This window comes from Podarcis bocagei (assembly GCF_964188305.1).
Source record: "Podarcis bocagei genome assembly, chromosome: 1".
Classification (NCBI taxonomy): domain Eukaryota; kingdom Metazoa; phylum Chordata; class Lepidosauria; order Squamata; family Lacertidae; genus Podarcis; species Podarcis bocagei.
Window position 1 is genome coordinate 88,155,438 of NC_138125.1, and position 121,282 is coordinate 88,276,719.

General features: G+C 46.5%; 7 protein-coding genes across 16 annotated transcripts; 3 read left to right on the plus strand and 4 right to left on the minus strand.

Moving 5' to 3' along the window:
• Window positions 1–307: 307 nt before the first annotated feature.
• On the minus strand, window positions 308–26,378 carry LOC308576351 (uncharacterized protein). The gene is made up of 16 exons (XM_081175627.1): window positions 26,241–26,378; window positions 24,113–24,374; window positions 23,042–23,151; window positions 22,178–22,228; window positions 20,773–20,916; window positions 19,789–19,860; window positions 18,042–18,135; window positions 17,141–17,211; window positions 13,570–14,927; window positions 9,584–9,729; window positions 7,759–7,868; window positions 5,977–6,030; window positions 4,496–4,606; window positions 3,810–3,912; window positions 2,115–2,185; window positions 308–1,036 (listed from the first exon to the last, which is right to left on the minus strand). Exons 2-16 carry the CDS (start codon window positions 24,184–24,186, stop codon window positions 768–770), a joined length of 2,838 nt encoding a protein of 945 aa, XP_081031753.1. The 5' UTR covers window positions 24,187–24,374; window positions 26,241–26,378; the 3' UTR covers window positions 308–767.
• Window positions 26,379–30,914: 4,536 nt separating this feature from the next.
• On the minus strand, window positions 30,915–36,308 carry LOC308584603 (tubulin alpha-1D chain). Of its 2 annotated transcripts, XM_081189408.1 has the most exons (4): window positions 36,164–36,308; window positions 34,355–34,577; window positions 33,451–33,599; window positions 30,915–31,996 (listed from the first exon to the last, which is right to left on the minus strand). In XM_081189408.1, exons 1-4 carry the CDS (start codon window positions 36,164–36,166, stop codon window positions 31,013–31,015), a joined length of 1,359 nt encoding a protein of 452 aa, XP_081045534.1. In that variant the 5' UTR covers window positions 36,167–36,308; the 3' UTR covers window positions 30,915–31,012. The 2 variants fall into 2 exon arrangements, with proteins under 2 accessions (XP_081045534.1, XP_081045533.1); XM_081189407.1 differs by lacking the exon at window positions 36,164–36,308 and having other exon boundaries at window positions 34,355–34,616.
• Window positions 36,309–52,786: 16,478 nt separating this feature from the next.
• LOC308589102 (tubulin alpha-4A chain) lies at window positions 52,787–61,331 on the plus strand. Its single transcript, XM_081198002.1, has 4 exons — window positions 52,787–52,932; window positions 58,490–58,712; window positions 59,502–59,650; window positions 60,294–61,331. Exons 1-4 carry the CDS (start codon window positions 52,930–52,932, stop codon window positions 61,263–61,265), a joined length of 1,347 nt encoding a protein of 448 aa, XP_081054128.1. The 5' UTR covers window positions 52,787–52,929; the 3' UTR covers window positions 61,266–61,331.
• A 2,170-nt stretch (window positions 61,332–63,501) lies between these two features.
• On the minus strand, window positions 63,502–71,115 carry STK16 (serine/threonine kinase 16). 4 transcript variants are annotated; one of them, XM_081189242.1, is made up of 8 exons: window positions 70,981–71,115; window positions 68,904–69,016; window positions 67,640–67,859; window positions 66,274–66,407; window positions 65,879–65,999; window positions 64,467–64,562; window positions 64,178–64,299; window positions 63,502–64,101 (listed from the first exon to the last, which is right to left on the minus strand). In XM_081189242.1, exons 2-8 carry the CDS (start codon window positions 68,987–68,989, stop codon window positions 63,963–63,965), a joined length of 918 nt encoding a protein of 305 aa, XP_081045368.1. In that variant the 5' UTR covers window positions 68,990–69,016; window positions 70,981–71,115; the 3' UTR covers window positions 63,502–63,962. The 4 variants fall into 4 exon arrangements, with proteins under 4 accessions (XP_081045368.1, XP_081045369.1, XP_081045371.1 ...); XM_081189243.1 differs by having other exon boundaries at window positions 70,924–71,023; XM_081189245.1 differs by lacking the exon at window positions 70,981–71,115 and adding an exon at window positions 70,367–70,647.
• On the plus strand, window positions 71,069–85,917 carry GLB1L (galactosidase beta 1 like). Of its 4 annotated transcripts, none has more exons than XM_081189206.1 (17): window positions 71,069–71,093; window positions 75,623–75,772; window positions 77,048–77,220; window positions 78,188–78,338; window positions 78,748–78,808; window positions 79,289–79,383; window positions 79,879–80,059; window positions 80,152–80,210; window positions 80,798–80,919; window positions 81,312–81,352; window positions 81,463–81,581; window positions 82,505–82,579; window positions 83,069–83,158; window positions 83,272–83,385; window positions 83,582–83,713; window positions 84,289–84,495; window positions 85,389–85,917. In XM_081189206.1, the coding sequence occupies exons 2-17, from the start codon at window positions 75,719–75,721 to the stop codon at window positions 85,605–85,607; spliced, it is 1,893 nt and encodes a 630-aa protein (XP_081045332.1). In that variant the 5' UTR covers window positions 71,069–71,093; window positions 75,623–75,718; the 3' UTR covers window positions 85,608–85,917. The 4 variants fall into 4 exon arrangements, with proteins under 4 accessions (XP_081045332.1, XP_081045330.1, XP_081045329.1 ...); XM_081189204.1 differs by lacking the exon at window positions 71,069–71,093 and adding an exon at window positions 71,266–71,973; XM_081189203.1 differs by lacking the exon at window positions 71,069–71,093 and adding an exon at window positions 72,009–72,898.
• ANKZF1 (ankyrin repeat and zinc finger peptidyl tRNA hydrolase 1) lies at window positions 85,915–100,846 on the minus strand. Of its 3 annotated transcripts, none has more exons than XM_081189175.1 (16): window positions 100,737–100,846; window positions 98,685–98,802; window positions 97,911–98,008; window positions 95,898–96,000; window positions 95,116–95,300; window positions 94,281–94,396; window positions 93,192–93,339; window positions 92,359–92,581; window positions 91,944–92,042; window positions 91,383–91,535; window positions 90,056–90,157; window positions 89,580–89,832; window positions 88,821–88,932; window positions 87,966–88,133; window positions 86,905–86,975; window positions 85,915–86,817 (listed from the first exon to the last, which is right to left on the minus strand). In XM_081189175.1, the coding sequence occupies exons 2-16, from the start codon at window positions 98,797–98,799 to the stop codon at window positions 86,697–86,699; spliced, it is 2,067 nt and encodes a 688-aa protein (XP_081045301.1). In that variant the 5' UTR covers window positions 98,800–98,802; window positions 100,737–100,846; the 3' UTR covers window positions 85,915–86,696. The 3 variants fall into 3 exon arrangements, with proteins under 3 accessions (XP_081045301.1, XP_081045300.1, XP_081045299.1); XM_081189174.1 differs by having other exon boundaries at window positions 90,056–90,154; window positions 91,383–91,544; XM_081189173.1 differs by having other exon boundaries at window positions 91,383–91,544.
• A 135-nt stretch (window positions 100,847–100,981) lies between these two features.
• Window positions 100,982–120,100, plus strand: ATG9A (autophagy related 9A). Its single transcript, XM_081189161.1, has 16 exons — window positions 100,982–101,096; window positions 101,936–102,042; window positions 106,055–106,197; window positions 106,679–106,722; window positions 107,167–107,231; window positions 107,546–107,707; window positions 108,277–108,418; window positions 109,884–110,632; window positions 111,762–111,915; window positions 112,192–112,371; window positions 112,589–112,834; window positions 113,836–114,050; window positions 114,595–114,712; window positions 115,188–115,413; window positions 116,298–116,440; window positions 117,363–120,100. Exons 3-16 carry the CDS (start codon window positions 106,095–106,097, stop codon window positions 117,366–117,368), a joined length of 2,553 nt encoding a protein of 850 aa, XP_081045287.1. The 5' UTR covers window positions 100,982–101,096; window positions 101,936–102,042; window positions 106,055–106,094; the 3' UTR covers window positions 117,369–120,100.
• The last annotated feature ends 1,182 nt before the right edge of the window (window positions 120,101–121,282 follow it).

Sequence of the window (121,282 nt, forward strand, 5' to 3'; positions counted from 1 at the left end):
TATCTGTAGGATGCATGCTGCAATTGCCCAGACATCGTCAAAGCTGAAGGAAGTTGGACAGCTAAAAACTGTCAGAAAGAGGTTTGCTTGGAAGGTGACCTAGTGTGTCCTCTTCTTGAATGTCTTCAGCTTTGCCGTTTAAAGAACTACATCTGTGAATGAAGATGCATCACATCTCTGAGGCAGCCCCCACCACAAGGCTGTAGGCCCCAGAGCCAGAGAAATCTTGACCATACTGCATTCTTTCGTCTTGAGGAACACAAGTATCTGATCCATGGCTGATCAGAAAAGAACATGGAAACGAACGTCACTGTTCCCAACCTTTATTAAACAGCCCATTGCCCTTTGCTAACCTCCGTCCTAATGGATCCCATAATTTTCAGTTCTCACTATACTGGTAAGCAAGTAGACTTAGAGGACATGTTTCTGCCTGAGTCTTCTTCAACCATAGTGGAGTCGATTGGTGACTTGTGAGAGTGAAGCTATTCCCTTCGGCATGGGACTGTTTTTTTCTCTCTGCCTGAGGGGTGGCATTCACTACTGCATTGCCCCCCTCTTCCTTCTGCCCATCCCTCCTAGTTGTCATGACATGTTTCTTGGCAGCCAGCCTCTCCCCACTCAGCAGCTGCCTAGCTTCACCCAGGGTCCATTTTGCACCTACTTCTTCTTATCAGTGTCTTCAGTGTGTTTGTATCAGGCACACGTGGCAACAAGTTCCTCCCGACTTGCCACCAATATATGGGATTTAATTCATGTGCATCATGCTGCTAGAACTCAGGGATATGGGATTCATCGTCATCCTCAGTCTGGAACTCATCATGAGACTCGCTGTCTGTGTCTTCTGCAGGGGACATATTTCCTGCTCTGTAGCCTTTATTCCTTTGGTTGGGGAACGCATGCCTGATGGTGCGCACCTCATAGATGGGTTCAGAATCGGAGTCATCATGGTAACCGAACTGAGGTGCGGACCAGTATCTGTTGGGCTCACCATGATGCCCTCCAGCTTCTCTAATGGATGCTCTCTCAGTGGGCACACCTGCAAGAAAGGGCGAGACAGGTTAGACCAGAGGTTTTCAACCTTTTTGAGTCCACGGCTCTCTTAACCAACTACACTGAGTGTTCCCCAGCCTCCTCTCCTCTCCTGTCCTCTGGGCAGCTGCTGCTGCTGTCCCTGGTCTCTGAGCTGCCCCCCACCCCAAAGAGAGGGGCCTCCCAGAGGCACCATTTGCCTGCGGAGCCAATACCCAGGATCACTGGCAGACAAGGGGGAGCGGGGGGTGGTCTGAGAGCCAGTATGGTGTAGTGGTTAAGAGCGGTGGACTCGTAATCTGGTGAACCGGGTTCAAGTCTCTGCTCCTCCACATGCAGCTGCTGGGTGACCTTGGGCTAGTCACACTTCTCTGAAGTCTCTCAGCCCCACTCACCTCACAGAGTGTTTGTTGTGGGAGAGGAAGGGAAAGGAGATTGTTAGCCGCTTTGAGACTCCTTCAGGTAGTGATAAAGAGGGATATCAAATCCAAACTCCTCTTCTTCTTCTTCTGCCCTGGGGGCCATCTGGGGGGGTGACAGCACGGCCGCCCCAACCCCCAGGATGCGCACCACTCACTGCACACACCCCACACCACTTGCCATGCACCCCCCCCGAGGCATGCCACACACCCCACAGGTGGCGCGCCACACCCCCTGGGATGTACGCCACTCCTGGTGCCGGAGCAGGTAGCTTCACCACTGCCCAGGGCTGCTGCAGTAAACAGCTGTGGAAGCCTTTGGCAGGCAGAGATGCGAGAGAGCATTGGAGGAGGAAGGGAAGGAAAGACGGACAGAGGCCAGTGTTGTCTGCAGCACCCCTGACCATCATCCAAGACACCCCAGAGTGCCACGGCACACTGATTGAAAACCACTGGGCTAGATATATTGGTGCCAAACAAGGTCAGTAGGATCGGACATCACATCCATGAAACTGCAACACTATCTTATCTGTGTCTCTCTGCATAGCTTAAATCTGCTTTCCATAACATGGTGGCTGTGAGCACTGGGGCACCCACAGATACATCCGCCCCACACGGGACCTGAGGCTTTCTTAAAAAGTCCCATTCTCTACTTCTGAACCTTACCATTAACAAGAACAGATTTAAGCTCTCCATCCTCTTCAACTTCTACTCGTTCCTGTCCATCCTCAACAATCCTGGGAAGGAGAGAAATGCTGAATAAGTTACTCCGCCAGCAGAGGAGAAAGCCAAACTCCTTCTGGGTTAATCAAATCCAATTGGCCTCCCAAACCAGGGATGAGAAATGGGTACCCTCCTGATGATGCTGAACTGCAACTCCAACCACCAGCAACAACCATGGGCCACGTTGGCTGGGGCTGATGAGGATGGAGTCTAACAACATCTGGAGGCCACTGATTCTCCATCCCTGCCCTATAAGCTGACAACTGGTTGTAGGAAGAAGTGAACCTTAGTGGGAGAGTCAGCTGCTTTAACATCTAAGAAAGGTTTGTGTGACTAAAAACCTGGCTACATATGTGATGTTACTTTTCCCAGATGCGGCCTAGAAGTAAAATGTCAATACCGTACTGTTATCATTTATAAGTGTAATTTATAAGTTTATACTATATTTTATGTACCTTTTAAATTATTATTCTTTTACATTAAAATTAATTTCAATGTATGTAACACAGCTCTAAAATAAAAAGATTCGAATGTATGGCTAAATGGGTTGTACAAGAATTGTGTATTAAAATGAAACAGGTACATTTTTGTGTGTGTTTGTATCTCATACACACACACACACACACACACACACACACACACACACACACACACCATAAACATCCTGTCTTCAAGAATAGAAATCAAATCTGAACCTGGGTAGTTAATTAATATTCATATCATTACCTCTCAGAAGTTGTTACGGTAAATATATCTCTCACTCCAAAAACAAGCAGTTGCATAGTATTTTTTTTAAAAAAAAACCAAACAGACATAATTAATATGGTAATGATGGTCAAAAGGAAGAATTACAACAGTGAAATGTCAGATTTGAAATCTGCACTCTCCCAATTCACAGGCTGGGTTTATATAGCCCATAAATCTGTAACAAGTGCTGGCTCCAGGTTCTGGTGACCCCTTGGGCAAGGGGCCCTCAGTGAGCCCCCTCCTCACCAAGGCACTGTTGCCCACTTACTTCTCCTCTCCCTCTGGACCCACCCTGATCATTTGTCCACAGCAGAGTTTCCGAAACTTGGCTCTCCAGTTGTTTTTTAACTTCAACTCCCATCATCTCTAGCTAGCAGGAACACTGATGGGAATTGTAGTCTAAAAATAGCTGGAGACCCAAGTTTGGGAAACCATGGTCAAGAGGAAGCTGCTGTTCCATCTCCTTGCTCCTGTCACAGCATACTTGTAGAGGGGCTAGTGAACAGGCCGCAATAGCAAGGTAGAGGAGCAGGCCTCAGCGAATCCAGAGACTGGGCAATGGGCCCCCAGAAGGGATGTGGGCCTTGGCGGTAGCCCAATGATATCTATCCTGACACCTGCCCTTGCTATGGCTTGCCTCTTCTCCTCCTCCTGCCACAACCCACAATAGATCTTCTTGTTCCCTTCCCTGAATGCCAATGCTTGCCAGCTTTTTATTTGTCCTATTCAAGTACCTTCAAGAACAGACTGACACATGGATACCTGTCAAGTTGCTGTTCAAGGCACAGGAACAGTTCTAGCGAGGAAACTGGTCACCCTAAGGAAACCACGTGACTTAGTGAGTGAAAGCTACAATGGTTCAGTCATGGCTGTCCACTAGCCCACCCTCACCTTTTGGTTGTGATCTGTTTGCCGTTGACGAAATTCGTTGATGAAGAGTAGAAGCAGAACCCATTTCCTCCACCAGCACATGCACCAAATGGCATGGCATCTCCTGAAAATCAAGATGGCAACATCAGGCCTCAAGTACTTGAGATGAGAGCCAAGAGATACACAGGTAGGAACACAGTAGATACTTCAGTGGACCTTCAGCTCTCCTGGGCCTAGCTTTTGGAGTAGTTTTCCCATCGGGCAGTTTGAGACAGCTTAGGAAACATCCAGGAGAGGAAGAACCATAGAAAGGGTGAACCTTCCATCCTGGTAACTGCTGCATAGGGGCAAGACCCACTGGTGTTGCTGAGGCCACTAGGCCAAGTGTATGTTCATTTCCTTGAATAAAGAGTCAACTTCACTGAAAACAGACATCTGATTATTTTAGTGCTGACCTGCCTCTGTCTCCAGCCTTGACAGCTGGTTACTTGGAGTGAGATTTTTATTTTGCCTGGTTCTGCCATGTGTGTCTTGGCTCTCTTTCTTGAGTCACCTGAAACTATTTCTCCAGAAACACCTCTTATATAGCACTCCTTCTTTCCTTGTGGCAGGTTGTAGGCCAGAGAGATTATGTGAGTTGACAGGCAGGGAGTTAGACCAATTGACTTTTAGTACCTTCCAGGCCTCTGAGAGAAATCACTACTTACCAAAGAAAGGGTCCCGTCCTCCAAAGAAGTCCCTGAAGACATCATGGGCACTGCGGAAGTGGAACATATAATCAGGGCTCATGTTGGTCCTAGATGATGCCCCAGGTCTACCTGAAAAAGTTAAAAGGAAAGATATGTCAAAGCCAGGTATTCTGGATATTTTATGAGGTGATGAGGTGTGGGACACAGGACCTGGAAGTTGTCAAAACAGAAATTTCTTTCCCCATAGCTAGGTGCCCTGGAACTAGAATGCAAAAGCCCAGAAGGATGAAGATTGTTATAGGGTATTGCTGTATACAACCCCCTTAGGAACCTCAGCAGATGAACTCACCATGAGCAAGTACGGTCAGGACAGTTTAATGTTGGGGTGGCGAACTTGTGTCCCTTCAGATGTTGCTGAACTACAACTCCCATAATCCCTGACCATATTTGCTAGCGGCGATGGTAACTGGAGTTATAGAAACATAAAGTAAGGGTGCAATCCAACCAATGCTAGTTTCAATGGGAGAGAATGAATCACATGCTTTGTTCTCCTACTGAAACCAATCGGATTTCAAAATTGTGCCCCAGGTATGTAAGCACTGGGCTTCTGAATAGACCCAACGTTCTGGGTGGAACCAGAGATAAACATATTGAAAGCTGAATCTAGTACTACTCTGTAAAGATTTGCTCATGGTCATCTAAATTCCAATTCAGAAACTAAAGGAGCAGAACTTCCACTGACATTATTTGACATTTGTCCCCAGTACTAAAACGGCAAATGTTTAGGTAAAAATGCCTTATCTATTCTTTACACATTGCACATTCTGGATATCACTCTGTTAATCCTGGGGCCAAATATAAGTGGTAGCTTTTAATTGCCCTGTGACTGACCAATGTCCACCCCAAATGAGACTGGGTAGAGATCTTTCACCCTCACCCTGCAGCAAGTTCTCACCACACTGATAGCTTAATTTTCTCTTTACAAGAAAACCAGGTGTAATCTACATGTTGAGTGAAGTTGTGTGACCATTTCCTCCATTTTTTTCTTCCTTAACCCAAAGCAATCTGGGACGAACAGCACTTGGAGTGAGAGAGGCTACTTTGCCCTTTCCTCTTCTGTTATTTACCAGCTCAAAATCACGCACACACATAATACAGACTTCTTTTTGCCATGAGGAAAACGGCACAAGAACCTTACAGTAATCTCTCCTCAGACACAATCTATCCCAGGTTGCTTTAAAGTGAGTAAATAAATTTATACCATTTTTATCCCACTCTTCCTCCCAAAGGTGCCCTGGGCAGCAAACAACAAAACATTAAAAACAATAGTGTTTTTTAAAAAATATAAAACCAAAACATTCCCACAGCTAACTTTCACAGTTACCAACACACAATATCTTTTACAAAGGAAAGAACCGTGGAACTAGGTTAAATGTGTTGCTTGAGTCATCTTATCTTCTGTGACAGAGAAGATTTTTCCTGGACTGTCTCTCACTTACCTCTTCCCAATAGCCCATCCTTACCCCAGCGGTCATAGATGTCACGTTTGTTCTCTGAAAGGGAGAAAGAATAAGAAGTCAACCAACCCACTATCCGATCTCAGAGACAGTGGTTTCTAACAGCAGTCTGGCATGCCATGCTGGATCTTGAATAACAGGTGCATCACCTGGAAGTGGAAACCACTGTAGGCGCATCTAGGCTGTCAGCATTTCACAGGAGGGATTCAAGCACATACGAGAACTTTAGATTTGTGTGATTAAAAAAGATGAAAGGGCTCCATCGCTCTACCAGCATAACAAATCCACTTGAGAAAAACCCGGACTTTTTGCAGTTAGGAAAGTGATGTGGAATTGCATTGAAAAGCATGAGATGAACAAAGGATGAATGGACAGGTGTATCAAATGATGAATGGGCAGAATTGTCATATAACTGTCCCATAAACAAATTGGAACAAATGCTCAATAAAGACCAGACATAGTCTAACCACTGTGTAGGCTTTGTGCAAGCAAATCTGGATGGATGCTCAATAAATAGTCCATTTGGAGGAGCCCTGCTTCTGCCAGTGTTCTTCCCACGATAGCATATAGTTTGAAACTTGAAAATGCATCTTTGCCACAAAATAGCCAGGAGAGATTAACCATGGCAAAATAGATTATGCCACTAGGTAATGGTATATTGAACAGGGTCGCCAGGCTATAGAGCATGTGATAACCAACCACCACCTAAGCCCAGAGGATTTTAGCATCAACTGAGGATATTCAATGCAGCAATCAGGTCCTTGGTGAATTATTGTCACTTTAAGGTACAGGTGGAAAATACCAGCTTCCTTGAAATGAACAAGAGATACTATCAGAGTCAGATTAAATGGTGGAATTAGTTAAATTCAACCTTTTACTGCAGAGAAGACATTTTCAGCCAGCAGTGTGTCAAGTCTCTAAGAGAGACCAATAAAGAAGGGGAGGCACACTGCTCACATACAATTTCTGAAAGCTCTGAAGGCCACTTCACGCACACACCCTTCAAAGGTAAGGGGGAAACAATGGGCACCACAGCATGGGGGCAGCCCAATGCATGAAATCATACTAAGTCTTTTAGGGGGCGTGCCTGTGCATGTATAAGGTAGCATTAAGGACCTAGATGAATGTGCCAAGGATAATGAGTGAGGAAAGGCCTATAGTTAATGGGGTCTGCCTGTCTGTGTTAGCATTTTGCATGTAACAGGTGCCAGAATATACTGCAAACCTTTGATACAGTTTGCACATCTTTTGAGCCTTTTTGTGTCCTTTTCTTCCAGGTCTCTCCTTTAAATGATGCACTGAGGGCTTATCTACACTTACCTTTCTTCCACTCTTTCCAGGCACGGTCCATGCTTTAAAGCTTCGTGTCTGAGCACCCTCCTTTTTTTGTGCTCTGAATCCACTCTTTAAAGCTCAATCGGAGCAAACAGCAATCTTCTTAAAACCCAAATTGATGTTTGCTCCAACTGAGTGCTAAAGAGCAGGATTTTGTGAGGAAAGCTCTGGGGTGGGGAAGCCCCCACAAACTGCTACACTTAGTCCCCAGTAGGTGCAGAAGTGTCAAGTGGTTTTGCTTTCCCATTTTGGCATCCAAGTCATCAAATGAATTTGCTTGGATTTCTTGCTTTAAGCAAAATCCCAATCTTTGTTCTACCACATACTTGCATAGGAAACATGCAACTGGTAAAGCTCTGATCAGGAGGAGGAGAAGTGCTGCACAAGAGGCAGTGATGAGAGAGGGTTGGTGAGAGGTTGAATACTTACTGTCTGAAAGTACTTGATAGGCTTCTGAAATCTCCTTGAATCTCTGTTCTGCAAATTGCTTGTTTTCTGTGTTTTTATCTGGGTGCCACTTTAGAGCTTTCTTCCTGTATCTTTATGGTCCCCCAGAAAACACAATGGATGATAAAAGTCAGTATCCCTGTGACCATTTCTACAACTACAGATTTGTGTATGGTTAGCCATATTTTTCCGGGCACCAGGGCAAGGAATGGCGCAGACTTCTGTCCCTAGTCTCCATTTCTTCCAGAAGCAGAAAAGACTTCGACTTTCCCTCAGCAAGCTTCTCATTACTTCATGGCATGCTCTATGGCCATCCAAACCATACCGGTCTGTCTCAGCTTATGTGAGGGAGTCTTCTATGAAACTCCCATATAGATGGCACCAGACACCAGGGCAAATTGCCCACATGACATCACAATCTTCTCAGAATTGTTGTGGGGAAAGAGACACCTTTTCGCATCTATGCTAAGACTTCCTACAGGTATTCAAATTCTGATGTGTCAAGAAATGACCAAAAAAGTCAGCTATCCCATTCCAACGTCACCACAGATTCTGTGGGACGATCAGCTGAAAGAGTTCCACTCTCAGGAACTGTTGACACGGATCTTGGTGGCTGCAGAACTTAATTGCCCCCCAAATGAAAAACCTTAAGGGTCTTGTGTTAGCTGGGGGGGACCCTCATAAATTACATGTTGGCAAATGCTTGGAGGATCCTGAAAAAATTATATGCTGTTTGACGGAGTTTTATTATATATACAAAAATACAGACACACTAAAAAAAAAAAAAAAACCTGCCCTCAGCAAGCCTCTCATACAAGAGGAGTCAGGGAACCAGCCCGATTATCAGACAGTGAGGCAACCTAATAATATAACCGTCCAGCAGTAGATTCTGTAGTACAAGGGTAGCAAAATATGAATATTCAGTGGTATTATTCTTTCTTGTGGTAATATATTAAGAAGCATGGTTTCCAAATGCATGTTTGGGCTAAGGAATTCAGCAGAGTGAAGCAGCTGCTTCATGTAGAAAATGCTAGCTGGGATGGGATGAAGAGTGGTGGCAAGGTTTGGAGGACTGAGCTGTGCCAGGAACTGAACCCTGGCATAAGGTTTGAGCCCTGACATTGGAATAGGTTCTGAGACTAAGCCCTAGTGAGCCTTGTATCAAATTTTCGTGGTGAGAGGTAGAACCAGGGTACTAGTGCTATTGCCTAATTAAAGGAACTCTCAGCCTATTCAGGTGAGGTACGTGAACATTGCAGCAGGCATCCTTTTAGAAAAGGCCCATTATCCTTTGTGTAAGAGAATCCCAGAACAATGGAATCTGGTCATCCAGTCCAACATCCTGCTCAGTAAAGGATTTGCAATGCAGGAAGGCGAATCTTTCTTTCATGGAGGTTGAAATTCACAGTGTGTTGTTGTTATTTTAAGTTGTGTTTTTTTTAAAAAAAAATCTGTTTTTTGGGGGACGACGACTGCTGCTTGATTTAGCAGGGCATCCTTTTCTTTGATCATTTTTGTTGCTGCTGCTGTTGATTTGATCTAGCTGATTAATCACTTAAATGTTGCAACCTCCCCTAAGCTATGCCTAAACAGATGCTTGATCTCTAGAATAAAAAAATAACCGGCTCCTATCGTGCTAGAGCCCAAACATCTCTTCCTTCCTTGACACCAAACGTATAGCAAGAGATGAATGGTAATTTAATAACTACCCTCCAGACCCGATATTGGCTGAGAGCCTGAGAGGGCAACATCTCTCTTAAGAACATGGAAGATGGTAATGGGGTGGACATGGGGAAGAGGCACTTACGCTTTTTTAATGTCATCCAAGGAAGCATTCTGGGGGAGACCCAGAGCTTCATAGTACTCGACCATGGTGGATTGATGTTTCCAGCAGAACCAGTGAGCAGGATGTAAACACAGAAAAAGCAGCCAGGTGTTGATTATTGTCTCTGGGTGTCAACCAATGTCTTTGGGTTCTCAACTGAGGTTAGAGGTGGTCATGGCCATCCACCCGGCTGGGTAACCCCATGCAGAGTAGCAAAAGGCAGTGGTGTGGACAGTTGACCCTACGGCATATGGAAGAGAACTTATACCAGCGGGATGTACATTAGCATCTCCCAAATCACAAAGAAAAGGCAGTTGTGGAGGAAGGAGAGCTACGTACTTTTATACATTTTCCTTGACTCTATATAAAGCCATACTGCCTTTATGTAAGCTGAAGTAGCAAAACTACAAGCATTAGAGTTTTTAGCTGTTCCACTCTAGTTTGTCTCTCCCCCCCCCTTAGTTTGTGTTATCTTGGTAGCCTTACCTCCATAGACTTAAACGTGTAGTAAAATGCCAGTGGCTATGCAGGGAAGGGCCACAGCTCAGTGGTACAGCCTGTGCTTTTCATGTGGAAAGTTCAATCCCAGGCATCTCCAGGTAGGCCTGAGAATGTCCGCTTTCTGAAACCCTGCTGTGTTGCTGCCAGTCAGTGTACACAACAGGGAGCTAGATGGACTATTGGTCTGACTCAGTAAAAGGCAGTTTCCTATGTTCCCAGAGGCTTTGCTCCTGTGTGAAAGCTGGTTGATCTATTCCCGTTAGTGTAACTATCACCCGTTTCAGAAAATTTCATTGCCGTGAACTATAAGAGGCTGGCACTGTGAAAAGTTTAACCTGGAGCAGGGAAGGGGGAACCTGGAGCCCTTTAGTTGCTGGACTCCAGGGCTATCAGCTGTCATCAGCATGGTCAAACAGTTAGGGATGATGGGAGTTAAAGTCATACAATATCTGAAGTGCCACACAGGTTCTCCACCCCAGTTCCAGAATTTAGAGATGTATGTGTGGTTCTAACCGGTACAACTCGCTATGTAAGCTGAAACAGGAAAAGAAACCTGCCAGGCAGCATCAGAACCTCATAGCCCCATGTGATTTGTCTTTGCCAAGGAACAGTATCAAGGGCCCCAGAAGAATGGAAAGACCTCCACTCTTGGCAAGTGTAAAAGAACATTCTTTGTTTAAGGACAGCGTCACCGCTTCACTACCAGTTTCCTTTTTCTCACAGTGACCTACCCGCTGTAAATCCCCAACCCATTCACAACCTGACCAGGCCTACCTTATTGTGAAAGGACGAACTGTCCTGGCTGCATGGTGGGCACAGTTCTAAGGTCTTGCAGGTGTCCGTTCACACCTGCACAGGCCCAGTTGCTGCCAGATAGGAAGGGACAGGGAAAGGAACTCTGCAGCAGCCTAGCATCCAATTCCGTTGCTGATTAACAGCAGCAGCCAATGGGATGCTCCAGCCAATTATGATGTCATCTCTTTGTATTTTTCACTTGGGAGATTATAAAATTAGCCACACATGGGACAGACGGAGGAGGAAGAAAGAGAAGGATGCCCTTGGCCCATGTTGCTGATCTTGCATAATTTTGATATCCATAATTATGAACTATTATATCCATAATACTTATTCCCCCCCATTCATGCCTGAAAGGCACTGGCAGGCAACAGAAGTACTTCCAAGTGATGCTAATCATGAGGACTGAAGCAAAGCTTCCTAGAGTGGGTGCTTTTGTATAACAGCAGGAGATGGTGCTACTCCCTTGCCAATTTCTCTAGGAAACGTCTGCACAATCCACCTGCTACATGTCATCATGAATTTCAACACTGCCGCCCCATTGTCACCCTCCATTGGGGTTGTTGGGTTCCAGTTTCAAGTTTCAGAGCATTAGATGTCTTCTGGGGCACCCAGAAACAGAACCTTCCCTTTAATAAAAGCTGCAGGGGAGATGGTGGTTCAAATCAGAGTGATGACTACGATGAGAGAGTGGAGCGTAGTCTTCCCTGCCTGCAATCTTTTTCAATGAAAGTAGAGACACAGGCAGCTGCACATCCAGCTGCTATTTGCTCCAATCAGGGAAACATACAGGTGCCATACCAGGTGGCAGGGGTGTGGTGAGGGAAATTTTCTTTAGAAAAACTGCATGAGGAGAAAATGTATTGTTAGGAGTTAGTGAGGGAGCAGGGGTCCCCCATATCCCTGGGTGCCAGGTTCCCCCCTCTAGATTATTGGGTGCTGGGGTGTAATCAGAGCTGACAGGCTGAGCTTGCTTTTTTGACAGACAGAGGGGCAGAGGGAGATGGTGGTCCTGCCATTAAGCCATCTACAAGAGACACAGGTAACTGAGGGGGAGGTTGTCAGGGCAACATGAGCATGGTGTCACACAGGAAAATTCTCCCCTTTTAAAACTAGGCTTGGAAAAGCAGGGAGAAGGGGAGCAGTTGGTTGGCAAAGAGAAGGAGAAGCAGGAAATAGGTAGAACTCCATGCAGAGGCTGAAAGAGAACCATTCTGGCAGGCTGGGACAGAGGCATGGGAATGGTTTGCAGGATTCCTTAGGCTCCAATGCTGCTCTGCTGTAGGGAACAAACCCCTCTTGAGATGTGAATGCTCTAAACTCTGCACTCCCTCCATTGAACGCTTCCGGTGTAAATATGTGTAGAATAAACCATATTTGTTAAAGATAGAACAGACTCCTACACACCTTGATTCCCTGGAATCTTGCTACCTACTGCTCAGCAGAGATTGGGGGTTGATATTGTAACAATATGTGTGTTTTTCTCCTTTTTAACTGCCCAACCAGCTGCTGTGAATTTGTTTAAACAGGGAGAGGGAGAGAGATCCCACATCTTTCACATCACATATAGTTTGACTCTTTGGAATCTCCAAGGCAAAGAGTAAAATCTCAGGCTGAGCCTCCAGCACACAAACAGAGATGGGCTATTTTCTGCTTTTTGAGAGTTTTTCTGTTACCACCTACCCACGACCCATGTTTATCAGGTTCTGTGCATCTACACCCACAGCAGAATCAAGCAGCAGTCTCAGAGGTGGGAAAGTGGACTGAACCACCTCAGAATGCAGGTGGGGTGCCATTTTTAATGGTTTACCATGTTTGAAAATGAACACCACAGTGCCCTGCATGTAGAAACTAAACTGTTTTATCAGTGAGTCTGGTTCTAATTCTGTCTGCTTCCTGTTGTCTTCATTTTCTTATTTCAGGAAGCTTTCCCCCACCCGCCTTTAGTTGAAGTACTACAGCTGCTCAGACCCCAGTATCTCAAAGACCATTTCTCCCCATATGAACTGACCTGGACCCTGCAGTTGTCATCCTTCTGTGGGAAATCCAGAGAGTGGCAGCATGAGAATGGGCAAGTAGTTCAGAGAAAGCTCAGAAAATCCCAACCACTGTGTGATATACCCAACACATAATATAGGATCCATAGTTGTGTTCATGGTACAGAATGTGGTACAGAACCCCTGCTGTTCCAATGTCGGAAACAATGAGGTGTGCAGGGCATCCAGAGGTTACGCCAGTGGTTTTCATCCCACAATAGAACCACAAATCATTACATTAATCCACCTCCTCCATCCACCCCCACTTATCTATATTCCAAACCTTTGCTTTCAATCTTTGACAGTAAACAGAAAATGCTTTTAATTTTGAAACAGAAATGGCCTCTATTGCCAGCAAGCTATGCCAGCGAAGTGTCCAATGAGCTGCAGATGTGGTCCATTTACAAACTTTTTTTCCAAATTGCAACACTTGGGATTTGCTGGCGCACAATCTGGAACACAGCACCACCTGTCGGCAGTAGCTTCCAGGACCTTGCAGGCTAGTCTCAAGCAGCTTCTATGTCCTTGGCTTTGAAATGAAATTACAGCGGAACACAACCTGGAAAATTTTTCACTTCCACCCTTTATTATGCATCTCTCCAGCTTCCGGGGATTTATAAGGTTCTCCTTGGTCTAGGAGTTATAGGAGCAGCTGGAAGGGGAGGTCAGGGGAGAGGAGAAACTGCCCCTGCCAGGGATCCTATTTACTCTGCCCAGGAGCCTGCTGGAGATATCTGGGAGATGGGGTGTCATTCCCCCTCCTGTCCAGTAGGCTCCTCTTGGGATGTGTGCATGGATTGCTCTGCCGACGCATGGATTCCTGTCCCCTCTGGGCCAGTTGGAATGGTCTACAAATATATGGTTTCCACACAGGAAAGGGTTGCCTCCACTATGCAGCTGCCTCACCCCTCTCTGAGGCGGGTTGTTTATGTTTGGGAGCTGGCTTATACTGCTTGCCCACTTGTCTCCTTCTGAAACGGGCTCTTTGGAAGGCTGGTGCCCTCTGCACAAAAGTTTCCTCGTTCCATCCAGGAATTTCCTCATGCCTCCCAGAAGCCCTTCCGAGGCCTCCACTGGCTGCTTCCTGGCTCCATTTGGTCCCTGGCCCTGCTCCTCAGAAGGCACAGCTGGCGGAGTACTTCCAGTTGTCACCCTAAGGGAGGCGGGTGATGCTTCACTGAGACCCGAAGACGGCCTGCTTCCAGAAGCCAACCTGTAGCCAGCAGGTCCTTGAGCATCTTCAGCATCTCCAGAAGATGGATCCAGAGGGTCGTGGGACTCACTGGATCTGGGATGTGAGATGCATTCCCTCTGAGGATTATTCCAACCCTCAAATTCAGGAGTCGGGGCATCTTTAAGCTGCGATTCATTCTGCTGCGGGGGCCACTCATACACAGGTGAGCACTCGCATTCATACGGAGACTCGTACACCGGGGAGTCCTTGCAGGTATAGTGCGTTTCGTATATTGGAGAGGTATCGTAGCCGAATTGCCATTCATACACAGAAGAGTTGTCAAACCTGTACTGAGACTTTGGTCCAGAGGTCTCATATATGTACGGCGAATCACATGGAGAGATGTCATCATCGTACTGTGACTCATAAATGGGGGAGTATCCGCAGCTATACCGAGGGTCATATATGGTAGAAAACTCATACGCATTTTGCGACTCGTACACAGGAGAGGCTCCATTTTTCTTCACAGGAGATGAGCACCTGGAAGGCATCTCGTAATCTGTGTAAGAGCTGCATCCATACGGCGGTTCATACGTGGAAGACGAAGGATAGGCTGAAGGCACCTCATCTTTCACCACCTCATAGACTGAACATGGGTTCTTCCACCTTTCGTAGGACTCAAATCCCCCAAGAGCCTCATCATCTTCATCATACCCCGGCCCCAATCCATTTCCATCATTCTCCTTGTATTCTGGGACCGACTCATACTCCGTCTGTATTTCACTGCCCACTGCTTCTATGTTGTTGCTTACGTTTTCACCTACAATGACCACAGAAACAAAAAACTTTGGGTTATGGAAAACGAGCAAGGTCCCAAATAAAGAATGCCAATTTAAGCTGACGGAATATGCACAGCTTGCAGACTTAACATATAGAATAAGAGAACAAGAAAAACATATGGTTAGAGAAGATTGAAAAATGTTTATTGAATATATGGGGGAAACTGTGTACACTTGAAAATGCTGGCAGCATTAAGATAAATTCAACAGTGTAAATAAGTTTTGATGGCTGTAAAAATGGAATACTGAATGGTTTAGTTTATGTAAAATATGCAGGGATTTATGATATGCAGAATGAACCATGGAAAGAGAAGAAGGGAAGTCATTGATACTTTAAGGATGTTTAAATGAGTATTCTAAATTGTAAAACAGAAAATCTAATAAAAATTATATATATATATAAACCTGTTGGGTTATTTCTTTTTAATAAGCAACTCATTTCCCAAGACAAGGTTCAGCACTCCTAATACTTCCACCAATAGAGAGGGCACTGCAGGTGGGGAATAAATTTCCATCTAGACCAGGGATGGTTAGGCTGTAGACCTTCAGGTGTTGTTGGACTACAACTCCCATCATCCATGTTGGCTGGGACTGGTGAAGGTTGAAATCCAACAACCTCTGAAGAGCCACAGGGTAATAACCCCTGAACTAGACAAGTCCCCAGCACTAGGAAGTAAAAGAGCCTGCTTTTTTAATTCATTCATTCCCATATCAAGAAAGAGGCTTACTGATGCTGAGGTACTTAACCAAAGAGTTGGAAGAACTCAGTCATGGTGGGCGAACACCAGAATGGTTTCCAGTCACAGAATTCCAGCACTTGCCCCATACATAGTTTTGATATAACTTTTTCATAAGACCAGTATCTGCTCTAATGACCCATCATTATTTCTAAGATGAACCAAGAACGTATCAGACAGCGAGCCACAGCCTTTCCCAACCTGCTACCCTCCAGATGTTACTGGACTGCAATTCCCATCAGCTCCAGACAACATAGCCAACAGTCAGAGATTACAGGTATCATGGGCCCTGTACTGCCAGCCAGGATGGGACGGGAATGCCAGAGAACGATCCAGAAGTCGGGGTGGAGAAAGTTCAGGCAGTGACTTGGGAGAGGGTCTCGCCCCACTGTTTTCATGTCACGATAAGGGAGAGGAGAATGAAGCTACCAGAGTAGCTGAGGAGGCAGCTGGCCAATCAGTGGAGCCAAGTGAAGTGGAGGTGGAGGAAGAGTCAGTGTTGAACTCGGGTCGCATTTCCAAAGATGTGCCATTGTATGCACCTGCATGGACAGCTCCTTCTCCCTGTAGGAGCGCATGCTCCCAAGCTCAGTCTTCTTGCTTGGAATGAGAATAGCATGAATGACAGGCGTGCACACACTTTAAAAGTAGAACGAGAGTCAGTTGCTGGGACAATGCCTGTGCTTATGCCGATTCTTGTGTTAGAAAGATGTACTCTGTACCTTGAGCTAATGCTGAAACCATGTGCTGATTTCATAAATTAACTTTCCCCAAGCTGAGAGAGTCTGAGTATTGTTTCCAAAGGTGGGAGCCATGACAATGAACTTTACAGTGCTTAAAGGGTGGTTCACTCCTACCCCTTTACTTATGGAGAAGGGGGTGTCTAATCCATATGAGGATTTGTTGGTATATTACAGTGTTAAAGTGGGATGCGGGTGGTGCTGTGGGTTAAACCACAGAGCCTAGGACTTGCCGATCAGAAGGTCAGCGGTTCGAATCCCCACAACAGGGTGAGCTCCCGTTGCTTGGTCCCTGCTCCTGCCAACCTAGCAGTTCGAAAGCACATCAAAGTGCAAGTAGATAAATAGGTACCATTCTGGCGGGAAGGTAAACGGCGTTTCTGTGCACTGCTCTGGTTCGCCAGAAGCAGCTTAGTCATGCTGGCCACATGGCCCAGAAGCTGTACGCCAGCTCCCTCGGCCAATAAAGTGAGATGAGCGCCGCAACCCCAGTCGGTCATGACTGGACCTAATGGTCAGGGGTCCCTTTACCTTTACCTTTACAGTGTTAAAAGATGATAGTTTAATTAACATCAAATACAAAAGTGCAATCTGTAGCCAGGACAAAAAGACTCAGGCCTCATACTTTATTCTGTACCTGCCTATGAATAACAGGTTGCTCTGGAATAATTCCGAGCTCTATGAACTTTACTGTGGCCCCAAATCATTTCTTCCTACCTGAAGCCTCAGCAGATTTTATCTCTCTATCATCCTTAGCTTCTACTTGTTCAGAATCTTTATCTGCAGACCTGGAAAATCAACACACTGGAGTTACCCAGTGGAAAGCAAACAGGTGGACATCCTTTCCCCATCTACCACAACGATGGCTGCTTTAAAAATCTATCAGTGCCCTTTTTAGATTCTGGACACATCTAGAAGATATGGGGCTATAGCTCATGTCTTCCAGCTACTACCTAGCAGCAGAAGGCATGACACCACCATACTCACGGTTTTCACATCCCTTGCAAGCAGCAGCAGCAAATGAAGTGAGGGGGGAACAGGGGAACTCTGAGCATGATGACATATTGTCACATGTCAGCTTTTACCAGATCCTGAGGTGGGGGGGGGGGAGAGACACCTATCGGAAATGCAGATCTATATCTGTATCTGTACATGGCAGAGCCATGTATCCCCAGCACAACCCAGCAACCCAGATGCTTAGAAGGTTGAGGTAATTTTCATCTGCTTTAGTATTTTAACTTTTGTATCTTTCCAAGTATGATTGTGATATAATCAAGCAGTGTACAAACTTTATGAAATAATATTAAAAAAAAATTAGTTCTGTCCTTCAGATTTTTTCCATATAAGGATACATCCTTCTGGGTACTTTTTGGCTTCAGGCCTGCATAACCCTTGGCATCTCATTGCCAGATGCTGGGGAGAGAGGTTCCCTAGGTTTTCTGAGGGCTTCCCTGCTGGGAGTTCCCTGCTGATAGACTAATGCTGGAAATGACCTGAGCTTGCTGTGCACATGCACCTCTGCCTTGAACCACTGCTTAGCTCTGTTGACCAGCAGCTACTAGGCCATCCCACCTCTGCTTCCCCTTGCATTCAGGGACAGCAGAGGCACAACTCATACCTTTTCCTGCTTATTATGTTTCTTAAACTGAAGACTTTGGGATCAAGAGAGAAGAAACATAGTGATCTTTTGGGTCCAAATGTTATTGAAACACCTGCAAAAGAAGATGACAAATTCATTGCTGGGAACTCATGACCAATGCTAGCAGGCAGCTGAGGTTTTCACTACGCTACTGTCCAGTTGCCAGTCATCCCTGCATCCCGTCAGATAGTATCCTCCAAAGGATGGTTATCTCTTTTTCTTTCAGGACAACCCCTGCCCAAGGCAGTTTGCCTTGTGGACTACAAGTGACCCTAAGCCACTCTGTGTCAGGCCTCTGAGTCTAGCCTTGATGTTTGAAAGTACTTAAAAGGATGTGCTCTTAGTCACCCAAATCAGAGCTGGAAAAAACCCTTTTATGTTCTTAGTGTATGTTCCTAATCTTCCAGTTTGAACTCTGAAGCTAGTTTCCTCTGCCTATCCAAGAGCACGTGACAGTGGAACTCAGTGCAAGCTCACACCTGTAGGGGAAAGTTTACCTGAAAAAGGATCTCAGCACTGCATATTCACACACACACACACACACACACACACACACACACACTCCACACACATGGAGTGGGGACTCACCCAGTCCTCTGCTCCTACTAGGGAACTGGCTAGGAGACCGGAGCACAATGGTCTATCCTATCTACAAGATGATACCTTCCCAATTCTATGTTCAAAAGCTGGCTAGACAGGCAGTTTAATCCTGCTGCAATGCTGGTGATGGGACAGAGTCCTCCTCCACACCACACCCTCCAACATTTCTCTGATGAAAATTGAGATGTCGCATTCCATAATGATAATTTTACTATTTATACCCCACACATCTTACCCAGCCAGCCCCAGCCACTCTGGGCAGCTTCCAACATATATAAATATATAATAAAGCATTAAACTTTTTTTTTTAAAAAAAAGCTTTCCTATATAGGATTGCCTTCAGACGGCTCAGGAGCTGGATAACTCCATACCCTCCAACATTTCTCCAATAAAAAGGAAAAGCGGGACATTCCAGGATCAAACCAGAAACAGGGATAACTTATCTAAATCAGGGATGTCCCTGGAAAATAGGGACACTTGGCGGGTCTGCCACCCCTGAGGGAGAAGGCTAACAGAGAGGGTGCAGGCCAGGCCACACAGAACACAGCTGGGTCCACTCTATGCCCAGAGGCAGCTCTCACTCTACCTAATGATAGGGCCATCCCTGGAGAATGGAAACAAGGTTTCTTTAACAACATGTAGGCTTTCTGCACATTTAATCAATGCTACAAAGGGCCCTAATACACACTGATTGAAAAGCGGAGGAGTGGAAAACATTGGGGAGAGGGGGAACCTGCTACCCTACCCCTTGCAATCACCTGTGACTGAAAGACTGGCCCACGATATGGCAAAGCGTAAATTTGAAAGTAGATTTCCTCCTCCCTTGTTGAAATTCAGCGTTCTGTCCGCTGTGCCATACTGACTAGCAGAAGCAGCAAGTGAAAAGGTTCAGAGCTCAACTAGAGAAAACTGGAGAGCCAGACTAGCTACTAGAGAAATGGAGGTCAGCCCCCACAACAAGGAAAGGTTTGGCAGGGAGGGGGGGAGGAAGGACTCCTAACATCTCCCATAACAGAAGGAGAAAAGCTGAGAGGAGGTTACAGCCGACAGATCAGAAGGCAGAAGAATGGCAGAAGCATTCCAGGTTAGACAGAAGGATTCACATTTAAGGCTGGTAACATCTTACCTGAGTCTTCTGAAATGGAGATGGAAAATAAGGGGCCTCGTAAGTACCATGGAACGTCTTCCTCCTTTTTGGCTGAGAAAGCAGAAGAGGGGGGATAAAATTCAACTCATGGCAACAGCAAGTGGCTTTATGGGCAAACTTAAGTCATTGCAATCCTGGAGTTGCTTTCTTTTTTATTGCAACCTCCACCACCACTCACTGCTGTTCTATCTGTTTAGAAGCATCTCCCCTTTATTATCTACTTCTTTGTCAAATTCCTCTTTGGGGCCTTTTTAGGTGTTTAAAAACTGACCTTTGTAAACAGCTACATCAACCGTCCCAGATTTGAGTGTTACAGTGGAGGGATGTTCAGACTTTAAATACATGGAATTCTGTTACTGCTACTATGAAATAAAATAATAGTAACAGAAATGAAATACAACTCCTGCTACTACTGCCAGTCACAATGACTTCTGCTACTGCAAAATAGTAGCAACCACAGTGACAATAATGACAAAATTGTTTTGGTTTCCTAAACAAACGGCTGTTAGTAGTTGCAGAATCTACCAAAGAAATTTGGTTGTTTTTTGAAGTCTAATTTTCCACTAAGCTATGGTCCACGTTCAGCCTGGTAGAACTCCAGTGGGTGAGTAGATCTCCTGCCAATGGGAACCACAAGAAAACTGCAAACACTAAAGCAGGCCCTCCAGATGTTTGGGACTACAATTCCCATCATCCCTGACCACTGGTCCTATTAGCTAGGGATGATGGGAGTTGTAGTCCCAAAACAGCTGGAGGACTGAGTTTGGGGATGCCTGCACTAAAGGACAGAGTTCACAGTTTTTACAGACAGATACCCAAGAGGAAAGGGTGGAGTGAGGCAAAGGGATTCTGAAATTCTTTATTCCTGGGGACTGTGGCCCTTTATCTCAACATAACAACCCTTCAGTAACAAAGTCTAAATCTTAGCTATCAAAACACAATCCAGATAAGAATGACGCTTACCAGCATAAGAGTCTGAGCTGCCAAACATCTCTCGGAAAACCTCCCAGGGGCTGCGGAAGGTGAATTTCAAATCGTCTCCTTCAGGAACTGCTGGGGTAGTAACATGATTTGCAAACACATCACTGAAGTCCTGGGATGCTCCCACTGTATAATTTTTATGAAGAAAAAAATGGAGAACCCCCTTCCCTTTCTGTGTAGCCAGAATGGTGCTCCTTTGTGAAACACTCATGGAAACCCACCTCTCCACTCGGCACAAGGGATTCTGTGTGAGCTGGTCACAACTGATGGGAGTTTTAATACAAGGCATCCAGAGGGGAGGGGGTCTCCTTTGGGCTCCAGTTCTGGGTTCAAAATAAGATGCCATATGTCCTATATGTGAGGTTTGTGGGCCTTAGAAGAAAGATGTGTGAAATAGTAGAGAAAGTGTTGTGCATTCAGTGGTCTGTATTTGTCTGAGCTTGAGTCTGGACTAACGAGTCTGAGCCCCTGTGTTCTGATTCGATACATGATAGCCAATCACAGAACATTTCAGGATTTGGGCCTCTGTCATTGGCCCTTAAATTCTGACTTATGATTCGCAGCTTGGAAGTTTAGACAGCCAATCACATTGGGAGTAGGAGTGGCCCAGGCCTTCAGAAATGTATATAAGCAGTTGCTTTGCACCTGTTGTCCCATTCTGTTAGTTAAATAAAGGTTCTTGCTGTTATCACTGTGTCTTGCCTCGTGGGAACCCACCTACACTTCAGAAAGAATATTGTTACAAAAGCTGGATGCCTACCCCTCTCTCTGCCAAGTGGTGGCAAAAGCCCATAGGGTCCCAGGCACACACACAGGGTCTGTGTCCCTTTGGAGAATGGAAGACATGGGGGGGGGAGTGTCGTGCTTTAAGAAATATGGCTTATTCACCTATTTACACCTTCATTCTGCATGGAAGAAATCCAGATCTTACAGTATACGGACTTCCAGAGGCAGCAGCACAAGCAACCTTCAGGCTGCTTCCCTCAAAAATAGATGCCAGATCTTCTTCTTCCTTATCTCTCCTAGATACCTGTCGCTTGAAAAATCCCTTTTCCTGTCCCCTCAAACATACACCCCATGACCTTGGTAACATCTCACCCTCCAGGCTAAAGGATTCCTCTCAACGCTTTGTGTCACGTTCGGTTTGCTCTTCACTAAGCCAGCCAGACTGCTTTGCATAAGGCAGCCTAGGAATTCCTTTGCAGCTTGCATTCTCCTTTCATACCACAAATAACCAAAACCATAGCATGTGTTGATTTCTAGGGTTGACCCTAATCTATAACATGGGTTCAAAATAAGATGCCAGACAAATCTTAGCCTATATGTGAGGTTCATGGGCCTTAGACGAAAGGTGTGTGAAATAGTAGGGAAAGAATATGTTTCTTACCTGCCGCTGTGATTCCATCCCCATAGCAGTCATAACGTTCACGCTTGGCCTCTGAAGAAAGGAAGGAGGACTACGTTGGCAAATTCACAAGTAAAACGGTAATCTTTGCACCTTCTAGAAGCTATACTCTGGCTCTGCAATATAGATTATGAAACCTGGCTTCTGCAGGTAACAATGTTGGCTCCAGGTTTGGGGAGACCCTGAGTAGCCTCGTCTCTTTCTCATCATTGTTACTGCTGCCTCTTGACTTGTTAGGTGAATCCCGCCTTGCAGTTTGTTAAGGGTGCTGGGAATTTTAGCTCAGCTGGGGAGTAAACTACAGTTCCCATCTCTTTTGGGGGGCAGGGAACTATGTGCTTTGAATGTGCTTTGCCCAATTTGCACCACTGCCACAGATGGAGGGAACAAGGTCGCTGCTCTTTCTCTTTGCTCCTGTCCTCGCTCACTTGGTTTGGGCAAGTGAGCAGGCAATGACAGCGAAGAGAATTAGCAGGAGTTCGATTAAGGGGCTCCCGGGGTTAGGAGTGGGAGCCCCTGATAGGGTGTGGGCCTTGGCAGATGCCTGGCAGTGCCAATCCCTGATGACAAACCTGCCAGGCAATAATTTTCCATAGTTTACCAAAAAGGCCTCTCCCCATAATCCATGTCTATTGCTATCAACTCCCTGGTCTAGAAGTGTAATCGAAAATAAAGGGGGGAATTCTAGAGAGACAGCCGTCACAACCTCTGATTATTTAATGAAGTGACTTCGGCTAACAAGGGCTGCGAAAGTCAGTGTCCCAAAGCCCAGGGAGACATAAGCCTATGGGATCCCAAATGATCTGAGAGAGAGTTGGTGGCAGAAAGATGAACTTGGGCGCTTACTGTCTGACAACACTTCATAAGCTTCTGTAACTTCTTTGAATTTCTGCTCAGCATAATTCTTCCTATCTGGATTTTTATCCGGGTGCCACTGTAGGGCTTTCTTTCTGTACCTGCACAGACCCAGGAGAGAAAGGGAATGCAGTATTTGAGCGTCACAGCACCTTCTGCAACAATAAACCGCCTTCAATGCAAATCCCAGTTAAGAACGTAAAAAGAGCCCAAACACCTATGTAGTCCTGATTTCTGTTCTTACAGTGAACAACCAGATGCCCATGCAGGACTCGCACAAGAATTTGGGGGGGCCTTAGCATGGGGCCAATTATGCCCCACCCACCTATACACAAACACCACCACCTCAGCCAGGCCCAGCCCAGCTGCCACCCCTAGCATACTTTTTCTGCCCCAGCTGCTATTTTGGTGCTCTCCACTGGGCCACCAGGCACTGACCATTGTCTTAAGTCCCCCAAAATCAAATGCCCCAATCCATAAAGCTATGGAATCTATAGATGGTGGACAGTCACCAGAAAGGTAAGCTGAGTTTAGTAGGGCCTTTCTTGTTCTTGCTCTAAAGCACTGCTGCTTGTCTACCACTGAAACAAGTCTGGTGGCCCAGTGGGGTACAGTCCATGATGCAATTGCCAAAGCACCACTTTCTACATTAAAGAAAATACACTATCACATACCCTCTGACATCCCACTGAACAAAATCAGGGTGCTTGTTCTTTTGGTTCCGAGCTCTCAAGGGAGCCAGCTGATTCGCACAAGCAAGCGAGACCAAGAAACAAGCATATTTTGGTTTGGTGCTCTGACTCAAGCCAGCCGACTCACACAAGAGTGGCAGATGGAGAAACAGGACATTTCAGGATCCGGTCAGAAGCTGGGATGGCTTCTGTAATTCCAGGATGCCCCACCTAAAATGGGATAGTTGAGGGGCATGCTGTCATGTATTAAATGTTGTGTGATGTGTTAATTGAACTGGCATCAGGAATCTTTTCTTCCTGCCTCACACATGGCTTGAGTTGCGGAAAAGGCCCCAAGAGAGAACACTGAGAATTCAAGAGAAAGACTTACGCCTTTTTAATATCATTGTCAGAGGCATCCCGAGGAATCTCTAAAAGCTTATAATAGTCTGGCACGGCATCCATTCGCCTGTCCTGTGCAGAAACCAGTAGCAGAGAAACGGGGAAAGAGCGGCTGCAAGGGGAACAATGTCTCTGGAAGCACCGAAGGCGTCCACACAACTTGAGCTGCTTCGAGGGCTGACCATGGCCGCACTCTTGGCTGCACTGCTCCTTACAGCACAGCAGGAGGTGGGTGCTGTGGGCAAAGGGCCCTGCAGGGGGAGAGGAAACAGAATGAGGCGCCGCAGAATCTATCCATCCCACAAGAACTCCCCACTGCATGCACACAAAGGGAGAATGAACACGGTGGTGATGATCTGCTTCCCAGGAGGTAAAAGTGTGTGTGTGTGTGTGTGTGTGTGTGTGTGTGTGTGTGTGTGTGTGTCGACTCAGAATTTCACCAGGTTGTTTCTCCATTTGAAGAATCCACTTCTCCACTTTCAGCTCCTATTTATTAGAAAAGCAGTGCACACACATGCCTTTTTGAATTGCTGCGATGAAGGGGTACAAAAGGCCTTCTTGGCCAACCTTCCCTCTCAAAGACAGGGTTTGTCCAACCACCAGACCCCAACTGACCAAGCAACACAAACTAGATGCCAGTGCCACCCCAATAAATAAGTCAAGAACATGCCCAAGGGAAGGACATGGCCAGAATGATAGTACATCAGGGACTATGTGCCAGAATTGTTTATCTGTGAACAGGATCCTCATTTTCTCTTGGGTCCTGTTCACGTAGCTGTCCCGGCAGTAACCATACATGGGCCATTCATATGCACTTACAGGTTTGTGTCATCCTATGAAGTTTGTAGAGTTATCCTGTGAGTGTCAAATGTTATCTCACTCAGAAGAGAACCTGTAGTGTCTATTTAGTTCTGGGCATTTCTGTTGCTTTATTTTTTATTTGCTCACTAGCATGATTACAGAAATAGACTGACTACCACACAGAACAAACAGCAAACTAGATAAAATGGCAGGAACCTTTGGCCACCAAATTGTCCCTAGCACAGGAGAAAGAATGAACGCCGAGTCTGTGGTGCACTTAGGTCTCATGGAGGAACAACAGCATCCCAAATTTATAGCAGTACCGATCGGAGGATCTACCAGGAAATGCTGGGGTTTTATACTAGTTTTAACTTAAGTTTGGGTTCTTCTTAGGCTCTGGTAGGGCAAGATCAGTGGAGGAGCTACACAGTGAATGAAACTGTAGGATGGAAGGCTTTCCAGAATGGTACAAGTTATAGTGTAAGTCAATGAGGTCACCACCTGAAGCTAAGCAGGCCTGTCAGTGCGTGGATGGGTGACTGCCTGGGAACCTCATGTATAGTATATGACAGAATCATAGACTTGGAATAGACCCCAAGGGTCATTTAGTCCAACCCCTTGCAATGCAAGTATCTCAACTAAAGCATCCATGACAGATGACCATCCAACCTCTGCTTAAAAAGGAAGGAGAGTCTACAACCTCCCGTGGGTTTATATTGACCTTTTGAGACTTTAAAACCTCCATTTCAGAGACTAAGGTAGGACTTTTCTTGTGCACAACTAGTAGGCCTAGCCCATGTCAGGACATCTTCTTCTAGCTGTTAAGGCTTCCTGTATCCATAAAGACCCATTGTTTTAACAATCCTTCTGACTTCAAGTTCTCCTGTCTCCTTGTGCCAGCTTTTCACACACACCCTTTTCCCCCCTACATGGATATCCACAGGGGAATAAAATGGGGTGTGGGCAAAGTAAAATACTCCATACATATACATATACATATACATATACATATACATATACATATGCAAATGCAAATGCATATCTAAAAGATGGGAGCAGGGAAATTTCTCACAAATGAGAATACAGTAGTGCCTGTACATTTTACCTCTTATCTCAGGTTCTACAAATGATAGAAACATGTCCTTTTTAAAAAAGAAAAAGAATGCTGGTAATTGGTGGATTATGGTTCATTGGGGACTGGGGGCTGCCCCCTTGTCCCCTCCCATGGCAGCCATGTTTCCATAGGGTTCATTTCCTGCTCCCCATCATCATTCGATACTCTTCTAACTTCTTAAAATCACCTAGGCTCAATATACCTTAGTTTATCCAGAGGTTGCCCGTGTTCTTTGTTCCACCTGATGGTGAGCTGGGCACTTGATGTCTTGGGGGAGGCAAGAGCTTACCATCACCCCAAACCTGCTCCCTCCTCCCCTGCTGATCAACAACTTCAGTAGCCAATGGGAAGTTGGGGTTATTGTGACATCAGAGCTTTATGCTTTCCTTAAGGATGTGGGGTGGGGGAGGGAATCAACAAAAGGTCACACTTTTGGGAACATGTGAGTTCATACTTTATTTTCCCAGTTCTTGCTCCTTCACCATCCCAGTCTCACCTTTGACCCTTTCGCTGTGGCAATCTATCAGTGTTTGCTAGCACTTCTGGTTCATAAATGCTTCTCTGGAGTATGTAAAAAATGTGTTCAGATCATTACAACAAGAGAACTCTTTCTGCAAAGTTGCCTTGATGTGGGGCTTCAGGGTTTCCTGGATAGAGGAACTGATCCTTAAATTGTAGTCCTGTGAGGTAAGGTTACCAGACGTCCCTGTTTCCGGAGACAGTCCCCGGATTTACAAATCAGTCCCCTGACAAAATCCAACCCCTTCAACTGAAATTGAAAAGTGCCCCCGGATTCATTGAAAAAGAATCTGGTAACCTTACTATGAGGGGAATAGGGATCTGCTAATAACTCTCAGCAATCTTAACAAAGTACAGTTCCCAGGATTCTTTGGGGGAAGTCATAAGTGTTAAAGTTGGGTCATAGTGCCTTAAAACTATAGTGCAGATGTGACCAAACTCAGATACAGGAGATATGGGGCCAAAGGGGAGGAAAAGGGGAAGTGGACTGTCTATGGTTAGTGCATATAAACTTGCTGAAGAAGGCAGAGAAAAGTGGTAGTTTTCCGTAGCCTTAGTGAGAACTCGGGAATTACCCAAACGATGCCTGAGAGGCTCAGTGACAGTATCCTCTTCCAGTAGGCATTGCTTCCTATGCCAACCACAACCAAGCTTCCTGACTCACACAGCACCTTGGAGGCTGATGGCAATTAGGGAATCTGCGTAAGCTTTGCTGAATCAGATCTTTATTTGAAATGAGGGTGTGAGTAGCGCAGCACCACCTTGAAATGTCAAGGAATTTTGTCACATATCAACTATTGTCCCAAGTTATATCAGAAACAAAAAGACAATTCTGCCCCGGTGCCTCTCTTGATAGCTCAAACACAGCCATTTGGGTTTCCTAACAGCAGAGAAATGAATTCCACAGAAGCCCCTTTGATTTCTTTGTGATTCTGAAGGGATCTTGCAGAATCAGTGAATTTATTCCTTACCACAAAGTGTCTTCAGTCCTCTTTGGTTTGCATCTGTATAAACTGTAAGAACAAACTAAATATGACATAATAGGCATCACTGAAACCTGGTGGGATAAGTCCCACGATTGGAATGTAATAATGGGGGGATACAATCTATTTCAGAGAAACAGACCAGACAAGAAAGGAGGAGGAGTGGCGTTATATGTCAGGGATGCGTATACCTGTGAAGAGATCCAAGATTTAGAACATCAAAGCCAAAGTGAGAGCATTTGGGTCAAAATTAAGGGAGAGAAGAATAACAGGGACCTCATTGTGGGAGTTTACTATAGATCCCCAAGCCAAACGGAGGACATAGATGATGCCTTCCTGGAACAGATGGCCAAGCATGCAAAAGGAAGGGAGATAGTAGTAATGGGGGACTTCAATTACCCGGATATTTGTTGGATGTCAAACTCAGCCAAGAGCATAAGGTCAAACAGATTCCTCACTGGCCTTGCAGACAACTTCATTGTCCAGAAAGTGGGAGAGGCAACAAGAGGAACAGCCATTTTAGATCTGGTCCTAACCAATGTTGATGACCTGGTTAGTGGGGTAGAAGTGGAAGGATCATTAGGCGCGAGTGATCATGCTCTTCTGAAGTTTACAATACAGTGGAAAGGAGCAGCCAAGCATACTAGGACTCAATTTCTTGACTTTAAGAAAGCCGACTTCATAAAACTTAGGGAAGTGCTGGGTGAGATCCCATGGACAGTAATACTAAAAGGAAAGGGAGTTCATGATGGCTGGGAGTTTGTTAAGAGGGAGATAGTAAAAGCACAATGTCAGGCAATACCAATGAGAGGGAAACATGGAAGGTGCCTAAAGAAGCCAGGGTGGCTATCTAAAGAACTTTTAACTGAGTTAAGATTAAAAAAGGATGTGTACAAAAAATGGAGAAGGGGGGAAACCACCAAAGAGGAATTCAAACAAATAGCCAGCACGTGTAGACACAAAGTCAGAAAAGCTAAAGCACAGAATGAACTCAGGATTGCTAGAGAGGTTAAAAGCAACAAAAAAGGCTTTTATGGGTATGTTCGTAGCAAAAGGAAGAGCAAAGAAACAGTGGGGTCACTCAGAGGAGAAGATGGTGAAATGCAAACAGGGGACACAGAAAGGGCTGAACTCCTCAATGCCTTCTTTGCCTCAGTCTTCTCCGATAAGGAAAACAATGCCCGACCTGAAGAATTTGGAGCAAATGATTCAGCAAAGGAAACACAGCCCAGAATAACTAAGGAGATAGTACAAGAATACTTGGCCAGTTTAGATGTATTCAAGTCTCCAGGGCCAGATGAACTGCATCCAAGAGTATTAAAAGAACTGGCAGATGTGATCTCAGAACCACTGGCAGTCATCTTTGAGAATTCCTGGAGAACAGGCGAAGTCCCGGCAGACTGGAGGAGGGCAAATGTTGTCCCTATTTTCAAAAAGGGGAAAAGAGAGGACCCAAATAATTACCGCCCAGTCAGTCTGACATCAATACCAGGGAAGATTCTGGAGCAGATCATTAAGCAAACAGTCTGTGCGCACCTAGAAAGGAATGCTGTGATCACCAATAGTCAGCATGGATTTCTGAAAAATAAGTCATGTCAGACTAACCTGATCTCGTTTTTTGACAGAATTACAAGCCTGGTAGATGAAGGGAACGCAGTGGATGTAGCCTACCTTGATTTCAGCAAGGCATTTGACAAGGTGCCACATGATATTCTTGTAAAGAAACTGGTAAAATGTGGTCTTGACTATGCTACCACTCAGTGGATTTGTAACTGGATGACTGACCGAACCCAAAGAGTGCTCATCAATGGTTCCTCTTCATCCTGGAGAAGAGTGACTAGTGGGGTGCCACAGGGTTCTGTCTTGGGCCCGGTCTTATTCAACATCTTTATCAACGACTTGGATGATGGACTCAAGGGCATCCTGATCAAATTTGCAGATGACACCAAACTGGGAGGGGTGGCTAACACCCCAGAGGACAGGATCACACTTCAAAACGACCTTGACAGATTAGAGAACTGGGCAAAAACAAACAAGATGAATTTTAACAGGGAGAAATGTAAAGTATTGCACTTGGGCAAAAAAAATGAGAGGCACAAATACAAGATGGGGGACACCTGGCTTGAGAGCAGTACATGTGAAAAGGATCTAGGAGTCTTGGTTGACCACAAACTTGACATGAGCCAACAGTGTGACGCAGCAGCTAAAAAAGCCAATGCAATTCTGGGCTGCATCAATAGGAGTATAGCATCTAGATCAAGGGAAGTAATAGTGCCACTGTATTCTGCTCTGGTCAGACCTCACCTGGAGTACTGTGTCCAGTTCTGGGCACCACAGTTCAAGAAGGACACTGACAAACTGGAACGTGTCCAGAGGAGGGCAACCAAAATGGTCAAAGGCCTGGAAACGATGCCTTATGAGGAACGGCTAAGGGAGCTGGGCATGTTTAGCCTGGAGAAGAGGAGGTTAAGGGGTGATATGATAGCCATGTTCAAATATATAAAAGGATGTCACATAGAGGAGGGAGAAAGGTTGTTTTCTGCTGCTCCAGAGAAGCGGACACGGAGCAATGGATCCAAACTACAAGAAAGAAGATTCCACCTAAACATGAGGAAGAACTTCCTGACAGTAAGAGCTGTTCGACAGTGGAATTTGCTGCCAAGGAGTGTGGTGGAGTCTCCTACTTTGGAGGTCTTTAAGCAGAGGCTTGACAACCATATGTCAGGAGTGCTCTGATGGTGTTTCCTGCTTGGCAGGGGGTTGGACTCGATGGCCCTTGTGGTCTCTTCCAACTCTAGGATTCTATGATTCTATGAAAGTACTTCAGACGGCAATACTACACCCTGAGCAGAGATGGGGGAAATGGTGGTTCGCTAGCTGTTCTTAGATTACAGCTCCCATCATCCCTGGCCATTGGCTATGCTGGCTAGGGCTCATGGGATTTGGAGTCCCATAATCTCTTGAGTGCAAGGAGGGCACAGGTTCCCCAGTCCTTCACTGGAGAGCCAGTCTCATAGACTAACATAGAATTGTGTCATGGGGCTTTTATACAACATTTACATGGGTTTTAACGGTCAGGGCTTCTCCCTGTAAATTATGGCTTGGTGAAGCTGCTGACAATTATATTAGCCAATTATGTAGCAGTATTTCTACAGGGAGGGGCATTTGTCAAGGGCATCACGACAAACAATAGTACCACAGTACTGGCAGTACCACAGAAGGCCGCTAATGTGGATTGGACTTAGGTCTCCCATGTGGGACAGTGTCATTTGAACAGAGGTAGTAACTCTTCAGGAATGGCGTGTGACTTCTTGATGCTTATAGGCCAACAGAGCAAGGAAGCAGCTGTGAGTCAAGAAGAAAACTACACCACATTTCTGTGACACAATTAATATTTTATTTTGCGAAGAGAATCCCCAAGTGGCAAGGCAATGGACACTTTAATTCCCCACATAACACAGATTGAGCTGTGCTAATACTCATCACCTTCCTCTTCTTCTCCTTCACCGTCTATACTATCTGTTCCCACTTCTTCATAATCCTTCTCCAGGGCGGCCATGTCTTCTCGTGCCTCGGAGAACTCCCCTTCTTCCATGCCTTCCCCTACGTACCAGTGGACAAAAGCCCTCTTGGCGTACATCAGGTCAAACTTGTGGTCCAGGCGGGCCCAGGCCTCAGCAATGGCAGTGGTGTTGCTCAGCATGCACACTGCCCGCTGCACCTTGGCTAGGTCTCCACCAGGAACCACAGTCGGGGGCTGGTAGTTGATGCCAACCTTGAAGCCTGTGGGGCACCAGTCCACAAACTGGATTGTCCGCTTTGTTTTAATGGTGGCAATAGCAGCGTTGACATCCTTGGGCACCACATCACCTCGATACAAAAGGCAGCAGGCCATGTATTTGCCATGGCGGGGGTCACATTTCACCATCTGGTTAGCTGGCTCAAAGCAAGCATTGGTGATCTCCGCTACAGAAAGCTGCTCATGATAGGCCTTCTCTGCAGAGATGACCGGGGCGTAAGTGGCCAGAGGGAAGTGGATGCGAGGATAGGGCACCAGGTTGGTCTGGAACTCTGTCAGGTCCACATTGAGCGCCCCATCAAAGCGAAGCGAGGCTGTGATGGAGGACACAATCTGGCCAATGAGCCTGTTCAGGTTTGTGTAAGTTGGGCGCTCGATGTCCAGGTTCCTGCGGCAGATATCATAGATGGCTTCATTGTCCACCATGAAGGCACAGTCTGAGTGCTCAAGGGTGGTGTGTGTGGTGAGGATGGAGTTGTAGGGCTCAACCACAGCTGTTGATATCTGAGGAGCTGGGTAAATGGAGAACTCCAGCTTGGACTTCTTGCCATAGTCAACCGAGAGCCGTTCCATCAGCAGGGAGGTGAATCCTGAGCCGGTGCCTCCCCCAAAGCTGTGGAAGATGAGGAATCCCTGGAGTCCTGTGCATTGGTCAGCCTATGGAATGCAGGAAACAAACCAAGCGGTGGTCAGTTGGGGTTAGGGAGTGGTTTGGAATAATGGGATAGAGTCCTCCAAAACTCTCTCAACCACTGCTTTATTGTCTCCCAATTCCTCTGGGAGACCCACAATCAAGTCTCTGTATTTCAGCATTAGAGTTTAGCCCTATTGCTGGCCATTTGGGATGGATGAATTTGTTAACTTCCACTCCTCTCTGTCTCTAATTTCTCCAGTTTTAGATTCAGTGAGGTTGCTGAATATTTTTTAAGTCCTCATGAAAATTCACCAGCATTTTTGTTGGATTGCTCCTAATATACTGTATGTTGCTTTGACTAATAGACACAATTTTTGGCAAGCTGCTTTTCCTAATCTATTGCATTTTTGTTCATTACTTTCACTAATGCATGCATTTTACGCACATTTCCCCCTAATGTGTGCATTTTCGCTAACATCATTTGGTTGCAGAACTGCAACAGAAACTTCAGAGAAGCGCAAATTTCAAAGAAAAGCTTTGTTATGGTTCATGCATGGGCTTGATATGCACAAATTAAACTGAACCAGATTTCTCCACCAATCAATCATCTGGGTGGTAGGAAGGATCTAAAACACTTTCATTCCAGCAAAGGTGTACTTGCTACATTACCTGTGGAGAATTGGTCCTCATGACAGACGGCCATTGTGTCACCATTGCAGGAGACTGGCTGTTGCATGAGCAGAGAAAGAGCCTGCTCCACAGGTCACTGTGCGCTTAAGTGTTCACAGCACCCAGCCTTGCTTAAAGTCAGGTGTCCAAGATGGGCCTGCCCTCCACAACTTATTTGGGCAGGTGTTGGTGGCTGCCCACCTGTCAATCACATGATGTCAATAAGATGTCAGGTGATCCAAAGTTCAAGCTGCAAGACTGGCAATAAGCCTTTGCTTGCTTTTTGATAGTAAAAGGCTTGTCTCCAATCTTAGTGCTGTTGCCTTCGTTTTTGTGCTCATCCACACTTAGCTTTGCTCTGCATTTCTAAACACAGGTCCAGACTTTATAGGTCTGTGCCACACACACACACACACATACCTGGACACTTTTTCAGTGCAAACCCTCTGTTTACCAAATTGGAGCAAACAGCAATCCATGGCAAAATCCGAATTACTGTTTGTTCTGATTCAGCAGTAAAGATCAGGTTTTCCTGGGGGAAGCGGGGGGGGGGGAAGCACGCAGACACAGACTGGGAAAGTGTGGACCTGCACCTAGAAAGTGTGGGGCAAAACTTAAGTGTGGATAAACCTTCTGCACTATAATCTAGTTCCCTGAGTGAGGCAGTGGAAGCTGAACTTGTGCAGCATCAACACAAGCCGCTCATTATCTCCCCTCCACGTTCATTAACCAGAATCCCTTCCAGATTCCAGAAAGCAGATCCAGCCCCTTCCTTCCCCAGGTCTCCCATGCCACCAAGCCCTATTACCAGCTTCCGGATCCTGTCCAGCACCAAGTCAATGATCTCTTTGCCAATGGTGTAGTGCCCGCGGGCGTAGTTGTTGGCAGCATCTTCCTTGCCAGTGATCAGCTGCTCTGGGTGGAAGAGCTGGCGGTATGTGCCAGTCCGAACCTCATCTGGATTGCAGAGGAAACAATAGGTCAACTCATTTCCTCACCTCTCTTGTCTCCTAGCCCACTCTGCTGACAGACCAAGGCAGGATGGAGATTCGGTTTCAATAGCTGAGAGTATGATACGGGTTCAGCCCTGACCTGAGAATCTTTTCACCAGATTTGGAGAGTTCTCAGCTAGCCAATGGGCCACCGTAGACATGCAGAGAGGGGATACAGACATGGACCACAGCAAGCACATTTTCCATAGAAAGCCACACTCCAAAGTCTTTGCGTCTCCTGTTGAGATACTGTGACAATACAGACAAATCTGGTAGGATGTTGCCATTTTAAATGCCCTTGTGTGGTAACACAAACTTGAAATGGATTCCTAGCACCAAACTCGCTTGCTTTCTACATCCATTTGTTTTATTATTACATGTCTATTCCACTTTTCTTCCAAGGAACTCCAACCCATTTTAAGCTCACAACAACCCTGTTGTTCTTTATGACTGAAGAACAACCTTTATTCTTAACAGATGAATATCATGGATCCCTGTGGTTCTTTAACCGGTTCATTCAAGCTGCTTCAGGACAACATTAGGCAGGGTTAAGAATTCTACCCTGGGGTGCCATTAAAGGGCAGGAAGTTCCTAAGCATCTATTATTATATTTTGACCACCGTGGCAGCCACCAGAATGTCTTGGGCCACCTCAGATCAGTATCCAATCAGAATACACAGAGGATCCGGTCAGACTCCGCCCCTAATATGCAGCCCTCACCGATCACAGTGGGTTCCAGGTCCACGAAAACAGCCCGAGGCACATGCTTCCCAGCTCCGGTTTCACTGAAGAAGGTATTAAAGGAGTCATCTCCACCTCCGATGGTTTTGTCGCTGGGCATTTGCCCATCCGGCTGAATCCCATGCTCCAGGCAGTACAGCTCCCAGCATGCATTGCCAATCTGCACACCAGCCTGGCCCACGTGGATAGAAATGCACTCGCGCTGGGGAAAGAGGGGCAGATCCATCACTGGTGTGGAAGCTACATGTCAGGGGCTACCAGCAGCAGAACAGGAAACTCCCATCCACACCCTGACCCTCTATAATACTGCCCCCTGTGGCAAGCCACCCAAAATGCAGATTGGTGCATCTTTCTGGGCAGTGGAGTATCCCCAGGCTCTGGGGTGGCCACTCCTAGACAGGAGCTTGGTCTTTGCCAGAGCAACAGCCAGTGCTTTATTTCTTTAAAAAAAATGTTCAGGGGTACTCTCATTCTTTGACTCAAGAAAATCACTTATAGTTGAAACCAGGAAAAATAAATACAGTCAATGAACAAAAGTACAAAGATTCACAAAATGTTTAGGGGTATATGTACCCCTGCATCCCTTCCAGAAAAAAAAGCACAGGCAACAACCATCTTCCTGGTTCTAGTGTATTTTGGTGAGTCCTTTGGCTCTAACACCTTGGCACGACATCTCCCTGCCCCTCCAACAACTCCGCCTTTACACTGCAGTAGTCAGTGGCTAGGAGATGCTGACACCTCGTTCTCAGGTCATGAGCTTAATAAGAATAGAAGCAAAATCTTCTCACCAGTCATCTGAAGAGCACCAGGTTGAGGAAGGCTGCACTACACCATAAAAGCTCTTTTTAAAGGGTTGTTGTTGTTTTTTACTCAGGGTTTACATGGTGGGCTGCATACCAAAGTTAGTATAATGTCACAGTATTGGAATAAGTTTTTTGGGGGGTATGCTGCATGCCCCATACCCTTCTAATTCCTAGATCTGGCAAGTGTTAAAATCTTACCAAGGGTTCAAATTGTTGAAATAGTCCTCTAAGTATGGGTCATTAAGGTAACAAAGGAAGTGGCTCCATGCCAGATAACAAATGGATGTCTGTCCCTCCCCCACTCCCTCTTGGGAGTTGTTTGTGAGAGCTAGAGGCAAAATGCGGCAGGCTGAGGGCTGGGCAGCTGTGAGAGACATAGGCATGCCTGATTTCTGTATGAATCCAAGGCTGTGGCTCTGAGAGAAGGAAGGCCCTCTTGGGGTGTTAATGCTGTGAGCCTCTCCACCATAGGCTCAGGTTGTATATCTGTGTAAATAAACCATACATCCAAGACACCACTGTCTCTGCTGTCCTTTATTCTGAGGAAACTGAACTCTGGATAAGGGTCTGGAATTCCTGGAATCTTTCAGTGTTCAGAGATTGGGCTTCCCTTCCCCTCTCTCTCTCTCTCTCTAAAAAAATAGTGTTAGCGTTTCCCATTATCTAGAACTGAGGCTGAGTGAAAAAGGAAAAAGGGGAGGGCAAACTGGTAAAAACACCCCACCATCAAGAGTGCTAATTCCTCTTCCCTCCTGTTCCTACACTGTGAATTTATTTTATCCTCTTTCCTCTACACCTTGCATTCTTCGAACGACACCCTGGTTACAGATCTGAGTGCACCTCCATTCCCATTAGAAGGGCACGGGGATCGTACGGCACTATATTTAAAACAAGGGAGGCTCCACATGCCCCTGACGGCTATGCTGAGTGGGGCTGCCATTCCCTCGCTGCTCCAGCCCAGCTGACAAGTCCAGGCAAGACTCACCATCCTGCAAAACTGTCTTCTTCGACCCGGCGGCGATGAGCTCAGAGGACGAAGGCTGGTAACCGAGGGGTTTTCCTGCAGTGTCTGCCTTTTATAACATTCTGTAGCCCATCTCCAGGCACGAGGGATGCTTTGTTGTTAGAGATGGACACGGAGCTGAGCCTGAATGGTCTCTGAGTTACGGCCGGAGTCAACACACAATTCACAGAGAAAGCCAAGCTAAGCCTTGGTTACACCAAACATAGCTAGGGACTTGTGTATTGGGGAGGGACTGTCCCCAGAGGATTATTACGTGTGCCGCCAAGCTTCACCTTCAAAAAAGGGAAAACACTGGTTTTTTGTTATAAACTCCCCCAGTCCTGCCTGCTGTTGTGCTAGCATGGAGTGGGGCATCTTTTTCTGTCAAAGGGCCACATTCTGGGCAATCTTCCAAGGGCCACATGCCAGTGGTGGGTGGGGCCAGAGGCAAAAGTGCACAGAGCAGCAGGTGTGAATTATTATTATTATTATTATTATTATTATTATTATTATTATTATTATTATTATTATTAATTTATACCCCGCCCATCTGGCTGGGTTTCCCCAGCCACTCTGGGCTCCTTCCAACAGAACATTAAAATACAATAACCTATTAAACATTAAAAGCTTCCCTAAACACCTTTGTGCAGTAGGCTAGTTTCTACACACACTTGCATATACATCCTACCTTCCAGCCAGGGAAGCAAGAGGCATTATCAGAGTTCAAGGGCAATTCCAGCCAGAAAAATAAAAAAATTCAAGGAGGCTACAAAGCAGGGTTGGCAATGGCTTGGAGAGAGCGGGGTGGCTGAGGAGGGGCTGGCCTGAGACTCCCAGGGACCTGTCATGGACTGGCTGGATGCAGAGCTGTGGTGGGAGGCACCAGCTGGGGAAGAAGGCTCAGAGCCAGGAGACTGGTGATGGGACAATGATGAGTGGTCAGAGGGAGCAGACTGGGAGGAGGAGGTGTTGGAAGCTGAAGAAGCAACAGGGTTTAGTGAGCAGGAAGAGGCTGTGGCAGAGTGCAGTCCAGAATCAGAGGCAGAAGCGGAGGCTGGAGAGGAGCCATGAAGCATCAGGCTGCAACAGGCAGCTCCCCTCCCCTCTGGTCTCCCTGAACCTGAAGAAGTATAAATACAAAGCTCAATCAAATTCCCCCTCCTTTCCTATCTCACAGTGGCCCACCAGGTGCCTATGGGAAGCCCTCAAACAGAACATAGGCACAACTAGCCGTGATAGCTATGCCCTGCCTCCATGGTTGGAGGCAGAAACGCTTCTGGATACTAGTGGCTGAAAGCCACAGGAAGGGAGAGTGCTCTTGTGACTGAGTCCTGTTTATGGGCTTCCCACAAGCATCTGGCTGGCCACTGTGAGAACAGAGTGCTGGACTCCATGGGCCATTGGCCTGATCCAGCAGGCTCTTTTTATATTCTTAACAGCCCTTTCCTTCCTTGCCATTCTCAACAACTAATGTTACCTAATGTAAATGGCCAAGGCCAAGGCCACTCTCTCTCTCTCTGATCCACACCAGCCTTTGAATCGCTTCCTTGTTTGCCTAATGGCATGTTCTGCCAAGCAGTGACCATGGGGACAGTGATGAGACAAGGCAGAAGTTGGTTCTCCTTCATTTTTTCTGTCAACCCTGCGCTGAGCCGCAATACACACATACACAGAGAGAGTGCGCACCATGGAGTGGGGGAGCCACTCCATGGAGTGCATATAGGTAAGACTTGTCAAGACTTGATAGAGTTTAGCCTTCCACTGCCCAACAACCTAGCAGCCAGCAAGGGACAACGTTGCCCCCTTGTGGTGTATAGCCCACTAAGCATGCTTTGATGGCATTGCCAAGGCAACCGGCAAGTCTCAACAGAGAGCGGACAGAGTTAGGGAAGAACAACAGAGACCCATTGTTTGCAGCGGCCTTTCTGGAATGGTGGGTGCAGGGCAGAGATTCACAGGTGCCTTCCTAGAAGGGAAAAGCTCCTCTTCCCTTTTCGCTGGGTTTCTCCGTCTTGTTTTCCTTTGGGGGATCAGAATTCCTACCCACAGTGTAAAGCAGTGGGCCATCTCGCTCAGGAAAGGATCCTAGCAATGGATCTTAGCGGAAGTTTGCAAATCTTGAGTTCATGGGCTGCGATCATCACGGGATCCAAGCTGCAATCTCCATTCCGGGCTGCCAGAGTCAAGAAGCCATGCCCGGCAGTGAGGCTTCCCCAGAAAGAGTCCCTCCAGTGGAGCAGGTAAGGACTCTGCTCTTGTGCCATGCTCAGGAAAGGGTTAAAAGGCTTCCTTGGAGACCTTGGTGGTAAGGAACTTCATGGTACAATTGGGGGACAGAGTAAAAGCATTAGCCAAAAATCCTAGTCAGGGTCTGACTCAACATCTGTTAATTAATTGAATTTATATACTGCTCTATACCCAGAGGTCTCAGGGAGATTCACAGAACAAAATCAATATATAAAACCACAAAATATATAATCAAAATAAAAGCAACCCAATAACTCCCCCCAAACCCCCATTTTAAAAGGCCATAGGATGTCAATTTACAACTGTGGAGCACGTGTAGGCCAAATTCAAAGATTCTGGGTTTTTCAAGCCCAATTGTTGTATACATATGGATTTTCAGTAAGGGGGTTGCAGGGCATGGGGAGGGTGAACCATTCCTATATCAATTGCCCCCCTGCATGGCAATTGGAGACCATGGGGGAGATTTCCTCCTCCCCCCCAATCCTATTTGCTGAGCATGAGGAGGACAGGGGAGGCATAGCCTGGAGGTGGAGGTCCCAGAGGCCCTATCCAGCCCCCAGGTGCAGAGTTCTCCGTCCATGGTTTAGGGGCATCTTTATACGAATGGTCCCTCTCTCCTGCATCCTTCCTGTTCTCACCAGATGCCTATGGGGAGCCTGTAAGTAGGACCTGAGCATCACAGCAGCCTGCCCACCTCCCATTCCCAGCAACGGGCATTCTGTCTCCATTGCTAGAGGTAGAACATAGTCATTGTTTCTTTACTGTATGTTATTACACACACATCATATTAGTTGTGCTCATACGGCTAGATAGAATATGCTATCTCTGGCAGCATCTTTGGGGAGTGACAGGAGATGAATGCCTCCCTTTAGTTCCAAGCTGGTGGATCTTTTGCAAATGACCACACCCCAACATGCAGCTGGAAGGTGGATAGAATCTGTCCATGCATGTCAGCCCATCCGGAAGCTGCTGGCTTCTTACCCAGGTCTCATGCTTCTTCCAACTGCATCTTGGAGCAAGGCTGACACAGATCAAGTTTTCAAACTGCAGTTACCCAATCCTGCATCTCTGCATATGCTTTAAGAACTTTTTGTTCTCAAAGCATATGCAGATAAATAAATATATTCAAGGAAACAATAAAAAGTGGAGAAGGTAGTGCTATAAGAATTCTAAGGTCTCAAATATAAAATAAGTGTTCATAAATGTACAAGGCAAACACATACGTACCTGTATAAACCATGTGTCTGAAATAGTACAGGAGAGCAATCCTGAAGCCATTTTGACTCTCCCAGTGACCTCAAATATTCCTCTGCGTAAGGGAGGAAATGGGGAAAGCCTCCCCATTGTCTTTTGCTTACAAATCCTGTCTTAAGAGCATATTTGTGTATGAATAGGGTGAGCCTGTGACCTGGATTCAGGAACTAAACTATTAACCATCACAAAAGAATGGTCAGGCTGCCCAGGTAAAGCAATCAGTGACCATTGTCAGGTATCCTGACAGACAGGATTTCTGTTGTAGACTGCCCCCTGTGATGTATTTCTGTTGGAGACTTCCTCCTTCTGTGATGTTTCGGGGGGGGGGCGGTCTTGACCTACAGGATGGGCAATTTCAAATGTCTATATAAGGGCTTGCATGCCATTGTTCTGGGTTCCTCTCCTCCCTCCCTGCGTGGGGTGAGCGGGGGGGGGGAGACGGGGACACTGTTGCAACAGTTTAATAAAGATCAGGCTTATTAGATTCTTTGCTTCTCAGTATTCTCTGGCTGGCCTCTTTCTCCTACCAATAAGGAACCCACTTAAGGGCTCCATTCGGGCTCTTGGATAACCCGTAAGGGGAAAGGAACAGGTTATTTTCCTCTTATAACAGTAGTAAGGGGAAGCAAGAGATATGTCTGTCATTTTTGTGTGTCTCTGATTCCACACAATAAGGAATTGTGGTGGACAAACCCCACTTCTCAAAGACAAAACTATTCTGAACGTTGGGTTGGTAGTACCCTCTAGTGGCAAATAGTAGTAATACATGTTTGTTGCATGTATGAGGATAATGTGGGAGATAGGGAAGACACTGGCTCATCAGAATCTCTTGCTGAGCACAGCCAGCTGTGGAGGGCACCAGGAGGAGAGTCCGGGTAGGGGAGAGCGGGGAGGTAAGTGAGGCGGAGCGGGGGCTTGGTGCCTGAGCGCCTCCAGCACCCGTCGGAGGCACAAAGACCCTGTTCCTCCCTGGGCAGGCCGCAGGCCTGGTCGTCCTCTTATATACCTGCTGGGATTGACAAGACATCTGACCCTCACCTGAATCTCATAGCTCTCCTGTAGGTGCCTCTGATTAGTTATCATTTAACTCTTGGGGGAAATAATTAGCATCACACGTCATGTGACTGTGACAAAGGTAACCTGTGTACTTGCTTGCTTGCTTAACAGCTGTTGGGAACTTCAAGGTCCCTGCTCTCCCTTCTTATGGTCTTTGTACTGGACCTGGAGACTCCAATAGAGAGCATTCCATGTCAAGAAGGAGGGCAAGTGGGCACTCTATCAAATGACAGGGCAGGAGTTACACAGAGCAGGGCCTTTTCACTGGTGGTGCCCATTGTATGCCTTGCTCTTCCCGGACCTGCTCTCTTTTGGCCTGTATTTTGAAGCTTTATAAATTAGGAAGATTTTGGAAGAACTGTTTGACAAGTCTCATCAGTTGCTGATGTATGAACGGATTTTATTTGCTACTATTCTGTGTTTCTGATGCACCAGGTCTTACACCAGCGTAATAGAGTTGGCCAGGATGCCAGAAGGGATACAATTTATGAGCTTTCTCTATTATCTCCACAGCAGGGGGTGTTCAGTCAACAGTGCAGAGGCTGAGCTTAAGCATTCCCTGCTGGTTACCTGCTTTCAGCAATAGGCGTTGCTGTTTGCTGGTACCCAATTGGTTAGCTGTCAGATTCTAGAGCTCCCTATTGGTGGTTCTTAGGTAATTCCAGAATACAGGGTCCATTCATAAAACACAGTGTTCATTCATAAAGCAGTAACATAAATCTCCATTGCTACATATTGGGTATATATTTCAGCAGTTGAACGTACAAGTTTATGGCCATGCTGTAGTGTAGTGCTTATGCGACTATGAATAAAAGGTGGCTGGGTTCATTGTCTCGGGGTTTGGGGGGGAAGAGGTGACAAAACTGATTTCCAATAAGTGTCCCCCTTTATTTCCATAACAAGTCCTTGAGTTTGTACTCTGAATAGTGACACCAGGGACCTAGAAGGTGCAGGGCTTGTCAGTCCAACCCCTGCACTGTCTCATCAGGGCTGACTTTAAGGCAATTGGAGCAACTGAGCCAAATTGGGCCCTGTGGGCCGCTCCTAGAAGGGCCCCTGCACCAGGGCAATCTAGATGGGTTTTATTTATATCTATAAGATTTTGCAGACTTTGGCTGTGAACCGGGGCCCTACAAAAAGAAAATTCAAGTTGGAGGAAGAATGGAATCAAAATTTTAAAATATGGGGAAAGGAAAGTAGTGGGAAGAAAGGAATCAGCATTTTGGTTTATTACATTTCTTAAATTACACACACACACACACTCAAGGTATCTTTTAACAGATTCAAATATTCAGAACAGGGCAGTCCATCTAGAAGAATAATTCTGATCCGAAACCTCTGATGCCTTTCAGGATTTCTTCAGAAGAAGAAAAGGCTAAGGAGTAAACCATACACAAATCCCAAGTGGAGTGCCTAAAACAGTTGGATGGTGCCTCCTATGCTTCCTTTTGGTATCTCCTGCAGCCAAGCTAGTGCCAAATATATTGCTCTGCCTTCCCTTGGACCACAGCAGTGAGGCTGAGAGGGGGGGTATCATCATCTGGGCAGCTCAGGACCCCCCCCACACACACACACACAGTGCCCAGGCTTGCACCCCAGAGAGGTCACTTCGGTGTTGCTAAGGCAGCAGTTTGACTTCACCCCCCTGGAGGCACACTCCATTGTCTCTTGAGTCAGACAAATGGCAACAACAATAACAATAATAGCCACATCTCTTCAGCACTCATAACTTGAGCAAGCCCCCGCCTCCAGCTTCTGCTGCCCCACATGCATTTGCTCTAAAGCTCACACAGAAATATGGGTGCTGTTGCCAGATGGGTGTAAGTCCCCTGCAGGGTTCCTCATGCACTCTCCTCTGCACGGAACTGGTGGATCCCTTGCTGTGGATCTAAGTGTCAAAATATAGCAAGCCAGAAATTAGGCACTGTGCCCTTGAACTCTTTACAGCAATCTTTCCGCGTTAACAGTGGCCCAGAAGCAACCCGGAGGTCCTGGAATGTGCATGTTAATGAGGGAACAGCTTGTCCCTGGCCAGGCCAGTCAGCAGCCGCGTGAAAGAACAGAGCCACCCCATTCCAGTCCCAGGCAGCAGAAGCGTGCAGAGACTTCAAACTTCCCCTGTGCAAAGTTTCAGTTGGGCTAATCTTATCCTTCCGCAGCCCATTTTACACTTCAGGGAGACCTGCTTACTTGGGAATGCTCTATTTACATTCCACTGCCCTGGGAAGCCTTGGAAATGAACGATGCTGCTGATAAGACTTAACAGGACAAAACAGACCAGAGCAATGTTAATCTCGCAGTTTACAGAATAACACAGCCCAGCTAACTCCCATTTATTTCCCTCCATTTGTCACTTGGCCTAGTGCAAAACCTGGCATGGACGTTTCTGGAACGGGTTGTGACTTTGGACTCTCCTCTCTTGTGGCTGTACGTAGAGCGAATCAATAAACGTTACAGGCCCCTCCCCGAGCGCGCGGGATAATCTCTCTTCCAGCCTCTCCCTGCACAATTTAGGCGGATTACTTGCTCTGCTGTTCAACCACGGATTCGCCCACTCCCCCCCCCCCGCCCGTTTGTATTATTACAGCCTGCATATGATGGGCGCAGGCAACAAGAGCTGGCTGCTTCGGCTTGCTTGTTAACTCAACAAAATTCTTTTGCGAACCAATCATTTCCTCCCGCAAGCCCTCCCCTTTTGCGCCCGGCTGCCTCCCTGCCTCTTTTCTCCCAACGGCTTTTGGCACAGCCAGGCCCCCGTGTGGTTGGCTGGCTGTCGCTGAACTGGAGCATTTCCTTTCCAGCTTTGCTGGGGGCTGTTGACTAGCTGCTTACACAACACGGGGGTTTCGCCCATCTGTCAGCTGAAGCGCGCCCTGCGCGTAAACAGGCACCGATCAGAGATCAAGGAGAATCTGCTAATCCGCATGACAGAACGGATCGCGGGTTCTGTGCAAAAAGCAAGCAGGCCTAAAAAGCTTTGCCAAGCAGGCTTTGAGTGGGTGGTCACCGGGAAAGTAGCTTTTGCAGAGTTCACCGGCTGCCTTAGGGAGGGGCAGCTATACGTGGCGCAGTCCCCGCTCGCCTGCTGTCTGGGCGAGGCGCTCGGTGCTCAAAACCGGTGATCAAAGGGCAACAATCCACGCTTTGCAGCCCTTCACTCTCAGCTAATTGCCCTGCCTTACAACTTCTCTTGGCCACCTGCCAGGGAGCGCTGCTTACAAGAGGGCGCCCACTTAACGATTTTTGCGCCTGTAGGTTTTGCTCTCTCCACCTGGGCGCGGAAGGGTTTGGATCGGGGCTGTGGTGCAGGGCCAAAGGTTTAGACCTCTCGTGCCATGTTCAGCCCTCCCCAGTCCTCAAAGCTGAGCAAGAGCAACTGGATCTGGGCATCCCTGCTGCAGGACTGGGGGTCCCCCACCAGTTCCAGGGTGGTCCCTGGCTGTCTTTCAGATATACCCCTTAGCCACCCACAGGAGCATTAAGGAGATAGCAAACCCAGCACAATTCCTCACCAGCAGATGCCCAGCTAGTTCCATCTGTGGCTTGTCTCAAGAGGAGGAGAAAGCACATGGAAACTCCTGCTCAAATCATGGCCTTCTTCTAGGGAGCTTTTTCTGTATTAATGGTATCAAGAAGCTCTTGCATTTTGCAGAGGGGCGTTCCAGGGCACACGCTAAGTTCATGAAAAGTTTTGGTCAGGTGGTGTTGGGTCTCTCCACTTCTCTGAAGATGCACCCCAGAACACAGCAGAGCATTGCAGGAAAGTATTAGTTGTGGCGACGAGGGATCTGTGGAACAGATGCATAGCATATTTCCTTCCCCATTAGCAGCTTCTAGCAGTCTCTGGGCATTTGTGGTCAGTGCCTTGGCGATCCTAGTTAATGGCGATTAACAGGTTTAGCACCGTGGTTCTCCCTTCCAATGCTTCGATTCTACAAAACAGTGTTTAACCTTACAGCTGCTGCTAAGATTATAATAGCTAGAAAATTGAGAGAAAGCATATCTCCTACTATATCTGAATGGACTGAGAAAGTTTCATCCATAGTAACTGTGATTAAGCTAACTTAAAAAAAAAAGAATACATATCAACCAGCCTAACACTAACAGGTTTATGGAAAAGTGGTATTTTTTGTAATGTTTTGGAACAACAAGTTCAGTTATAATGTCCAATGTTTGCTGCTTTCAAACTGTAACTGTTTTTCTTTATCCTCTTTATCGTTGGTTTATTTTGTTTGTTAATAATAATAATAATAATTTAAAATATATATGGTTAGTCATGTACTGTGTCAGAGAGTTCCACAGAGCAATAGTATTATTTGTTAGGGGAGCATTTCTCTTGCTTGCTTGTTTCCTTGCTTGCTGTGTCTAATTTGTTTCGTTCATCGTGCTACTTTGTGAGAAGGTAAAATATTTGTCCCTTATTTTGTGCTGTTCTTCAAGCCGTGTATAATTTTATAGATCTTTGGTAAATTTTAGTTGACTTCTTTGATAAAGACAGTGTAGTTTATGCTTTCTTCTTCTCAGCCAATTTATGGCCTCTTCTTTGAATTGTAGCACCAGAGAGTATCCTGCAAGCATCATGCTTTCCCTTTAAATAATAGTGGCAGAAAACTGACAGCTTTTAAGAGGGCATGCTGGGAGTTGTAGTTTGGATGCAAAGTACGAACTGGTAATCACAAGTTGCATAAGCTGTCAGTTCTGGTACATATCAGGGTAGCAGGAAAGTAAGGGAAGAAATGACAGTGTCTAGCCAAAAGCAGGGCTTGAGCTGAGCCAAGCCCATTATTTATAAGTTGGAAATAGAAGGGGAGAGATTATGAAATAAACTGCTGCTTATTCACTGGATTTTTTAATATATTTTTTTGTTAATACACATTATATAACCTAGGTTCACCTTCCCTGTAGCACAGCTGCACGTCTTAAGGATCAGATCTGGGCATTTTTTTAAAAAGCTCAAGCAGATGAGCTGTTCTTCTTTACTGGAAATATCAGTAATAAGAACAGAATCACACAGTGCCCCCAGCCTAGGAGTAAACTAAAAGCCACTGCTGGCCCTAATGCTCTATTGCTGGCATTAACCATTAGAATTCTGTGGGTGGCATTCAGCTAAGTCTTACTCTGAGTAGACTCACTGAAATTAATGAACCCAACTAAGTTGGGTCCATTCATTTAATTGCGTCTACTCTCAGTAAAAATTGGTTCAGTGCCACTGTGATTCCAGAAGCATCAAATAGGCAACTCTTGGGAGGATTTTCCCTTCCTATGTCTGCCCTATAAAAACATGCTGCTCTTGGGAAAAGTGACCGGTTTAGTTTAGCTGCATCACGATATGAGAATTTAGGCTGAATTTACTTCTGAGAAGGTATGGTTTGAATTGCATTGTTAGGCAATGTGGCACATAACTGCCCCCCCCCTTTTCATCACTGCAGGCTGGTATTGTCCTTGAATTGCCAACTCAGTAAATTGCTAACAGCAGTCAGAGGTCCTTTCCAGACAGAAAAATCACACCTTGGCCACAACCCAGCTACAGTTAAGGGTGAGTAGCTATCAGTGGAGGCTGCTCTATTGGGTCAAATGGGGGACTGCCTCACCAACCTCAGTCTGCCTTAAACCAGGCATCTTCAACCTCACTTTTAACCCAAACATGCCTTTGGGGACCTTTGCATGATGACAGGGCTCCTGGACCCACCTTGAAGACCACTGTCTTAAACCACAACCACCAACTGCTCCTTACCTTACTTGCAACCAGTCCAGGGGACAACACTGCCTGTCATCTTCCTCCTTCGTAGTCTCAGTGTTGCCCCTTGTAGATGTCAGCAGGGAGGGTGGTGATGACAAAACTCGAATGTGTTTGCTCCCCCTGTCTTGGCTCTGACTCCACCTACCACTGGTCTGTCCCACCAGTTCCAATGGGCACCAGCCACCATTGCTAGCCATCCATTCCTATGCAGACCTAACTAGGATAAGATCAACCACCATGGCTGCAATGCTACAGATGCTTACTTGGGAGTAGTCCCTATGAAAGTCAGTGGTACTGGCTTCTGAGTAAACATGCATAGGGTGCACAGTAAGCAACATGTTCTGCTGAAACCAATGGCAGTGAGTCACAGCTAACCATGGTGTTGATGGGATGTGCAACCTGATCCTTCACAGCAGGGCTGGGGAACTCAGTGCTCTCCAATGTACATGGACTCCAGCTCCCATCAGTTCCAGCCAGCATGGCCAATGGTTAGGGATGAAGGGGTTCAACAGGGCCACAGATTCCCCATACCTGCACCTTAGAGTTAGGCTGCACTGCCTGAAGTGCAGCCTCCCCTCCTCTTTCTTCATTGTTCCACTTCATGGCAGGGCCAAGGGATTTAGGCACACCCAACTGCATAAAATTGCAGCCTTGGTTACAAGTAACATTAGGGGGATATTTCATAGCACTTTAAACTTGCCCTGCCTCATTGGTCCTACTGTATCAATAGCATCCATAGGACCTGCCTGCCTGTTGACATCCCCATCAGAGCCCAACCTTCAGAAACGTGGTGGGTGTCTAGCACAGACAGAGCCTCATCTCTGGTGGTGCCTCATTTGTGGAACTCCCTCCCCCAAAACCTGTTTGGCTGGTGCTGACTTTGTGGGATTTGGGGTGCCAGATGGAAGCCGTTTTCTTTCCCCTTGTGTTTCATGTCTTTCATCACTTTTAATGGTTTCTAACACAATTATTAATTCTACTGCAGTGGTGTCATTTCCCACCCCCATTAGTATTGCATTTTCTTTTTTGTATTTATTTTGCTTTCATGATGTGTTGTAAAATGTGTTGTAACTAAGCTACAGCAGTGTGTGTGTGTGTGTGTGTGTGTGTGTGTGTGTGTGTGTGTGTGTGGTTTTCACCAGATATATTGGGGGTGCCAGCTACCCTCTGGCTGCAGCAGAATAGCTATACTTGTGCTCCTTGCCTTTAAAAAAGAAATAAATTCTAGCCCAATCCTATGGCTATCTACTCTTAAGTGTTCAGTGGGACCTTCTCCCAGGTAAATGTGCATAGGTTTGCAGCTGTAGAAGAAATGTGCACTGCTGCACTGCAGAGTTGGATGTAGACAAGCTTTTTTTTAAAAAAAGGAAAGGGGAAAAATCAGAGGAAGGGCACACAAAATGGTGTGTCATTGCTGCAAGAGGGAGGAGGCAGCCCTGCTGGTTTTCATCAGTTTGTTTGTTTGTTTATTTAAAGGACTAACAGAGCATTCTTGCAATTTAGTTGTACAGCAGGGACTCTGTGGTTTAAATGTTGTTTAGGGCCCTAAATGTGTATGCTTGTGCTCAGTGGGACTCTCTTCTGAGTAATGAAGTATGTGGCATTAGGACATAAACTGCATCCTTCCAAGAGGGGGATTTAGACTTGGAGTTATGCTGCGCACATAGAATTCCTAATAAATGTTCACATGGAGCAGAGGAAGGGAGCCTGTTCTCTTTTGTTGCCTTAAGGGCAACTGTTTAGGGTTTAGGCTGCATGCAATCCTGTGCATGGTTACCTGGGAGTAACAAAGTCCCACTGAACCTCATAAAGCAAGAATAGCTACAAGCTTCCCTCCAAATGTCTTGAACAACAACTCCCACATCCCTGGCTGTTGTCTATTCTGGCTGGGGCTGACTGGAGTTGCAGTTCACAACATCTAGAGGGCACCGTGTTGGCAGCTCCTGCCATAAGGACTGACCTGCTGGAGAAAAGGAGAAACCAGCCCATTAAATAAACTTGTTCCTTCTTCTCTCCATGATCTGTTTGCAATTCGTTAAAGTGAAATATTTCAGAAAGAGTGGCGACAGGGCAAGTTCCTGAGCCTACCATGGTGCAACACCAACAGAAAGTGGAAGTGGTATGATGGTTGTAGAACCGTGAGGGTGGTATTATGCAACTAGGTTTTACTGAGAGTTAACATGACCAGGTTAGCACCATTAATTTAAATGGGTCTACTCTGAGTAAGACTACCCTTCTTAGCGTGTGTGACAGGGTGTGTGTGGATTAACAGTTTCCTGAGGCCAGGGACAAAAACCCCCCAAAGGTGAGCTGCAAAGAAAATCTGCAGGTTCCTACAGAGCATCCCCCAAATCATGTTCCTTTTACCTGCCATCAAAACCCATATACTGCCCCCAAGCAATATTTCAGAGTCTGTGAAAAGCAGGATTTTTGTTACAGTCAGGGAAAGCAGAAAAGCAGCTGTCAAGCCCAAGGCGAGCTGAGCACAGCCCATGTAGGCCCAAACCATGCAAGTCAGGGGTGCCTTGACGCTACACGTTTGCCTCATGTCAGTTGCTCTGTGAATGGTGGGGGAGCATTTTGGGGAGAACCCCCCTTTCTACTTAGTTGACTTCTGTGTAATTAATAAACTCCCCCCCCCCTTCTGTTCAGGTTTCATTGGTCATGGCTTATCTGAAAATCTGCCTGATGGACTGGAGGACAGGTATGTGCATGATGTCTTAGTTGTCCGTGCAGCGAAGGTTTAAGGCTGTTATATGTTGAACGTGTGTCAGCTGGTTACTCCAAAGGGTTGAAATATGAGGATGTGGTTTCATCCTTGATACCCGGATGGAGGCCTGCAAACACGTCCCTGACTGGTCACTCTTCTGCTGGGCATTCCTAGGCAGGGGCCTAATTCAACAAACCTGCATACCAGCTAGGCTGGCACCCTTTGGCAGATTCCCCCAAACTTGTGGGCTGCTGTATATCTCCTCCTGCCATTTCCCTTTCTCCTTTCCCTTTCTTGTTGGGCTCCCAATGCCAATGCTATGAGTTCTTCAATAAATAAATGACAGAGTGGGATTTCTGACAACTACCACTAACCTGACTTTCTTGTGAGAAGTGAAATCAGCTCCCAAGTCAGAGCCTTCCTGCTTTTGGCAGGGAGTATTTCCCGCAGAGACAGAGCCCTGAGGAAGGGTTGCCTGTCCAGGCAGGCGCAGCTGGAAATGCACAAGAGAGCTGCCTCACGTGCCTAGGCCTGTCACCTCCACAGGCAGCGTTCCTGAGCAGAGAGAAGGGAGAGGCCTCTACAGCCCCGGGGGCAAGGGCGAACCTCAGGGAACAAGGGATCATGGGCAGAAGACACCTGCCCCCATCCTGGCTTTTAGGGTTTTCAAGTCATCTCCTATATTTTGTGCAGAGGCAGAACAGGGGAGTGGTGATGATGTTAGCATCTCCTGTATTTTGGACAGCTCTTGCATTTTGTGCAGAGGAGGAGAATAATAACCATAATAATGATAATAATATCCCAGGTGTGGCTTTTACCATTATTGCAGCTTTGTCGGGGGGGGGGGATCTGCACCTTGTGCAGTTCTCATTTATTTGCATCTTCTCCGACCTTCCAGCCAAGGGCAGAGGAAGGGGTGTGTGGTGGGGGCAGGCCGCCCCGGGTGTGTTCAATGAGGGGGGTGACATTCGGCGTTCCGCCCACCCGCAACTCCCAAGCATACCCTGAGCCATTGGGGAAAGCGGGGAACTGTGCTGCTCTGGCAATGACATTCCCCCCTTCTCCCTTTGTTTTGAATGCTCGGGGGAGGCTTGGGAGTCGCAGGTGGGCGGTGCACCGAGTGTCTGCCATTGGTGGCTCGCTCAGCCCCCATGGTCGGCTTGCTCTGCCCCCAGCTGCAGGGCGTGCACCCGAGCAGCTATCCTGCACCTGGGAGGGCACCCCCCCGTGCCCCTCGGGAGTGCACCCGCCTTAGGCAGTGCGGGCATATGCTCTGCCACTGCTTCCAGCTAGTGTCATGTTGCTGGCACTGAGCCAGGACTTCCAGCATCCTGATCCCACCTCAGAGTTGGCTGCCTTCTGGGCACAATTGACAAATGTGACTCTAGGCATAACCCAATTTAAGCAGCCCAGTCCTTAGCAGCTCAGGATCTTGGATGTGGCCAGGAGTGCCTTTGCCCAGCTTTTGTTTTGTTTTATTTATTTAACAAAATGGATGTGGCACTTGATTGTAAGGAAACTCCTAAAAGGTTTGCAACTTAGGCTGTCGCACAACTGCATCTGCTTCTGGAGAAACTGCTGACTTGGCCCAGGTAGCATATACTTGAGTTACGTCACAGCTTGATTGCTGCAATGCACTCTGCATAGGGCTGCCTTTGAAGGGTACTCAGCAATATTGGGCCCAGAATACCTCAGCCAGTCTGTTAACAGGGACTGCGTGTAAGCAGTGCATAACTCCCTTACTGAAACCACTGCCACTGGCTTCATTTATTTCTGAGCCCATATTAAAATACTGGTGGTGGTCACCTTCAAAACCCTATAGGTTTGGGATATCTGAAAGACTTCTGTCTTCTCCAACATGAAACTAGTGAGATCACTATCAGAAGCCTTTGTTTGTCCCAGCATCCACAGAAATACGCTTAGTTGAAAGCAGGCAGTCAGCCTTTTCAGTAGCTGCACCCAGGCTCTGGAACTCGCCCCCTCCCCCCAACACTCACCTTGGCCCCTCTCTAATGGCATCCTCGAAGGAGCAAAGCCTTCCTTTTTTAACGAAGGCTTTTGGGCCGTAAAATGGTTACTCCCTTTTTTTGAGATGGATCAGATTGCTGTGGTTAAATTGTTTTTGGTTGGTTACTGATATTTTAAATCCTTTCTCACTGTTGTTCCTGTTTTAGTGTTTTATGATCACTTTATATATTGTTAATGTCAAAATGGTTAACAGCATTATCTTATCTGTGTCTATTCAAAAGTATGCCCCAATGATTTCAGTGGGGCCCTCTCTCAGCTAAATGGGTATGTGATTGCAGCAGCCATAGTTATTGTTTCAACTTAGGGTGACCTGATGAAAAAGAGGGCAGGGCTTCTTCATCTTTTGACAGTTTTGCAAAAGAGGAAATTTCAGCAGGTATAGCCTGCATGACAAGCTACACCTGCTGGAGTCACCTTCCATACATGGTGAACCATCTTGGGCTTGTTGAGGAAAGGGCATGGATGTTTTAAATAAGCAAACAAGTAGCTTATTCAGAAGCGAATCCCACTAGGCTTCTCCACACTAGATCTAAATGTGAATTTGCACCTGCCTGTCTCCCCATCAATGTGGGGGCAGCCACACAACATATTTCCCAACCCAGTGCAGCCAACAGTGTGCCCACAAGATGTCGTGGGCTACAGCTCTCATCCTTCCTGACCATTAGCCACGCTGGCTGGAGCTGATGTGAGTTACAGTCCAAACCACCTGGAGGGCATCACATTGGATATTCCTGCCGTAAATCAATGCCATGGACCATTGACAAACCCTCCCAAAGAAACCAGGGGTTTAGCATAGTTTAACAATTACATTTCTAACCTATAGAGACATACTCATGTGGTGCATACAGCTCTCTTATGAACAATGGCTACATGGTGCAACAGTTTCCCATGATTGTGTGTGGGTTTCCATGGCTGCCTTGTTAATTTTCCAGACAGATACGGAAGGCAGGGCCAGACCTATTAGAATACACTAAGAAATTGGTGAGGCCACACCTTGGATTGCTGCCTGCGGGGAACCTACGGCCTGCCAGATGTTGCTGAACATGGCCACTGGCTATGCTTGCTGGGGCTGCTGGGAGTTGTAGTTCAGCAACATTTTCCCACACCAGTTTGAAATCAGCATTGGTATTGTACCTTTTACAACTATGTAGTATAGGAAGGTTTTGCTAACGCGGGGGTGCCACAGTTAAGAAATAAATCAATCCAGCTTTTAATTTCTGCCTGTGAAGAAGCTGCTAAAACATTGGACTTCCGTGTCACTAAAGTGACCAACGTGCAATGGAGGAGGGGCAGCCCCCCTGGGTGCAGCAGGCCCCATCCTTTTCGAAGATATTTTTGCAGGCGCTTTTCTCTAAAGCTGCATCTCCCTTAAATCCCCTCTTTTGCACCATCTTCTGCCTCTACGGAAGGAGTCCCACCCCATTTAGCCGTTTCTCTTCGCTTCCTCCTGCTGCGTATGGTGATGAAAGAGTCTGCACGGTGACTTTCGATTTGGAGACGAAGCAGCCACCTTGGAAATGATTAATTCTCCTCTCTAGGCGTCTTGCCTCCCGGTAAACACCAACGAGGAGCTGGGGCGGGGCCACCTTCTAGGCCCGCCCCCTCCTTTATAAACCCACTGCGGCAGGGCGGGCTACAGCAGGCGTAGCTGCTTCTCACAGAGACTTCGTCGCATCGACTCAGCGTGAGCTCTCAGTCCCGCCGTTCTTCATCATGGTGAGCGGGAAGGGGGCTGGGCGGGGGAAGCGCACCGAACGCTTGGGGGCTGCTTCCTTAGCGAGCTTCGACGTCTCCCCCTGGTTGTGGGAGCGCGTCGCCCGCCTCTCGGCTTGCGGTCTCCAAGCTGCGCGTCCGCGCAAGCTGCTGGCACGTTCCGCGGCAGGTGCCCGTTGGGGTCCGTCGGGGCGGGTGGGAAGCGCTCCCGCCATCCTGCGGGGCAAACGCAGAGGATGGTGCCAGGTTGCCGCCTGATCTTAGGGGCGGGAATTAGGTGCGCCCTTTCGCCCACAAACATGGCGAGGGTGTCTCCAGGCCCATGGGAAAAGTCAGGGGCGCTAGTTGGGGGCTTCCGTGGAAGTGCGCACTGCAGAGCGCGGCAGCTGCCCTCGACGCACGTGCAAATGGCGGTGGGGTGGTGGTGGTGCGCGCGGAGCAGCCGCAGAACAGGATCCGGCAGGCCCGGCCTGAGCTTCTTGATCGCAGTTGGCCGCGTGCCCGGAAAGACTCGCTTGCGCGCTCGGTGCCTGGGCGCTTCGCTTACAGCCACGTTGGTGTAATGAGCAGGGACAGCTGTCCCGGAGGCGCACGGGCGGCCAACTCGCGCGGAGGTCGAGGAGAGGGCTAAGGAAGTTGGGGTCAGCCCCCGAGGGCGCGGGGCGCCGCGCTCTGGAGAGTCGTGCGGCAAATGTTCCCGTGCCTCTCGCCCCCCCCCCCGTTACCGATCGTCGCCCACAGACTGCGGGGGCTGGGAAAGTTATTAATAGGCAGGTTGCGCAGGAAGGGAGACTTGGGCCCGGGCGCCCCGCTTCCAGCTAAATCCCAGGGCTGCAAATAGCTGGGCAGGCGGCTGGGCTCGCGTCCAAAGTAGGTAATCGCATCTCCCGTCTCATCTCGAGGGAATCTTCGCACTTTGCGGGAGGGGTTCCTATATTTAGCCGTCCCGGGCTAGACGCGCGAATGAGCGAGGAAGGAAGCCGCCTTTTCCCGCCAGCCCCGATCCCACCCGGGCGAGGAGCTTTGCCTGGCGGGGCCCCGGCGCTTCCTAGCGGCTAGACTCGTTCTCCCACCTCTGGGAGCCGCTTCCCTGGAGGCCGTCGGGGCGTTTTCACAAGTGACGCAATGTCTTAAAAAAAAAAAAAGACTTTGGACTGCGTCACTTTTGAATATGCGTTTTTTAAAAATGCGTTTGAGCGGAAAGCGGAAGAGAGCCATTTTAAAAATCCGGTGTTAATTCTAGCTAGCCAATAGTCGGAGGGTTTAATTCGAATTTCGAAAGGAGAAGTGCAAGGAGCCGATGTATAAGTGTGGGTTCTGAGAATCCCCCTCCCCTGGGAGGGGCTGAAAACTGTTCGCCCTCCGTGACCACAAAACGCTGCGCTCTCAGCCAGACAGTTCCTCTCCTCGCTAACTTGGTCTGTATCAGGGGCTCTGGTGCTGGGAAGCCTATAGCAGAGCAGTAGCCGAAGAGACCCGGCAGTAGGGGAATGAGGTGCACCTCTCTTCTGCCCCTCTCTCTGTTGTAAAGCCAGGGAACCTTTGAAAAAAAGGGGGGGGGCTTAGTTCACTAGTCAGTTTTTATTTTGGTCAGCCTAGCACTTGAAAGTAGTTAGAGAGCTTTCTCCTTAATCCTCTTACCACCCTGTAAGGAAGTTCAGAATTCCTATATCTGGAATTGAGGCTGAGAAAAAAGCTTGCTGAAGGCCACCAAGTGCATAGGAAAACTTGAACCTGGGGCTCAGTGGCTTAGCCGTTATGCTCAGTCAGTTTTTGTCAAGCCTCTGGCCATTACAAAAGATAGCTATTGCATTGTTCTCAGTTTGCCTGAGGAAATTTGGAGTTGCATGTCCTTTTTGCAATTTTTTTGTTTTGTTTTGTTCTTGATATTTAAGGTTTTGGGTTTTTTAAAGTGCTGTCACTTATGGATGCTGTTGGGGTTATTTTTAAAAAAAAAGGAATTGAAAGCTATTGAGTCTGGTGAACTCCAATAGATGCCTATTCTTGAAGTATAAGAACTTGCACAGAAAAGCACACTTTTGACACATAAAAGTACACAAATTACCGTATTTTTTGCTCTATAAGACTCACTTTTTCCCTCCCAAAAAGTAAGGGGAAATGTGTGTGCGTCTTATGGCGCGAATGCAGGCTGCGCAGCTATCCCAGAAGCCAGGAGAGCGAAAGGGATTGCTGCTTTCACTGTGCAGCGATCCCTCTTGCTGTTCTGGCTTCTGAGATTCAGAATATTTTTTTTCTTGTTTTCCTCCTCCAAAAACTAGGTGCGTCTTGTGGTCTGGTGCGTCTTATAGAGCGAAAAATACGGTAAACCTTCATCCTTATAGAAACATACCCTGAAGCAAAATAGCCTCAAAAGAAACCCAAGCAAAGTGTTAGTCAATTGCTGTTACTGGGGGGGGGGGGGAGATACTTAAGATGCTCAGCTTCATCTTGCTCAAAAGAGAATCTCTATGGAATTCAAAACTTTGTGCTTGGAATCTTTTTCCTGTTGTGGAGAATAATTGGGAATATGACCAGACCTTAGCTGTGTGCAGTGTGAATGGCATTGCCTCTGGTGATGATACTCCCTGCAATGCACCACTTTCCCTAACCGTGTGTAAATACAGTGCAGGTGTCTGACAAAAACTCTTGGGAGTTCAAGTGTACCTTGAATGAGTTGGTTCCCTGGTGAGACTTGTGGGGGAAAGGCACGTAAAAGGAGCAGCAAAACAGGCATGATTTTATAGAATGGAATGTCACCTCTGTGGTATGGTGGCAGGTTATTTTTGTCCCAGCGTGGATGTTCCACTTTGGCAGTGGTTGGATGGTTTGTCCTTCTAATGTGTGCACTGATCTGGTTCCACTTGTGCCCCTTCTGAAATGAAGCCATGGGCTACATACCTATGCTCTTTGAGGGGAAATGTGCCCCCTTTCTCTATTCACCATGGCAGCAACCCCCACAGTGAGTGAAGCCAGACTCTTCCTACCATAAACGGGTGAAGAGAAGACCTGACAAAGGGGAATCTGTGCTAGATTCATATGTTAGGTATAACAGTCTAAACCAATGTAATCTGAAAATGGGTTTACCATGGCAGCAATGTTACAACTGTAGCTAGTTATTATAGGCAGGGAGCCCCACTCCCAAGTGTAGATTTTCCGCCCCAAACCATTCCTGGTATGTAGCTTTCCCATTTCCCTGCCTGCCAGTCTGGCTCCTCTAGCTCTGCCAATATTACTTGCTCTGAGCGGCCAACGGGTTCTTTCTCCCTCGAATGCGTATGGACTCTCTCTCAATGGCGGAAGTGGGAGGTGACTGAAAGCAGAGTGATCTATGTGCCTAGGCCCATTCAGCTTGAGTGCTGGAGATGGGCCAAAACTGTCACAGCAAGAAGATTGCTAACTCCATAGGCTGGGTTGCCCAACAGGCTGGGTGGCTCTGTAAACAGCTACCCTCCCTGACCCTGACCTAAATTATGATGGCAAGACCCACACTGCACCGGCTGGCATAAACTCACCGGTCACAGGAGCGCCTCAGGAATTTTCCCTTGGGCTGTTGCCTGCTTGGCCACTACAGTATGACATGATGATGACTTGCAGTTAGAGTCAGGGCTGCCTTGAGTCAGCAACCTGAGTGTGTTGGCTTCGTGTCCCCTGCTCTGGCTATTCCCTGCCCTTCCAATTTCCTCTCACACAGCCCAATTCTGCTTCCCATTCAGTGGGTCTGTGCAAGCCTTCATCAACATGCTGCTGTTTTTTGTGTTATGAATTGCCTCCCACATGCATCCCAAGGTGATGTGCAAAATATAACTAAAAGCCAGTTACAAAACATAACAGAGGAGCTTTACAAATGATACAAAGCAGACACAAATGGCCTATTCATCCCGCTGGGAAAGCCTGACAGAAAAGTCATTCTGAGCATTCAGATCTAATTTTGAATAAGTGAGCCCTACGCAGGCCTATCATCACTGTCTTGGCTGCCAGGCGGGAGGTGACTAGATGTCACCTGTGTGGGGATCCAGGCGCCTTTGCCCTGGCGACAGGGAGAGGGAATGAGAATGAATTCTCATGTTTTGCCCTGATGTGGTTCCCTAGGTTGGGTGGTGCTAGAATGCGGTTTATGAAATGCATAGAATAAATATGTGTGCCGTGTGAAGCAGGAGAGAGGAGAGTGCTGAAGAAACCTCTATGCATTTTTAATAAACCCTGGAGTGTGGGCGTCAGAGGCTGGAAGTGCCGACCGAGTGACTGCTTCTGCTCATTCCCCTGTGGCTTCCGCGTGCAATAGGCAGCTTAACAAAGCTGCTAAATGTTTTGTTCACTCCAGTCACTGCTGCACCAAATTCTAAAAGCACCACAACGTGACTAAATTAGGGATAGATTGGCACTCTTCAGTGTAATGCACAGCTCAGGTGCATTCCCTCCAATCTACCCAATTTGCTTTGGCACTACATTTTTGGAAGTGGATTGTGATTCTGCCCCATGTCCTGTAACTCGGGGGTGGGGAACCTCTAGCAGTCTGGATGCTAGAGATTTGGACCCAGCCAGCATGACTAGTGGTCCAGGATAATGGCAGTTTTAATTCAGTGGCCTCTGGATGGCTGTATTCCTGACTCTCATGCTACAATGTTGCTGCCGCCTGGTTTGGTTGACTAGAGGCAAAACCACACCAAGACATGGAGTTACTTTGCATCTAGTGTTCATTTAAACTGCCACTCTGAAATTGTCTAGATCACTCGCCCCAAGGGGTGGCTACTCCTAACAGGTGAATTGCAAGGGCAGAAATTGCCAACCTGGGGGTCTGTAGATGCTGTGGTGCCCATGGGCACCCATAGGCCACCATGTATTTATGGGTTATCTTTTAATGGCAAGCACTTCCTTCACCTGTGTGTGTGTGTGTGCACTCAAGTATGCTTTGTATGTGTGTGATTGAGAGAAATGCACTTGGGCAGTGATGGGGACCCCTTTTATATTTTTACTGGTACAGTCTACATTGGTTATCGAACGCCCTGGGACTTGGACGTTTTGGCTCCCAAACACCTCAAACCCATAAGTGATTGTTCCAGCTTGCGAACGTTCTTTTGGAACCCGAATGTCCGACGGGGCTTCCGTGGCTTATGATTGGCTGCAGGCACTTCCTGCAGCCAATCAGAAGCCGCAATTTGGTTTTTGAACATTTTGGAAGTCGAACAGACTTCTGGAACAGATTCTGTTCAACTTCCAAGGTACGACTGTATTGGAGAATGTTCCCTGTGGTTAGCCAGCAACAGCTTCAGTGTATGTGTGTGGAATAAATATTGTGAGATCTCCACAATCAGGACCAGCAGGACATAGGCAACATCCCATGTCAACCATGTGGTTGCACTGGCTCAGAATTCAAAATGTGCCCAGTGGACCAAAATTGTTGGCAACCCTTTAGCAAGGGAAGGGCATTCAGCTAAAACAGTAGCCTTTGCCAACAAGTGTGCATGAGCTGCCACTGGGGCTTCTGGCTAGGAGTTGTCTTGATGGTTCTACCCCCTTCCTTCTTTCTGCCATAGGCTCACAACTCTTTCTCTCTCCATAGCGTGAGTGTATCTCAGTCCATGTCGGCCAGGCTGGCGTGCAGATGGGCAACACCTGCTGGGAGCTGTATTGCTTGGAACATGGGATTCAGCCAGATGGACAGATGCCAAGTGAGAAGACCATTGGCGGTGGGGATGACTCCTTCACTACCTTCTTCTGTGAAACTGGAGCTGGGAAGCATGTGCCCCGGGCTATCTTTGTGGACTTGGAACCCACCGTGATTGGTGAGTGCATGTGCAGGAATCTGAGCCTTAAAAGCTCTCTGGTGGGCACCAGCGGTTAATCCTCTCATTGGCCCTGGGCCTGGCTTGGGCAGGGATCTGGGCCCACTTCTGGAAGGTCAGGGCAAATACTTGATCCATTTAGCGGCTAAGGAATCCTTGAACACTGAGGGTGGAATTCAATGCCACACTGTCACACCCATCCTGCCAGTGCAAGCCTTTCTATTTGTCAGATGGAAGATCATGCTCCATACGCTATTCTGGGACTCTACCTAAGTCCCCAAGTCATTTGGGGGGGGGGTACAAGCCCCAGTTGCAGCAGCCAGACTTAATTGCTCTGGCTGCTGCTTGCACAACCTTTACATTGATTCTGGCACTAGGTCAGTAGCTGGCAGACTTTTGGCCAAATTTGAGTCTGAGGGGTGCAAACTAGGTCTGCAGTTCCCCATCTATAGGACTCTGGGTGAGTGGCAACTGTGACAATGGGATCTGGCAGCATGCAATGGAGGAGTTCAACTTACCAACTCCCACTTGATTCTCATAGTGGGATTTCATCAAAACTAGTAACTGACCAGAGAGGCAGACTGTATTAACTTAACCTGCTAGTAAAGTGATTTGGGCAAGGAGCATTCTGGGTCCTGTAAACTTTTGAGAAATTTGGGCTGCAGGTGATCACACTTCCCATTTTGGGTACGTGTGTCAGGGTTCCTCAGTTTGCTTGCCCAATTAAAGAGTCTGAAATATCCACCATACTGATAATTTCTTTTGCATTCCAACCCTTTTTTGATGCAGATGAAATTCGTACTGGCACGTACCGTCAGCTCTTCCATCCAGAGCAGATGATCACTGGCAAGGAAGATGCTGCCAACAACTACGCCCGCGGGCACTACACCATTGGCAAAGAGATCATTGACTTGGTGCTGGACAGGATCCGGAAACTGGTATAGTCATGGTGTGGGGTGGGAATAGAAATTCAGGTCCGCTCACTTTTGTTACTTGGTTAAATGCGCCACTAGCATGTGGCCCAGGGAAGATTCCCTCTGAGGGAATGACACCCTTGAGCTGAAAATGTTCCTCACCCTGGTTTAGACACTATCTGTGTTCTGCTTTCTACTTTCTCTTTGCCTCCACTGCTCACTGCCTTTCACTCATACAGGGGAGAGTTTTTCCACTTCTTGGGCACTTTGCATGAAGTGAAAGGATCACACTTGTGCTGCTAGGATACTTTCCCCATCCCTTCCCCAACCAGAAGAGGCAGTGGGTACACTGCTCATTGCTACAAGTATAATAACAGCAACAGCACCTCCTAATTAAGAGCTACCAGCTCTTCTAGATTGTGTATCTGAGAGAGAGGGAGGTTACCGGGCATGTGTAGGTCCATGCAGAGTTGTGAGTTTCCGGAGGCAAGGAAATACTATCATTAGGCAATTAAGTGGCTAATTGCAAGCTTCTGTTAGTGAAGTCTGAACTTTATGGATCTAGGAATAGATACCTCTGCTGTGTCTCACGTCATAATAGTACAGTGCACTGCAGTCTCAGAGAAGCTAATATTTAGCAACAATTTCTTTTGCGTTCTCCCAACAGGCTGACCAATGCACAGGACTCCAGGGATTCCTCGTCTTCCACAGCTTTGGGGGAGGCACCGGCTCAGGATTCACCTCCCTGCTGATGGAACGGCTCTCGGTTGACTATGGCAAGAAGTCCAAGCTGGAATTTGCTATTTACCCAGCTCCTCAGATATCAACAGCTGTGGTTGAGCCCTACAACTCCATCCTCACCACACACACCACCCTTGAGCACTCAGACTGTGCCTTCATGGTGGACAATGAAGCCATCTATGATATCTGCCGCAGGAACCTGGACATCGAGCGCCCAACTTACACAAACCTCAACCGCCTTATCAGCCAGATTGTGTCCTCCATCACAGCCTCGCTTCGCTTTGATGGGGCGCTCAATGTGGACCTGACAGAGTTCCAGACCAACCTGGTGCCCTATCCTCGCATCCACTTCCCTCTGGCCACTTACGCCCCGGTCATCTCTGCAGAGAAGGCCTATCACGAGCAGCTTTCCGTAGCAGAGATCACCAATTCTTGCTTTGAGCCAGCTAACCAGATGGTGAAATGTGACCCCCGCCATGGCAAATACATGGCCTGCTGCCTTTTGTATCGAGGCGATGTGGTGCCCAAGGATGTCAACGCTGCTATTGCCGCCATAAAGACCAAGCGCAGCATCCAGTTTGTGGACTGGTGCCCCACAGGCTTCAAGGTGGGCATCAACTACCAGCCTCCCACTGCAGTCCCAGGCGGAGACCTAGCCAAGGTGCAGCGGGCAGTGTGCATGCTGAGCAACACCACCGCCATTGCTGAGGCCTGGGCCCGCCTGGACCACAAGTTTGACCTGATGTACGCCAAGAGGGCTTTTGTCCACTGGTACGTAGGGGAAGGCATGGAAGAAGGGGAGTTCTCCGAGGCACGAGAAGACATGGCTGCCCTGGAGAAGGATTATGAAGAAGTGGGCATTGATTCGTATGAGGATGAAGAGGAGGGGGAAGAGTAGCTCTAGATGCTGCACATTGTCTGATAGACCTTCGTTTTCAATAAAGTATGTTTGGTTTTATCTGAATTTCTGTGGTATGCCTCTTTCTTGAATAGGGTTACAGCTTCACCTTGCTGATAGAACAGGTTCAAGTGCTGTTCATTGCTACATAATGGCCATTTCCTTCCACACACCCTACACCTTGAAGGATGTAGAAAAGAGAAGGTGGGTGCCATAGCAGCTAAAGCTGAGCAAATTGGTGGCACAGCATTGCACCATGGAGACTACATGGGCAAAGGGGGCATGAGCCTGGATTTATTTATTTTTATTAAATTTATATCCTGCCCTTCCCCATAATCTTTAGACAGGTCATATACCTATTCACCAAGTTAAAACAAATTATGTGCCCAATAAAAGTGATGTAGTCAAATCATGCATACTAGCATATTCTTTTCTCCAAGCTCCACCACAACCACCCCGATTTGGTACAAAACTTTAAACCAGAAGTAGGAAAGTGAAATGAGGTTAACAAACAAGAAACGGGACAAATAAAAGTGAGAAATCTCACTGACTGTAGGCAGCTCTATTGGCCTCCTTTTTTGGCACTGGAGATTCTGTTTTGCCTCTCATATTCTGACAATAACTAGCTTTTTTTCCCCACACAAAAAAAGTCCTGAAGATAGCAGAAGTAGGATATTGAGCTACTACAAAACATCTCTCTCCCACCCTTTCCCTAAAACACTGAGTAGAATTTTAATTGCACTATGACCTTGCAAAGTGGATTGGATGTGACTTTGCCCCAAACAAGGGTAAAACTTTATGCATAGGTAGGGATTTAATTCTGCATCTCATCACAATACTTCATTTGGAAGATACCCTGCAATCTCCTATCCAGGCTGAAATCTCATTAAAGTTAACACCACCCCTGCCTTGAACGGGGACATATTCTTCCCTGTATTCCAGTCTGCCACCACTGACCCCTCTGCATACTACACTGCGTAGGATAGACACATCCCCTGAAGGGTTTGGAGAAATGCTGAGTTGTACTTTTCTAGGCTTAACCATAAAATCAAAGACTGGTGCATGTTCTGCTGAAGATGTTGCTCTCTCTTGTATCCTCTCCTAGCCCCACTTTCAAATGTTAAGCTGCTTGTAGGCATACCTTGCCTAGAACGCTTTAGACAAGCGAGGAGTCATACAAAGTTTTAAAGATAAAGACCAGTGAGATCAGCGAGACAGATGGAAGTGGGCCTCACCTTAACTGTGAAATTAGGGGAAGGATTTATGTACTCCAGATGAAAAATGTTTGCTTTTCCTCTATTGGCTGCTGCTTCTCTGGACAAAGCACTTATTCATTCTTCCAGGGCAAGGGGGGGCACTGAGTGGAAGAGGAGGAGTGGTTACACCCAACCTGAAAATGTGCTGGCTGCAAGTCAGGTTTGGCAAGGCCTCTGTAAACTGCTTTGCCCTCCATACCAGGCAGACAGCCAGTCCTCTCTCTCCTTGCCTGCCCCGTGGCTGCTTTGACTATACATGGGCTATATAGCATAGGAATCTCAAACTAGAAGCTCCCCTCTTTACCTACTCTCACAATGGGTAGTGGAGGATATGTGAACCCCTTTCTGTGCAACCCCTACTTTATGAAGGGCCAAAGAATCTCACATTGCTGACACACTCTTCAGTCTGAATGCCTTAACTGCACTAACAGCAGTTGCCATCCCTGCTGTTTAACACACGGCTAAAGTGCAGTGCCTGATGTGTGTTCTGTTTCACATACACAGAAGTTTAGTACTGAGACCAAATACATCATACTGTATTTGACTTTCATCGATAAGAAACATTCCTAGACTTGGGTGTGTGTGTATGTATCCCCCTGCCTGCACCCATGAAGGCTGATGCAACAATAACATGAGCTTTCAAGGTCTTTTAAGACTCTTGTGAGTTTGCTCCAACAGACTTGCAACAACTCTTGTTCTGAAAATTGACTCACACCTTGGCCAAAGTAGACATGATTTCCTACCCCATACAGATCTTTTCAGCTCTGAATAGTTAGCAGCTGTAGCATAAAGTACATAAAACTCACAAATGCTTACACAATGCAGTTTTTCTAGCCAGAAAAGATGGTAAAGCTACCAGGAGTACAAGAAGAAGTAGACAAAAGTATAAGGAGTAAGAGAACTACACTATGGTTGCACCACCTCCCTCTTTGCCCCCCCCCCAGTTTATATATTTGCAAATCACATACTAAATATGTTGATACAGCTGAGTATGAAGACTTTATTTGTCATGACAGGCCTGGAAGACATGCCTGTACCAAAACAAATAAGACACCAGCTTCTTAAATCATTCAGCTAGAAGCTGTACTTGAGTACAGAATGCTGGGTTCTCTTTCCCAGCCGGTGATGAGGTATCTTGGTCCCTTGTAAGAGCAGCATCCTGCTGCTTTGGGGAGGTGGCTGACCATGGCCTACAACGCAGGTGAAGTCCAGTAAGGTGCATGCTAGGCCACCAGTGAGAATGGCAGGAGGACCTTCAAGCAAGTTCCAAGGCAGGCGATGGCCCCACTGCGGAAGAGTTTCCGAAGGAAGGAGGCAGGCACAGAACTGGAATGCAATGAAGCCTTGTCCAGTCTTTCCTGTAAGCTTTGAACCACTGGAGGTCCCCCACGTGGGCTTCAGTTCCTTTGCTGCCTCCTTGCTTACCCCACACACTCTGGGCTCAGATGCGTGTCATGTCCTGCCCGGTGGGAGGTGGCTGTATCGCTTCAAGCTGGCCTATGATGTCAGCGATGAATGGGCGCTCTTGGGGATTCACCACCATCATGGAGGAGAGGAGGCGTTCCAAAGCAGGCGAGTACCTGAAATTCAGAGGCGCTTTGTACCTGGTCTGTCTTGGTTCAAGAACAACCTTCCTTTCACACAGCCATTCCTTACCTGGTGTTCTGGGGCACAGTGAGTTGGTTCTGCACTGCCAAGGCCACACTGTCCCCCTTTTGGAAGATCATGTCGTAAGGCCCCTCTCCAAACATCATACAGTACAGAACGCAGCCTAAGGACTAAGCAGAGGCAAGGTGAGAGCAGAGAGAAAGCTGGCTCTTGAATGGAAAGGTACCTCAAGGACAGGATCTCCCTCCCTTGCACAGGGACAAATTGGGGTATTGCATCTTTTAACTTCGGTGACCAAGAGGATTGTTTTTCCTAAATGGAAATGGAGGATCCTTACCCAGACGTCAGTACGTTCATCGATGACGCATTCACGCTCCACAGTGAACAGCTCTGGTGCTCTGTATGAGATGGTGCAACGTTGGGCAGCCCAGTCCTGCAAAATGAATTAGAGGAAGTCGCTTTGGGCAATATAAAGCAACTGACAAATTTAATAAATAATAAATAAGACAAGAACTTAATCTCAAATACAGTATGTGAGAGAGGGAGAGTGAAAGAGAAAGTAAACGGAAGGCCTTCGTCTCAACTTTTTTCCTCAGGAACATTCCTGCAATGCCTATAATTTAATGTAGTGGCAGTAGTGTTAAAGTGAATGATTGCAGCTTACCAGAGAAAAGGAAACCTTGGGCTCTGCCTGCCCCACAGGTCTCTCAATTCTACATATACCGTATTTTTCGCCCCATAGGACGCACCGGCCCATAGGACGCACCTAGTTTTTTTTTGGGGGGGGGGAATAAAGAAAAAAAATTTATTTCCCCCCCCAGACGCCCGAGCTTCCCCCGACCCCAGCCCCCAGAACAGGCAGCTCTCCGCAAGCCTTGGGAGACCGGCGCGACTTCCCGCTGGGCTCCCACGCCTTGCGGATGTCTGCCTGAAGCCCAAACCAGGTCGGGGAACAGCGGGATGGCAGCGCTCCACCTCCCCGCTGTCCCCGGAGCTTGTGGGGCTGGCGGCGGGGAGAAGCGCGCTTCTCCCCACCGCCAGCCTCCAAACCAGGTCAGGGAACCGAAGCCCGGGGCGCGCTGTGCAGTGCGCCCCGTGCTTCGGGCTGCAGGCTGCTGCCCACAAGCCTTGCGAGCCTGCGGGAACTCCCACCGGGCTTGCAAAGCTTGCGGATAGCTTCCTGAAGCCTGCATTCGCCCCATAGGACGCACACACATTTCCCCTTCATTTTTGGAGGGGAAAAAGTGCGTCCTATAGGGCGAAAAATATGGTACTTTGAAGTGATTGACATTATTATTTAATTATGAGAAAGATGATAACTTTCTAAATTAATGACCCATCACAGTTTATATGCTAGTTTATTTGCCTCTTGTTGCAGCCCTAACCACGCTATGTGGGATGGAAGGGGGAATGCTGTTAATCTTTTGGAGACACAACTTATGGTGACTTTAGTTAAGGAATAGGTAGCTTCAGAGAACTTTGTGAAGTTTTTTTAAACTGCTCTTTCCTCTGTGGAAATTTTCCATGTTACAGAAGCAAAGATTGCATAGTATCACATTGATTGTTTTGCATGGGCAAACAAGATCACAACTTGCTAACATTCCCTTCCACTCTTCTGTTTAATTGCAGGTGTTGAGGGGACTGGTGCCTGCCTGAGCTCCTTTTACAATTAATCTAATTTAGAGGGTTCTTCATCTTTGCTGGAAGCAGCTATTCTCCCATTTCCTTTTCTCCAGGCTGCCCTCCTACCTGAATAGTCATGGCCTCCCGCAAACTTTGCACCTCAATGCGGGCCTGATTCATAGAGCCCAGGTCCATCAGCAGCGGCTGGTCCTCATCATCCAGGAGCACATTTGTAGGCTTCAGGTCCCTGAAAAAAATATCCTTGATTTGCCCAGCCACAGAACCATCAGAGCTCTGAAGTTGGCTTTGAACCTCTTACGTCCCCAGGCTCTGGCTTCCCCTATTGCAAATACTGCTCCATGTCAAAATGTGGTTCTTTACCTTTGCAAACTCCTGTGTCGGTGCTGTCAATACTGATCTACAACTGATCAACTACGTCACCCACTTCCTCCACCCTCCCCACACATGGGCTCTGTTCCAACGGTGAGAATGCCCCATGCTTTCTAGACCCAGCTTCTCACCTGTGTGCATAGCCCTTGTTATGAATGGCCTGCAGGCCCCGGCAGATGCCGTGAAGGATGGCCAGGATCCTCTCCTCTGGCATGAAGGCGTCTTTATCTCTCAGAGTTTCAACTTCCTGCCAAAGGGTCCCTCTCTGCAAAGAGAAGCCCAGGCACGCTGGTGATGGGGATCACACATATTCTCCTCAAAAAATACCGGGCGAGGAAGAGATCCTCTATTAGTGCATTTAATGTATTAGGCACAAACCCTCCACCTGCACAGGGCTGAAGGAAGTGATTTCCTAGAGGATGGCACCATCCCCACTCCAATATGACCGAGAAGATGCAAAAAAAGCTTTTGGGGACAGCGGCTTTGGAGCCAGCCTGATTGCCTAACCATTCCAAGAGGCACTTATTCCTGCTTGACTATGGGTCACCATGCTTCCAGCTCTGAACTTGCCCTATCACTCTGCTGGGGTCTGCTGTTTTTAGGTGACTATTGTTGTAGAACTCTCTGCCAGGGCCAAAATGCAAGCATAGCAGAAATGCAGGAGCACAGTTGAGCACAGCACAGCGGAGTAAAACTACAATAAAGACAACCTTTGCTTTCAGCTTACTGATCTGGGTTGACTTTAGGAAAGGAATGGATGCCAAAGGTTCCAAGCTGACTTCACAGGTTGCTGCCATGGGTCCCATTAAGGGATGCCTAGAGAAAAACCAGATCAGATTATCTGATCCCCTGAGTACTGTGGCAGCTGCCACAAAATCTCATGTGCTGCCAGGTTACTAAATCCTTTCAAACTGATGCAGCAGAGTCTGTAAAAGCAGACGGAGGCCCTTTACCACAGAGGACAGCTCTGGAATCTGGTCCAGTAGAAGTCAAGGAGAATAACATGCGCTCTGAGGCTCTGGCAGCCAAAAAGGAGATGAATCTCAGGGTTCCGCTTGCCCCTTATGCTGTCTAGTAGCAACATGAAAACTAGTGGGAAAGATTATCCAAGGATTTGGGACTGGGTACCATCTATATGCTGATGACACCCTTTCCATTCTGTACCCTGGGAAACCTGTATTGGTTTATTTTTTTAACTTGTGATTGCAGGCCACCTGGGGTGGGAGTCCAAAGGGCAAGATGAAAACAATTTTATAAATAAATACTATGGGACCGATTGCAACTGGTGTAGAAGCAGGGTTACATCAAGTGGCTCCATCCTGAAAATGGTCTCATGTATCCATCCTTGGTGGGAACCAGGCGGCTGCTGGAAGAGACCAAACTCTGCAGCTATTTTCCCAGTATACAACACCTCTCAGCCTTGCATGATGTAGCCACAAATACTACATTTCCCAGCATGCACTGCTGTATCCACCTGCACCTTACACCCACACTCACCTTCAGGAAAGGCAACAGGAGCCAGGCCTCGTGTTTGGATCCCCTCTCCACCATGGCATGTGCACACAGGGTCAGGATGTTGGGATGCTCAAAGAGAAGGTGCATCTCTACCTCATGCATGGCCTCCTGGCGATCATCCTTGTCATGGCATATGATGCGTTTCAGTGCATAGAAGCGCCCATCATGCAGCCCCTCTACTAGGTCCACGTAGCTAAAACCTCTGTGTGGGGAGAAGGTATGTCAGGAACAGAGCAGGGAAGGGTAGGGAAAAGAAAGGATTCTTCTTCTCCTCTCCTGCTGTCTGTATGCACAGTCCTCTGCTCCTGCCCGCTTCTAAGCTAACAAAGTAGTGCTGTTACAACTCGGAATAGGAGATTTTTAAAAAGAGGGAATTATGCAACCTTCTTCCTCTCCAACGATCAACTGAGGAATAAGGCATTAATTTCATGCTGTGGCACAGGAAAGTATTTGTGCTCCTCTCTATCCATCACCACAGCTGGCAAACAGTGCAAAAATACACAGCAATTTAACAGGCTTATCAATAACAATGAGGGTTTCAACCATACACTGAAAGTGTGCCTAACCCATTGGGAATGAAGGTTGGAGGATAGATCACCCTATATCCTGACGCTTCCTGTAGTTTCATCTGAAACATCAGACATTTGCAGTCATCAGAAAAAAACAACACCACTGAGCTGGTCTGACGGCCTAGCAGTTAAGTGTGTTTTAGTTATCTAAAAAATGACACAGAGGAGGGAGGATGTCTGTTTACCAAGACTACTGAGGGAAGACCAGCAGGTTCAAATTGCAGCAAAGAAGACTTTGGTTACATATCAGGAATAAACTTTCCAACTGTAATGAATGAGTAAGCAACGGAACAAGTTGTTCAGAGTAGTTGTAGCTGTCCGCAGAAATATTTGCTGCTTAATCCTAAGCACATTTACTTAGAAGTAAGTTCAAAGGAGCTTACACCAAAGCATTAATAAAATATTGGAGGGGTGAGTTATACAGGATGAATATTGCCTCTGCAGTGGATTTGGTAGATGGGGTGGGGAATATGTGTCCTCCAGTCACATCCAATATGGACAATGGTCAAAGATGATGGAAGCTGAAATCCAACAGCATCTCGAGTGCCGCAGAATCCCTACCACTGGAGTACACAGACCCTAGATGATGTACCTTCCAGCTTTATTTCTTGCTAACATAGTACTCAATGTGTAGATGAGAGGTGTGAAAACTTAGTCCTCAGTTGTCATATACTCACCCCTCCCCAAGTCTATGGATTAAAAGGTAACGTTTGTTATTGATGGTGATGGTTCCCCTTGAGCAGATACATAGGGCTTGGCCCATGATGGTTGCTCCAACATCCTTCAGGTCCTACAGAGGGAAAGAAAGCAATATTTATTCATTTATAATATTTTGTCTCTTGCCTTTTCATACATGATGCTCAAGATGGCTAACAGCATTAACAATTTGAAGGGGCTGCATCCAACAAAATCTTTGCGTTCCTGCAAGGACTTCTGCTTGTGCATTAGAATTTCCCCTCCTCTTCCCATGCTCCACCCCACAATCTGCTCCTGAGGATTGGGGGAGAAACCCAGAGGATACGTGTGGGGGATGCAGAAAGAGGGCAAGTTCCATTGCACAAGCTGAAGTTCTTGAAAGAATGGGAAAGCTTCACTGGATACAACTCATAATATAACAAATAAAATGGAAACGCCAATGAATAAATATGAAAGCAATTAAAGCCAGCAGCCAGCTGAAAGCTAAAAACTTGTACTGTATGAAAGTGTAGCAGGGTAAAACCCCAAAAATGCATTCATCTGAAGTCCTGCCAAAAATAAAATAAAATTGGTCAGTCAGTGACAGTGCAATTTAACGGCAGCATCCACAAAACTGGCACCAAGAAAGCAAATGATCCTAGGTGCCTCAAGCAAACAGGTGCTGGGGGGAAACAAATTCTCCACCCTCTCATCATTGAATCTGCTGACGGATTGAAGAAGAGTATGTCTAGTTAATTTCCCACTTCAAATGTGATGATCAGTCACAACTCAAGATTGAGAAAAATATATTCACTGGATCTTCCAAAAGCAAATGGCCTACTTATGTGGAAATGAGATATCAACTTCATTCATTCAGGATTCTGTGTCTAGTTACAGCAGTCTCTCCCCTCTCCATCCCCAGAGAAAGGGAAAACCCAATTTTTCATCTGAGCAGGAAAAGAATGCATACCATCAGTGGCGTAGCGTGGGTTGTCAGCACCCGGGGCAAGGCAAGTAATTTGCGCCCCCTAACCCGTGGATTTGTGCCCCCTAACCCGTAGATTTGCGCCCCTAACCCTAACCCCCAGATGTTGCGCCCGGTGCGGCCGGCCCCCCCTGCACCCCCCACGCTACGCCACTGCATACCATGCAGCAACATGCCTATGATGGCCCATAACTGGTATCACCTTAGGCACAAGTAAGTCCTACTGAATCCAATGTGGCTTAGTCCAAGGTAAATGGAGTTAGGTTTGCAGTCTAAATCGTGGCACCAGCTGAATTATGTACACAGAGAACTCCACTCAGGCAAGGAGAGGAAGTGAAAATGTTTCAGTGAATGGCTACTAGAAGTGTGTTACAGTTTACAATTTTTAAAGTGCAAGTAATAAATGAAACATTTTGGAAACACCCATGGCAAGCTCCCTATAACACAGTACATGCCTTTGTAAATTAAACAGTTTCTCACACTGGTTGGTATCTGGGGTCCGAGGAGACCTAGTTTTTCCTCTCTCTCCAGGTGACAGCTGGCAACGACAGCTCACTTTACAAACACATGACACCAGCTTCCTACTCAAGTGACCTCCAATTGAATCATTCCGATTTGAACGAGAGGCTGCATTCCGGAGTAGGTGGAGGAGGGGCAGAAACAGCAGAAATCAGCTTCCCCACCACCCAGGAGAAAACCACGCGTGGGCGCTCCTGGGATGAAGGCTTTGTCACCAACATCTCCCTCTCTCCGCAGTGCGGTGCCTAAGCTGACTCCGCCACGAGCGGGGGGGGGGTTACACTCTGTACATGGCTAGAGACACGTTCGCTTTCGTTGTTATGTCATTTTGTTCCAGTGCTGAGCCCGGACATTCGGACTAGGTTCCCGGAGTTGAGCCCGGGCTCAAAATGAGGGGGAAGGGAGCTGAAGCATTGCCTTGAGGAGCCCACGCGAAGCTCTCTTTCTGGCCCCAGCAGGCTGGAGCCAGGAATAGTGGAAGCCCACGACCCTGTCACTTTTCCTAAGGCCCCGCCTACCTGCGGAGATGGGGCGGGGCCGGGGCGGGGGCGGAGAGGAGTGGGCTAAGGACTCACCCGTCTCTGTCCGGCGCACGGACGCTTCCGAGGGAGCTGCAGCGCGACAGAAGCCGCGCACTCCGCCTCTCGACGTCATTATTCCGCGCCATCCGCACTGCCGCCCGCAGAAGGTAGCCTAGCAACCGTTCAAGGGGGCGGAGCAGGAGCTGCGGGAGCGGAGGGCAGGGAGCGTGGAAGGGAGGAAACTGAGCAGGGAATGGGGGGAGGGGGAGAAAAAAAAGAGCTACAAGAGCAGAATGTCCCAGTTTAGGAGACAGAGTGTTGTGGTTGGACGTGGTTAGTGGATTCTGGACCCCCATGCGTGTTTACTGAGGAGTAAATGTGTTGAATTTAGTGAGGCTTATTCCCAAGTAAATGCACACCGTCATAAACACTGGTTTACCTCACAGGGTTGCTGTGAAGATTTGTTATTCCTTTTTTCATAAAATTTGCATGCCTCTTGTTTCTTTAACCCCTCCCCTTCTGAATCCTATGTAAGGCTTCAACATTTTATTTTTTTGTTACGTTTTTAACCTAGTACTCCTCTAAAGAGCTCTATATGCCGCCGCCCCTCTTTATGCTCAACAACCCTGTGAGGTAGGGTAGGCCGGTGGTGGCTAGCCCAAGATTGTTCAGCTAACTTGGTGTTTGAGTATAAGGGAGTCATTGGAGCACCCCACAATTGCCTAACTTTGGCTCCCATAGGTTCAAGTTGGGGGTCACAAGCAAGAGACTTTAGCCAGGAGATCGAAGGAAAGCAGCGGCCAGTAGGCCTGATCTTTATTGTTGCAACAAGACTACCACATGGAAGAAGCAGAGAGAAGTCCCAAACAAAGGATGGCTCCCTGTTTTTATAAGTTTCCCAACTTACCCATAACACCCTTAGTAAAACATCATACATTTGTCATGACTGTGTCATAAATTGGGAGGGGTCTTCTGGCAGAAGCCTGAGCACCAAGCTTACCCTGTCCTCACATGACCCCCACCTTCCAATCTTTAGGCGAAACAAAGGTAAGTATTTACATTTTCCTGTTTTCCCAGACAAGTTAAGCACACCCTTTGTCTTGACCAAGACCCCAATCCACTAAGGTTGGGTTTGGGATTGTTCTTAGAATGACTACCTGTTCTGGTACTCAGGTGCCAGGATGCTAGAGATTATCACCCAAGCAGTGGGACACACTGAGTAAGGGGGTCTCACCCTTCAGGGATTATGGCTGCCCCTACCCATTTCCGAAGTTCCTCCCCTGCTAGCTATTTTCCTTCTGAGTAGAACAATGTTGGAATGGTGTAAATCTGTCATTGCAGTGATTTTATATGAATTTCTAAAGTTTTCCATTGACCTAATACATAGATTTATCAGTGAATTGCTACATTTGGTAGCAGAGTCTCTTTGCCTTTGGCTCCTAGTATGGAGAGGCAAGGCTTGTGGTGGTGGTGGGAAAGATCTCTCACCCCCCTTCCAATTTCCCGGTACCATAAGAGTTTGGATTTGAATGCATATTTTCTCCCACTAAGTTCACTACACCAGCCACCCACAAGACATGAAGGAGAATTAATTTTACTACCACTATGGATGATGATGATAATGATGATAAAAATAATTTCATTTCCTCAGTTCTCAAATATGAATATGAGAAGGGGGGCATTCCATATAATGTCCAAGTAATCCCTCTGGCTTAGAATAAAACTAAGGTGGTATTTCTGGAACCTGATGTGTTTCTCATAATTTGTACCAGTCTGTGACTCTTGATGAGACCCATATTCCTAGAACATCCTATCCCTTTGTGAGGTGGCACAGAATGTGGTGACATCAAAGGTGATATAGCTCTGGTGTGGCAAAGATATGCATCATCCTGCGGGTATACAAATGACTCCTGCTGCTGACTGGACACAGTAATGCAAAGGCCCAGTAAGTAAAAGGTTCTTTAGATGATAGGTGAGTTCTTGTAAGTTGGATGTATTCTATTTAAAATACATATTAAAATGTCATACACAAAACAAATCTATAATATTAATCATATAAAATGTACCACAGTTGTTCATAGAGTAGTGTAACAAACAGGTAATACTATCTTTATTTTTCAGTAGAGTATATCCAAAATAATATTAAATCATAGATGACACTTACTCTTGTATGTTTTCTTCAGGTTTAATTCTGGGACTGTGCTTTTGATTCATTCACTGGACTCTGATATTCATGCTCTACTATGTTAATAAGTATTGTACATCATGCCAAATTTAAACACAGCTTTTAAACCACAAACATGCCACAAACCCAAAATTAACCACAGTCAAGTGATAAGGAGTCAAACCCATTGACAGCATTCCTTAACTGCATTGCCTGCTGCCTAAATATGTGATGTGTTGGATAGAACAGAAAAGCATTCAGTTAGTAGACAAGGTTTTGTTTGTGCCCGTATTTGGGACTGGGCAAGAATCCCCCTCATGCCAGTCAGGTTGGTAAGGACCCTAGGAGATTTGGGATTTCCCTTGTAGTGTGTAGCTCAACCCGTTTGTGTAAGTCTTTTCAAACTGTTATCCCTGCATGCACCTTTCTGCAGTGCACTTGCTCCCTTTTTCTTGGCAAATTATAGTCTGGAACTGTGAGGGGTTGGTGGTTGAATAGTTTTACACTGGGCAAGGTGCAGACTGGCAGGCTTTTCAGTCCTCTTGACCTCTATAATTTTATCATCGGTTACTTGAGTTTCTCTTAGGATTCTGTTTTGGGGAGTTCACTGACAGAGCTAGCTTTGCCCACAGAATCTCCCAGGTTTAGTTCCTTGTGACTTCACTTAAATGGGTTTCAAGAAGCAGGGCTGAGAAAGACTACTGTCTTTCCAAGACTATAAAGATGCTATAGAGTAAACAATTTCTGGACTGGATGACCAGTGGTCTGACTTTGTATTATAAGATACTATATGGCTGAGCATCTCATTCCTATAGAAAGGGATCAGTTTATGCCAGTGGGGTACACAGAGCAAGGAAGAGAGGCCTCTAACATTAATTGTAGTTAGGAGAAATTGCAATCTGTTTTAGTTTCATTATGAGTTTGGAAGTGGGTAGGCTGTATGCATGGATTCAGTTGCTGAAATAGCCAGGCCAGCCTGGTAATGGCCTTCTAAGTAAGAGTCCTTCAGGGAGCAAAGGGAGTGGCTCTGTGCCAGAGGACAAATGGGTGGGCCTTCCTTCACTGGTTGGAAAGACAAAAGGACAGAGTTGAGGGTTGAGTTATGTGAACTAGAAGCTGGAGCCAAAAACAGTGGGTTGGAAAGCCAGAGAGAGCGAGAGAGCGCCAGGCCTGATTTCTGCTGGAATCTAAGGCTGTGGCTATGAGACAAGCAAGGCCTTCTAGGGGTGTTAATGCTGTGAACCCTTCCATTGTAGGCTCAGGTTGTATATATGTGTAGATAAACCATATATCCTAAAGACACTGCAGTCTCCACTGTGCCTCATTCCCAAAGGAAACACAAACCCAGGGTAAATGAACCCCTAGAACCCCTGGAATCTTGCACTGCTCAGGAACTAGGGTGGTGTGCAACAGTATTAAATGTGGGAGCAGGAAGGCACCAAGGAAGCAATGATTATAACAAACAAACCAAAAAGTAAAGGAGACTAATGGAGCACCATCTTGCAGCTTCTCTCAGAAAGAAAAATAAGCACTGATTAATGATAGTGGATTAAATGTCAAAGTGCAATTTAATTGAACAGCTGGAAGTTAAAACCGGATACATCCATATTAGAAGACAGATCCCAGGATTTAGCAGACTGTGCAGATTAATCATTGCAGCAAGCTGCTGGTGGGAGGGAAGAATGTAAATTTTCCATTACTCATAGCCTTCAGACCAAACAGATTATTTGGTTATTTGTAATGTAATAGCCCCCCAGTATTACCATAGATTACAACATTCCTTAAATTATCTGAGGGAGGTCAGACTAGATGTTCTCACTTATTCTTTTGCTGTTGTAGACTAGATAGGCATGTCAGGTCCTTGACTAATCACTGCTTTTGGTGTAGCTCATTTGGATACTTAATTTAACTTACAAAAAATGTCCACATTTTGTCTATATGTATAAAGGAGAATTAAAGTCCCCTGAGGCTGTATACATACCATATATTAAAAGCATCTGACTTTCCCCAAAGAATTATGGGAACTGTAGTTTGTCCCTTGTGTAGTTACAATTCCCAGCACCCTTAACAAACTACAGTTCTCAAGATTCTTCGGGAAAAGTAACATACTTTCAATGCATGGTGTGTACAGAGCAGTAGAAACCTGCATCCTTTGTGCCATTACCAAAACAACAAGATTGATGCTTTTGATCCAGTGGTAGGCAGCTGTGCAGTGCAGTGCCAACTCTGCTGTCTCTCTCCTTCTATCCACTATATAACCTTGAGCAGCACAAACTACCATTTCTGATGATTTGAAGAAGTTTATGTTTCTCATACTTCTGTAATTTGAGTACGGGAAACCAACTCTGTGTTCCAGTTCCTCTGTGCTGCTTCATAATTCTCTCCCTGGGATTTGGAGGGAGTTTTGTGCCTCATAATTTCCTCCTCTGATTTATAGTTACGGACTCTGTATATAGTTGCTGGAACATTGCCTCCTCTTTTCCACCTCTCTGTTCAAATAAGGCCTGTCTTTACTTACTTCCCTCCTCACAGGGACCAACCAGAGGAAGCACCAGGCCTGCCCACTAGCTTGTCATGTGATGATTCCTTGTGACTCTCTTGTCCCGGGCTGAAGCTGTAACCAAAGAAATGGAGCTGCTGCTGTGTGTTTTGATGGTGGTGTTGGGAGGCCTGCAACTCCAGGTAAGCAACAAGAAGGAGAACTGCAGGAGGGTGGTTTTTTGGAAGAAACAGCTGAAATGGAACCATCTTAGACTGCCTAGGGGAAATTTAAGGATTTCCTTTTCTGTTGCTTTAGATTCCCCACTTGCTCTCCCCCCAGTCAAACTGAGCTCAAGCTTTTCCTTACCTCTTCTTGGTTCCTTTCCCCCATCTATTATTTTGCCTGTTGTATAGGAATGGGTTCATATTGGGAGTTCCCCAATATGTAATCAAGCCATGCTGCTTTAAAAAAAATCCTATTCAGCCAAAAAAATGGCTGCAAGGGAGAGAGAGAAACTGGCTACAGTGGTGCCTCGCAAGACGAAAAGAATCCGTTCTGTGATTCTCTTCGTCTAGCGGTTTTTTCGTCTTGCGAAGCAAGCCCATTGACGGATTAGCGCTTTTAGCGGCTTTTAGCGGCTTTTAGCGGCTTATCAGCTTATCGATCAGCTGATAAGCAGCTTATCAGCTTATCGGATCAGCTGATAAGCGGCTTAGCGGCTTAGAAAAAGGGGGGGGAGGAAAAAAACCTCACAGGAACTCGCAAGACATTTTCGTCTTGCGAAGCAAGCCCATAGGAGATTCGTTTTGCGAAGCACCTCCAAAAAGGGGAAACTCTTTCGTCTAGCGAGTTTTCCGTCTTGCGTGGCATTCGTCTTGCGGGGCACCACTGTACATTCCCAACTGTCAGATTCTCGGTGAATTGGCCAGTAATGATGAGCAGTCTGTACTGGTGGAAACAATTTCAGGGGCAGGACCAAATGACAAAAACTTTGTGTGTGTGTGAATATTTGCAGAGGGTAAAGCATAACATTGGAAGCAGAGAACTGAGTGGCTTCAAATTATGATTTAGTAAATGGGCCACACGTGAACCAGTGATGTGTGTGTGTGTGTGTGTGTGTGTGTGTGTGTGTGTGTTGGAGTCCTGGAGGGAGGGAGTCAGACTTGAACCTCAGGTGCAAATCTTGACTGGGATCTTAGAATTGATCTTCCAGGATCTGGAGAGGGATAATGTCTCATAAATCTAGGAGGATTCTTTTCAAAGCAATCACATTGCAGACTTACCCACAAAACAGTCCGTGTCAAGCTTACTACCCAGGTTCCATAGCCAGGGAGATGACATAAATATCTCTTGCTATGGCAGAGGGGAAGAGGATGGCATTCTCTATTTGATCCTCTCAGCAGGAGATGGGATGAAGTTTCAATTTTATACAAAAAATAATAATACTCTCTTTCCCCTCCTGTCCTGAATGCCAGGCCTCCTCAACAGACCGTTCCTTCCGCATTGATTATGTGAATAACTGCTTCCTCAAAGATGGTGCTAGATTTCGCTATATCTCAGGCAGCATCCATTACTTCCGTGTCCCACCTGCCTATTGGAAAGATCGGCTCCTCAAGATGTACATGAGTGGCCTCAATGCTGTGCAAATGTAAGTGACCAGAAGGGGAAGTGTGGCTCTTGGGACTTATTCTGTGCCAGAGTGAAGGACAGAGGCTAATGACTGTGCACAGGTGCTCCATTTTTCTCACTGTACAGTCCTCACTGCAGACTCTGGCCAACATTTAGAGCAGAGAAGCTTATGCTGTCTGAAGGTGGAGCTGGCCCAAGTACTGAAGGTTCCTTGCATTGAAAACGTGCAGCCAAGATGACATGATACATGAGCCTGTTCCAGTACAGCTTTCTTTTAAAATGGAATCACCTCCACTTTCATCCCAACCTGAAAGCTAAGGGAGAAATATTTCTGTTCATGCCCCCTCTTCTCCTCGTTATATTTAAATGTTTGGCCATACTAGACTGAGAACCAGTTGTAGATGAACTGCAAAGAAGGAAGATGGGTAGTATTTGTGGCACCTATAATAATTACATCACAGAGGAAATGTCAGTGGGGGTAGCTTATTATGCAAACTATACCTACTGAAATTCCCTCTTCTGCACAACTATTAAAGGTTCAAGAGCTGTGTCCTCTTTTAGATCTGGTCAGCCTAGGCCATAAGTGTGTGCACTGGCGGAGGAAGAGGATTGTGGGGGGAGCGCACTGCCCCTGGCAGCGTGATCCCGGTGGGGTGCCATCATGGCTGCTCCCCTGCTTCCGCTGGGTGCCACGCCCCCGGAGGTGGCATGTCACGCCCCCAGGATGCGTTCCAGCCCCGCCCCCGCCTGCTCTCTGTCCCTTGGTGCCAGAGCATGAAGCTCCGCCACTGTGTGTGTGTGTGTGTAATGTATTTAATTTGTATACCAGCCTTCGTTTGTACATCTCGGAGCAATTCACAACATAAAATTACAATATAAAAAGAGTAACAAATTCTTGCCCTGTTAATCCTCAAGAATCTCCTGGGGTGTATCCTCCTTGTCTCACCTTCTTATTTCAAACTGAAATATGTATTTTCACCCTTCAGCTATGTGCCCTGGAACTACCATGAGCCACAGCCTGGTGTCTACAACTTTTCTGGTGACAGAGACTTGGAAAAATTTCTGAACTTGGTAGCCGAGTTAGACCTTTTGGTGATCTTGCGACCCGGACCCTACATCTGTGCTGAATGGGAGATGGTGAGTGCTGGGCAAAAGATTCAGATGGGCTAAGACTCACTTGCAGTACCTGAATGCTGCACAATTCACCTCTCTCATACACAGGGTTGCTAGTCATTGATCATTTTATCCTCTTTAACTCCTTACCTTGCCTTATCTCTCTGAGTTTTCAGCTTTGTCTTACCTTTATAGATTTTTAATCTTCTACTTTTTCTCTACATTATCTTTCCCAGTTCTTGATCTCTACACATTTTCTTGCTCTTATGGCTTCAGCAACTTTTTTATGATAACAAATCGGAAACCTACTTTTTCCAACCTGGATTCTTGCCTTCTGACCTTTCCACCATTTCTTATTGATTTGGAGCAGGAGAGGAGCAACTATGGACCCTGACATTATTTGAACTGTTTACCTATTGACCTTCTTTCCTAGGGTGGCCTTCCATCCTGGCTGTTGACAAAGCCAGATATTGCCCTGCGCACAACTGACTCAGGTAAGATAGAACTAGAGGGAGGGGTCAGACCCTCTGGATCTCATGTTCAATTCTGTAGATTTATTTATTTCATTAAAATTTATATACCGCTTGACTGTAGAAAACCTCAGAATGCAAAAAGATCAGGGGTGGGGAACCTGTGGCTCTCCAGCTGCTTTTAGATTCCATTTCCCATCCACCCCAGCCATCATTGTTCAGGAATGATCGGAATTATAATCCACAAGATCTGGAGGGTTGTAAGTCCTAAATGGTTGGTGTATTTGTGTGGTTAGAGGGCCAGTCATCTGGGCCTTCCAACTTCCATGTCTCTTCCACAGAATTAAAGCAGCCCATGTGAGTGGTATATAATGGCCAAAGGGCACTTTCAGACCTTTTCTCTGTACACAGTACCACAATTACCAATTCTTGTCTTAGCAAGGTGTTGGAAATAGGGAAAAGGAGCCCCAGTTGTTGGCTGAGCAAGATGATTCATGCTCCTAGATTACCTGCAAGCTGTGGACAGATGGTTGGGAGTCCTGCTACCCAAGATCAAGCCTCATCTCTACCACAATGGAGGCAACATCATCAGTGTCCAGGTGCGTGCAGCATAGGCGCATTGTGTGTCCCTGGGCCTCTGGTTGCACCTTCAGAGGTTCCCTGATGTGAAACATGTACCTTACTGAGCCCTAAGTAACTTACTATCGGAGTGCAAGTATATAGCTTTTACACCAGGCTCTACTTGGTGGATCTCAATATTTCAGTTAAAAACAAAGACAGAAGACTGCTCACCCCTGCCTTAAACCACTGCTTTGTGCCTGCCTCCCCCTGTCCAGTAGGAGGGATTTGTAAACAATAAAGCCCTTCAGGCACCCTTGGAACTTTCAAGAACAGTATTTTTTCCTCCTTTACAAAGAGCGGAGGTGCACCTATTTGGGTGACCAGCCTCCCGTGCAAATTGGGTTGGGCATCATCCTGCAGATCTAGTGCTTGACAAGAGAGGCTCTATACAAAGACTTACCACACACCTTTTTCTTTAGGCAGGGTGTGGGCTCTGAGTCACCTTTCTTTAATGCCAGCTGTTCCCCAGGCAGGTGGAGAATGAATATGGGAGCTACTATGCCTGCGACTATAACTACATGCGCCACCTACTGGGTGTCTTTCGTGCCTCCCTGGGTGAGGAAGTTGTGCTCTTCACCACGGATGGCACCTCAGCATCTGAGCTCAAGTGCGGGACACTGCAGGGCTTATATGCCACGGTGGACTTTGGACCAGGTAGAGTGATGTTGGGTGAGCTCTGATGAGATTGGAAGGAGGTAGGAAAGAATCTTGCTTTGACTTCTGCTCCTTTCTTTGCCCTTTGACAGAAGAAAACGTGACGGAGGCATTTATGCTACAGCGACTGTATGAGCCAAAGGGACCACTGGTGAGAACGTCTGGCCTTTCCATGTAGAAGAATGGCATCTTATGCCTCAAATTATGCTTACTCCTTCCTTGGCACCCATCTCCAAAAATAATCTGGCTGCATCTTAACTGAGCCATCTTCTGTTTTATTTCCACCCCGTATACTTGACTGCCATGATCCTTCTGTAGCAGTTTCCAAGGCAGCCAGAGAGTCATGCATGTGAAATCCTCACTTGCCCCAGCAGTTACTGAGCTATGAGACCAAAGAGCTTGTAGTCCAATGCTTTCAGGAGCCTCTTGATAGGCTATGAGCTAGCCTGTCTTCTTTGCATGAAAGCAAATTATTCCAGAGCCATAATCCCATTGCTGTGGACCTTATCACACAAAAATTGGTTGGAAGTTGCATATTGCCCAGTGTTGCAGTGCAAGCTACAGTCACACCACATAGACTGTCCTGGGCATTATAGGTGTGAGGTCTGGTACAATGAGATTCCAACACAGAGGAGGGAGCAAACTTGGTATTTCCTATTCCCAGTACTTTGGCAGAAGTGATGGTATTGACCTGACTGCTACTGCTCCATAAATGTTTTAATTCTGCCTTCCTCCTAGGTAAATTCTGAGTTCTACACTGGCTGGCTGGATTACTGGGGTGAGGCACACTCCACAAAAAGTGCTAAGAAAGTGGCTAACAGCCTACAGAAGATTCTAGAAATGGGAGCCAACGTCAACATGTAACCGTGAGGCCATAGGGGAGAGTGGGCAGTGGGGCACAAGGGATAGTACAAAGAAACAAGAGCTAGCACCAAGATGCCAATGCGTAGCTCCTTGCTTCATCTTGTTAACTATGAACCTCTCATTTTGCCTTAGAGGTGTGTGCGCACCACATTTTCACGTCTTTTTGGCCATTTCCCTAGCGGACAAAAAAATCCCTTGCAGAACAAGAGTAAGGTGCATGGTCTTAGACAGTGCCCTAGGCCAAAGACTAGCACACCTTTTCCAAAGCATTCCCCAACTGCTGCACCACATTAGTTCACATCTATTTGTTTCCTATTCCACTGCCTGTCATTGCCCCTTTATTTAAATAGGAGGGTAACTCTTCCCGTGATATCTGACTTTCTTCCAGGTATATGTTCCAAGGTGGCACCAACTTTGGTTACTGGAGTGGTGAGTTTCTGGCTTCTTAGGGCAACTAGGGAGACTTAGCTTCTGGCCAGGTGATGGAGGTGTTGGGGGGCACATAAGAGGTGCTTTCTTCTCACACCTTCTCTATCCAGGTGCTGATTACAAGGATGGTTACAAACCCATAACTACTAGCTATGACTATGACGCACCACTCTCAGAGGCTGGAGACCCTACTGACAAGCTGTATATCATCCGCTCAGTCATTAGCAAGGTAACAATACAGTCCTCTTCTATCAGTGGGTGGAATGCAGTTACTGAAGACATTTTCGATTGCCCAGGTTTTTGGTTCTTAACATATATAGTTCTATGGGTATGATTTATGACCTATTTTTGGTGCTAATCTTTTAATGAGGTGGAATCCTTTTTATTATTGCTTTTGGAAAAAATATCTTAATACATTTTTATGCATATTTATTCTGTGTTTTTAAATGGTTGACAAGTTGTTTGGTATTTTGAAATATTTTGTATATTGTTTTGAGACATTTTTGTAGAAAGTGATGAATCAATGCAATAAATAAAATAAGCAGCCACCAGCCAAGCAGCAGATTTGAGGAGGAAGAGGGAACAAGTGTTTGAGAGACTGTGTGTTTGTGTGTGTGTGTGCGCACACACACACACATGTGCATGTAAGAGAGTGTTTGTTGTGGGGGAGGAAGGGAAAGGAGAATGTTAGCCGCTTTGAGACTCCTTCGGGTAGTGATAAAGCAGGATATCAAATCCAAACTCTTCTTCTTCTTCTTCTTCTTCTTCTTCTTCTTCTTCTTCTTCTTCTTCTTCTTCTAACAGTATAGCATCTTTACACAAAAGGAAGTCCCACTCAGTGGGGCTTGTTCCCTGTTGCATCCATGCCATACATGGTTTGGAAGTTGTAGATGATGTACTTTAACACAGGCACAGAAATACAAGGTGCTTTTAGTTTTCATTATTTAATCCTACCCTTTCTCTAAGCTCTGGGTAGCTTTGCAAGGTTCTCCTACCCCCTTTATCCTCAAAAGATACTGGTGAAATGAGTTAGCCTGAGTGATTGGTCTGCTGGTGTACTGCTTCTGACAGCAAAATGTTTTGAGCTGGCTTGCTTCCCCAACTACCAGCCCAACTCCCTTGACATGGTGTTTTCTTTTTTTAAAACTTCAGTTTCAGGAGCTGCCCGCAGGACCAATGCCACCCCCTACCCCGAAGTTTGCATATGGCTATGTATCCGTACCCCAGGTGAGTGAGAGCTGGAAGCCATTCCCTTACAAGTGCATGTCTTTGGTTGGATGGTGGAGTGAGTTTGCTCTCTTGTGGGCACCTTCCTGAACATTCAGTGTGTTTCAGCTGAGGTGCAAGTTGGTAAGGCAGAAAAGCAAACTGGGGAGAAGTCTGAAGGAAGTGAAATGGGAGCTGGTGGAAAGCAGAGGAGCCTCTGTGATGATTGTATATGAGAGACTGCACATGTAAAGATAGGTACAGGGCCTTCTTGGTGGTGGCACAACAGACTCATTTTTAGATTGTGCTTAAAGTGGTTTTTATTTCTGAAAGCATTTTATGATTGACTCTACAATCTTTATTTGTTTTCTCCTGGTTTTAGTGTTCCTGTATCCTTAGCTTTGGGGTGATAAGAAAATTAACAATAGCCATTTGGGTGGGTTGGGGGAAGCATACTTGAATAATTGAACAATTTAAAGGCAATAAATGAACCCATCATCTTTTCTGTAGCGTGTGGCCTTGCTGGATGTTCTTGCCATTCTCTCGCCTTCCTTGCCGTTCTATTCCTCCTATCCTATTACCTTTGAAGCTCTGAAGCAGGTAAGAAAGTAGATTAAGAGTCTGGGTCAGCAAAGGCCCATGACTATTTCTGCTTAAGAGTCCCCAGTGGGATTGCAGTTGACACCTCTTGCGGATTCTGTTCTGCATTCCAGGCTCATGGCTTCATGCTCTACCGGACCCTTCTACCACAGGAAATCGTGGAGTCTGCCTTACTCAGTGCCTCTGGGAATGGGGTCCATGATCTTGCCTACGTTCTGCTCAATGGAGTAAGGTGGAGAGTGGGGACCTTCCTAGTGGGTAGGGAAGATTATTACTTAGGTAAACGGAAGGGTATAACAAGTCCTAGGCCCACACTCTGGTTCACTGCATTTTCATAGGATGGGTCAGAGCCTGGAGCACACAGGAGCTTTGCTTCAGCTCTGTCTTGGAGCACCAGCTAACCTTATTTCTTTCCTGCTTCAGGAGTACCAGGGGACACTGGAAAGAGACAGAGTGAATGGGATCAATATATCGGGCCAGCTTGGGGACACATTGGACTTGGTGGTGGAGAGCATGGGTCGCATCAACTTTGGGGCCAATGACAGTGACTTTAAGGTGCATTTGAAAAGGGAGCCTGGGGCTACTACTGCCAGAATAGTTGGCTGAAGGATAACACTTCCACTATTGTCAATTGGAGGCATGCATGGTTGGCATGGACTTAAAGGCTGCTGTCTCATACGCATACGGGAATAACTATGGAATTCAAGCTGTACAATCATAATCAGCACATTACTATGGCAACCACAGGAAGAAAAGTCATTAAGTGGTCCACCAAGGCGCACTCGGCAATTTTCAAGTGGTCTGTGGGGAACCACTGGACTAGAGTCTAATGAAATAAGTGAGGGCCTTCTCTGCGTTTTGGAATGTTGTATTGTGCTGCCTTAGGAAATGGGCTACAGTTGAGCTGAAGTGGGGCAGTCCCACTTTTTAGCCGCTGCAAGATCTGATGTGACTTAAGTCAATAATGTGAATGGCAAAATAGATCTAAGAATGAACACTCAGGGGTGTTGGGGTGCACTGCTGTGCTGGTTATTTGCCAGCTATCTACTCCACCATTTCCTCTTGTGGGTGCTTTTCTAACCTTATTCTCGACTGCACCTAACCTGCCTCTAACTTATCTTTGTGCCCAGGGTCTGATCCACAATATCACACTGGGTACCTCCATACTCAGTGACTGGATCATCTACCCACTAGACATAGACACAGCTGTAGCCCATGCATGGCCGCCAATTACCCAGTCAACCAGTGGGCACACAGGACCTGCTTTCTATACAGGAACATTCACAACACCGGGCATCAGCGAGGACTCCTACTTGAAGCTCCCAGGTTGGACCAAGGTACTGCAATCCTCAGATTAACTCCAATTTATTCAATTATTAAACTGATACCTGCCAGTATTCAAAACTCCCATTGTTCCTTTTGTGACAGGGAATTTCATTAGCGCGAGCAGTTTCTGCGTTCTGGGCGTAGTACTGCACCTAAAATTTCAGATTAGAACTGCAGAGTAGAAGGAAAGGGGGACCATTTTCTGCCTCCCCACTTCCAGCTATTCTCTGAAGACTGGCGAAGAGACCCTCTTAAGAATATTGGGGGCAGGGGGCTGGGAAGGAGTAGACCATGTTAAAAAATGAACATATTTTAGCTGCAGCTCATTCATTTTAAGCTTTGTATTCTTGTTATAAAAAAGGGTGCCTAGACATTCCCTTGTTGCACCCATAACCTAAGTTTAAGGTGCCATTTAGCTCCCAGCTTTCATCTCTGTTTCTAACACTAATACCCACCCTTCCTCCTATGGCATCATAATGAGTAGACCAACCTTCATTGAGACAGCTATGTTCTTTCCCTCAGCTTTTCTGCTGTGTCTAGTTATGGGAAAACGGGCTCCTGCCACCCAAACAGCTAGTTGCCACTCTTACACATTGATAATCTTAAAACAGTGGCTGGAGAAAGTGTAATAGTATCAAACTAATGGTATATTAAATGTTAAGACCATGGAAATAAAGTCAGTCTATGCCCACCTACCCCCTAAGAAATTGTGCTTAAAATCAGTGCAACGTGTTTTGAAGGAAACATGTTTCCCACTGCACCCATCAAGCTGTGTTTGTTTCAAAAGATCTAGGCATAAATAACAGTAGATAAAAGTGGCTGTTGGAACCAAGAAGAGTAGTGTTTCAGGGTGCTCCAAAAAATGCATTGTTTTATAAAAAACCCTTCTCATGTTTTCACCCAGGGTCAGGTCTGGATCAATGGTTTCAATCTGGGCCGGTTCTGGCCAGTTCGTGGACCGCAGCAAACTCTCTATGTGCCTGGCTCATTCCTCAGTGGCTCAGCCATCAACACTCTCGTCGTTCTTGAACTGCAGGAAGCCCCAGATAATCCCAAAGTGCTTTTTGTTTCCCGCCCCCTTCTCAATGTTACCTACAACTACACCCACAAAGACAGGAAGTGAGAGGAATTACTGTCCAGCTACGAAGTTGCTGAGATCTGCACGTGTTACTCCAAGGGGAAGACTGAAACCATCACAATGTAGGAGGCAAATGAACAGAGGGCACTGTCAGATGAAGGTCCTGTGCTTTTAAAGAGTAGCCCAGGCAAAAAAAACAAAACTAGAAACAGATTGTAAGTATAAAAAACCGTTCAGCGGAGTATCCTTCACAGCTGCTGCTGTATAGGGCACATTACCATGGACAGACTCTTGGTGCCTTAATATGGTGTTTTAGGTACTGGACCTTGGATTAAATATTCATACACCTACCACAGTTCTGCATTGTAGTTTATTCATTCACAATACTTTGAGAGGCTAGGGCAGGGGAAGAGAAAGGTATGGAGAAAGGCAAATAAGAATCGCTCCAGTTGGAAGCTGCCCAAACAATGCAATGAAAATAGTGGTGGTGGCCATCCAAGGGGTGGCAGAGATTGATGACATGGCACAATACCCCCAACCTCTATGCAACATTAGAAGGGAGAAATTCTCTGCACCACCTTAAAAAGGACATTTGTTGTATCTTGACTCATAAGCCTTCTTCTATAACTTGTTTTGCAGTAACTTTTAGAGACATAGTCAGGGCTAGAGATAGCAGCTGGTCCATGTTACTGTAGCTATTATTTTATTTGAGGAAATAGCTGATCAAATAGTTCTTTTCCTGGAAAAAAATTCTCATGAGGATTCTGTTAACATTGGTATACTTGGAGCTAGCAAAGAAACTAGTGTCTCACCCTCTTCTCTCCAGTCTCTAAAAGGAACCTGTACTCCTTTCCTCATGGAAAGCAGCCTTCCAATGCCTCCTCCAACCCCATTTCCCATACATAAAATCCTGCTTCTAGTGTAAAATGGAAGAAAAAGACCTTTTAGAGGTGTCATTTCTCAGCCAGTAAGGTACCAGCTGCCCAGGTTAGCCTCCTCTGGAGTACACAGAAGCAGCTAATATGTTTTTGCTGCACTTCCTCATCTAAGTGACAGCAGTCATAGACTAGATTTTTTATTTCCATTCAGATTCTAGGAAGTAGATCATTAAGGCCCAAATTTTAAAAACCCTAGCTAGGACAGGGCAGCATTTGCTTGTCGATGAGTTCGCAGACAGTTCGTGGAGCAGAAGGAGAAGTCAAGGTAATGGAAGGGAATGCGGCCCAGTAGCGACTCTCCACATAGCCAACAGCGCCTATAGATACCAAAGAGACAGCATGAGCTTGGGATCATTGTAGCTGGAGGTCATGCCAAAAAGGAACACACCACTCACCCACCTTACCTGGTATTGGTAAGAGTTGCACTGGAGTCTTTTAGTTGGGAAGCAAGTCTCCTCTCAGCTGCCAATGCACGCTAAGAAGCAATACACACATACTATTAGGAATAACATCAAAGAACTGTCCCCCAGGGTCTATAGGGAGAAGTGTCTTCATCCCATTGTACAAAATCCTATGTAAAACAAGCAGTTCACTTAGGAGGATGTGCAAGGATGTTCCAGAGCTGGGTCAAACTATAAAAGCAATCTGCTTGTATGTCACATACCAAGTCCAGAGTTAGCCATGTTCCTTTTGTTCAAGGGAGCTTGTGGAAACTAAAAACTAAACAGATTTCACCAGAGATCTTCCTAACAGGAGGGCGTAAGTATTTTAGTAAAATGCAGCAGAAATGCCCTATGATATTTAAGTCCATCAGAATAACACACACGGTTTACAGAGCAGGAACAGACTGGCTCAGAGTAGCAGGTTCCAAATTCCTTCCTCAAGGTAACTTTGGCTGTATAGCAAAGACTCAGGAAGTAGGACAGATCTGTGAGTTATTCTCTATCTCAGGAGGCCTTTCTTAAATATAGGTCATGTCCATGGAAAAGACAGAGATGCCTACCTAGATTCAGGACATATCCCAGCATGACAACATTAAGTAGATCTTCAAGATCCTCATTACATTCTAAAACAAAAAACCCATTCTGCTTGTCTTGCACAGATGGGTTCAGAAATGGCAACAAAAACACTCCAAAGTGGCCGATGTTGCCTGGTTCAGGAAAAACAGTATAATACGTCTTATCAAGTGTCTTTCTCAGGAGATACTAGAACTAGAAGGATATCCACACCAACAGGGATGACCCAATATAACCAACTGTCAGGATAAGGAAAGGAAACAGCAAAATCTTTTCTTTACATGAAACCACAGCTTCTCTCAGACAACATTGGTCAAGCGAGCTCTTTGTGATCAGCACAGCAGATGATGCCATGTATCATATCAGGAAACTTGTAGCACCAGAAGTGATGCCATCATCTGTTAAGTCGCCTTTTCTTCCTTTTAGTCACCTGAGTCTTAGGCTCTCACCTTCTCACGATCACTCAGCAGGGCAAAGCACCGTTTCTCATCCTCTTCTTGCTCAAGCAGCTGCTGTGCCTCTCGTTTCTCTTTCTCACGCTGCTTCCGCTGGGCCTTTTGTGCTTGGCGGCGTTCTGCCTGTCTGGCTTCCATTTCTGCCGTCAGGGGTCCAGGCACCTGCAATTACACAGTAGATGTGGATCCAGCAGAAAAGGGCCCGGGCCCGGCAGCAAGTAGCCAGAAGAGATCCTGAAAGGGGCTCGAGTCTCCCTTTGTTCTGTGTATGTTGCTGCCCTACTACATCTCTGGATGCAAAATCCCTAGACACCATCAAAATTCATTTCCTTCCCATCTCTGCTCACTCCAATAGCATATTTAGAGCTGGGAGATTTAAACAAACACACACAAAAATCCTTCATACACATACCCAAAGGTATCTTCCACTTAAATTAATGCCTGTTTGAGTGAGCATTTGATTAAGAGAAATCCAGGGTGCCTTTTGCACTGAGTGTGAGATTCCAGAGAGATATGCAAAGGAAGGGTACGGGTGGCAGGGTCTAAAAGAGCCCCCCACCCTAAATAGTTAAGTTACGTGGGAATTAGTGGAAGGAAGACAAAAAGGACTCTGGAATTCTTCTTATCAAGCGTTCCCTTCTTAAACTGGAAGCTGTGCAACTCAAAAACTGTCCAAGGTCAGCAACATACAAGAACAGATAAGGAGTCTTCTGTGGGCAGCTGGCTTGGCCCAGGATTATCAACTTGCACTTGCCTTCTATTTATTCACAAGTGTAAGCGTCCACATTAGACACTTTCCAATTCTTCATACATGCATCCAGAGCATTCTACATACATGCATCCACCCACCTGGGCCCGGTCGTAATCATATTTCTCAGGCTGTTCACCCCTGAACCTTCGGAATTCATTACGAGTTTGTTTACTGGCAGAAACACAGTATGGAGGCTGTTCCTGTCTGTCCCTGGGGAGGAAACACAATGTAACTTTAGGTCCAGATCTGTGACCTACACCACAGGCTGCCATACGTCCAGATTTCCCCAGACATTACTGGGATTTCAAAGGGGGAATGGACGTCCAGGGGGAATTTCCAGAAGGCAGCGCTTTGTCCTGGATCTTAGGAAAGTCAATCAAAAATTCACTTTTTGGGGGGCTTTTGGGGTGCTCTGGTTGTTATTTTTGGAAATATGGCAACCCTAACCACTGTAGAAGATGACACTGCTGGGAAATGGAAGCAGCATGTGCCACATCACTTTTGTTGCTTCTACGACTGGGTACTGGAAGTGAGAGAGAAGCCCAAACCATCCCAGACTATGAACAGATTTGAAATTTGTCCCAGAGGGTGGAATGTCCTCCAGCTTCCTATGCTTGCATAGTACTTGGACAAAGTGGCCCTCAAGTGCTCTGGCCCTTTGAGAACAACTAATTCTCAATACCTCTGAAAGACCTGGGCTCAGACTTAATGTGTAACTGAGTCAAGGACAGCTGACACTCAAGAGCAGCAGCTTGAATTTCATGGGGTCAGCAGTTTGACTCAGAGCAGAAGTGCAACTCAAGAACCAAGTCTTAGGACTCTAGGCATCAATATAGTCTTCTCAAGCTGGGCATTACCTAAGGGATGGGTCAGCCCCTATCTCCAACAGCAGCCGCACAACTGTACTCCTTCCAGCTGCTGCCGCCACATGCAAAAGGGTCCAGCCACTCTCATCCAGGGGTGAGTTGAGCAATTGCTGCGGGGTGATACCATTGCAGTCATCTGCTTTATCTGCTGTGCTATTATCTCTCCCCAGAAGATGCTGTAGTGCCTTCAAGTCTCCCATCTTACAAGCTGTGAACAAGGCATCTTGTAACGATGTGCTAAGACCTAGAGGAAGGAAGGAAGAGTCTCACATTAACCATGAAATATCCATGTTACCTATAAGGGTAAACAGAATGTCAAGTCTTGGATCTGCCACTCCCTTAACCAGCACAGGCTTCCAACCTACAATAATGGCCCAAATGGCAAGTTGTTGTAGAACCCCTTAATATAAAATGGAGTGGGGAAGTGCAGATCTTGCTGATGCTCACACAACCACCCCCAAACTCACCATCATATTTCAGACAATTCTGGGTCTTGGGTGACTCCTCTGTTCTGGGCAACAAAGCCTTGGGCTCTTTCACACCTCCTGAAGTCTCAGTGGAGGACTCTGCTTCAAAAGAAAGAACATGCAAGGTGTTGTTTCCTCTCCAGTTCATTTTAGTCTATCAGTACCATTCTGATCCCCGTAACTTTGTCTGGAATGACCCAGAAATGCATGAATGATGGATTCAGATGAACTAACCAGCATGCAGGACCCATGTTCTAAAAGCCCACCCCTCTCTCCCAATGTGCTCCAAGTGTCACTAACATCATGGCTAATAGGATGCAGCATGAGGAGAGCAGTCCCAGCGAAACATCAGTTTTGTGATGCTGATACTGTTCCACACGAACAGAAAGGCAGGAGAACTGCGGTTCCCTTTTTCTGCTTGGGAACAGCTGATCATCAACGGCACTGCTCTGACTCCAAAGCTGCAGCAGCAGCTCCTGCTTTTAACCTTAAGACTAGAGATGGATGCAGTCCAACCTATAACACTGAGATGATGCAGATTCAGAAGGGGTAATTTAGAAGGGTGGTTTAAGACAGCCTTCATTTGCGCTCTCTTAAATCTTTGGAACCATCTCAGCTGACACTGACTTCTCTGGGTCTGCGGTGGCTCCTCTTCAGCCACACAAGTCATCCCATGAAAGGCAGGTAGTATAATGAAATCCAGCACACCTATCAGATTTCACTTTAAAGCCCCAGTCCTCATGAGTAAAGAAAGCAGAACAAAGATGTGAAAGCACTGCCTCCCAAAAAGTAGAAGAGGGTGGACTCTCTTGCGGCAAGTACAAAACTGATTTCCCCATAATGCAATGTCCCCTCCACCCCGCCTCTGTCTACAGGAATCCTATGTGTTCTATATTATCATGTTGGTTGCCATTCTTCTATTGCACATTTTTAACCTAAAACAGATTACCTAACAGAGACAGCGGTGCTTTGATCAGGTAAGATGTTGCCATTTCTGCAAATGCTGAATGCAGTTTGTCCCAGGGGTTTGCTTTAATGGAATATCCAATGCTTGCACAACTTTCTTCCCAAACGGACTGTATTTCAGTTTCTGGGTTGTAGCTTCTGACTTTCTGTGAACTAAGGTCCCTCTAGATTATGGCCCAGGGCCCATCATGGCTTTCTTATCCTGGGAGCCTGCAGCTTGATAGGAAGCAGCTGCCAAGGACACCAAACTGTGTGGCTCTGGTCGGTGTCTCTCAAGGCAGGCAAATAATTTAGCCATTCTAGAAAGAGAATGCACCCACTATCTGTACCTAATAATAGGTCCATTACCTCAGCCACCTACCCATCAGTGTTTTTTGTTTCTTCCTTCTCTTCTTGCGATTTAATTTTGGTTCCACTTCAAATTCTCGGAGTTCCAGTGTACTCAGTGTCTGCTCTACCAACTCCAGCTGCTGTAGACTATTCTCTTCCTCCTCCTTCTCCTCCTCTGGCTTTGCTGCAGAGACTGTAAGAAAATGGGATCACGGTTAAGCCTTTCCTTCTCAGCTTCTGATGAACAAAGTAGGGATCATTCAATGAACTTGAGGATTGGGGTATGGAAGGTGATCCAAATCAGCCTATCAGTCCTCCGTCAGCTGAACTGCAGCCACTGCTAGATCACATCCTACACATTAGCAGCCACCATCGTGATTTCAGCATTTTCCTGCCTGCAGCCCTCTTTCAGGGCTCTCCATAAAGCCATTTCCCAGTGGAGACAGAATCCCCTGCTTTACTGCTTTCAGCAGCCCATCGTGGTCTTTCCACCCAATAGCCTAGGTAATTATGATGGTAAAAAGTGAACATAGCATCTGCAGTGGATGAAGGATTGCTACAAGGGTAAGGATGGCAAGGCTCTCCAACTCACTAGTGTCTTGACTCTGTGAAGATGCTTCATCCAAAGGAAGGACCTTTTTCCAGCTCTTCCGAGGGGAGGAAATCAAATCTGCCACTGCTGTGTCTTTGCCTGCCAAAAGAATCAGAATGGTGTTTTCTAGGATGGAAATACTCTTGGTTTCATACCCTCCACTCCCACTCCTAATGGCAGATTTCTAGATAGACAATTCACGGTGGCCCAATTCCAGCAAGAGCAAAAGAGCTAAAAGAAACAAACAAGGTCAGAATAGAGATATGGGAGGGAAATGACACACACACTCCAATCCTCCACCCCATCCCTGGGCCTCCACATCTCTAGGCGAGAACCAAGATTATAGTCAGAAACAGTATGCACAAAGACTTTGGAGCATCATTTCAAGTACTTGGGTACTAAAAGCTGTGCTCACCATACACTTGCAGACTGCTCAGAACCCCATGCACCCGCTGCACCTCGTGGAAGGTGGCTCTCCGGGTGCTGAAAGGAATGCCCCGGATACGGGGATCATCTCGCTGAAGAGGGCTATTTTTGCTGCCAAAAAACCGAGCTCGGTTGGTGCGAGGGGCACGAAGGAAGATACACTCTGCTCCTTGCAAATGCCCTGTCCAGCTGGCCAACAACTCCTGAATATCCTGCAGGAAAAGACAAGTATAACAGGTAGGCCCATCGTTGTTGCCTTTAGTGCAGCCGAAGTAACCACAATGAAGGCTGAGTTGCATAGGGTCTGAATGTAACCATTGGTCACCTATTTCCAAGAGATCCCCAGTGCCATTTATACATAAAATATATCATTTCAAAAGAGAGAATGCAGAAACAGTCTGAATGGTATGGAAGAGCTTCATTTCTCAATATGGAATCTGCAGCAAGAAGGGATTACTTAGAGATACCCAGTGCAATGCCTTCCAGATGTGGTTGGACTCCAACTCCCATCAGCCCCAGCCAACAGGGCCAATGGTCAAGGATGATGGGACTCATTGATGGACTGCATCTGGAAGACACCACATTGCCTGCCCTGGTCTACATCATTGGGACTAGAGTGGTCTATCCTCCTCTTCTGTCACTGTTTTAATGCACAGACTACTGACAAGAACTGGCATAGACTTGCAGTAAAAGTCAACTGCATCTTTCCTTTGTGAAGGCAGAACAGCTGGGACAATCTTACTCAAACAGCAAAGCTCTCAAATAGCTGTCACCTTTTCATTTTGTGTGTTCACCCTTGGTTCTACTAGGGTCCGCACTCACCTTGAGCAAGGCAGCCTCATTGTAGCGCCGCAGTGTGGCCCCAGCTGATTTTGGCATAGACCCTTGAGCATCTCTCACTCCTTGGGCTGTCCCTCGGCGAGCTCGCACTGTATACCGATGGAACGTCTTATGCTCCAGCACCTCATTTCTGGGAAGAAAGTGACGGTAAGCCTACAGCAAAGACCGACATCCAGAATAATCATCTTAGCATGAATGTCTTCACTAGGAACCAAGTCTAGCCAAAATGGACTCAGGTTTTATCCATACCAGGAATATGGAACCTGAGGCCTTCTAGATGTTGCTGGACTCCAACCACCACTGGTCCCAACTAGAATGGCCAATGGTCAGGGATGATGGGGCTCTGTAGTCTGACACTATCCGGAGGGCCACAGGTTCCCCACTCTTTTGTAAGCAATATTGAGATGGATGGATCAGATGTCTTTGTTCGTGTTAGGCTGAAGTGGCTTAGGAAAGGATGAAGACCTTTTATCTCACATCCTCAAGCTCACAAAATGGGCTGCTTGATATTGCATGCATCCATGAAGACCTCAAGTTTCTCCAGGGAGGAGGTGCTGGTGAGTCAGTATTGAGTGGAGACTGTTTTTGCACACACACATTATGTGGTTGTTCTTGGCTGAATTTGCTTTGCCTCATCATGATTATGCTTTGCGTCCACTTCTAGCCTTCCTGCCTACTGATAAACTCCTTGAATCCAGGGGATGGAGAACCTGTGGCCCTGAAGATGATGTTGGACTACATCTCCAACATCCACCTGGGCATTGGTCATGTTGGCTGGAGATGATGGGAGTTGGAATCCAACATCAGGAAGGCCAAAGGTTCCTCATCTGATTTGCACCTTGAATGGGGTCCAGCAGATTACAGATATAAAGCACTCTACATTCCCCACCCACCCAATCTCTCTCTTCATGAACTTCCAGGAAACTGCTTAGTGGAGACCATGAGATGAGCATTAACACTGGCCTGGAAGCACATGTGGGATCGTGGTTTATCAGCCTTCTGACACAGTCACACTCTTAAGGCAGCTGTTACAGCTCGCAAGTTGACAGACATCCCCCTCTGTGTTCTTACCCCTTAAAGATAGCTCCTGCAAAGTGTCCCCCGCCAGCCATTAGGATCACCCAGGAGGTTCCTGAGCTCTGTCTCTGAAGGGACGCCACTAGCTCTTCAGGCTCCTCCACACTGCCCTGGATGGACAAAAGACCCCTTCAGTTAGCGAGAGGTTACTGACTGAGCAATGAGAGCAGCTTTCAGCCTGGCTGTTAAATAGGGATGGGCAGGGTGTTAGCTGGTCCCAAACAGACAAAAGGATTTCAAGGGATGTTCCCTTCCCACAGAAGTTTTGGAATTGGGGGAAATGCTTCTTTCATCCTGCAGAAATTCAGGTTTCTTCTAGGAAAGCATCAGGTACAAAACAGAAAGCATAGCTGTCAACGTTTCCCTTTTTAAAAGGGAAATTCCCTTATTCCAAATAGGATTCCTCGCAAGAAAAGGGAAAAGTTGACAGCTATGAGAAAGAATATCAGGAAAGCAAAATGGGCCAGTTTGATGTTAAAAATTAATGGGCAAGGAAAAGTCAGTCAGGTGACTAGAGGAACTGTGCAGGACTCAAGAGAGAAACCCACACATTTATGGCAACAAGCTGGCTGAAATTATAATACCTGCTTGGGAGGAAGAGTTTGCAATTAAAGCAAGATAGTAGGTGGGAAAATTAAGACCAACCACTTTTATGCTTATTGCAACAGACACTAGACTTCCTTTAAAACCTGGCCACAGCATTATCCTCTTGGTGTGTGTGTGTTCATGATAGGCATTTATCATTTGGTGAGAGACAGCTGGTAACTAAAACAGAAAGGGACCAAAAGCCAGAAAAGGAATGAGGTCCAGTAGGCTCTTTGTGACATGCCTTCATAGTGTTTAGCACACAGCGATAGACTGAGATGAGCTGGCCTTGGGCATTTCTGAACAGAACCCGCTGGGAGCGTCGACATGGAGAGGGGCTCCGATGACTGCCTTCACTGTTGGGTGGTTCAGATTCATTGTCCAAGTCAGAGTCACTGGAATCCGACCCAGAGATGCTGGAGACATCACCTGTGGACCAAGGTAGTAACAGAAAAGAAAATCACACAGTCAAGAAGGAAGTGCATCATGTAACGGATTCCAGAAATCCTATTTCTGGAATTTTATATCTGAAACTCCTGCCCACAAGGCAGAAAGACAGAGCATTCTCATGCAAAGAAGACAGTTTGGACTGGTAAAGCTGGAAAATTCTCTACTTAAGACAGCTCAGGACCACAGCAGGGAGGAAATATATGTGTGGATCTAGACGACTGAGCTCCTTTGGACATACATTTGACTAATGGAGTATGTTGTCATAGCTAGAGTCAAACCAAAGGGGTCATTATAGTAATGAACTGGGAAATGAACTAGCATCCCATGCTGGATGAGATTGAGTCTAAGGCACCCATCTGAGACTTATTCTACCCAGTCTGTTAATGAATGGCTGTGAAGCTGGATGCTTGTAATCTTTGTTAAGGCAAAATGGAGCTCATTAGGACCATCAGAGCTCTTGAGTAGTATTCATAGAATAATAAATTTTAGAGTTGAAAGGGACACCAAGGGTCATCTAGTCCAACCCGCCTCAATGGAGCACTCTCAGCTATTGAACCCATATTGTGTGCCTCTCACCTGCTTGAGTCTTTGCCTCAAATTCTTCAGCTGTGAGCATGCAGTGACCCAGGAGCCGCTGCTTTAGGTTGAAACGATGCCAATCTAGTCGATAATGCTCAGTCTGAACAGGAAAAGAAAGGGACAGTGGGAGAGCCAACAAAGGCCACAGTAGTAACTGGTTCAGTGTTCGGCATCTATATCTCAGGCTACATAGGGCAGGCAAAAGCACCTCTTTGCAATGATCTTGAAATACTGAGTGCTTAGTTAAGGACATAAAACAGTATCTGGGTCAGTCCAATATGGAAGTTGCATATCTGTTATTACTATGAATCTAGGGACTACAATTCCCATCATAAAAAATCCTATTTGTGTTGTGATTTGGGGGACTTGAAGTCTTAGGAACATAAGAGCAGTCCTGATAAACTGGACCGAAGGTTCATCTTAGTCCAGCATTCTGCTCTCATAGTGGCTAATTAGATACCTATGGGAAGCCTGCAAACAGGACCTGAGCACAACAACACTCTCCCCACTTGTGATTCTCAGCAATTGGTATTCAGACATATTGCCTCCAATAGTAGAGGCAGAACGTAGCCATTAAGACTGGGTGCCATTGATAGCCTTATTCTCTATTACAGGGGTGGGGATTCTTCAAACCATGGGTCTAACTGGATCCATGAGGCTGTTTTCTTCAACATGCCCACTTCCAAACCTCACTTCATATGTGACATGAGATTTGGGGCAGGTAAGCAGATGCTTACAAAAGAACAATTGGGAGCTTAAAGTGAGTGCTTGATTGTCCCTTTGCAAGCAAGGCTTGCTGACAGTCCTGAGCAGCACTGTTAATGAGCATCTTTGAAGGCATACTTTGACTGACAGCGAACCTTAAAAAAGCCTTGCAGCAAGTCCCTTTGAAGTCCTTTTCAGGTGCAATTTGAATCCAAACTGCACCTGCAAACAGACAACAAAGAAGCTTGCTACCACAGATTAGCTGCCTAGCAGTTACAGCTTGGTTAAAGAAATTGGCCTGGGGAGGATGGAGGAATTAAGGATCTGGCCTGCAGACTGGATCCAGTTCCCCACCCCTGAGTTTGTCTAATCCTCTTTAAGGCCAACCAAGTTTGCGGCCCTCACTACATCCCAGGAGAAAAAATAGCATAGTTTTAACTATATGAAAAAGTCCTTCCTTTTGCCTGCCCTGAATCTTCCATCAATCAGCTTTATTAGATGACTCAGAGTTCTAATATTACTTTTTTAATTTATATTTTTTATACCTTGACGTTCAAAAAAGCAAAAATGCAAAAAGAGAGAGGAGAAAGAAAGTGTTATATCAATGAGAAACAATTTTATGTACAAAATTATCTATCCCTTTTTCATTCAGTACTGAATAAACAAGGGCCATCTCTTGATAAAACAATGTTGCAAGCTGTTACTTATAGCTTCCCTTTTATATATTAACTGTGGGAGTAATTCAACACTGGTTGTTCTGTCAGTGCAAACATTTCAGCTCTGAAGTCCCAACAACCAGCTGATAAATGGGACTTCCGAGTGCAGTGCACGGGATCAAACTACACAACACTTTGAAGCCCTGATGATCAACTGATTGTTGGAACTTTAAAGCACTATATCACCAGTCATTGTGAGGTGATTGAAAGGAGAGGTGGCTCCACCCACCTGTCAAATTTCACCAGTGCAGAGGGTAGGGTAGGTTAATTGGGGGGGGGGGTTATTGGGTTGTTTTTGTTTTAATTATGTATGTTGTGTTTTTATATTGTGATTTTATCCTGTGAACCGTCCTGAGACCTGCAGGTATAGGGCAGTATACAAATTTAATAAATAATAATATTAGTAGTAGTAGTAGTAGCAGCAGCAGTAGCAATAATAGAGATAAGGATCTGGCCCACTGGCCATATCCAGATTCATGCTGTTGATCTACTGGATACTGCATTTCATCTGAGGACAAGAGACAAATGGATTTTTGCACCATCCTGTTTCCACAGAAAGAACTGTTCAATAACATTCAGCAACACCCACCTGCTCCTCTCTATTGTCAAAGGCTTTTGAGCAGGCAGAGCAGTACATCCTGTCTGACACCTCTAAGATCCTACTAGGTCGATCTGCTCCCTTAGTCACTGTGGTGAACAGAATGAAAATGAACACAGTTACTGGCACAAATACAGTTATGTATGAAGGAATGTAAATCTTTATTTAACACAACTCAAATGTATAACACCTTAGCGAATTCTGAGGGGCTTAATGTGAAAATCCTGATACAGAAGGCTGCATATCTTAAACATTAGAATGAAAACCAAAAAAGGGAATTGAGAAATATTGTGTGAGAGAGAGTATCACTAACACCTCAATAGGAAGAATCCTGGATGGAATACACAAACAGCCCCAGTATTTAGTTTAAACATAACTGGTTTTAACTAATTGACAAAGATGCAAAATTACTAAAGCGGCACACTGATGATGTCATAAAGTGACACACTAACAAACACAAAAGGAAACCATGGTTTCTCATTACATGAATAAGGCACAGAAAGCCTACAGCTTCCTCTTTTTGTGGTCATGAGGATAAAATCAGAAGCATTTGATTCCCATTTTAAACTAAAAGTTTTCCAAGATGTTTGAGCTTTGGGAATTGCTGCTTGGTTACCAAGAACAAGCCAAGATCAAACTGTGGTTTCCAATCCTTATGTGTTTTCACCAACTGTAGTTTTAAACTCATGAGTCATGAACTCTGCAAACCTGGTGAACCCTTGGCCAGAACCCTTTTCCAGATATATGGCCCTTTAAAAGCAGTACCTGGAATGGCCACCGATGTGACATCTCCTGATGATTCAGTTACAAGGCAAAGTCCATTCATTAAAGCTGCATTCTGAGCTGCATCAAACACAGACAAGGTCTCAGCAGGCTGCATGATCTGAGGGAGAAAGAGAGAAAATCAGCAAGCTTTTTTGGAAAGGGACCCTTCACTCCTACGGTTAACAACACATCCAGCTGTTATATCTCTATAACCAATAAGGAGTTATGAAAAATCTCCTTTGTCCTCAAGGGACAAATGCAAAAAACAGCCCCACCCCCCCAGGGCTGGAATTCTGTGTCTGTAACACACAGAAAGTATACTTTTTACAATAGGTGCAGCTTTCTCCTATTTCTCCTATTGACAATGAAGTTGCACCCTTCATTCTCCTTTCCATGGGCAGCAATTCTTAGGGGGACATATTATTCCGAGCCTATACCAGATATGACAAACAGCGGTACCTTGGGTTAAGTACTTAATTCGTTCCAGAGGTCCATTCTTAACCTGAAGCACCACTTTAGCTAATGGTGCCTCCCGCTGCTGCCACGCTGCCAGAGCACGATTTCTGTTCTCATCCTGAAGCAAAGTTCTTAACCCAAGGTACTATTTCTGGGTTAGCAGAGTCTGTAACCTGAAGCGTATGTAACCTGAAGTGTATGTAACCCGAGGTACCACTGTATAGGCTAAAGGCTTCTATTTCTTATTATAAATACATGGTAGGGCAGCAAGCGGGTTGTTTTGTAAACAGCTTTGAGGGTGTGTGTGTGTCTGTTTTAGCAACCAAGCAATGAATACATTTTATGAAATAAATAAATAAAATAAAACAAGCACAACCCTAAATCTGCCTGTTTTAGGTCAAGTCAATTATTCTTGGAGACACCTTTTCCCCTCAGGTTCATGAAAGTGCACCTGCATACATGGTTACCTGTGAAGAACATTTTGTGGATATTGTCACTGAAGTCCCTTCTAAATCAGGGCTAAATTCTACTACTGTATTGAGGCCCTACTCCTTTCATATTTTAATATCTTTTGGCCCTGGTACAACACTGAAATAAGAAGTTGCTGGGGCAGAAATAATCAATTCTATTTTACAACAGCATAAGATACTAAGCTCTGGGATCAGATGACCAGCACACAGTTGCTCTCAAACTTTCTGTGTCCCAACTAGTGTCCAAAAGATCCAAAATCTCTTGGTGCCTCTATGATATGTCTCAATTTCCTAGTGGTGCTTGCAACAGATATTATTACAGTATTAAAAGTCTTTAACGGTTAGTCAAGAGCTGGAAAGAGTTAGTCTGAAAAGCTGTGTGTCTTGGAGAATTGTGCAGTAGTTCACTCACAACTGTACTGAGGTGCAACTGTGCACTAAAAATAATGACCAGGTCAAGGAAGGTCAGAAAATGAAGGATACGTCAGCTGTTTCAGACTGACTGATAAGTCATTCACCCCACCAAAGGTGAAGGTGGGGCAGAAAGGTCACCCAACCAGTTGTGAAGGCTACATACACAGTCCCAGAGTCAAGTATAAGAAGATCACATCATTTGTCTACACTGCAAGCAGCAACATAACAACAGAGCAAGAGACAGGGGGAAAAACTTCTCACGAGTCATAATCGAGACACAGAAACCACAGGACAAAACAGGCTAGCTATTATTATTTTAATTACTTAAGGCTAGCTACTGAGTCATAAGGATTACACATGCACAAGAAGTTACAGCAAAGGAAGAAAAGGCCAGTGCAGGTGGGGGCCGACAAGTGTCAAGAAAATCAATCAGGGTATTTATCAGGGTATTTTCCCCCCTAGGAACAATATCCTTTGACATGCTATTAAAGTATCCCAAGAATTCTTTGAGATAAGTATTAGTCCTGAGAGCAGAGCCCACTGCCAGGGGTTCATATGACGGGGTGAACCATTGTTCAGGCGCCGTGTCAGCTGCCACGTTCAGCAGGGCTGGTGGAGAAATGCAGCGTGGAAGAGGCCAAGAGAGGTAAGCCGCGCCACCCCGAGCGTTTCATGAGGCCCCGGGGATGCTGTCGGAACAGGGGGCGCTTACCACTCTCCGGGCTGGAAAGCACACGAGGCGCCCCTGCTTGTCTGGCTGCGGACCTTCGCCCTCTGGCGCACGTCACTTCCGTTTGTCACGGACCCCGCCCTCTCCCGTCGGAGACAATCCTTTCCCCGCCCCGCCTCCTCCTCTTCCTCCCCCCACCGCAGCTTTCCCATTGGCCCTCCCCGAGCCCACCTCCTCGTCCTTTCCCGGCCTTCCATTGGCAGCGGAAAGCGCCCGCCGGTCGGGACGAGGGAGGAGGCGAGTGGGGCGGAGAGAGAGAGAGTGACAGACGGAGCCTGGGAAGTCGCGGCGGCGGAGGAGGCTGAGCCCCGGGTCCGGTCACTAGGGGCGACTGTCCTGGAGGTGAGCCGCGCAGCCGCCGCCGGGAAAGGGATGGCGGGGGGGGGGGACGTGGGCCTCGCCTTGGAATCCCCGCCGCGCCGCCTCCCTCCCGCTTCCCAAGTAAACAACCTCCGAGGAAGGCCCCTCCCGGCCCGGCTCAGCCAAAACAAAACAGCCTCGGAGGAGCTGCCTGGGGCCGCCCAAGGAAAAGCCCCCCCCCCCGGTCCCTCTCCCTTTCCAACTTGGGATGAGGGATCCGGCGGGTGAGCTGGCTCCCCTCCGGCTCTGCCCATCCCAGAGGGTGAGAGGGTTAAGGTGCAAACCAAAGGGGGCCCTTCCTCACCTGGCGAAGCAGGCCGTCTCGCCCTGGATTCCCTCTCTTTTGATTCGCGGGCGCCGGGGGAGCAGAACCAGCCCCTTCTTCGCCAATCAACCCTACAAAAGGGGCCTGGAGCTGGTCCTGTTTCCGGTTGGAGAGTGTTGAGTGGAACCAGTGCTGGATTTACGTATAAATTTTGGGGCCCCAAAAAAATTTAAAAGGAAAAAAACACCAAAATATAAGATAAAAGTAAATAAATTAAAACCCACATACAGCAACAGTGTTTTGTGTTGTGTATGGGCCTATTAGGTCCATAAATTACCATATAGCATATATTCAACACAAAAAACAGGAACAATTTGTTGCTGACAGCTGGACATATAAAGGGCCCTATTACCTTCAGTAGCTTAGGGCCTCAGCAAACCTAAATCCAGCCCTGAGTGGAACCAGAAGCCTCCAAGGGTCATCCTGCCAGCCGAACGGCCACATGCCCCTTGAAAGTCTCCATCTCCAGTGTACATCCTGCCTTTTTTCTTTTCAGGCAGGGGGAAAAAGCACATTGGGGATCCAAGGCTAGAGATGCCAGTCAGATGCCCAGAGCACAGCACAAGCAGGGGGTTCCTGCAGCACTAGGGGTAGATGGAGCAGGTGAGTCTCTCTCTCTCTCTCTCTCTCTCTCTCTCTCTCTCTCTCTCTCTCTGTGTGTGTGTGTGTGTGTGTACCATGTGCATAGGTATTGCTTCAAGAGGGATTTATTTTACCATTTGTTTTTGTCTGTCTGAATTGTAGTAGCTTACACCAAGGGTGTGCCCTTCCTGTAGCTGTAGGCACTGCATCTACATGAGTCAAAGTACAGGGTAAATAAGGAGAAATATTTAAGAATGGGTGTGGTTGTTTTTATTTGCAAAAGTGGCAAGAATATATGTACATGCTCTGAATGAAGAAAAATCATTTGACATGCTGTTACAGTATCCCAAGGATCCTTTAATCCAAGTGTGGGTTGAAACTTTGTAGTAGTCCATGGGTGAATCACTGATTTCTGGTTGGCCTGCTGGTTGGTAGAATTCTTGCCAAGAATGTGGGAGTAGGCTAATTCTGGTCTTATCCAACAATACATGTCTTATCTACTAAGGCAAGAATGGATACGTTCGATCGCTAGTTGAAAAGAAAGAGAGAAGAGGTCACACATGACTGTAGTCCGCCCATGTTCTAGTCATGACAGACAGTTAAAAGTTCTAAATATCCTAAATGATTGTGCTGTAGAACATTTGGTCATGGAACTTATCTGAGACGTGACCCTGAACTTACTCGTAAGTGGTGCCAGTACTTTGTGCAATATTTAAGTGTTTTCAACTAGTTGGAAACAGTAACCAAAGAGTTATCAAATTCAACATATATGTAAGCAGAGTAGAGAATGGCTAAGGATGTCCACAGTCACATTTGACTTCAAAAAATGAAATCTCAAAAATGAAATGATTGGTTGAAAGTCAAGTTGAAAGTGAAAGACTAGAGGGTTAAATCTCTCCAAAGCATATTGGTGTTGTTTCAGAATTACAAGAATAGAAGCATAGTTCAAATGTATACTGCAAGTCAGGGAAGATGCTAGTGTAATAGAAGCAAGGAAGCTGTTAGAGGCAATAAGGCTTCTTCCTTTCACAAAATGGGAGGTCTTGCTCAATTAAGGAGAACAAAATGGAACACATGCTTGCAAAACAAATTCAAAAAAGAAAGTAAGGTTTGAGGCGCATATAGCTAAAAACATTAAGATCAACAATAAAAAATATTATTAAAAGTGTGTGTGACAGAAGTGAAAAGGGAAAATTACGTGCCAATGATTCTGTCTGTCACATCCCAAAATAGGATACTGTAGAGCTGGAAAGTGTGGAAAAGGTAAACCAAAAACATTGGGTAACTTTTTTAGTTTTTTTTTAAAGGGGGAGCATGTCAAAGGGAAATAAACTTATACATGATGTGAAGCAAGTGGGTAGAGAGAACTTTCCTCTTGCTCTGCCATAGTGCTGGAGCCTGAGGCCATTCAGCGAAGTGGGAGATTCAGGACTGATAAAGGGAACTGATAAACACACCTGCAAAATTGAAATTTGATACCATAGGATGTAGTGAAAGCCATAAACTTAGAGAGCTTTAAAAAGGATTTGACAAATTCATGGGGATAAGGCTACTATTCACAATGTCTACCGTATTTTTCGCTCTATAGGATGCACTTTTCCCCCTTCAAAAATGAAGGGGAAACGTGTGTGTGTCCTATGGAGCGAAGACGCCATAGCCCCGCGACCCTCTCCCAGCTGGAGAGGTGACGCGCGGCTATGGCAGGAGGATTTATAGCCGCGCGTCACCTCCCCAGTCGGGAGAGCGCGCACGGGGCTAAAGCATCCCCCCGCGACCCTCTCCCGGCTGGAGAGGTGACGCGCGGCTATTGAGGCTCCTGCCATAGCCGCGCATCACCTCTCAAGCCGGGAGAGAGCGCACGCGCGGGGCTAAAGCAGCCCCCCGCGACCCTCTCCCTGCTGGAGAGGTGACGCGCGGCTATAGAGGCTCCCGCTAAAGCAGCCCCCCGCGACCCTCTCCCGGCTGGAGAGGTGACGCGCGGCTATGGCAGGAGCCTCTACAGCCGCGCGTCACCTCTGCAGCCGGGAGAGCGCGCGCGGGGCTAAAGAAGCCATAGCCCCACGACCCTCTCCCGGCTGGAGAGGTGACGCGCGGCTATGGCAGGAGCCTTTCCGCTGCTCCCTGACCTGCTCTTTGGGGCTGGTGGTGGGCTTCCCCCCGCCAGCCCCAAAGAGCAGGTCGAAAGGAACCTGAAGCCTGGAGAGCGAGAGGGGTCAGTGCACACCGACCCCTCTCGCTCTCCAGGCTTCCAAGGTAGCCGCCTGAACGCACCTTAAACGGCACCTTGTTTTACAGCGGGAAAACAAGAGGGGGAAAGTTCTCCCCCTCTCTGTGCAGCGCCTCCTGCCGCTTCACTGAAGGGGCGCTGGGCAGAGAGGGGGAGATTTTTTTTTTCTTGTTCTCCCCCCTCTAAAACAAAGTGCGTCCTATTGTCCGGTGCATCCTATGGTGCGAAAAATACGGTATATACTACCACCTGGGTCAGAGGCAGCAGGCCACAGAATACCAGTTGTAGGGGGAACAGCAGCAGAACAACAACCCTGAGTAATGGCCCCCTTGCCTACCTTTTCTGACCCTCTCTAGCAAGTTGCTGTGTGGCAGGAACCTTAATGATTAAATAACTGAAAATGCTGAGTTGCAATGATGATGAGACTAAAAGACAGTGGCAATGAAAAGGTCACTGAATGCAAACCTCAAAAACTTAGATCCTTTTCTTGATCCCTTGAGACAGAAGGAGAGTCAACCTGAGAGAGAATCTCTCTTGATTACACTCCCTCATGTACACACACACCTCCCAGAAGGGTAGATTCTCCCACAGATAATTGCCTTTCATTCCACCTAGATGTCACTAAAATCCTCCTCATTATATCACTGGACCCTTTCCTTGTACGTACCATACTAGAGATCTCCAGACCTTATTTTAGGGTAGTTTGAGCATCAGTCTGTGTCTTTCAGCCACCCCTCCAACAACTGTCCATGCAACTCCATGTCACTCTCAAGGTACACCTTTAACGCAGTGCTGGGTGCCAGATCAAGAAGCCTGATAAGGGTCCTGTCACCCAGTATCATGAAGTTTGGTTCCCCAAAGAGCTGAAGTCACAAGGGCATAGAATTCCTGGCCCTAGTTATGGTCTTGGTCTTTTGCATACTTGCATCCACAGAGCTGCAGGAATATCTCATCTGAGCCTCAGTAGATCACCTTTGGCAAATTCTCTCTATCTTCCCAGGGTCCCATAGCTCCAATAGGAACTCTTGCTTTTCTCTAGACTAGAAGTTTGAATGTGTTAGAATATTGGCTATAAAATGCACCTTTGAGTTTGCATATATGTTGTGCTTTACTATGAATCTGTTTTGAAAATATGCATGTGAATGCATGCATACACAGGTTCTCAGATACACAAGAGCATGTGATTTGGCACCGTGGGTACAGGATACTAGACTAGATAAAGTTTTTTTATTTATCTTTTTTCATTATATTGCATTTTTTACTTCTGGTATAGAAAGAAAGCTAGAACTGTAGGCTAAAATGAAAGTGAAGCTGAAGTTCTTCTAAACCCCAGCTAGATAGGTTTCCTTTAGTTGAAACGTTGTACTTTCCTTTGTGTGTGGGAAGAGATTGATATACTTGCAAAGGTATGTATCAAGTCCCTGCTCTGCCTGTTCATGAAATTAAATGTATAATAACAACAACAAAACAACAACAACTTTGTTGCAGACAACAGTTTGTAAATATGATGTAAAGCAAAGATTCAAAACCCAGAATAGGTTTGGACAGGATGTTTCATGATCAGGCAGTGTTTCCTGCTCTCACCACCAATAATTATTTCCTACTTCTTGATTTGTTCTGTTTTGTCTCCTGCTTTCCTCTCTCCACTCTTTTCCTTCCTTGCCCTCTGCTATTTGGTCCCCACCAGAAGCTTCCAGTTCCTTTTAAGGGTAAAACTAAAATGAAATGTGTCTTCCAACCCAACTGATGCCTTCTAGTTATGTCTTAAATGTTACTTTTTTTTTACCCTGTCTTTCCCCCCCTCAGAGCCTGTGTGACGTTGGATGAGGCCCAGCTCAGTGACAACATGGCTCACTTTGATACAGAGTATCAGCGGCTGGAGGCGTCCTACAATGACTCTCCCCCAGGAGAAGAGGACCTGATGGTTCATGTTGCCGAGGGCAGCAAATGTGAGTACAGCTGTGAGTGGCCAGCCTTGGCGCCAGGCACCCCACAAATCAGTGGTGATGGTGCCTGGGACTAGTGAAAGACTATTCTGAACAGGAAGTGGAATTGTGGGATTCTGACTCTGTTTCTGGAGAAACTGCATTTGCTGTGCAGCATGTTTTCAAGCATGCCGGTTCCTGGGAAGCAGCAGTAATAGGAGAAGGCAGTTGCATTCTTGTATTGCTTGTGGATTTCCCAGAGGCATGTGACTGGCCACTGTGGGACTAGACGGGCCTTTGGTCTTATGTTCTTAGTAAGTTCCCACAAAATTGAGCAAGGCTTTTTCTCTAGAAAGTGTCTTTAGGGTTCAGCTTTGAACTTTTGTTCTTAAAATATTGGGCTTGGATGGGGCCATGGGATGCTGTGTCGCAGCTCCCTCTCCCTCTGGCTTCTTTCTGCTGTGTAGAATTTTAGGGTTCTTTTTTCACTTTGTCTGTCTTGCAGCTCCCTGGCACCACATTGAGAATCTGGACCTCTTTTTCTCTCGTATATCCTTACCTGAAGGGCAGGGATGGTTGTATCCCAGCTGTCGGGATTGGTGGTGGGGCTCGGTTGCAGCAGAGCTGGGAACCCTTTACAAGGTTCCTTGTGGCCCATTAAACACTCCAAGAGGCAAAGGACCTTTCAGTATCAGTTCAGGAACAAAGGATAGCATAATCAAGAACCAGCCTCTGGAACCCATACAGGTTTACAGGCCAGACAGCAACATAGCAATACAAGGAGATTTGCAATCACCCCCTCAAATGGAATTCTTTACGGCAGAAAGTTACTGACTCTTTCCTCCTGATGGTGGCTAATCGTGGCTTAATAGCATGGCAGGTTGAACTGGAAAAGGAGATGCTTCCTGCTAATGGGAGACTAGTCTCTGGTGAAACTAAGGGTGGGTACTGCAACCAATATTCTGAGCAATTCTCTTTGACTGTACCCCTCACGTCTATAACCTGCACCAGAAGAATGGCTTCACCTGTATGCTCATCAGTGAGATCTTTGAATTAATGTGAGTATGAACTCCATGTCTCTTCCAGTAAAACAGGATTGGAAGTGGACATTCATTGTATTTCCATGGGCACCTTGTCAGAGGTGAAAAAAAGAGTTCTGGTTTCTGCTGGAGCTAGTGATCCTTCCCTGGCCCCAATTCCCTGTCATTCAGGTTGATAGGAAAACAAATCCTACTCCTGATTCTCTTTATGCAAGATGTCTCTGGTGTGAAGGATTTAGACAGCTGGTGCCTTCTGCTGGCCCAGATAATTTGAAGATGGGAGCGGGGAAGGCTGAGTGCCTCCTAGTGTGACACATCTTCTCTTCTCACAGGCAGTTCATCTTTGTTGTGGCCTTCACCACATTCCTTGTCAGCTGTGTTGACTACGATATCCTGTTTGCTAACAAGCTGGTGAATCACAGCCAGCATTCCAGTGACCCTGTCAAGGTGACCCTGCCAGATGCCTTCCTGCCTCCCAATGAGTGCAGTGCCAGGTAAAGTTAGCAAGGACTATCCTTCCCTAAATTTGACCACATCCTAGCCCATCTTGGTCGGGTCTAAAATCCAAGAGGCCTCTTGAAGTGGAAGATCCTCTACTTTGCATTTTAAGTCACACTCAATCGTAGCTGTAGGCTCGGAAATTTAGTTCTTGCAAGGTGAGCATTGCTGTCAAAACTGCTTTCAGATGTTTGCCTCTATATCTGCCAAATCTGGGGTCTCCAGTGTTAAACTAATGTCAGTGATAAAGTCGGGCCCCTGACGAGCCAGCTGGACTTTTAATATACTAGACAATCTTTGGCCCCTCAGTGTCTTGTGGATTAACTGTGAGAGAAAGCTTTGTATTCACATTTATAGCTGTACCCATCTTCTCTCAGATTTTCCAGCACAGATGCCCATTAGTACAGTTTAATGTATCTCATCACTGCATAGCCTTGCACCCACCTGAAGTGCCTGAATTCTAGCAATCTAAGAAGGAGGGGTTGGCACATGCTTTGGAAATAACTGTGACGACCAGAAGGGAGGTAGCTGCTTCTTCCTTTCTGTGAATCCATCTTTCTCATAGGATCCAGGCCAATGGCTTTCTCATCTCTATCCTGGTGATTGCGGGGGTCTTCTGGATCCATCGGCTGATTAAATTCATCTACAACATTTGCTGCTATTGGGAAATCCACTCTTTTTACATCAACGCTCTCAAGATTCCCATGGTAAGATGCTGTGCTCTGGGAACTGTTAGACATGCATACACAAATTTACACAATGTGCTATTGATAGGGAATGTTGACACCTTAGCAATATAGTTCTGATTACCTGATTACAAGCAAATCAGTACTGCCATATCCTTCCCCCACTTTTTTTTTTTTTTTTTTTTGCAAGCTTCCCAGGAGCATTTGACTGACTGTTACTGGAGGCAGAGTGCTGGACCAACATGACTTTTGGTTTGACCCAGAATAACATTTGGGTTGATCCTGCAATTCAGTTCTTAGTGTCTCATGTTCTTTTCCAAGCAGTGAGAAGCCTGCAGATAAGACCTGTTGCTTCTTCTCCTTTAAGGGAAAAATCTTCCACTCCTGAACCTTCCTCTGTCCCTTAGTGACCTTCCTCCAGAGTTGAACACTGCTGCTGATCTTTCTGGTCTGCTGCTAATCCCATGGTTGCTCAATCTGACTTGCTTGGTTGAGTGGCAGGGCTAGTATGATCTGCAGCTGTCATTGTCTGGTTTGCCAGTGTTTGTTATTTGGTCCTTGCCCAAGAGTGTTAGAAGTTGAGTCTCTGCATAACCAATTCCCTTCCCCTTTTTCAGGAGTGGGGAAAGTTTTTGTTTGTTAAATCTGTCAGTCACTTTATCTTTCCCAAGACAACTCAAAGCAACAAACAAACAACCAAATGGACAAAAAAACCCATCCCCAGATACATCAAAACCATTGTGGGGTGGGGGGAGAAATACATTAAAAACCTACCCACTTCTAACAGGCCACAGATAGTTAAAGGCCAAAGGCCTGGGTATCAAGGAAAGTTTTTGCCTGGCCCATAAAGATATATAATGATGGCACCAGGTGAACCACTGTGTGGAGAGCATTCCACAAATGGGGAGCCACCAAAGAAAAGGCTCATCTTCATGTTGCCACCCTCTGGACCTCTTGTGGAGGGGGGACATGAAGAAGCACTTTAGATGATGACTGCAGGTTCCAGGTGAGTTCATATGGGAAGAGATGGTCCTTGAGGTGTTGCGGTCCTGAGATGTTTGAGGCTTTATATGTCAAAATTGGGCCCAGAAACTAATTGGCAACCAGTGCAGTCAGGCCAAGATTGGTGTTACATGCTCAAACTGTCCTGCCTTGTTGAGCAACCTGGCCACTGAATTCCGCAACAGCTGAAGTTTCCGAAATGTCTCAGAGACAGTCCCATGTGCATTGCAGTAATCTAACCTAGAGGTTGCCAGAGCAAGAGAAGTTAGACTATCCCTGTCCAGTTGGGGTCACAGCTGAGCCACCAGCCAAAGCTGATGGAAAGCACTCCATGCCACTGAGGCCACCTGAGCCTCAAGTGACACCAATGGATCCAGAATTATCCCCAAGTTGTGTACCTGCTCCTTCAGAAGGGAGTGTATACCCACCAAGAGGATTAGCCTAGTCACAGCACTAACCTCACCATCCCTTTCTTTGCCTGCAGTCCAATTTGCCCTACTACACATGGCAGGAGGTGCAGGCACGGATTGTCCAAATCCAGAAGGAACACCAGATCTGCATCCATAAGAAGGAGCTGACAGAGCTGGACATCTACCACCGCATCCTGCGTTTCAAGAACTACATGGTGGCCATGGTGAACAAGTCGCTATTGCCTATGCGCTTCCACCTCCCCCTACTGGGCGATACAATCTTCTATACGCGTGGCCTCAAGTACAACTTTGAGCTCATCTTCTTCTGGGGCCCTGGCTCACTCTTTGAGAATGAGTGGAGTCTCAAGGCCGAGTACAAGCGAGGCAGCAACCGCCTGGAGCTGGCTGAAAAGCTGGGCAGCCGCATCCTCTGGATTGGCATTGCTAATTTTCTGCTCTGTCCGCTCATCCTCATCTGGCAGATCCTCTATGCCTTCTTCAGCTACACAGAGATTCTGAAGCGAGAGCCAGGAAGCTTGGGGGCTCGTTGCTGGTCTCTCTACGGCCGCTGCTACCTGCGGCACTTCAATGAGCTGGACCATGAGTTGCACTCACGCCTCAGCAAGGGCTACAAGCCAGCCTCCAAGTACATGAACTGCTTCATTTCACCTCTGTTCACTGTCGTGGCTAAGAATGTGGCCTTCTTTGCTGGCTCCATCCTCGCTGTCCTCATTGCCCTCACAATTTATGATGAAGACGTGCTTGCTGTGGAGCATGTCCTCACCACAGTCACCATTCTGGGTGTGGCTGTCACTGTCTGCAGGTGAGTTGAGATTGGCTGCGAACAGAAGGGTTTTTGTTTTTGTTCTCTGAGTCTTGGCATTAATAGGGTGGTTGCCATTATTATGAGGAGCACCCAATCAGAGAATTGACAGGTGAATAATTAAAGGCATTCTGCTGACCAAAAATTGCATTAAGCTACAAAAGTTTTTCTGCTGGGTCTCCCACTGAGAAAGTTAATGGGAGATGAATTGCCTGTGTTGCCTTTTCCTTCCGTGGCAATGGTAGCTAGGACACTTGAGGAAATATGATTAAGCTTAACAACCCATGTCTTTCAGCTCTGCAAAACAGGTTGCTTCCCTGGTTTAGTGAGCTCAATGATGGTGGTGCCTTGGAGTTGTTTAAACTGTGACATCTGCAATGAGAGGGCCCCTGGGATGGTTCGAGGCAAAGCCTGGTTTTTCTAGAATAGTGCAACCTTAGACTTACCTTTCAGCTTTTGCCTAGATCAAGCAAGGGCAGAGCTTCTATCTGTCCCTGAAGAATGTGACAGGCACTGCTTGAAGGTAATACTCTGGGGTGAGTCACAAACTAGGGTAAGCGGACAGAAATGGGGGAAAAAGGCGTTGGAAACATCAGCTCAGCTTGATATCTGAGAGATGAAACAATGGTGGGAGTGGTATAGCAGGTATAGCTGCTGGTTAAAAAGAGTTAGCTGTGCTGTATATTGATGTGCAGTAAAAATCAACCTGAAAATTCCTATGTTGTAATTGATAGTTGATCAGCTTCTGACATTTTAGATTGATGTAACCTGCCACTGACTTAATGTTGAATTAGGAGTCAGAAATCCAGAATCTAGGAATTTGGCTGATCACTGAGTCTGTATTACCCTTTTATCAAAGGCAGTCTGAACAGTTCTGTACTGCAAATAAGGATATAAATAAGTACATAAATGTGTGAAATTATCATCTCCCTCCACAGTGAACCAGTTTGTTAAAGCTGAACCTGCTATATCTGACCCATAAATAGCTTATCTCACTACACTCCTCTGTGTTCATCTTTCCATGAAGAGGGAACATGGGGCTGGGGACCCCTAGAACATAAGGTGCCTGTCTGCTTGCTTTTATGAAGGAAAGTAGCTCTCCTTGACACCTGTCCCATCTGTCTTGCAGATCCTTCATCCCAGACCAGCACCTGGTCTTCTGCCCAGAGCAGTTGCTTCGGGTGATTCTGGCGCACATCCACTACATGCCTGACCACTGGCAGGGCAACGCCCACCGCTATGAAACCCGAGATGAATTCTCCCAGCTCTTCCAGTACAAGGCGGTGAGGTGGGGCAGGGTAGGGTGGGAGGAAATCATATAAGAGCTGCCCTTTGCATAAACCCTGACTAGATCCAAGCATGTATTGTCCATGGAGTCCCCCCCCCAAATGGGGGAGGTTCTCTGACCCCAGGGCATGTGGGAGGAAAGAATCACTGGTATTTCCCCCAGTTTTTCTCCCCAATGCATGCAGTCATGTCTTGAGGCTGTGCTGTGGTTTCACAAGTGATACACACCCGTGCAGTTGTTGAACTTAATGCCTTTGTCTCCTTTACTTAAGGTGTTCATCCTGGAAGAGCTGCTCAGCCCCATTGTGACTCCCTTGATCCTCATCTTCTGTCTGAGGCCCAAAGCTCTGGAGATAATTGATTTCTTCCGCAACTTCACTGTGGAGGTGGTGGGCGTGGGAGATACCTGCTCCTTTGCCCAGATGGATGTGCGGTGGCATGGACACCCTGCGGTAAGTCCCAGTGAGGGGCAGCATCATGGGCCCGACATGCCTTGCCTCGTCCTGGGTCACAAACACCCTGCAGTGCCCCTGTCCAACCCCAGTATGCAGCTGTGATGCTGCTCGCAGGTCAGGTCTGCAGTGCCCTTGTGTCTGCTGGCTGCTCCTAGTCCCATTGAGGCAGCTGCATGGTGTGCACAAAACACCCTGTCCCTCTCTTGTTTTGCAGTGGATGTCAGCCGGGAAGACGGAGGCTTCCGTTTACCAACAAGCCGAGGATGGCAAGACGGAGCTGTCCCTCATGCACTTTGCTATCACCAACCCACACTGGCAGCCTCCTCGGGAGAGCACGGCTTTCATCGGCTTGCTTAAGGAACGTGTGCACCGCGACAGCAGCCTGGCTCTGGCCCAGCAGGCTGTCCTGCCTGACAATGCCCTCTTCACCTCCATTCAGTCCTTGCAGTCAGAATCAGAGGTATTGGGAACTAGTGTGTGGTAGAACAGGACATAATCCTGGTTTATCATAGGGAGAGATTTGGAGTGAACTGTTTCTTTTTGGTGGGATGGGGATAATGTTTCTATGTGGGCTTCTGGGCTCTGTGTGGAGTCATTTGAGTGCCATGGTAGTATGGCTGCCACTGTCTCATTGTGACCTAATTAGACTACCTTCCTCTTGCAAGCATGCTAATTCTGTCTCCTGTTATCTCTTCAGCAAAAGTTAGCCATACCCTCCTAAAAGTTGGCACCTTCAGAGTCTCCACGTTACCCATCCTCTCTCCCCACTCCTTTATTTCCCAATTCCTTTCCCTAGGATATCTTATTGCTTCTGTATATTTTTATTGTGAAAGTTTTAAGCTTACGGAAGACTCAAAGGTTGCAAAATGGAATTGTGATGAATCAATGAGATTCCTGTTGATATGAATTGATATTGGAATAAATATTGTTCAATAAGATGCACAAATAACACTCAAATGTAAAGTCAGACATAAATAAGCAACATCCCTCCCACCCCACCCCAGAAGGTCCTTGGTGTCTTGTGGTTACATTATTGCAATTTCACTTATCCAACTGCATACAATCAAAAACCTAAGGTCCTTTTGTGTTTAGGATCTCTTAATGTGATTAACAATCCCCTTCTCACTGAATCACTTGTCTTTCCTATAAGAAAGTCCCCCAACACCTGTAGCATCTTCTCTTCCAAGTGTCACCATTTAGAAAGCATTTGAATTGCTGGGGGCTGGAGATGGGTGGGCTAATTTTCCAAAATGTGGAGAGAATTCAGGATCCCCGTTGCAAAGGCAAAGGTGACGTTATTTATTTTTATTTTTATTAAAATAAAACCGCCCTTCATCCAAGAATCACAGGGTGGTTTGCAAAGTTCAGTTGTGGTGGTGAAGCGTTGAATGTAGATAGATGGGGCAGGCTTTGGATCTTCCTGCCTGGGTCACACCTCCCTCCTCTGTTCTCTCCCTGCAGCCACACAGCCTGATTGCCAATGTGATTGCAGGCTCCTCAGTCCTGGGCTACCAGGCAGTCCGTGATGGGCAGGCCTCACGGCATCTCTCGGCTGTGTCTGAGGTGGCATCTGCCCTGCGTTCTTTCTCTCCTCTTCAGTCAACGCAGGCGGCCCACAGGAGTTCCCACACAGAAGGTTCCCAACATCGGGGTCCTGGCACAATGGCAGGCTCAGGGTAAGAAGCTGCATGTTGTAAAGGGCTATTGAGCACCTCACCAGCACTTTACCCAGAGTGCTCGGAGGACTATTTCATGAGGCTTTTCCCAGCACAGCTATACATTACTGTGTGTTAGAGCAGGAGGCAGCCTCCCAGATGTGCCTTTGAAGCAGCAGCAAGAGCTTTTTATGCCTTTTATTACCTCCCTCCTATTGGACTCCCAGTTCCCATCAGTGCCAACTAGCATGGCCAGTGGCAAAGACTGGTCACAAGCTCCCCACCCATGGCTTAGGGTTTCCTTGTGTTTGGAGCTGAGGTTATGAGGGACAGCAGAAAGCTATCCAGTTCTGCAAGGCTCCCCAAAAGATTGCTGTGTGTCTAAACACACACTTTGGAATCCTTTTAGTTATCAGGCTACAGCAGTGGTATGGTTGATGTCACCCTTTCTAGGCTCAGACTCGGAGGGGGGAAAGTGTGGAGTGGCAAGAAGGTGCCTTCTGGACTCCAAATTACTCTTTCTAACACATCTTGACTTGACTCTTCTCTCCCTTCTGGCTTGCAGGGTTGATGCCAGGACAGCTAGTTCTGGCAGTAGTGCCTGGGAGGGCCAGCTTCAGAGCCTGATCCTTTCAGAATATGCCTCTACTGAGATGAGTCTGCATGCACTCTACATGCATGAGGTGAGCTGAACATCAAGAATCATGCAGGCCTTTGCAATGGGCCCTGAAGGTTCTGTGTAGACCTACATCTTGAGACATGTGTACCTGAATGAGCACAGCAAAGGAGGACCGAATAAGCCTCTGTACTGTGATATAGCTCCTAACCTAAGAGATAGGCCCTTCATTATACAGAAATCAGGCTGGGAGCAAAGGCTCCCTTCACTGGGCCATGATTTATGACAATTTGTGCACAACTGAAGATGAGTAGAGAGTCTATAGGCTTGCAGGATGTGAGCAAGACTTTCATGGATGCAGGTGATGACTTGCATAGACCTGTGTAGAAGCATGTGAAATTAAGGCTGTAAATGTGATATTTATGTGGAGGCCTGTGATACTTGGATTGTATCAGGTCCCAAACTGGGCTTGCTTGGGACACACATCAATGTCACCATAGTGTTCTAGTTGGCTGCCCATTAATACTCCCTGCCATTCTCAGTTACACAAGCAGCATGCCCAGTTGGAGCCTGAGCGGCACTTGTGGCACCGGCGAGAGAGTGATGAGAGTGGTGAAAGTGCCCAGGAGGAGCCCGATGCTCATCAGGGCACCCCAAGCAGTGCCATTCCCCGTTCAGCCAGTTATCCTTTCGCCTCGCCTCGCCAGGCTGGTGATGAGACAGCTGCTCTGCAAGCCGGCTTCCAGCGCCGATATGGTGGTGTCTCAGGTATGTTTCAGGAACACCAAACTCACAGTACAGAAAAGGCTTTATTTCCTGCCAAACCCTGCACATACACATGCTGGCATTTCTTGTTAACTACAGGGCAACGAGAGAAAAAGATTAGATATCAGTCTGACATGCTGCTTGGCAGTTTTGGTGAACCCTTTTGATGGCATGGCCAGTGCATCATATATAAGAGGCAAGCCTTTACCTGTGCTGCCTACACTCTCAGATTGCCTCAAGCCTTCACTCCTTGCTGATCAGCAGGTTTGGAGCACTGGCTAGCAGTGCTACAAGAGTGGCATTATGAGTTTGGGAAGTTCAAAAATCCATTTTGCTTTCGTTGCTGCCGTTTCAGAAGGCACCATTTTCTCTGTGATTTGGGCTCTCATTTTCTTTAGTTTTGATTTTCAGAAGGCTCAATTTTCTTTGGTTATGAATTTCCAGAAGGGTAACCATGCCAGTCCATGAAAGCATGTGGCACCTTAAAGACTAATTTATGACATATTCATACCTCATCAGATGGAGTAGACTATGGTTCATAATAAATTTATTAGTCTTAAATGGTGCCACAAGAGTCTTCATTGTTCTGGTCACAAAGCTATCAATATACTTATTTCTTTCAACAAGGGGCATGGCCAAAGCTGGCAGGGTAGGGTGTTGCTTAATAGACTTGGTTAGAGGAGCAGGTGGAAACAAAAAGACCAAGAGTACTTGCAAGATACTATATTTCCACTTACGCCACTGCTTCCCAGCTACTGTATCTGTGTTGGGTGGTAATGAGGAACAGAGCAGACTGGAAGCCCCAAACAGATTTTGCAGCAAACTGATCTCATTTAACTTTGGCTACCCCATCCGGTGGTTATCTTTTCCTCTTTGTTTTCCCACAGACCCTGGCATGGTGCACAGAGCCCCGTCACACTTCGCTCGGCTGCCACTTGGGGGGTGGGCTGAAGATGGCCAGACTGCTCGGCACCCAGAGCCTGTGCCAGAGGAGAGCTTGGAAGATGAGTTGCCACCTCAGATACACAAGGTACAGCCTGGTTGATAGTTGGGCATTGGCAATGGCTGTATCATGAAACCAGAGGAATCTGCAGCCTCTTAATGCAGCTATATGTATTACTGCACTATCATCACCAGAAGCTACCTGGCCAAAGACTAGTTAGTACAAAAATAATTTGATTTTGTGTTTTGGAAGGCTCTACTGATACGAACTAGTCGGGCTTTCAGGAACTCATACACAAAGCAGACCAAATAAATCAGGCAATGCTATTCTGTAAACTGCCCCGTGTTCCTTGGTTGAAGGGAGAAATTTAAATTTATAAATTAAAGAAAGAAAGCCATGTTTGGGTAGACTCCCCCCCCCCAAGTGTCATCTCAGAGTAAGAGGGAAGAGAGTAATATGAGAAGTTGAGAGAGTAAGCCAGGCTTCCTCAACCTTGGCCCTCCAGATGTTTTTGGCCTACAACTCCCATGATCCCTAGCTAGCAGGACCAGTGGTCAGGGATGATGGGAATTGTAGTCTCAAAACATCTGGAGGTTGAGGAAGCCTGGAGTAAGCTATGGAGGGACAGAGAGCAATGACAGGCATTCTGTGAAAGATCTCTAGCTTCAGTGTGCTAGCCACACACAAAAGAAGGCTGGGGGCATTTTCTGCCTTGGAAAGGGGAATTTCAGTATATGCAGCATTTCTTCCCCTCCATCAGCTGTAGCTGTCAAAATGTTCTCTTCCATATGGGTTTTAGAGGTGGAGGATCCTTATTCTCCTTTGCATGTAGTCAGCTGATATTGCTAAATAGCCTACAGCTTGCTTAAAAATAAATACTGAAAGTTTCAGGAGGTGGGATCTTTGTTTGGCACAAAATCTGGAGTATTCAGAGCTTTGCTTTGACCCAGTCTTTCTCCTCACTGTCCCCCTTCCCAAATAACTTCCTTTGCCTTCCCAATTCCTTCAGGTGTAGCTGTGAAGGCTGAAGATCTTGTGTGGGCTCCACATGGTGGGCCCGCCTCAGCTGGTGGGACATTGGGTTACCCTGCCCTACAAAGTATGGGTTGGCTCAAGTCTCCATGTCCTGGGCGTCAGTGCCAGCGTGAGGAAGGTGTGAAGACAGCAGTGCCTTCATTGTGGCCGGAACTCTATCCAGACATGCCTCATGCCGGTGGCACGCTAGCTGGGCATGGGCTGGATGTGTGTGTGATTACATATATTTGTCCGTGTCTGCATCCGTGTCGTCCATGTTGGAGAACCATCCGAGACTTGCACAGTACACCACGGAGCACACTACAGTGCAGGAGACTGGCATCCATGCTTGCCCTGCCTGAAATGTCCTGTTGTAGCAGGAGGAGGACCTGCTGTGTGGACCCCCGTTCAGAGGCAGGAAGAGCTGTAACACTGTCCAGACTACAGCGTGGAATTAAAGATGCAATCAGGCGATAGATTTGGACTCAGGAAAAGAAGGGCTGCAAGAGATTATTTTTGTAATGGGAATGGGGCACAGGCTTCCTCCAGTGGCAGAGCCTAACTTGGATAGAAGCTTTTCACACACAAGAAGGGTGCGTATCTTCCTCCCTGCTTTACCATTCACTCACAACCTTTGAAGCCAAGCCAAAAGAGGCACTCTTGCAGTGCCATCACCACTCATGCCGCAGGATTTTGTCTTCCTGTGGGCACAAATGATTCTACTGTTTGGGGCCACGTTTATTTCGCATCCCTCTTGCAGTATCAAAGCACAGGCTTCGCAGGCTATTGCTTCACAGCCCGTACCAGGTTTTGCTTGAGGCAATATCTGAAATGACCAAAGTCTCCTTCAAACTTACCAAATGGCACCCAGCTCCAGACCGATGGCTCCATTCTGAGGTAGCCCCTTGCTCTCACCTTGTTCATCCTGCTAGGATTTAGACTCAAGTATGAGGCTCTGCCCCGGGTGCTGTACTTGTGGGTATGAGGGATGGGTGGAGGAAGGCGATACTTGTCTGTCCCCACCCCCATCGCTCTATTTAAATATTTCCCAGATTCCCCATACACTTCCTGTGGGCACAAATGTTTGGGTTCTTCTCCAAGCTAGTGCTGCCCTCCTTGTGATGTCTCTTTTCTATGGATGCCTTAATGGCAAACACCCAGATCTTGTGGAAGTGCCAGCAAGAGAAGAGTTCCTATATGCCAAATATATTACCTGTCACAATCTTAAGAACTGGGGTGGGCTTCAGATTCTTGTTGAAAGGGCTGAACCTCTCGCCTGGCTAGACAAGGCGTTCTCTTGAACAGTCTACAGAAGTTCTGCTGGTTCTACTGGTTCCCCCACTTTATTACTAAAGAACACCATGCCATCGGCTCCACTGTCGTCCTCTAATTCTTATGGGCTATGTGGTCTTAGCACAACAGCAAAATACTTTTATGGTTTGCATAGCAAACATCACAAATAATACTTTCCAGACTGCCCAGTGAAAACATTGCATCCCAAGAGGGTGTGGTACAATCCAGCCAATTATTGCTTAGGGTAATGCTAGCGCTGTCATCAGAGCTACAGGTCCCAGTATGGCTTGGTTAACCCTGTGGTTTTGACTCCTTTGTCTTCTCTGTGGGGCCATTTTTTATTATTTTTTTTTTACAGTGGCTGCTGCAACCTCCAGTAGCTGTTTGTCAAAGCTCCTGTTGTACATAGGAAAAGCAGCTTGCCATTACTGTCACAGATAAAATATGCACCCTTCCTCTCTGTGGGCTCAGGCCGGGTTGCATGGAGATCCCTATATGGCCTTAGAACTGACATTGTAGGTCTTGGGAGCCAGGATTCTTGGGGTTTCTTTTCTTCTTTGCCCTCTTTCAGAATTGAAGAGATTATTTGCACTCAGCAATGAATTGATTACAGCTGGTAGTTCACCTGCTCTAGAAAGGAGATTATGCCCAAAAAGTAGACTGTACTTCCCCACTCCCTAACCTAGTTTAACAAAAGAGTGGTCATTGGTGTTGTGGGGTACATGCTAAAAGGGAAGTTGGTGAGCAGCAGTTTCAAGCTGTCAGTAGTTTAGATGTATGGCTGGTGCTGGGATTTCCCCCCGTTCTTCAGATTACTGGTGCATTTTAAGAAATTCAAAACAACTGATGGTAAAATATTAATTTGCTGTCTTTCCTGCAAAATACACATCCCCTGGAGTGTAGAAAGAATAGCTTTATAGACTGCAACTTTGATCAGTGCTGGTTATGTACTGTTGGGATGGGGAACCTGTACTTTGTGAAACTTTACTATATTACAACTCTTATCATCCCTGACCATGGAGCATGGTGGCTGGAGCTGATGGGATTTGGAGTCCAACAGCATCTGGAAAACTACAGAGTCACAGTCCCTGCACTACAGCGATCAGCTGCAGAGCAGCCCCATTGGCAGAGATGAGCCTGCTGCATCCTAGTGGAAATGTTACTGTTACCCCTGGTCTAGCAGTGAATAAAAGGAGCGTTCTCAGCTAAAACATGGGGTGGGAGGGAATTCTAGCTGTCATGTATTATGCTTGTCTTGATTTTGCCCCCATCTTTTTGTGCATGGTACAGCCACCTGTGGCCTCCTGCTTCGTTTGTGACACTAGAGGCTGGCCTGTGAGTTATGTGGAGCACTGCAAGTGGTTTGTAAAACAGAGCTTATGTCTGACATCCTGTACATTACTGTATCTACTGAATAAAGAGGGGTGTTCCATTCTTTGATCGCTGTGGCCGTGCCTGTGGAATTGTCTTTCATTGTGTCTGGTAGGATAACAGCCTGCTACCTACAAGATGAATCCAGGTGGATCACAGGATAGTTGGCCATCATCACAATGCTTGTGGCACTAATGGGGTAGTTACTATCTACTGGATTTTTGTACATGCACTGCTACAGTGCTATTTTTCAAAAGAAATAATGCAACTCATCATGAACACTCGGGTTCTCTTAGAATGGCAATGGCGCCCACCTGAGAGGTGCCAGAACTGCGTTCCAACCAGTTGCCTCAGAAAAAAAAAGCCACAGACTGCTATAATATCTAAAGAGGCACATCTTTTCTGGCCCCAATGAATGCTGAGAAATGAGTGTGTCACGTCTAGGAGCAAAAATATATTTAGCATTTACCATGTGCTTAGGAGCTGTTGTTATTTTTTTTATAGGGAACATAGCACCAGTTTGGGTACATTTAAAGGGGCGTGCTAAATGCATTCTGGTACTTTTGGTTTTATAATTCTATAGCCAAATACTGCTAAGAACTCATATGTAGCAATACTGATTTTGTGTGTGAATGCAATTTTAAAATGTATTTCCAATTTGTAAAAAAAAGTCAGGACGTGAGGGGACAGGGAGGATCAGAGGGCATCTATGCTAAATGTTTAAGAATTGTGGCCATGACCTGTGGTGATGCTCTTGACCTAGACAACTTCCCTTATCCCCATCTCCATCCTTAATCTGAAGGATTAGACTGTCTTTTCTGAGGCAAACCACAAGAAGGCCTGCCAATATAAGGAAAGAGCTGTGCGTGGGAGTACATATACTTTGTGTCATTATTAAGATTTAAAGTTCTGACTTCTGGCTCTGGGATGCCCCTTCTTGTTGATAATCTTAAGGAAACTGTCTTTATTTATAGTTTTAACATTTGTTGTAAATTGCTGAGAGTTTTCACTCCAAGCAGTATATATACTTTGTTAAATAAAAAGCCCATAATATCTGCATACAATGGAACTGTAAGACAAGCTGATTTTAATACATAACTAGCAAATTAAAACAAAACAAACTAGTCATTTTTACTGCTTAAAAATAGTCCTAGGAAATCCTTGTACGTATCAGGGTTGCATCAGGATCTAAAAAGAGGTATAACCCAATACTATGAATATCTATTCAAATTTAAATAATAATAATAATAA

Coding starts and splice junctions, on each gene's coding strand:
- LOC308584603 (XM_081189407.1), bottom strand. CDS start 34,601: ATGGATCTGCCCCTCTTTCCCCAGCGCGAGTGCATTTCTATCCACGTG. Junction 33,600..34,354: donor CCTGGAACCCACTGTGATCG/GTGAGGGCTGCA, acceptor TCTGCAATCCAG/ATGAGGTTCGGACTGGCACA. Junction 31,997..33,450: donor TGGACAGGATCCGGAAGCTG/GTAATAGGGCTT, acceptor TGCATTCCATAG/GCTGACCAATGCACAGGACT.
- ATG9A (XM_081189161.1), top strand. CDS start 106,095: ATGGCTCACTTTGATACAGAGTATCAGCGGCTGGAGGCGTCCTACAAT. Junction 106,198..106,678: donor TGTTGCCGAGGGCAGCAAAT/GTGAGTACAGCT, acceptor TCTGTCTTGCAG/CTCCCTGGCACCACATTGAG. Junction 110,633..111,761: donor GTGGCTGTCACTGTCTGCAG/GTGAGTTGAGAT, acceptor TCTGTCTTGCAG/ATCCTTCATCCCAGACCAGC.
- ANKZF1 (XM_081189173.1), bottom strand. CDS start 98,799: ATGCAGCCTGCTGAGACCTTGTCTGTGTTTGATGCAGCTCAGAATGCA. Junction 89,833..90,055: donor GAATTGTCTGAAATATGATG/GTGAGTTTGGGG, acceptor TCCTTCCTCTAG/GTCTTAGCACATCGTTACAA. Junction 86,976..87,965: donor TGCTGAGTGATCGTGAGAAG/GTGAGAGCCTAA, acceptor ATTGCTTCTTAG/CGTGCATTGGCAGCTGAGAG.
- STK16 (XM_081189242.1), bottom strand. CDS start 68,989: ATGGGCCAAGCCCTATGTATCTGCTCAAGGGGAACCATCACCATCAAT. Junction 66,000..66,273: donor AACAAGGGCTATGCACACAG/GTGAGAAGCTGG, acceptor TATTTTTTTCAG/GGACCTGAAGCCTACAAATG. Junction 64,102..64,177: donor ACTGTGCCCCAGAACACCAG/GTAAGGAATGGC, acceptor TCTGAATTTCAG/GTACTCGCCTGCTTTGGAAC.
- LOC308589102 (XM_081198002.1), top strand. Junction 58,713..59,501: donor CTTGGAACCCACCGTGATTG/GTGAGTGCATGT, acceptor TTTTTGATGCAG/ATGAAATTCGTACTGGCACG. Junction 59,651..60,293: donor TGGACAGGATCCGGAAACTG/GTATAGTCATGG, acceptor TTCTCCCAACAG/GCTGACCAATGCACAGGACT.
- GLB1L (XM_081189206.1), top strand. CDS start 75,719: ATGGAGCTGCTGCTGTGTGTTTTGATGGTGGTGTTGGGAGGCCTGCAA. Junction 79,384..79,878: donor GCAACATCATCAGTGTCCAG/GTGCGTGCAGCA, acceptor TTCCCCAGGCAG/GTGGAGAATGAATATGGGAG. Junction 84,496..85,388: donor AGCTCCCAGGTTGGACCAAG/GTACTGCAATCC, acceptor GTTTTCACCCAG/GGTCAGGTCTGGATCAATGG.
- LOC308576351 (XM_081175627.1), bottom strand. CDS start 24,186: ATGGATGCCGTGCCAGACTATTATAAGCTTTTAGAGATTCCTCGGGAT. Junction 17,212..18,041: donor AACATAATAAGCAGGAAAAG/GTATGAGTTGTG, acceptor TTGATTTTCCAG/GTCTGCAGATAAAGATTCTG. Junction 14,928..17,140: donor AAAATCTGCTGAGGCTTCAG/GTAGGAAGAAAT, acceptor TGGTCATTGTAG/GTGAAAACGTAAGCAACAAC.